This window comes from Sciurus carolinensis, chromosome 1 (genome assembly GCF_902686445.1).
Source record: "Sciurus carolinensis chromosome 1, mSciCar1.2, whole genome shotgun sequence".
NCBI lineage: Eukaryota > Metazoa > Chordata > Mammalia > Rodentia > Sciuridae > Sciurus > Sciurus carolinensis.
In genome coordinates this window covers 202,422,856-202,561,676 of record NC_062213.1, presented here as the reverse complement: position 1 = coordinate 202,561,676, position 138,821 = coordinate 202,422,856, and the positions used below count along the sequence as shown (strand labels likewise).

Genomic DNA, 138,821 nt, shown 5'->3' with positions numbered 1-138,821 from the left:
ATAACCTAGGAATGGGGGCTGGGGCCATGGCCGAGCGCTTGCCTCGCCTGTGTGAGGCCCTGGGTTCGATTCTCAGCACCACGTATCAATAAATGAATAAAATAAAGGACTGTCAACATTAAAAAAGATTTTAAAGAAAATCCAGAAATATAAGTAATCAAAAGAGAAAATGTCCATCCTACCATTTAAATATTTCTGCCTGCCCTTCCCCTGCCTTGCATGTTGAAGAAAACCCAGAAATGTAAATGCAATAGTGGCGTCTGCCGCTCCGGCTGTGTGCGGGCTGAACCAGGCCTCGTGCGTGCTGGGCAGGTGCTGTACCCTGAGCGCAGCCCGGGCCCTCTGCTCTGGGTGACTGTTTTGTTTTTCTTCTCTGTGTATGTCGAAATGTGTACTTTTATGAAACAGTCCTTTGTACAAAACATTTGGTAACTTTCTCCTCCAACAGCATCGTAAGGCACCTCCCTGCCATTAAGCCTGCCGACCTGCTGGCGCATGACCTTCCCTGATGGTGAGCGTCTTGAAGGCCCATGAAAGGAGCCTCTCCCCGTGTCTTTCATTGGGATGCCAAGAAACATCCCCGCTGGGCTGGGGGTGGCCTAGCACACAGGGGGCCCTGGGTCCAGCCCCACACTGCAGAGAATAAAGGATTCTAGAGCATTTGCAGTTGCCCGTTGCATTTCAAAAAAATAGTGTTATTTGTTCAAAACTCCTAGCCTGTCCTGCCTTGCAAGCCCAGCTGTAGTGACCAGACTCCTCAGGTGGTGGGGTTAGAGGGTTAGGAGATCAAGTCCCCTTGCAACATCTGTAAGGAGGTGTTTTGTGTTTTTTTGGTTGGTCGGTTGGATTTTTTGGTACCCGGGATTGAACCCAGGGATGCTTAACCACTGAGCCACGTCCCCAACCCTTTTTATTTTTTATTTTGAGACAAAGTCTCACTAAAATTGTTCAGGGCCTTGCTAACTGAGCTGGTGAGGCTGGCTTTGAACTTGTGATCCTCCTGCCTCAGCCTCCCCAGTCACTGTGATTGCCGACAGGTTGAGGTGGTTTTTAACGCAGCTCTAGGAAGGAACCTGGGCGGGCTGAGGACGTGCACAGAGCAGCACCACCCCACTTTGGGCAGAGAAGCCCCGTCCGCACATGCTGGCCTCCACCCAAGGTGGCGTCCGGAAAAATGTCAGTTGATTAAAAAAGAAAACGGTTCAAAAACTGCTGGCACATCAGCCTCCTTGCCAGACAGTCAGCAGTGTGACCTGGGGTTTCTCTGTGACAGGAGAGGAGGGGCCTAGGTCTCCTAACCCTTCTGAGATGGGCCCTCCACAGGGGTGTCTGGGGAACCCAGAGCAACTCCGTCATGGCAAAGTGCTTTCTTTTTTCGTATTTGTTCTAATTACTCATACATGACAGCAGAACGCATTTCAAGTCATTGTACACAAATGGAGCACCACTTTTCATTTCTCTGGCTGTACACGATGCAGTCACACCATTCGTGCAATCATATGTGTACCTAGGGTAACGAGGTCAATCTCATTCCACCATCTTCCCCACTCCCATGCCCCGTCTCTTCCCCTCACCCGCCTCTGCCCCATCCAAAATTCCTACATTCTTCCCTACCCACCCCCCACTATGGATCAGCATCCATTTATTAGAGAAAACATTTGGCCTTTGTTTTCTGGGGGAATTGGCTTATTTGGTTTAACATCCATTACCTGAAAATGCCATAATTTTATTCTCCTTTAAGGCTGAGTAATATTCCATTGTGTATATGTACCACAGTTTCTTTATCCCTCCATCTGTTGAAGGGCACCTAGGTTGGTTCCATAGCTTAGCTATTGTGAATTGAGCTGCTATAAACAGATGTGGCTGTGTCACCTAGTATGCTGATTTTAAGCCTTTGGGTATAAACCAAGGAGTGGGACAGCTGGGTCAAATGGTGGTTCCATTCCAAGAGGTCTCACCTTTTCATTTCACGCCAGGCCCTGCAGTTATATATCCAGTTCTTGCCCTGGGAAGAAACACATATCCAACTCTTGGCAATAACTGTACCTGGGAAATATTGTTGGGGGAGTGAGAGTGGGCAGGAAGGTCCTGTGTGCTGTGCACGGTACCCATGTTTACAAGCACTTTGCTTTTGTAACTTACACGTGCATGGAGTGGGCAGAACCGGATGACCTCTGTCTCTCCAAACAGTCGCTTGCCTGCTCACCTTGGGTGCATTCCTTACTCTCGCCAAGGGTGTTGGTTGACTTTCATTACTGTAACGAAATGCCTAAGACAATCAGTTTTTAAAAAGGGAAGGTTTCTTTGACTCAGTTCCAGCCCAGGATCAGTTGGCCCTGCCTGTTGCTTTGAGCCTGTGGTCAGGCAGCACGACACAGCAGAGTGTGTGTGGACCACACCGCTCACCTCCTGGCAGCCAGGAAGGCATGTCCCCGTGAGCCAGACCCCCTCCCCCAGGCCAAACATCTTGGAGTTCCCACCATCTCCTGGAAGTGCCACAAGGCGGACACTTGCTCAAACCACACCGTCTGCCTGGTCCACAAAGGCTCAGGTCCATCTCATAAAGCAAAATGTGTTCAGTCCCTCTCCAAAGTCCTGCCAGTGTTACTCAGAAACCCACGACTAAAGTCCTTGTCCAAGACTCAAGGCAAATTCTCAGCTGTGAGCCACTATTTAAAAATCAGAAAGTAAACCACGCGCTGTCACGATGCGACAGCACAGAGTGAGCCCGGCCTTCAGGCCACAGCAAGGCAGCACATCTGCACGGGACCCTGTGGCAGAAGCCACTCAGCTCCTGGTGGCCAGGGAGCCAGAGAGCAAGGGACTGTGGGTCCCCACGTCCCCTCAAGAGCACATCCCCAGTGTGGACTTCCTCCCACAAGACTGTCTCTGAAAGGTCCACCGCACTCCTGACGGCACCCCGGCTGGCAGGCAGGACTTTGACGGGCGGCCTTTGGGAGACACTGGAACTATGGCACTGAGACTGTTTCCTCCTGGACAAAACCTGGGAGCCTACCTCCTGGGCTGGTATAGGATGAAATGAGTCAATTCTGTGGAGGATGCTGGGAGGTGCCAGGCGCTGTGCAGAGTCTCGAGGACCGAGGGGGCAGAGGGCACAGGCAGGCTGGAGAGCACAGGCAGGCCTGCCTCAACCCTAACCCAGCCAATTCCCACGTAAAGGTGGGCCCTTCACACAATCCTCCCGCACCTCAGTTCTGTCATCTGTAAAATGGGAACAGTAGTGATTCACAGTTCCTTAGCGGGAATCGGCTGCCACCCAGGAAAGCCAGCGGCTTGGGGGACAAGCCGACTCAGAAGACAGTGGGTCAGGCACCCTTGGCGACCATCTTGGGAGCCTCGGGTAAGCAAAAGGGGTTTATGGGAAGGGAAAGGAGGAGCAGGGAACAAAAGGACAGGCACCACCCCAGTGGCCCAGAACTGGACACTGTCCCGGCCACTCCCAACTTTGTGCCTTCAGCCTCCAAGCAGAGGAGAGGAACCAGGAAAGTCTAGGTCAAATCCACCCCACACTGCAGTGCCGGGCAGAGCGTTTCTCAAATGATCGATGTGCCCACACGCAGAGCTGAGCAGCAATCTGACCCAAATCCAGACAGCAAAGGAGACAGGCGCAGCGGGAAGCAGAGAGGACTGCTCATCCCGTTCCGGCCACCCTGGGACAACTGCAGGCTCAGCGAAGTCAGGGTTCCCAGCCACGGGGGACGCAGGTCCCTGGGGCGACCTAGGCAACTGTCGCCATCATACCCGCCTCCGAGTGTTACCTAAAGCGAGGCTAACACAGGCTAATAATACCTCGCCCAGCTGTGCGACCTCCAAAATTTGTGATTTTTAAATTCAACCAAAAGCAAGTGAAGCTAAAGGGTTTATTTTTCCTCAGTGACAATCTCAGGGGTCCCTCAAGGGGCATCTTCCTTGGTGCCTGGGACCAGCAGGGGCCAGAAGTGCCACGTGGGTGGGGTGCCCGGAGCTGGGTGGCAGCCCTGTCCTGGGTTCTAGGTGCTGCTGTGCTGCCATGAGCCTCTGGTCAGCCAAAGCCTGCAGCCCATGTCCTCCGAGGGGCCCTGGTGCGTGGGTGGCTCCTGCTGGCCACCTGCGGGATGGCAGGAGGTTGGGCCGTAAGAACAGAGCTGACAGGGCTGCTTCTGGATGCTTCTGAATCACAGCGGCCCCACCCGGGCCAACCCTGCCAGAAGAGCGGCTCCCTTCTGCCACCCGCTGCCCCACCCAGGAGCCTCCCGCCCCGCGCTCCTCCACGGAGGGGCTTTCTGACCCCTGGTCCCCTCGTCCTCACTTCCTTCCTTGGCAAAACCGTCAGGACGGAGCGGGCCAGAGGATGGATCCTGCCCCGGCCCATCTGTCCCGGTCAGGACCCCAATTCAGCCCTGACCACTGCCTGGGCACTTGCTGTCCCCAACCTGGCTGAGCTTTCTGCACTCTCTAGGGGCCCCCCACCGCGACCCCAGCTGAGTCTCCTTCATGTCGGGTTCAGGTACTGCTTCCTCCAGGCAGACACCGTCCCTACATGGCTCCAGGCACTTCCTTCTTTCCTCTCCAGCTCGGGCATCTCAACGGCAGGGCCCTTCACACAGCCACCGCGGAGCCAGGGCGCCTGGGAGGCGCCTCCATGGGCCATCGCGAATGAATGAATGAAGACGCGTTTGTTTAATAAAGTCGGGGTCACGTTGGGGTCACGTTTATTTAATAAAGTCGGGGTCACGTTGGGCGGCTGTTGTTTTCCCAGACGGCTTTTTCAAACGCCTCACATCCTGCACATCCCCCGTCGCTGAGCATCCTCCATCATTTCCGATGACGGCACACTTGGTGGCGGTACCATAGATTTTTAGGCCACCACCTGTGGTTGTGTAATCCAAGTGGGCAAGGCGTCCTCGGCTTGGCCCAGTAGGAAGGGGATGGGCTGTGGGACTGACCACGGATCCAAGCCCGGAACACGTCCCCTGCGCATTCTAGGTCCTCGGCCCCTCGTTTGGGGGCAGGGCCATCTCCCTGCACCAAGATCCCAGATAAAGGGAAGGTGGGGTGGAAGGGGTCAGCCGCCTCTGGGTTCTTGGGATTTTGAGCCCAGGGACAGGGAGTCAGATGGGGGGAGCAAGAGGTGCCTGGTTTACAGGCCTCTGGTCAAAGGAGCACAGCTGGCTCTCGCCTCCCACCCCACCCTCTGTCCCTGCTCTGCTCCCCCTGCTCCGCCTTCTGGCTCGGTCCCCTCGGGCCCCAGAGAGCTTTGGCCCCACAGCTCTGAGCCCTGTGTCCAGGCCTGGAGGAGCGGAAAGCGGGTCACTGAGCGGGAAAGCAAAGGCACCACATGCTCTGCCCACTCACCACCCACCCCAGGCCTCCCACGGAGGCCTGAGCCTCTGCTGCCTGCCTGTCCCTCCACCCCCAGGCCTGGCTTCATGGCCACCCGTGTGGCTGAAGCGGCTCAATGCTCCGCTGTCACTGTCTTGCACTTTAATAATTTGGGGGCAAGGGCCTGTGTTTTCATCTTGCATAGGACCCGCACACTGTGGGGCCCATCCTGTCCAGTTCCCGTCCTCCCCTGCTGCCCAGGGGCACGGGCTCCTGCAATCTCTCCCCATAGACCGGACCAGGGATCTGGCTTCAGACTCCTGCTTGTCCACTCTCTGGCCACGCACCTGAGGCCCCCTTTGAATCCTCCTCCACCAGTGACATGGAGACACCTCTAGGGGCTTCTCGGAAGACCCCGGTGAGGGTGCCTGAGCTCATGCCGAGGGCTCGCCCGGAACAGCACCTTACAATGGCTGCTGCTCAGGACCCGGAGGTGTCCTGGACCTTGCCATTCCGTTTTCTTGGCGATTAGCTGTGGAACGATTAACTCGTGGAAATAGGGTCTGCCGTCCAAAGGTCAACTGGAGCATCTGAGGTGCCAAGGCGAGAGCACCCGTGGACCTGGACCCCTGTCCTCTGCCATGACACCCTGTCACCAGGGCTGCTCTGTGCACGCTGCCCCCAGGCTGCCCCACCCACACCCGAGCCCACCTGCCCTCTGCTCAAGACCCCACCCAGCAGCAGCTGCCCATTTGGCTTCGATGCTGATTCCTGCCCTCCGCCTGCCTTCCCATCTCAAGCTTCAGTGTTCACAGTACCACACTTTTGGCTCTTCGAAGGGGTTGGGATTTTTCAAAATATCATCTCGATGGGGCTGGGGTGCAGCTCTGTGCTAGAGCATGTGCTTAGTATGTGCTGGTTCCATACCCAGCGCAAAAAAAAAAAAAAACAAGTTAAAAGACCACTTGTCTTCCTTTCCCTCCTACCTTTCCCTTCCTCAGCAGTCAGTCAGGATGGCACTGAGGCAGGGGAGGCCCTGAGCAGCTGGCCTGGTGGCCAGGTGTGGGTGCTGGACTCCAGCCCATTGCGGGAGGAACTCACCTGGAGGTAACCGAGCAAGAGTAGAAGGTGGAGAGGGGCGAGTCCTGGAGAGGGGCTGTGGACGTACGTGTGGGCTTTGTGTCGTCTGCTCCCAGGACCCACCGGAGCGTCCTCGAGGGCAGGGACGTCGGCCATGGCTGCAGCCTCAGGGACCTGGATGCAGCCTACGTAGGGAATGTCACCACATATCAAATGTGACCATGTCTGTTGGCACTTGATGACGTGGGTTGCTTTTGGTTGGGTTGGGCTGCGCTCTTGTACTGCAGCATGAGGGGGAACCGGGTGCCCCCCAGCTCTTCCCCAGCCCTGTTTACTTTCCATTTCAAACAGGGTCTCACTCAGTTGTTCAGGCTGGACTTGTGCCTGTGATCCTCCTGCCTCAGCCTCCTGAGCAGCCGGGAGTGCAGGCGTGTGCCACCCCCGCGCCTGGCTCATAACATGTTGGAGGAATGCGTGAACCTGTCACCCTGGCCCTTGATGGTCTCACCGAGAGTGACTTCACAACATGAAAGGAGCAGACTTGGATGTCTGACGAATAAATGACAAGCCCCTAGTGGACGGCAAGCCAAAAGGACATAAGTGTCACGAGAGCGCTGCACCAGGGAGATGAGACACCATCTGGACCAGAATTGGAAACAAGCCAGGAAGAAGGGGGTATAGACCCCCCTCTCAGACAGCTCCTGGCTCAGCCCAGGTCTCCCGACGACCACGTCAGCCAGGTTCGCGAGCCCCACCGACCATCCACCCGCCGAGACTCCGCTGCTCTGACGGCTTCACGGCCAGCGGGGCCTGTCCGTCCTCGATTCCCAGCCCTTCGGCCGGAGGGAGTTCCGAGACCAGCCGTCGTCTGCTCTCCGACTAAGATAACGTCGCATTAGGGGTTTGTCGGAACCAACAAGGCAGAGAGGACTTTGGACTATTTGATTGAGGTGTGTTTATTTGTCATTCGATTTGATTGATGTGTGATATTAGAAAGATTAAGGCCTGTGTTATCCCGAGTGTATCAAATAAAGCCAACTTGGAACCAAATTCTAGTCACTTGCCTCTCTGCCACTCGCGACACAACACCTGCACCCAGCAAGCCAGAGAGAAGTGAGCCCTGCGGCGGTTTCTGCTTCGGTCACTGGGGGAGGAGAGACAGCAGCCAGGGGCAGGTAACCATGGGGGGAGTTGGGTCAGGACAGACTCCTGGCCCGGGTGGAACGCCTGTGAGGCCACTGAGGCTGTTGAAAACCAGGCAGGGAGGACAGCGGCAAGAACAGGCGCCAGCAGAGCCGCGGCAGAGCTTGCTCTGAAGGAGGAAAGAAAGGGAGAGGAGGTTTGGGGGACCAGACTGTTCCAGCAAAACTAGCCCGGCTGTCCAACACCAGCCACAGCCACATGCCACCTGCATCCCAAGCCCAACAGCACAGGGTTTGCACTGGTGCCCCATCCCTGCTGGACTCTGGCAGAAAGAAGAGCAATTCCATGTTCTCTCTTATTTCTGGGGCGGAAACAGCGACACACCTTAGCCCAGCAGGCAGCGAGGTGCGGTGGACAGCGACAGCAGTGCCCAAAATCGCCACCAGGTGGAGCCTTGTGCTTCCCTGGAGACCAGGCAGGAGGCCCAGGGGTCTAGGCTGGCAGATGGCCACAAAGGGCCCAAGGGGGAGAGTGGCAAGTGTCCCATGCAGGTAGGGACTCCGCCTCAGCCTCTTTGCCCCAGGGGCAGCCTCCCCCCCCCACATCCAGCCCTCCTGTAGGGGTGGGACTGCACAAATGTGCACTTGTTGGGGTTGCAGTTTTTGGACCCCCAACACTGGCCCCCAAACCAGAAAACAAATCTTCACACCGGATGGCTGAGGGCACAGGCTTCCTAAATCCTGAGGCTCCAATCCCTGTCCAGCCACGTCATGCTGTGTAAACGGGCCAGTTGGCCTCCCTGCCTCCATCTTCTCACCTGTGAAATGGGAACATAACACAGATCTCATGGGGTCGATATATTTAAATGAGGTGACACTGGTCAGGATTATTCTTAGGTGATAGTACCTTAGAAGCAATAATGGCATTGATGATAACGAACCTGTGTTGAGTTGTCACTCAGGGCTGGCACTGTCCCTCATACCTGCCACCTAGGAACTCGTTTTGGCTCCCTTTTCTATGGGGACTGCAGGCTGCATATCTCCAAAAAATAGGCCAGGCCTCCCTTATGACATCCACCTTCCCTGTTGGCCCTGGATGCCACTCTGTGCGGGGGAGACTGCTGCCCAAAGTAGGCAGAGAGGAGGGGACACTGACTCTGCCGTCTACAAGCTGCAAACTGCTTTTATTTCCAGCTTCTGGGCCCCACAGCCCTCCGTGGGGAAGCAGAGGCTGCAGGTGGGCCAGAGCCCATTGCCCACTCAGAGACCAGCAGAGGAAACTCCGAGGCCGGTGGCGCCTCCCTCCTGCCCCCACCTGGCCCGGCTGTGGTCTGAGCAGGCCCCAAGGCTTCTGGGAAAAGCGCCCCTGTCTTGGAGGGAGGATGGGGCAGGGGTGGGTGGCAGTGAAGGCCACAGCGTGACCCTGCGGTCTCAGCCTTGGAGACAGGCGGGGCAGGAGTGTTCCTGAGAAGGGGAGACTGGAGGGTGGCCAGGATGGTGGGCCCAGGGAACTCCCTACGGTGTATTAGGCTTGAGAGTTCTGCCGAATGTTGGGGGGATGCCCAGAGGCAGCTGGAAGGACGGAGATGGTCAGGGTACAGAGTGGGTGGCCATGGGGAGACGAAGCACAGGCACCGTCCGGCAGCTCTGGACTGCAGGTGATCCCCAGAGGCCTCTAGTTACCCAGGAACCCGGCAGAGAAAGGCTGGGTACTGGCCTCCAAAGCCCAGGTGCCTGGGGCAGGCAGGTGAGCAGCCTCGTGACCCTGAGTCCAGGCTGGGGCAGCTTCCAGTGGCGTGTCCCCTCTCACGGCCTCACTGCAGGCAGGTCGCCTGAGACCCAGCTCTCCCCTTGGGTCTCAGTCTGATGATGCCCGAGGCCGGAAGCACGGAGCTGGGCTGCCTGGGGTCCGGGCCAGGAAGAAAGGAGGGCCCTGTGCCCACTCGGAGTCCAAAGCCTTCAGCGTCTCAGCTGTCGGGTCCCGAACATGAGTTTGTGTCTGGGGTCAGAGCTTTGCCTCCGTACCCCAACCAGAGGATTTCCCCTCCCTGGCCCTCCTGCCAGGTGCGCACTGGGCGCAGAGCCTCAGGGATGGGCCTTCGCAGCTGGCCTCTGAGGCTGAGATGAAGGAGCCCGCCACGCTCTCCTGCCCTGCCCCCACCAAGCAGGCTCACAGGCCTAGAACAAAAACACACCACAAATAGAAATCAAAAGTCTGAGAAAGAACCAGGGAGCCATGACCCAGCCGTGGGAAAGGCTGTGTGGCCCTGGCCGAGTCCCTTGACTTCTCCGAGTTTGTTTCCTCATCAGTAAAATCAGGCGGTCGTCTCAACCATGAAGGGCTGTGAGAAGCTGAGATAAAATGTAAAACACCAGGCACAGATGTGATGTTTGGTCCCTAAATAAAGCCCCTCCTGACAGGGTCCTTGCGGACTCCCCCTCGCCCCACTGCACCCCCCAGTCAGGCCGGGGCTGCCCAGCTGCTTTCCCGCAAAGCAGGGGCTGCCCTGCCTGCTGGGGAGGCCTCTGCAGCCCTGCTCTGGGCTCCACTTCCTGTTTTTCTCCCCAACGAATTTTGCCCAGAGCTCTTTCATCCGGGGAGCTGGGGGTGGGAGGTGAAGGCAGTGGCCTGCCTGGGGAGGGAGGCCGGGAGGCTGGGTGGAGCTGGGAGCTGCCCTGAGGGCAGAGCAGGGCCCGGTCCTGGCTTCCCACCCCCACTGCGGACATAGCGCTGGCTTGAGAAAGTCCAGGACGCCCTGATCCAGGCTGGCCCCCGTCTCTCTGGTGATGCTAGGGGCAGTGGGGCCACTGCCAAAAGCAAGTGCGGCCTCCCTGCCTCCCTGAGGCTGCAGGACTGAGCATGGGCTCCAGGGTCACTGGGCCGAAGAGGCAACCTGAAGAACAGGAAGGAGCTGTTCCTATATTGGCCAGGAGTGGGCTTCAGTCCTCTCCTTGGCTACAGTCCCCAACTCTCCCTCTGGACAAAACAGGAGCTGTCCATTCGTAGCCCCATCGTTACTTGGCTCCTTCATTCACTTGGCATTTTTACACACTAGCCATGCCTTCTGGGTGGCAGACTTGGCGCTGGTGAGCGGGGAGCCAGCCCTGACCCATGCAGCTGACCCACAGCAATCATGGATGAGTGGACCGAGCACTTCAGTCGGAACCTGCAGCCTGGGACAAAGCCAGGACCCAGGTGACCCAGGTGACCTCTGTGCGGGGCCCTGAGTCTACTGAGTCGTTCTCCAGGGTAAAGGAAGGGTGGGAGGCAGCCCAGCAAAGGGAACGGCATGTGCAAAAGCCCAGGGCAGACAGCAGGCCTGGAATGTTCTGGAGCTGCCAGTCCCTGCTCCACAGCAAGGAGGGCAGGGTGGGGAAGTGATGGGGGCAGGCCTGGGAGGCCGCCTGCCAGGCTCCACTCCAAATTGTATGTCCACCTCACCCCCAAGCCTCAGCCTCACCCACACCCCCGTCAGCCTGTCTCAGCCCAAGAGCAAAACCAGCCCGTTAGCTCAAGCAGGAACGGGGACCTTATAGCAGACGTCCTTTCTCCCCAAGACTGCTCCCCTTCTGAAGCCAACTACAAATCCAGGTGGCTCTCCCTGCACTTGACAAGAACAGCTATAAGTCAGGGTTCCACAATCCCCTCCTCAGGGTCCATTAATTTGCTGGAACAGCTCACAGGACTCAGGGAAACACACTTCTGATTTATTAAAAGAACATCACAAAGGCCGGGTATGGTGGCACACAGCGGCTCAGGAGGCTGAGGTGGGAGGATTTCAAGTTTGAGGCCAGCCTCAGCAACTTAGCAAGACCCTGTCTCAAAACAAAAAAATAAAAAGGACTGGGATGTAGCTCAGTAGTAAAGAGTCCCTGGGTTCAATCCCCAGAAGCAAAAACTAAAATAAAATAATAAAGAACACAAAGAATTCTGAAGAACATCCGATGAGATGAGGAGAGCCAGGTACGGGAACAGGGCTTGGAGCCCCCAGGTCCTCTCCATACCACCTCTCAGGAACCTCTCTGCGTCCAGCCATCCTAAAGCTCTCTGAACACTGTCCTTTTGGGTTCCTGTGTAGGCAGACTGAGGACATCACTGACCCTCTCTCTTCCCAGGAGGTCGGGGGTGGGGCCGAAAGTTCCGACCCTCTCATCACATGGTGGGTTCCCCTGGCTTGAGGATGCCCAGGAGCCGCTCGTTGTCAATCAAGTCGGTAGCATATGAGAAGACATGTATCACTTTGGGGATTCTGGGATCGTAGGAGTCATATGCCAGGAAAAGGGACAAGGACCAATTACATATTTCTCAACTTCATAGGTACGAGCTGCCCTCAGCAGACCCAGAGATGCAGCCCAGACCTGGGGGCTGGGACAGACAGCCCCGGGTTACTTTCCCAGCACCACATATCTGTCCCCTCTCGCCCGCTTGCATGACATCTGCCAAGCTGTTGTGTCCTGGATCCCTTCACTCAAAAGAGAACGATTTCCTGTTCCCAAGCCCACTTTCCTGGGAAAGACCTGACTGGCCTCACTGGCAACAGGGCCTCCCTTCTGGACCAATCTGCCGTGGCAACTGGTCAAGTTTGTCTGCCGTGCACCTGTCCCCATGGCTGTGTGAGGAAGGGTTACCAGAAAGGGGACCAGACCAACAGCCTAATGGCCTCAAAGCCACAGCGTCCATTCTAATCCATTCTGCTCTGGTTCTGCCCGACACATGCTTGTCTGCTCCTTGGATTGTTCTCGGAATTTCCCCCTTTCCAGTTGCCCTCGCTGAGCCCGGTCCTGCCACACACAAAGCCAACCACAACACGGGGCCCCTGTCAAACGAGAGGCGAGCCGGGCGGCGGGAGACAGTTGCGTCCAGGCCGCATTCCCTGGCTATCTGTGCCTGCCGTCTGTCTGTCCCCCTGCCTTTCTGCTGGATCTCTTCTAAGGCAGCTTCCAGGACCCGCTCAGCTGGTGGACCAAGCGACCTGGGAACCTCTGCTGCTGTACTTGATCCTCGGTGCAAAAGCGTCAAGGCACGCTGGCCGGGGTCCTGAGTGTCAGGGACAAGCTGTCACAAAGGTGTGCCTTGCTGGCTACCTTCCTGGACCCCTTGGTTGGCAGGAATGACCACCCAGGTTCTGCCCACTGGGAAGATGCTCCTGTGGAGGGGCCTTGGGGCGCGCCCTTGAGGGTTTCTTGGAAAGGTTCTTCTAGGAGGAGAGGTGACTGCCTTAGTCACCTGCCCCTCGGTGCTGGGACGTTGGCCTTAGAGCTCCAAGAGGATGAGATGTCCTAAGCCCCAAGTCGCCAGGCTCTGTTTCCTGGGATTTCTGCCCTCATAAAATCTAGCTGGTTATCTGAAAAATTATTTGGGGTCCTGCCAATTGCCAAAAACCAATGCCTTGAAATCCTGTCTAATTGTCCAAGTGAGGACGGGGCTTCAGCCCGGGGTTGGGGGTTCCCAGCAGCTGGCACGGTGGTTGGTGTCTTCTTTCAGCCCGAGGCTGAGAAGAGGAACTGAAGGCTTTCCCTCTTCATTTCTCTTGGAACTCTCACCGGCCGGCCCTCATGCCAGTTGACAACAGGACGCACCATCATGCTTGTCCGGCAGGGACCAGTGGTTAAGCTGATTCAGCCCTGTGGTCTTCCCAGGTCTTCCCAGTTCAAATGCCAGGTGCACCGCACCCCCGCTGCTACCAACAGGGAGTGGCAGAGAGCATGGCTACCACCACCCGGTAAGTGCACCACTATCTGACTTTTGGTAGTCACTGCATTTGGGAAAAGAGAATTTCCCTTAACAACGTTCAAGATTTGCCTTTCTTTTTCCTAATCTTGAACAGAATGGAGAGGAAACTCCCTCCCAGCACCCTTGGAAGTTGCTAGGAGGAACTCACACACTGACCGCCTGTCCATCTGGCTCCCAAGTTTCTCGAGGTTTCAGCCCTGACGTCCCGGGGGACCACTGGAAATAGCTGAAGGGATCTGTCACCATGTAAGGAGGACGACCAGGCCCCCAGGAAGAGAGACGTCAGGGGCCTCGCTCAGCTTCACCCTAGCTGGTTTCATACTTTCTTTGAAAACCTGTTTCTGTAACACCCACTTCTGAAACCAATAAGTCTAATGACTGGGATTTCTTGTTTTCAAATAATAGAAACCAAGGCAAGAGAATCGGGGCTTGGTGGAATATTGTTCCCCACCCCATCTCACCCCCACAAAAACGAATGCTCGTTCAGAAACTCAGAAAGTGACCTTAATTGGAGATAGGATCTTTGCAGATGTGATGAGTTGAGAGATGAGGTCACACTGGAATAGAGTGTCTTCATGGAAAGAAAGAGGGGCATTGGACAAAGACAGGGAGAAGATGGAGGCAGAGACCCGAGAGGGCATCGACAAGCCACGGCGTGCCAAGGACCGCCGCAACCACCAGCAGCCTCCAGAAGTGGACAGAGGCCTGGGGTGGATTCTCCAGCCCACACCTGGATTCCGGACTTTGGCCTCCAGATCTGTGAGAGTATAAACTTCTCGTTTGAGATCATAGAGTTCCTGGACATTTACTAAGCAGCCCTCGGAAACAACTGAGTCGAAGAAAGAAGGGCATCACAGAATCCAAGGGCGAGAATGCGGAGGGACCTCTAAAGACCCAGGGGCAGGAGCTGGACAGTGCCTGGAGTCTTCTCTCTCCTCCGCGACCCCTCTTTCTCCACTCGCCTGCGTCGGGATTGCCTGTCTCTTTCTGCAGATCATCTTTAGTCCTTTGGACAAGAGACCCCCCTGCAACCCAGCACCCAGACTGCAGCACCCAGGTGCTCGGTACCGGAAGAGCAGTACCTCCTTTGATTCTAATTCCCACACCCGTGAAGTCACAGATAGGCTGTCCTGGGGTCAGTTGACCACCCCTGGCCATATCCACTTGGGCAGGGTCAAGGGCATGCCAGGCAAGCATAACTGACCGGGGGCTGCTGGGGTGGCTAGGTGGAAGCAGGGCAGAGTTCGGGAGAAAGGAGGGCGGTGGCAGGGCTCTGGCCACGTGCGTGTGCCTGCGTAGCTCTCCTCGGCAGACGCCTGCTCAGATGGGTCCACGCCATGCGTTGAACAGGACCCTTGCTGCTCTGCCACTGTGGCTTATTTCAAAACTGACATTTTTTTCCCCTTTCTCTTCTCCCTCTCCCCACCCCCAACCATGGGGGAAGCAGGATTAATCTTCCCATCCCAGGCCGAGTTATCTGTCCTTCAGCTCGTGCGCCACAGGAATGAAAGAATCCAGGCTCAGGGCTGGCACCGGCAGATCTGAGAAACAGCTATCTCTCAAGGATGCAAGTGAATTAGGGCCCCTGACAGGGCACAGATGGAATGTAGCCTTTGAATCTCCTCTTTAAAATCCCTCTACTGCCCCTGCAGTTAAAATCACAGTCTCTGAGACGGGAGTCCCCCATTTCTCCTTTGCTAGCGAAGCTATAAAACTTCTCTTTCCCCTTTTCTCCAAACCACGTCCTTGTTATTGGATCAGCATCGGGGATGGGACCCAAGCTTTGGGTACCACTTCCGCCCACTGACAGACATCCCTGAAGCCATCCGCACCCCCAAAAGAGGGCTTCTGCTGGGGTCCAGCCCCTTTGCAGGGTTGCCCATCACCCATGAGGAGGCAGACCTCCGGCCACCACCCAGGGTGACGGCAGCCCAGGCAGACGTGACAACGGCTGGCCGCGTGGAGCAGCAGCAAGAGGATCCCCTGATGGGGAGACAAATAAAGATTTGCATTTTTGCTTCTTTTGCTTCGTCTTCTCCCTCCTCGTCCTCCTTCCTCTCTCGCTGGCATGTTCCTTGTCCCCCTACCCTGCTTTCTGGAAGGGCGTCACTGGGTTTGGCCCACAGATGGGAGGGTCAGCCCCCCCCCCTTTGATGGCAACAAATCTATAAATTCTCTGGGATTCTGTAGAGATGTGTCTGTTCCCCCTCATTCATTTGCTTATTCAAACTTTTAGTCAAACCTGTGGACTCGTGGATATTACTTTCATACTTGGCATTAAAAAACTGTTCCAGCTTCGGCCACTAGAGTTTCTTCCGGGTCCTCACGGTGTCCTTGACGTGCACACACCTTCCGCATGTTCTTGCTCTGTTTTGAGTGTGTCTCCTCTCGGGCACCAGGAGATGCTCCGGCTCCTGCGGTCCTTTCCTGCCCCGTCTTAGAATCCCCATTCCTCCAGGTGGTCCTGGTTCCTTTACTGAGGAGAAGGCACTAGAGAACAAGGTCCAGAGGTTGGCCTGTCGTCTGGGCTGCTGGAGGCTGCTGTTTCTAGACCTTTCTACCTGACCAAGCTAAGAGACACAAGCGTGCCGGGCCTGACAACCAGACGCATTCTGGGAACTTCTCTGGGTGATTTTGTCAACGCGTGGACATCAGTGTGCGAATGAGAGCACAGGTCCATCCTCCACGTGGACTTTTTTGTTTTCTAGGGCTAAGGATGGAACCCAGGTCCTCGCACATGCTGGGCAAGTGCTCCACCATTGAGCTACACCCAAGCCCTTTAAATTTTTTGAGATGGGAGTCTTATTGTGTTGCCGGGCTGATCTCAATTACTGGGCCCAAGTTATCCTCCTGCCTCAGTCTCCTGGGACTTCAGGCCTGACTCACATGACCTCCATTTTTCTTTTTTCTTTTTTTGTTGTCATACTAGAGACTGAATCCAGGTGCACTTGAGCACTAAGCTAAATCCCCAGTTCTTTTTATTTTTTATTTTGAGACAGTCTTGCTAAGTTGCTGAGGCTGTTCTCCAACTTGCAACCCTCCTGCCTCAGCCTCCAGAGTGGCTGGGATCACAGGGGTGGCCACTGTGCCCAGTCATGCTATACTTTTATAAAACTGGCAGAGCAGAAGGTTTGTTTGCACCAGCATCATCACAAACACCCAGGGGATGTGTCACACTAAGACATGGCTATGGCTGCAAGGTCACTAGGCAAGAGGACTTCTTCAGCTCCATCTTAATCTTAGGAGACCACTGATATATGTGGTCCATCGTGATCCAAAATGCCGGCACGTGGTGCATGGCTGCCTGTATTTATTCTGTGGACTTTTAAATATGTAAATCACAGGCCCTCCTCCCCAGCCTGGCTCGGAAACCTCCTTCTGCCTCTCCTCATTCTTTGGGGCAAACTCCAGATACCCAGCGGTCCACTTCCCGCCCGGCCGCCCCAGGCTCCCCGCCTCCTGGCTCCAGCTCACTGCTGGTGTCAAGGCCTCGTCTCTGGTCCCTCCCTCTGCTTGCAGGATGCAGCCTTAGACACCCACATGGCCCTCAGCTTGCTCTGATCAAAGCTCTGCTGCAGTGTCCTGACCTCAGGGTCCCCCTCCCCGGCTCTTCTCAATGGCCTGCCGGTTTCTTTGAAGCCCTTACACTGCACCTTGTTTTTTCCTTTGCAGTTTCTCTTCCCCTGAGATCACCCCATAGAGTGGGGTGGCCCCTGAGCTCCAGCTCAGCACCTGCAGTTACACAGGCTGAGTGAGTCCGTGTTACCCGGCCTGATCCCCCCAGGGGAGGGGGGCATAAACTCAAGTCCAGCCTCCTGAACCCAAAACTCTGCCCCCTCTGCCCCCGCCTGGCCCCTCCACGGTTCCTTCATGCTCTGGACTAAGGAGATAAGTACAGGATTTTTTAAAAGGCCAACTGCTGTTGCCTGGACTTGGTGCCAGGAGCAGGGCTGTTGATTCATCTAACACGCACCCAACCCCAGGGACGGGGGTGGGGGGTAGGAAGGACATCACTGTCCTCCTATGACTCCTGGGGAAGCTGAGGCTGGGGCAACCGCCCAGCGTTGCACGGTAGGCAGGTGGCAGGTAGGGATTTGAACCCAGGCAGCCTGGGGTTTGAGAGCGTGTCTCCCAAAAGAGGATAGCTGGATTTCTGTCTGGAGCCCCATGGGATGGGCCCTGTCTGTCAGCCCTGGACCTCCTCTGAGCTCTCTAGGTCATTCCGAACCCTTCCGCTCAGCCCCCGCCTGGAACCAGGTGCAGGGGCTCCCCCCGCAACCCCTGCAACCTCTCAAACTCTCCTGTCACTCTCCAGCGCAGGGGGCACAGCCTGGGGGTGGACACTGCAAGGACCTTGGGTGCCCCTGAGCCTGCGTTCTTACACGTCACTTTCCAGGGATGGAGTCTGGCCTTGGCTTTGTTCTCTAAGCGTCTGCTCTGCCCTTTCTTAGCCATCCCCATTATGTGGTCCAGGCCAGCAGCTTTCTAGTGGCGTTGAAATGTTCTTGACCTCTTGAATTCACGCACGCACACGCGTGCGTCCCGTGAGTGAACTGGAACACAGGACTGACGCCCCACGCAACTCAGTCTGATGTTTCCTATTCTGTCTATTATTTTATTTTTTATTTTTTTTGGTGCTGGCCATGGATCCCAGGTCCTTATATGTGCGAAGCACACGCACTACCACTGAGCTAAAACCTCAGTCCACCTCCATTTTATTTTTAAACTTGACCCACTGGATGGATCTGTAGCACAGATCTGTCACATTCTTCTGTTGCTGCTCCTGAAAAATGCTGTTCTAGAGCAGAAACACCCAATTCCATACAGCCCAAAGATTATGCTAAGACAACTAGAGTAAGGACCCCAAAACTCCTATGTTCTGGGGATCTGGTCTGTGATCCTTTTACAGTATTTTGTAGTATTAACCCCATTGAGCAAGAGTGTTAAAAGTTGAGCATTATTATTATCTTTGTCATACTACAGACATGGAAATGGAAGCACAGAGAGATTGGGTCCCTTGCCTGGAGTCACACAGCACCACAGTGGCCATGCCAGGTAGTTTGGTTCCAGGGAGGATGCTTACTCTTGAGGCTTCACCACACTTTTCTTGCCAAAGCAAAAAGGTAAAGACTTGAGCTGGGTAGTTTCTAGGCTGGGAGGAAGAAAAAGACCGCACAGTGGGCTTCCTCCAGGCAGGGGCCGGGAGTCGGTGTCGGGAGCCCCTCGTGACGGTGCTGAGGGAGGGGACTTCTCACACTTGCTTCCCTCTGTGCCCCGGCGTGCAGCCTGGCTGCCCTGAGATAACCCTGCTGTGGGCATGGTGGGTGTCGGTGCAAAGCTACCCGAGGTCGGGCCAGGGAAGGCTCAGGGGAGGAAGGCAAGAGGCCCGAGGCCGGAGGCCTGGCTGAGGCTCTTCCGCACTGACCTGCCCCACCCTTTATTGACTGAGGCCTCCTTCCCTCCATACAATGGGCCAAGTACTTCCCATGAGGACTCTGCAGAGAAAGGCTACCACGTGAGTAGCACGTGTTGACTTTCCTATGGTTAACGTGCCATTTTCCCCTTAGGAGTGCCATAAATTCTCCACCGTATCTAGTTCATTTTATTTACAGTTCAAAGGGAACTTGAGGTGGCTTCCTCCAACACACACATGACAACAGTTAAAAATAGGGTGAGAGAGATCAGAAACCAGAGAGAGGAAGGCAGGGCGATTCTATCAGGAACTTGAGGAACGGCGATGACTGTAATTGATCGTTAAATTTAGTTTGTGCTTCCTGGCACCCCGGCAAAGGGGAGGGGCACCCTAAGTCTCATGGTTAGGGTCTCAGAAAGGAAGTGTGTCAGGTTTTCAGGAAGATGAAACTTCTTAGGAAGCTGCAGCACAGCAGGGTAGTGAAAGGAGTGAGGATCCGGAAGGAGTGGCACATTTGCTGACTGTGACACCCCCAAATGATTCAACCTTCCAGAAACTCAGTTTTCTTATCCATAATTTGGGGATAATGAAATTTAGTGAGAAGATTTACTACTGGGCATGTGGCACATGACTGTAATCCCAGCAACTCTGGAGGCTGAGGCAGGAAGATCACAAGTTTGAGGCCCGTCTCAGCAACTCAGTGAGACCCCGTCTCAAAATAAAAATAAAAAGGGATGGGGGTATAGCTCTATGGTAGAGCAACCCTAGGTACAATCCCCAGTATTGAAAAAAAGATTTACTTTGCTGGGCCAATGTAGGGGTCAAAGAGGGTACTATGTGAAGCACATCTCTAGTGTGTTCCCTGGGAACATCTCAAGTAGTGAAGAGCATGATTAAAATTGTTGTCAGAACATGCTTATCCCAGAAGAGGGATGTAGCTCAGTTGGTAGAGGGCTTGCCTTGCATGCATGAGGCCCTGGGTTCAATTGCCAGCATTGTGCAAAAAAAAAAATAAATAAATAAATTAAAAAAAAAAATAACCTCCCTGGGTCGAACAAGGAACTCTGCAAACCGAGGAGCAGTGTAAATTACAACCTAGCCACCCAGAGATGGGGACAGAAGCAAGAACTCTCAGGACAGGCTGCTAGAGACACACTGACTTAACTACAGGTGTGTCTCTGAAATATCCCCTTTTCTTCTGTCCTTTGCCAGCATCTCCTCAGTGTGGGCTGGAGACCTCTGCTGAACCAATGAAGACCAGATTGTCAGAGGCTGGGATAGGAGTAGGGCTGTGAACCTCAGACATTCCAGTGAGCAGGCAGGGGACGAGGGTCCAAGCCTGGAATCCCAGCACCACTGAAGCAGGCCTGGACCCTGAAACCATCACCACTGACTGGAGCTAGTCCTGGTCCGAGGCAGCTTGTGGATGAAAGGAGTCCCTCTCCACCCCTCAGACTCCCCAAGGGTCCCAGGAAAAATAACAGCTGCTTCACTTTCAGGCCAGATTGAGGAGAGTTGGGTATTTGAAGCCATCCTGTTGTTAAGCGATTGCCTGGCTCATGCCCCACCTCATTCTAGAAGGATAGGAAGTCATTATGGTAATCTTGGGGACAGGTTGGCCGGCAGGTCCATGCTCTTAAGAGACTTTGGGCCCCCGCAGGCTCCCTCTGCCTACTTTGGCCCCTCTCTCGGGGAGAGCTCTTGGGGTGGTGAGAGCCGCAGCTACCCCTCCCCTCCCCCGCCCTCCAGCTTTCTGAGCACCCTATTAACATTCTTTGGGGTGTGAATTTGGAGGTTTTATGGGTTCATAGGACTCTCGTTTGTTGTTTCCTTTGGTATAAAAAGAAAACTTGTTTCGAAGCAGGGCGAGGTGCAGGTTCCAGGGCACCTGGGATACTGCCCCTCTGGCCGCAGGCCGGGGCGGGGCGGGGGACGGACCAAGTGCCGGAGGACCTGTTGTTTTTCCTGTTAACAGCAAAAGGAAACTAAGTGGGAAGTGGAGTGTGCGGGCTGTCAGAGGCGGGCGGTCCCCGCCGCGCCCCGCCTCCCCGCCTCCCCGCCTCTAGGCGCACTAGCGCCCGGCGCCCTCGCTCCGAGCGGCCGCTGGGCCGAGCCGCCCAGCCCCTGCCAGCTGCGCCCGACCGGTAAGCGCTCGTCCCTGGCTGGGTCTGGGGAGGTAGGGAGAGGACAGGGACCGGGGGCTTCGGAGGCGGACCGCTGCGCTCTGGGCTCCGGGGTCCGCTCGCGGGCAGGTTCCCGGAGTTCACAGCCCCTATGCCCTGACCCTGCGCCACCCCAGTCAAGAGAGTCGGGCGGTGGGCACCCTGAGGCTAGGCCGCGGCCACGCTGGCCGGGGCCGCCCGGGGGCTCGGAGCGTCCCCCGTACGCCTGCCGAGAGGTGCGCGCCCGGCTCCCCGCGCCTGAACCCTGCGCCCTGAGGAGCCCGACAAGAGCTCCGGGGCCCGGCGGCAGGGTGCCGGCCCCGCAGAGGCGCGGGGAGACGGGAAGCGCTGGGCCGGGGAAGCCGGGCTCCGAGCGCTGCGAGCGGGACCAGGCGGCCTCCCGGACCGGAGGCGGGATCTGGGCTGCGACCCCGAGCGGTGTCGCCCAGGTGCGCCCGGCGAGGCGCGGAGGACCGGGCACAACTCCTGCGTCTTGGTCCTGCGCTTCCTGCCAGCCTTGATGCGGCGGAATCGCGGCTGGAAAGGGGCCGGGGCCGAAGTCCACGGGTTCGCCCTCCGGGAGCGAAGCCCTGCGGCCCCGTCCCTCTCCCGCCCGCCGCGCAGCTGGCCGCGCTGGCGGCAGTGGCGAGTGCGAGATCAGCCACCAGATCTGCGGCTGAGCCCGGGTTACAGCGGCAAAACCGCCTCCAGCTTTGCATTTCCGGACTTTTTTTTTTTTGACACTCTTACCCGTAATTCAGTCTGAATGAGGCTTTTTTAAATTTAATTTAGTTTCCTGTTTTTATTTAGGCTTCCTCCTCTGCATCTCATCCTTGAGATGGAGCAGAGGGGAACTGGGGTGACCTTCCGTGGGCTGGGGGGATGGGGGTGGGGACGGGCGACGACACAGTCGACGGCGCTTTGCCCTGGTTGGGAGATGGGCGTCAGAGAACCAGGAAAGGACCGACGGGAGGCTCGGGAAAGCGCGCTCCGGAGGGAAAGAGGTGGGGATGTGGTTCCCCGGGCTGGGTTTGGAGGGAGTTCTGGGGCGGTCCACGTACTGGGTCGTCGCTCACTGTCCTTGGGATCTGCTCCGTTCGCTAAGAGCGCCTGGCCGATTAAGTAACTTGATACCGTGCCCCCAAGGAGGAGGAGCCTTGAACTCCCCCAGACTCTACCAGGCCGGGCTTCTTCGCCTGGGATCCTGAGAAGCGCCATCTGGCAACACCCTCTAGGACTTGGAGCATGGACCCGCGTGTCTGTGAAGCGGGTGTGCTTATATCTTGCTCCCTCGGGATTCTCCAAGGGAAAGGTTCGCTGCACCGAGGGGACTCATTCCTCTGCTCTCTTCCAGAACAACTGGACACCGCCCTGCTGCCTGCCTGTGCCTGGGTATTCTTGTTAATTGAATGGTACCATAGGAACGTTTGCTCCTGGAAGTCTTGATGGTTTTATGTATGTGTTAAACAACCTTAGGAGCTGAGTGATGTTGTCTCCTTTTTACAGTTGAGGAAAGAAAGGCTCAGAAAGGTTCAATAATTCATCACTCAGGGCAGTTTACAAATAATTGATCCAGAATCCTGCCTCAGCGAGCAGCCCCTGAAGGCAGAGAAAAGATTTGTCCTGATGGTTCTCTTGGAGTGGTGCTGGGGAGGCCTGGGGGTCTTTCCAGAGACTCAGCCCTGGAGTTACCCCTGATGCTCCCTTGTAAACCCACGGGGTGGGGACCAAGCTTCTTTGGATTTGTGTCTGTGAGCAAATACCTGGAGATAAGAATGGAGCTGTCTTCAGCTCCCTCTAGAGTGGAAAGCACCAACCTCGTGGCATCCCACCACCCTGGAGTTTTGTTCTTGATGTCAGGGTTCGGTTGGTCTTGGGGGAGGGCTGCCTGCCACATTCTGGGTTGTTTCCTGTGGGTGCTTTCGCAAACTCCTCCAGGTATTGAAAGACACCCTGGGGTGCAGAGGGGGAGTGTTCTTACAAGCCATTGCCTGCTCTAGAGACCACCCAGCTTCATTGCTTCTGAGCCCCCTTCTCCCCGCCTGCCCACTGCTGGAGTTCTGAAAGGAGACCACTGGTCACCCTGCAGACGTAGATGTTTCTGGAACTCAGGTCCCAGCTCCAGAGGCACACTGAACTCCCGTCTACAGGACAAACTGCCCCTCAGCCCATGCCAAAGAAGGACTCGAAAACAAGTCCTAAGGGCACTGAGCCGTGGGCTTCATCCCTTCTCTAGCTTTATGGACTCTAGAAAGTGAGATCTCTCTGAGGCCGGGGCTGTGCTAAGAATAGGCAGAAAGGTCTCAGCCCCTGGGGGGCTTGCAGGACACAGACGACCAGACCCAGTTGGCTTTTGGGGCTGCCTGGAGGGAGTTGGGGGTGGGAGTGAGGTTGAGGGGTTGGTTCCTATTTCACCTTGGTTTTTCTTTGTTGCACAGTTAAAGGGAGAAGTGAATGTGCAGCTCATGAGGCAATTCCCCTCTGGCTGGCTGATTTTGTCAGAACCATTTTTGCTTAGAGAACAGTCCCCTCCCTCCCTGAGGCCAGCTGCTCTGTGGGTCTGATGGTGAACTGTTTCCTTAATGTGGGACCTTAGAAAAGCTCTGTCAGCCGGGAGGGCCCCTCCTCCACTCCCCGGTGAACAGGCATGATTCCCAGCAGGGCTGATGGATGGACTGGTCCACAGAGAAGTGTAAATCCACTCAACAGCCAGCCTGGTCATCTTGGAGCCACTGCGAGGTCTCATAAGCAGCCAGGGTGAGAGTCTCTACCTCTCCTCTTGCAGTTCACACTAAAACCCAGTGGTCATTAATGTGGCTGTTGGAAATCCCCAGCCATCATATCAGAAATGCTGCTGGTTTCAAGGTGGAAACAAAAAAACAAACCTGGGACCCTCCCTCTTCTTCCTTTGCAGCCCAACTCTGTGCCTTTCTGTGGGACACACCAAAATATGGTCCAGTCTACCCTCCCTGAGGGCCGCATGGTCCCTGGGGCCGGTCAGGTTCCCCTTCCTGCTGCCCTCTCTGCATGGGTGTGAGAACCCTCCTCCCTCCCCTAAGTGACAACCTCACCACCTGCCTGGGAGGAGGGCCAGGTTGTTCTGGAAATGGGTGCTTTCCAAGGCCACCTGCTTTCTGAGCACAAGGAGAGTCGTGGAAGCCATGAGTGTGGCGGTGCCAAAGTGGTGTTTCAGCTAGTGAAATCTTGTCACACGGCGGGGGTGGGACAGCTTCCACTTGGGGAAATTGCACGTGGGGTGGGTAGAGAGCAGAGGAGGGAGAGAAGACAGAGAGCCCGCCCGGGAGATCGGGTCCTGGAGAGACGCTGCCTTCATTTCTCATAACAAATGATCACGCGTTTTGTGGCTTAAAACAACAGAAATGTCTTCTGTCATGGTTCTGGAGATCAGAGGCGTGAAAACAGCGTCAGAGAAACCTACTCCTGCCACCCGCTCTGGCCCATGGAGCACCTTCCTGCCTCGGCCTGTGTGTGCCGTCCCTCCCACCTTGGTCTCTGTCCTCACTTGGCCTCATCCTTGTTTCCTCATCTGTGTTTCCTCTTCTGTCCCGTAGAAGGACACTTGTCCTTGGGTTTGGGGCCGCTTGGATAATCCAGGAGGAATCATCTCAAAATCTTCAGCTTAATTGCATCTGCAAAGACCCTTTTTCCACACAATTATTTTTCCAAATAATGCAGATGTTCCATGAGTTAAGACAGGGATGCCCTGGGTTGGGGGCACCCATAGGCCACTGAGGTGGAGGGATGCACTTCTTAATGTGTCCTCTGTGGAAGGTACTGAGTGCCTCTGCCTGTCTCTGCCCCGTCCTGCCCCGGGTGACCTTGGACTAGAATTTCAGTCCCTGCTGCACCACTGTCCAGAGCCTTCCCCCTCCTTCCCTTTCCCCAACTCTGTGGATGGGCAGCAACCAACAAGTCAGCTCTGCCAATTGCAGCCCTCCTCTCACCCCCTGGGGGCCCAGCAGCAGGAAAGAACACCTCAGGGACTCCCAGGGGAGGCTGCGGCAGGCCTCTTGATTCCCCTCCCCTCCTGCCTGCCTTGGTTCCCCAACCCCTTCTCTGCACAGGACTGCTTCCCAGCCCAGGGCCACCCATCCCATCTGAGGCCACGGGGCCCCTCACACTTTGGGCTGTCCTCTGCTGAGCAGCCATCAGGAGAGGTAGGGCAGGGCCCAGTTTTGTGGCTGTGCCTTGGGAAGTAATTGACTCACTGAACCCGGAAGTAGTTGACTCGCTGAACTGGAGGCTTTCATGGGAAGGGCCTGGTGGTGCCTAGAGGTGTGGGGACCCCCGTCATTGCAGCTTGTAGGAGAAGGCTGCCTCCATTCTTCTGCCTCCACCCACAGGGTCAACCTCCCTTCCTGGCAGGGAAGCAGAAATCAGAGCTCTGTTATTGAAACTTCCTGACGTCATTTATGTAGGGGTGGGGTGGGGGTCACAGGGGAATTGCCACATGGCGTTTGGAGCCAGGACTGGGATTTGCGTTTTGTTGTTGTTGTACTAGGGAATTAACCCAGGGTCACTCATCACTGAGCCACATCCCCCGTCCTTTCTTACAATTTTGAGACAGGGCCTCACTAAATTGCTGGGTCTGGCCTTGAACTTTCGATCCTCTTGCCTCAGCCTCCTGAGCACTGGGATTAGTGGCGTGGGCCACGGCACCCAGCTGGCGATTCTGCTTTGCAGTCGACTCTTCTTCATTCGACACTGGTCATCAGTTCTCCACGCTGGTTCAGAACCAGCCACCCTGTCTGGGTGTGTGGTAAGCGTCCCAGGGCGGGGGTAACATCTCCCCTCTGAGGAGCATGCGCTTGGCCTCCCGATGCACACACGCCACCACTCCCAAACACTGCAGCTGGTGTTTGCAGGCGTATGGCCTCTCCCGTATCCAGGAATGATTGCATCAAAGACATCAAATGTGTTTATGGCTCTTGGAGTAAGTGGTTTTCCAGAAAGCCTGGACCAATTTACCCCAGTGATACGTAACAGTTTCACAACACCCTTGTCAGCCTCGAACAGCATTGAAGGAAATGTTTTGCTAATAGTCCTAAAAGGTAATAATTTCAAACGTATCTCTTTTATTACTAATGAGATCAATAGCTTTCTTTCTGGTTATGAGCTATGTGTATAGTATGGGGTTTGCTGCCATGTAATGTGGTAGTTAAACCCTTGAACCTGGGGTTGATGGATTCAGATTTGAACTGTGGCTCTTCAACCTCCTAGCTGTGTGACCTTGAGGAGATTACTTAACTCCTCTGATCCTCCATTTCTTTGTTCATAAAATGACGCTAATGGGACTTGTTCTGAGGTTTGTCTTATGAATTCAATGAGATAAATTAGATAATGAACATTACCTAGTATGCAGTCAATACTCAGTATTAGCTGTTCTCGTTGTTATCATTATTTTCACCCTCAAGATACATCATGCTTTAACAAGGAGGAATGGCTTACACTTAAGCCAAGGGGATTTGGATTTAAGCACAGGGATCGATCTTTCTGCCTTGGCAGCAAGTGATCCTGGAAGAGGAGCTGGCAGACTTCTGTCCAGACCAAATGTGTCCTTGGCTGTCTCCTGGATTAGGCTGTAAGGGTCTCTGGAGCAAGCAGATGATCCTATGTTGGGGTGCTGCTCACCTCAAAGAGTAGGTGGGGGCTGTGACAGGCCTTAGGGAATCCCAAGGCCCTAACAGGGCCACTTCCTCAGGTCCCTGGTTCTCCTGCCATGGTGCAGAAATGGAGGACGAAGACTAAGTTGTTGTTGGGTTTTTTCCAAGTCCACAGTTCATCCTGGGGACAGTTCTGCTGTTTATACCCACATGCTCCCTCATGCGCGGCCCTGGGAATGTCGCAGGCACTTCAGGGGGCAGGACCCAGAGCTTCGGCACCCGTTTGGGTGGTGGCCCTTGATGCCAGCTCCTGAAGCCCTTGAGAATAAAGTGGTCACTGCGTTCACCTACAGTGGGCCTCGCCAGCCTTGGTCAGGAGCCAAGGTCTGGTGGGCATTCGCTCCTCACCACCAACCTGCTGTTGAGAAGTGAGCTGAGAAACCAGGATCTTTGTCACCAATAAGCCATCTTACGAGAAATTTCTTCTATGGGAAAAAAGTACACAACGTTCCCCCTTACCTGTCTCTCAAAAAATTCCATTAGAAATGTTTCTCGTGTTCAGAGCTAATGAAAGGATGAACTTGAAGACCATGGCCCCTGTCTCCAGGGTTCCTGAGGCAGGAGCAAAGCACTCTCCAGGAGCATGTGTGGTGGGACAGCTATTTGAATAACACGACTCATCTGCTGTCATTTGGAAACCAGTGTTGAAGTGTGGCCTATTTTTAAATGAAGCACCATCTATCTCGTGGTTGCCCAAGGTGTGCCTGGCTTCTCATGCCCAGCAGGGCTGTTTGGAGAAGATGAATGGAAGGTGGCTTAATGTTAGCATCACAAACAAGAGCTTTAGAATTACACAGATGGTTCATATCTTGGCTTTGACACTTAAAACATATGTGACTTTGATGAACTGCATACGCCAACAGGCTGGCATCTGAAGATGGGGGTGATGGTATCTTTCACTGAATTGTCATGCAGATCAAACACAATGAAAAATCTGGGGCTGGGGCTGTAGCTCAGAGGCAGAGCGCTTGCCTAGCACATGTGAGGCACTGGGTTCGATCCTTAGCACCACATAAAAATAAACAAATACAAAAGGCCCATCTACAACTACCAAAAAAAAAAAAAAAACAAACCTGTAGCAGGTTATTGCCACTCAAAAAGTTACAATTTTGCCATTGTATGAATCTTTGAGGCCTACACTGTGGAACAGGAGAGATAACTGAGATATCCATGTTGTAAGACATTGAAGTTTGCGCGCCTGGTGAGTTAGTCAGCTTTCCATTACTGTAATGAGACACCTGAGACTATCAGCTTGAAAACAGGAAAGGTTTATTTTAGTTCACAGGCTTAGAGGTTTCAGTTCGTGACTGGTTGGCCCCCTTGGTTTTTGGCCTAAGGCAGGGAACTTGTGGTGGATAAGCTGCTCCTCTTGTGGTGGCCGGGATATGGGTAAAAAAGAGTAGGATTCCCACGACCCTTTCCTGAGCACACCCCCAGTCACCTAAGACCTCCCACAATGCCCCACCTTTTAAAGGTTCCTCCGCAGGCTATATAGCACCACAGGCTGGGGACAAGCCTTCAGCACATGGGCCTCTGGGGACATTCCAGATCCAAACCATAGGTGCAGGGTTATTCATCCATTATCTCATTGATCCTTCCAGGAATGACTCATACAGAATGCACACGGTATGTGTCAGTGAAGAGTAATTTGCTTTGCTCTTTATCAGCCTATTCTCAGGGTGTCGTTTTTTCACCTTTTTCTAGCCCTTCGGTGTTTGAAGGAGCTTTGGGCATCAGAGCATATGGTTAGAGGTGACATCTCATTCGAGGTTTTCTCCTCTGGGGTGGTGGCAAAAGCAACCCTCAGACCAACTCTTAGGGCCTGGGTTGGATGGTAAGAGCAGTTCACGCCAGGCATGGTGACCCACACCTGTAATCCCCAGCTCAGGAGGTTGAGGCAGGAGGATCACAAGTTTGAGACCAGCCTTAGCAATTTAGCAAGGCCCTCAGCAATTTAGTGAGACCCATGTTTAAAATAAAAAATGCTGGGAATGTAGCTCAGTAGTGGAGCATCCCTGGATTCAATCCCTGTACCAAAAAAAAAAGAAGCAGCTCACTAGTGAGGTGGACCATCAGCTGACCTTGACCAGAGAAGTGGACTCTGTTACCTGTGAGCCACAATGGCAAGTCACTGCTCCTGGGAGAGCCAGCTGCTCCAGAGGCAGCCACTCCGGGACCCCCATCTGTGGGTTGATGGGGAAGCAACTGGGAGATGGCAGGCAGTGGGCAGTAACCTTGACCCTGATGGACCATCCTTCTCCAACTTTCCCACCCCCTCCCCCGGTCAGGAATTGGATGCAAACCCTAGTCTGAAACATCCCACCCCAGCCATGACCTTGCTTTGAAGCTTCAAGGTCTATTTTTAACGCTAACATCAGTTTTGCATTCTATTCCATGATGCGTGCATGTTTATTTTACTATAAAGAATATTTCCCCCTAACTCTTGTGTCACATAGATGCTCTGGGAAGATGTTCATGTTTTTTCTGTGGCTTCCGCTCCTCCCAGCACGGCGATTCCAACCATAGTTTGAAAATAATATGAAGAATGATCAGACAGAATTGCGACAAGAAATGTCCAGTTCAGTAGGAGCCGTTAGGTCCTAGGTGACTCATTGACTGGGTAACTCAAAACTTTGGTCTAGGCAGAGAATCAAGAAACGGCTTTGTCTGTGCACGTGGATGCCAGCCGGGGCTTTTGCCCGAATCGTGGCAGGTTCCTCTAGGTTTTTACAACTCTCAACAATCTTTTACAGTGGCCTTGCCCGGTCCCATTCAACAGACAGTCTGAGCGCCTTATCTTCCTCGGGTTGGTAGAACATTCGTGGAAAGCGCTCTTGCTTTTCCTACCTGTGGTCCACTCGCTGGTGTCGGCATTGCAGGATGTGAGTACCAAGGTGAGCCCCTGGCCGCAGCCTGGCGGGTGACGCAGTCCAGTCCTTCCACATTGGCCCAGGAGAGGAAGGTGGCCCAGCGTACAGGGGTAGGAGCAGGGCTCCGGAGTCCGCCGGGTTGGAGTTTCGCCTCCGTGTTCGGTTCACTCTCTGTGCCGCCGACCCCTCCTTCCCAGAATGTCTGGTGGGACAGGAGGAGGGGCCCGGGAGCAGGAGGGCTGGATGGGTCACCCTCTGGCTTCTCTGCATGATGTTCTGACATTAGCCTGAGGACCAGAGGGGACCCACATCCCACCCGGAGGCCTCTGTGAGATGCACTTGCCCAGATGAGTGCAGCGTCATCAGGCAGCATGATCTCATTGAACCACCACCGTGTGTGTGACCTGACATGAGCGACATGTGGCACGTGATTGTATGCGTGTCTGTATATGTACAATATAGGCATACATACATCCCATGCATGTCACGTATGTCATCCACACGGTGTATAAAGTAAGAGCTTACTCTTTGATTTAACAGGGATTTTTTCCTAGGAAATAAGTATTCTTCTGCAATATAATGTTAATAAAGTAGGTCTTACTTCTCTTGTTTAAAAAAACAATCCACTTGCCCTAGGGTTGGTTGGAAGTTTTTTTTTTTTTATTTTTTTTTATTTTTAAGTTATAGGCAGACACAATACCTTTATTTTATTTATTTATTTTTATGTGGTGCTGAGGATCAAACCCAGTGCCTCATATATGCGAGGTAAGCGCTGTGCTAACCAGCCCCAGCCCCAACCCTGGAAGTCTGTCTCGAAGCTCTTTTCCATCTTGGCCACCTCTTATGTGAGATGTTATACAAGTTTACTCTGTGCTGTTTAAATCTTTTTCTTTTTCTTTCTTTTTTTAAATTTTTATTTTATTTTATTTTTTTGCATTACTAGGGATTCAACCCAATGGACACTCTATTACTGATCTACATCCTTAGTCCTTTGTATTTTTAGATTTTATTTTTTAAAATTTATATCTATATTAGTTATTGATGGACCTGTATTTTATTCATTTATTTATATGTGGTGCTGAGAATCAAACCCAGTGCCTCACACATGCTAGGCAAGTGCCCTACCACTGAGCCACAACCCCAGTCCTGTATTTTTTATTTGAGACAGGGTCTCCCTAAATTGCCAAGACTGACCTTGAACTTGCAATCCTCCTGCCTCAGCCTCCAGAGTAGCTGAGATCACAGGCAAGCACCTCTGCACCTGTCTTAAATCCATTTCTTTGTCCTAAACTTATGACCCTCTTTTTAAAGGCTTTCAGCAAAGACCAATTTCCTGTGTCATCTGGTGACCCTCCTCTGTAGAATGAGCTCATTTACAGAAGAGGACCATCCTTAGAGACAGTCACAGCCTCTGGTTTGGGCCGCTTTTCTTTGTGAAGGGCCTTGGCTTGGGCTTCTGGAAAGAGACAGGCCGGTGAGGACAGGCCATGGCTATTGTTTAGAGTGGACGGAACCTTCCCGGAGGATGAGCAGTTGGGACTGTGTCCAGGGCCCACATCTGGGGCGCCCGGTGCCTTGAGACTAGGCAGGGGCTCCCTGTGAGATTAAGCAAACTCCCTCTGGCCAAGTGGACCGGACAGGTGTTGAGCACCCCACAGCCACATCACCTGTTTATCTCTGTGGCATGTCTTGGACCGGTCAGCTTGTCCTCTGTCCCAGGCACCAGGAACTTTCCTCCACTCCAGCGACAGGAAGACTCCCCAGGCCTGCAGGTGGCCAGCCTCCGGACGCCACTGCTCCTCTTGACTCTTCTTCTTCCTTTTTCAATAACAAAGTTTATTAGGATATAATCCACATGCTGTGCAATTCACTTAACGTGCATAGTTTGTTGGCTTCCGTTAGAGTCAAGATGGTGCGACCGTCACCAGCATAGAGCATGCTCATCCCTCCAGAAAGAACACCTGCACCAGCGACTGTCTCCCCTCCTCCCCCCAATCCCACAGCCCCTCCTGTCTCTGTGGTGTGACTTCTGGACTGTAAGTGGTCTTTTGTGACTCTTTGGTCTTTCTTCCTGCGTGTGCCGCCTCTTTCTTGGGGATCTGACTCCTGAGATTTCCGTAAGGGTCATTAGACCTGAGCATTTATTCAATCACAGATATGGATGGAACCCCAAAGTGTTGCCTGGGTGTCAGCCACACAGGAAGGACCAGCCACGGCCGCATGATGTCTATCATGCTGTAACAAGTCACCCCAGGATGAAGCTGCTTAAACAAGGTGGATTACCTCAGGGTTTCTGTGGGTCAGGATTTCAGGAGCAGCTTGGCTGGGTCAGATTCTGACCCAGGATCTCTCATGAGTTGCAGTGAGCTGGGAATGCAGGTGTCTGGGGCTGGGGACACCTGCCAAGGTGTCGTTGGCAAGCCTCAGTGGTTTCTGGCCAGATGTCCAAGTCCTCCTCAGGTGGGCTTCCTGGCGGAGCTGTTTGAGTGTCCTTACAACGTGGCTGCGGGCTTTCGCAGAGCAAGAGATGAGCTGAGAGCGACAGATCCCAAGAGCAGAGCCCGTGGTCTTTCCTAACCTAATTTTGAAGGTGACATACCATCATGCTGCCATTTTCTTTTGGTCACAGACCAACCACGGTACACAAAGGAGTGACTCTCAGGAGGTTCAAAACTGGATACAGTTTCACACAGAGAACTGCCCTAGTGACATCCAGTCAGCTTGTTCTTGGGACTGCTTGGTGCCTCTGAATCGGCTGTGAGCTCTCTGGCTTCTGTTCCTGGGTCGAGCCTCTAGCCAGCCCCTCTCTGTGTTTGCTGCCAGGAAGTTTCCTGTGTTTCCTACGTGGACAGATAGGACCTTGCACCTGGTTCCACAGATCTGCCCACTTCTGCTAGTGTAGTTTTGGTGGATGACTTCTCCAGGTGTTTGTGGATTTTATTTGCATTTCTATTGAATTGATGAGACAGTTTTTGAATTTTCTTTCATTTATGTTATCAAGAACAACTGTCACTTAGAACAGGCCCGGGATCCATCCCAGTGGGGATGTCTGACACTTCCCACACACTTCCTGGGTCACTGTGATATTGTGAAATAGCTATTGGGTCTTTCTCTTCGTTTCCTAGGATACAACTCCTAAAATTCTTGGAATCTTCCAAGTAATAAATGTCTTTTTGGATGCTAATGAGTTGGCTGATGGCTGACAGCCCCAGGTAGCTTCAGGATGGGCCTGGTCATCAGAAAGACCAAGGTGAGATTGGAGACTTGGGACTTTCAGTCTCAGCCCTCAAACTTCAGGGAGGAAAAAGGGACCAATGATGTAATCAATCATACCTATGTAATGAAAACTTCATAAAACCCCAAAAGAACCAGGTTCAGAGAGTTTTGGATGGCTGAACACAGAGAGGAGGTACCCAGAGAGGCGTGGAAGATTCATGCACCTTCCCCCATGGCTTGCCCTGGGTATCTCCTCATCTGCTGTTCATCCGCATCCTTTGTCATGTCCTTTATCAAGAGCCAGTAAATGTAAGTAGCCTCTCCCTGGTCTAGCAAATGAGTGGAATCAAAGGAGGGGTTACGGGGAACCTAGATTTAAAGCACAATGAGACAAGCTGGGGTCGGTCTTGAGCGACTGAGCCTTAACCTGTGGGATCGGACACCACCTCTGGTAGATAGTGTCATAGCTGAAGTGGAGGGTGCTCAGTTGGTGTCTGCTGCAGGATTGGCTGGTGTTTGGGCATGTGTGGGGAACCACCAGACCTCAGAGGTCAGAGTTGTGTTTGTTAGCATCCAGTGGGACCAACTGAGTCTGTCTATGCCTCTAAACTCAGTCACCCTTGTGATGGGTCACACCATCCAATAGAGGTCACCAAAGCCATCTTCTTTCCTGGATAGTCCATAAGACTGTCTGGAGGGGCAGAATAGGGTCTCACATATCCTGTCTTAAGACCTGAGCCTCAGTCCTCTCAGCAGCCTGCATAAGACAAGCAGTCTTAAGTGGTGGTCAAAGGGGGTCTCTGATTCTGACTCTGCCACTTGCTGGGTAGCTTGGCTGTCTTTAGCCCCGGTTTCCTGACGAAGACAATCATAGCTACCTTGTAGGGTTGTTTTGATGACTGAATGAGGTGACTGATGTTCAGGTTATCTGTTGCTTCCCAACAAGCCCCCAGCTCAGAAGTGTAAGGCAGCTCGTCTTATTATGCTCACAGTCCCGCAGTCCAGGAACTCAGCAGAGCTCAGCAGGACCGCCTGGTTGTGCTTGGTGAGGTCTGGGTTCCACTGGGCAGACCCTCGAAGGGTTGGCAATTACTGGGACAGATGGGGGCTGGAATCATCTGGAGGCTTCCTCACTCATGTCGGGGACTGGGGTGGGGTCAAAGAAGGGCTGAGCTCAGGTGGACTGTCAACCCTAGTGCCTACACCTGTCTTCCCGGCTCACCTGGGCTTCATTGTAGCATGGCGGCTCTGGATGGGTCAGGCTGTCTCAACGCAGAGCTCCCCGAGGAGCATTTCTGGAACCAAGGAGGAAGCTGAATGGCTTTTCAGGACCTAAACTCTCAGGACACAGCACCACTCCTGCCATACTTTCTTGGTCAAGGCAATCACAAGCCCACCCAGATCTAAGGAGAGGGGACATAGATGTCACCTGCCAACGGGAGGAGTGTTCCAGAATCTCCTGCCATGTTTAAAAACCTTCACCATGAATATAAAGCATCCGGCACAATAACTGCCACATGGTGTCAGCAAACGTCAGCTGCTGCTGTTGCTAGTGCTACGGGTCAAGTGCCTGTGTTAGCCAGTTCTCCAACACTGCGACAGACGCCTGACACCAGCTGACTTATAGAGAGGGCTGATTTCAACTCAGGCTTTGGAGGTTTCTGTGCAGGATCCACTAGTCCCGTGGCTTTGGGGTCTATAAGAGGCAGTACATCATGGCAGAACAAATGCTCAGCTCACCGCCAGGGAGCAGATGAGTGGGGAGGGGGCTGGGGCACCACAGTCCCCTTCCAGGCACACCCCCAGTGGCCTAGAACCTCCCACTAAGCACCATCTTTAAAGTTTCCACCACCTCCCAATGGGGCCTTTAATGCATGGGCCTGTGAGGAACATTCCTGATCAGACTATAGCAGCATCTCTCAGGCACTGAGAACACATGGGAACTTATGTGTGGCTCAGGCAAATCACTTGTCCCCTGAGTGACCTTTAAGTGCAGCTCTGTGACTATATTTAATTTAATGTTGCCAGATTCATTCTATTTATTTTCTCCTAACTTGGATGCAATTTTCAATATTTTCCTGGTCATTCGTTTAATTTTGTGGTCCCTAGCAGTTTTTCAAACACAGCTAGAGGTTTTGCAAAGAGATTCTAGAAAACCACTTCAGGTACCCTGGTGCATCTTTCATAAGCTTGGAATGTGACTCATGTTACACCCTACTTATTTCCTGATTCCAAGTTTTTCCTAGTAAGTATTCACAATTTGACCTTTTCTACAAATGGAGAATATCTTTTCATCTACAAAAGACCTAAAGATCTCAGGATCACATATTTGAATCAGGAACCTGAGACTGGCAGATTGGACAGCCCTGGCCAGGTGCTGCTAGAAGCTCCCCACTCATGCACCATCTGGCTGATCTTGGTTTCGACCTTCCGGGGCCAGCCCTCTGACCTGTGCCCCTTTCTACAGACAGGAGACAGAGCCCTGCAGAGCTTAGGAAACTCCCCCCAATCCAGGTCTAACTCCAGAGCTGCACTCTTTGCACTCTTGCCACTTTGTATGCTTTTTTGGTTGACCCACCCAAGAGCAAACATTGTGAACACAACCTTTTTTTTTTTTTTTTTTTTTGGTCTGCTGTTTCTCCATTCCTGCTCCAGGTTACAAACTCTGATAGCATCAATTAAGACAAACTTTTGGTCTAGCTTGGGGAGTTGACCAAAAAAAAAAAAAGTTTTATTTTAATTAGCTTTATTTTTTAACTACAGTTGAGCCACTTTTTTAATTAACAGGAGAGTGAGAACTCAAAGATTAATGAAAAGATGTATGGGGGAAGGGGGAGCGGAGCCTCCTGTAATTAGGCTCCCTCATCCTTATGCTTTGAGAATCAAAATATCAAGGGAGCCAGGGATATGGTTGTGTGCACCTCTAGTCCTAGTTACTCAGAGACCCAGGCAGAAGCACTTGAGCCCAGATGTTTGAGGCCAGCGAGGCAACATGGTCCCCAAGAAAACAAAACAAAACATCAAGGGAATAAAGGGGTAGGGGGTTTGTGTGATTAAATATGGAAGCTCTCTCTTCATGTCCAGGAGGATTTTGACAAGCTCTTCTATTTTCCAAATAGAGTTAAAAACAAATTTCAAACTGGTTATTGTTAGTTGCATCTAATTTTTTCTGACTTCAGTTTTCCTAGTCTTGTCCCCAACTCAGCAGTGTCCTGACAGGACCCAGGGATGCTGAATGCCAGTTTGAGAAGGAAGAGGAAAGCAGAACTCACAGAGCTGTGGCTGGGTATCTGGGGGGCAGCTGAGAGTGGAATCAGGAGACTAGTCTTGCCTCTATCTCCACCACTAACTAATGTGACCTTGGGCAAGCCAGGTCCCCAGGCGACGCTTTCTCACGGTGTAAGAGCAAATGCTGACTGTGCCCCCGCCCCTTCTTATCTCATTTAATTCTCCTCTAATTTATTATAACCTGTATCCAGAATTTTTGCACAATTCCCGCACATCTTCTTAATTAATGTAGGCACCTGTCTTTTGTAGTTTTGCCATTTCAAAGGTCCTTGGATTTTTCTCTGGGCTCTGGAGAAACTAGTGCCTGACATCGCCAGTTCTCACCAGGTCACTGGGTCCGATTCTGATGGGGACCTGGTCTTTGAGTTTGACTTTCACTCAGGCCTGTGTTGAAGGGAAAAAAAGGAAGGCTCCCAGGAGGGACACCACTGAAGAACCGGGTCCCTGGGGAGGAGGCTCCCACACGTGGAAAACCGGGGGTTGAGCGGTCGTCGGTGTCATCTGCTGCGGAAATTTCTTTGCGGTTGGAGACTGTTTAGGATACGTCCCCTCTGCAACCAGGTACCTGTCACAGAACTCTTCCTAGTCTGCCTGCAGGTCTCAGGTCCGGCGGTAATTTGTGATTTCCCATAATTTCTCCTCCTAGGAAACCCCGGAGCTATCGGGTACAGGGCGACCCGCAGGGGACTCACACCTTGGCTAAGTTAGTGGGCTGAGCTGCCTTCAGACACTTCCGGCGCTGCAAGACCGACTCCCCAGGGCCCCGTCGGAGGAAAGGAGCGGGAGGTGGAGGGAGCGCGGGGCGGATCGGGGGCGGTCCCCACCCAGTGGCCCCGGCTCCGCCTTCTCCGGAGACTGCCGGGCACAGCCTGCCTGGTGCGCGGTGGGAGTGCCCGCGACCGCGTGTGGAGCTGGGGCGTGCGGATGTCTGTGGTCTGAGCCAAAGCATGTGACGGCGTGGGTCTGTTTAAGTAGTCATGCCTAGAGGGAGGGTATTTTTGAGTGTCTGTGACATCCAGAGATGGCATGGGGGATTATCTTTTCCCCCTCCTCTGTCCTCTCTACTCCTGAGACGCCCCAAACACCGGGACTCCTGGGGGTGCTGCTGGGTGCTGGGGGAACGCAGTGGCCGCGGAGGGCCGGGGCTGCGCCCCCGGGATGGGAACTTCCCAGATCCTGCCCCCTGGTTCCCTCATCTCGGACGTCTTCGATATTCCGGGGGCTTCTGATGGAGTTTTCTCCTTGCCCTCTTTACTCGCTCCTGGGGCTTGTTGAGCTGGGATGGACCGGCCGCGCCCTGGGCGCCTCACCAACAGCGGTGAGCCCGCCAAGGGGCGCTCCTCCAACACTCGTCCCCTGGGCAGGGCTTCTAATCCTCGCAGGTCTTCCTCCCTGCGCTCCACTGCACAAAGGCTTAAGTCTAGGGCTGTGGATCCCAAGCAACATGGAAGGGCCACTTGGGTAGTTGCACAGAGAGAAGTTTATGGGTTGGTTACCAAACCAAAGCAGTTAGCAGCTGTTCTGCCGCTAAGAGGCTGCCCATGCGGGTTGGGTCAGGATGTGAGCGCGGACGTGAGGGTAGGAGTTCTTCGCCTTCGCCCATGGGTTTCCTCACTCACCATCCGGGGGAGAACCGTGCCCACCCGCCGCGTGGGTGCCTGGATAAAACCTGAACGCTCGCGCAGAAGCCTGGGCAAGGATCACCACGCTGTTACTGCGCCAGCAACCTGCCAGCACGCACCAGCTCATTGTTAGGAATAGATTTCTTAGCGAAAGTCCGGGTAAACCTACTTATTTTGTAAGAACGACGATGTAGGGGAATCTGCGATGGCTGGATTTGAGCCAAGGACCAGGGCTGGCCAACCAACCATTCGAGCGACCCCGGCTCCCGATCTGTGATTCGCGTGTGTACTCCGCCCTTTCTGGTGATGCTCTGGGAGCCGGGGAGCAGAAAGCGGCTTGGCAGATGACCAGCCCGCACTCACTTTGCAAATGTCACCTTCTTTCCGCGGGTTTTAAGGCGTTGAGACCGAGACCAGGGCCATCGTGCGCGGAGTCCCGGGTCCTGCGGCTGCTCCGGGTCTTGGGGCTCGAGGGAAGAACCTGAAGGCCCGGCCCTGAGCAACCCGGGTCTTGGAAGACTTACTTGCTGCGTGCGCTCGGCGCTTCGCTCAGCTGGGGGTGTGAGCATTTGCTGATGGTGCCCGCGGCTCGGCCGGCTCTGGCCCCGCCCCGGCCCCGAGACGCCCCGCCCCGGCCAGTGCCCCGCCCCAGCGGGCCCGCCCGCGCCGGTCCCTTGTCCAGCCCCGCCCCGGGCCGCGCCCCTCCGCCGATGCCCCGCTCGCCCGCACCTCGCGCCGCGGGCCTGCCCTCAGGCCCTGCGGTCTCCGCGCCGCCACCGGAGGCTGGCGCCCTCCGGTCACTCCCGGACCCGCCCGCCGTGTCCCCTGGGCAACCGTCTCCGGGGAGACCGAGCCCAGCCCCTGGCACCGACACCCGGTACGAAGCCCACCTGTGAGGGCGTCTGCGGGGTCCCAGCTCCCCCTCGCACCGAACGCCCCGCCCCATCCAGCGCTGGCCTTTGTCGGCTGGGGCCCAGTGAACTGGAGGCCATGGGGGTCCGCGGTGTGGGGGCTGGCGGGGGGAGACGGGCTCGTCCCGGGGCGGACAGGACCCCATGAGGAGGCCGGCCGAGGCAGGGGGGCGCCCGCGTTGGATTCTCTGGTGGGGCCGTGCGATGCGCTCCTCTCCTAGTCTGGTCGCATCCTTTTGTGCCTACCGGAGGAGGGAATCCCCAGGGTCTCGGCTGCCGCCCTTGAAGGGATGAGCAGGGTCCTGAGCGGACCCCAGACCCGGACGCGCCTGTTTGGGACAAGCTGTTTACTTGTCAGGGACCGAGCAGTTCTGCGCGCGTTCTCCCCTCCCCCTGCCTCCGATTCCGGACCGAGCATCCTCCGCTGTGTACCTCCCTGCCTACCAAGCTTTGCCCTTGAACCCAGAGGGAAGGGAGGGCAGACCCAGGCCTGGTCGGGGCCGCTCCCTCCCTGGACGCGGAGAAGGCGCGGAGAATTTTGTGAATTCTGCCCTGGCTCCTGATTCCTGACCTGAATTCCTGAGGATGGATTCTTTCCTTGCCTTCTCTTACTCTTCCTTCTCTCGGTTCCATCACGCGTTTTGCTTTGTCCTTCCTGTTTTGAAAGCGCTTTCCCGTGATCCCTCTCATTTCCCTGTGCCCGTTCTTATGTGTCTTGGTATCTCCAACATTGCCCTGTCTTTTTATTGATCAGCCACAGGAGTTGTTTGTTCCTTAGCCCTTGGCACTGGCCTCCCATTCCTGCCCTGGCAGTGTCTTGGGAAGTCCCGGCTATCCTCCCTGAGTGCTGAGGGAAGGGATCATCCACACCCACCTTCCTGGGCTCTTGCAGCAGGGTCCCCAGAGCATCCTTCCAGGAACTGGGCTGCCAGCCCAGAAGACTCTAGCTTGGCCCCTGAGAAATGTGTTGGTATAGCACATGCCTTTTCCAGTGGGTTCCTAAGGCTCTGCTTTCATATCATAGAGAAGCCAGTGGTTTAGGTTTTCTGCTCCTCAGGAACTCTCCCCAGCACACCTGCTGGGAACCAGGCTGAACGGGGAGGTAGCTGTGCCCAGGGTCAGGGCTGGGAGAGGGACAGATCCTACTTTTGGAATTCACCCAGATGGGCTGGAGCTCTGGTGTCGTGTCAGGTCTTTTCTTTCTTTCTTTCTTCTGCCTCTTTGGGGTCAGAGTATTTCCAGAAGTTCCCAAGGTGGAGAAAGAAACACCACAAATGCAGTGAGCAGTGGCCCCTCCCTCGTATCCTTCCATTTCTTCTCCAGCCCAACAGGAATGAATTTGCCTTTAGATTGGGCTTTGAAAACAGATCCACATGGGCAATCAAGATCTCAAGTTCCTGAACCTACTTTCTGCAGCCATCAAATGGAATTAGAACCCAAGCATGGCTCCGATCAATTATTTTGCTTTCAAAAACCAAACAAAACTAACAAACAACTCTTTAAAATCCATCTGAGTCATTCATGTGTACACTCCTGCTCCAGGCACTGGAAATGCTCCTGTGGCTTGCCTCAGTATCGCCAAAGGGAGCTGGGAGCGGCATTGGCACAGGTGGTCAGAAAGGTCAATCAAGCAAAAGGAAACTAGTTTGCAAGAAGGGAACCCAGGTGAAGAAGTCGCTGTTAGGCTGGAGTCCTGTAAGAGAATGCACAGGGGGTTTCTGAGAGTCTATCTTACATGTGTTTTTCTTTTTCTTTTGTTTTCTTTTTTTCAGACAAATAAGGAGCTCAGAGTCAGGCCAGGGTGGGATGACGCTCATTGATGCCAAAGCACCTTTGACCTGCCAGGCAGAGGGGCCTTTGCTGGTGGTCTTTCTTGGTTTGTTCCGGAGAGGTAGGTTGGGGAAAGAAAGCAGTGTTTGGGGGAAGGGAGAAATATTGTTTTGCAGTTAGGAATTGGAACAAAATTCACCCTCCCTGACGTCCAGCCAAAGAAGGACTTCTCCATAGGATTAGCAGGCCCAAAGGAAGAGAATGACCCAGATTTATGCTAGGGGCAAACAAAGGAGCAAGTAAACTAGACCTCAGCCAGCCTCGCAAGAGAGGGATGCTGCTGCCTGGGATGGCTTTGTACTGAGGACCCCAGAGCTGCAGCCTTTGGTACTTGACTCATGCCAGTCGTGGGAGTTTGGACCTTTTTAGGGAGAGAAAAATTAAAACATTTTTTCAAAGGAAGTGGATTGAACTTTTATAGTTCAGTAATGCTTCCTGAGGATCCTTAGGTGGGCTTCATCTGTATCTCCAAGAAGTTGGCTGTCACTGGTTCCCTGATAGGATGCTCTTTTAGGACATTGACTTGGGTGGTGTATGCAGTCCTCTCACTGTGCAAATGGAGATGCCAAGGGCACAGGCGGACACTGGCTGGGCACTGGCCAACCCAACCAAGGACCTGGGGCAGCCTGGTGTAGTTACTGAACTCGATGTTGGGGAGGCCTAGCACTGCTCTGGCAAGCTCTGTGGGTATGCAATGTGTCCTGAGTACATCTAGAACATTCCTTCTGAGCAGTGCTGTTATTTCAGAGTGGACAGGGCAGGGCTAGAGCCTGGTGCCATCTCTAAAGGTTTGTCCCACCCTCAACTTCATTGTCTCTAGGTCTTCATTGGTAGTTTCCCAGTTTCCTTGTTGGTTGTATATTTCTTTTAAAAAGTAAAATATTAAACAGAATTGTAGCCTATAAAGCGAATAATAACAGAGCCACTGTGGCGGATGGAGAAACCAGCCCAGACCTAACTTCACTCCCTCCCTCCTCTCAGCAATGCCACTGTCCATTCTCTGTGGTGCTTCTTCAAAACCCTTGGCTCTCCTGAACGTAGGTGTAAACTGTGGGTGGTGTGGAGCCGCATGGGGGGATGAGTTTCTTCTACACGTGCACTATCTTGATCTTTATTTCAGAAAATTAAAATAATAATTTTAATCCTCATTCTTTTTATTTATAAAACAATTATTTACTGTTGAAAATTTGCAAAATACAGAAAAAATTGCAAGCATCGCTCTTCTATATTCCCACCCCCAAAGAGAGAACCCTTGTTTCCTCAATGGACTATCTCCCCCACTCCTGCAGGAACTCTTCTATGAAACGTGCTTTTGGAGCTGAGCGCAGTGGCACACACTTGTAATCCCAGCTACTTGGGAGGCTGAGGCAGAAGGATTGCAAGTCCAAGGCCAGCCTCAACAATTTAGTGAGGCCCTAAGCAACTTAGTAAGGCCCTGTCTCAAAATGATAAAAAAAGGGGGGGGGGGGTGATGGCTGGGGATGTGGCTCAGTGGTTAAACACTCCGGGTTTAATCCAAGATGACTATAGACTTCCACATACACATAACTGTACACATATATGTCTATTCTGTTTCTAAATCCCTCTAAAATGAAAGTAAAGAAATAAAAATATTTAAATCCTTTAGAAAACAGAAAAGTAAATGATAGAGGAGAATGTGTTGAGAGATAGCTAAGAGAGCAGGTGGGTGAGAGGAAATCTGAGCAAAGACTTTTGAGGGCCCGGATGGTGGGGAACCAACTGATGTGCCCTCAGGACCTGGCAAGCCCTGGGAATAGGGGCTGCAGAGGGTTCCCAAGGGTGGGTGGCAGAGAGGACTGGAAGCAGGAAGACCGGGTGAAATGTGGGTTAGAGAACAGACCCTGCCCCACACTCTCAGGGCTGAGCTGGGTGACTCTCTTCTCCACCCAGGCAGAAAACAGTGTTTTCTGCAGGCATCAAAGTGGCTTGGACCCAACTGGGGGCAGGACCCAGACGTCAGCAGGGTAGCAGGTGAGGGCAGGGGAGACGTTATGTGGGGAAGAGAAGGGTTACCTGGGAGTTTGCAGACTGAATGGGGAGAACATGGCGGCCTGGCTGACACCCAGCCTCAGGCAGGGCCATGAAGAGCTTCCCTCTGAGGAAACTAACTGACCTCACAAGAAAAATGACCCTCAGACACTGGCTTTGAAGGGGAGCCTGTTGACAAGCTGGTTCACTACTTTGTCACTTCACAGTGAGGCCTGCTAAGTGACTGGCCCGACCTATGCACAATAGCTTTAAACTGGGTGGCTAAGGATCACGGATAAACTCTCGGATAGTTTATGATAACAGAAGTAAAAATTTCAAGAGAAGAGTTGAAACAGAAAAAAGTTTCTAGAAAGGAGAACAAAAAGCCTTGAGGCATGGAAAACAGAAGAGAAGAAAATTAGAGAATCAGTGTCAGAGGACCAACATTCATCTCATAAGAGCTCAAGAAGAAAGAAGGGAGAGAAATGGAGGAAGGGAAATTATACAGGAACAACTTCTAGAGCCAAAGACCTTGCTGCATTAGAGAATCTGAGCGGGACCCAGCAGTAAAGGCCCACCCTAAGGGACATCATCATGAAGTCTCAAAACTTCAGAGATAATCCCAGCAGAGTGCTGTGCTCCTGTGGTCCCAGTGACTTGGGACGCTGAGGCAGGAGGATCACTTGAGCCGGGGAGTTGAGTTCAAGGCCAGCCTGGGCAACATAGTGAGACCCTTTCTCAAAAAACAAAATGCAACAAAAACCTCCAGAGATAGAAGTAAAGTCACCAGAAGAAAAAAAGCCACATACCGATCAAAGAACAGAATGACCCTGGACTTTTTCAAAAGCAAAAGCAACACTAAAAGCTACAAGAAAATGGATAGATGTTTCCAATTTCCAGGGAAAATGAATTCCAATCCAGAATTCTTTCACCATTATTTAAGTGAAATAGTACATTAGACACACGTTTTCAGATATGAATTTTCTTTCTTTTTTTTCAGGGTGGGGTGTACTGACAGGGAGTTCTAGGGATTGAATCTAGGGGTGCTCTACCTCTGAGTCACCTCCCCCAGGTTTTTTTTTTTGGGGGGGTGGTGCTGGGGATCAAACCCAGAGCCTTGTGCTTACAAGGAAGCACTCTACCGACTGAGCTACCTCCCCAGCCCCAACCTGCCCCAGTTTTTTAAAAAATATTTTTAGTTGTCAGTGGGCCTTTATTTTATTTATTTATACGTGGTGCTGAGGATAGAATCCAATGCCTCACACATGCTAGGCAAGTGCTCTGCCACTGAGCCACAACCCAGCCCTCCTCAGCTTTTTTAATTTTACTTTTGAGACAGGGTCTCACTAAGTCACCCAGGCTGGCCTCAAACTTGCGATCCTCCTGCGTTGCTGGGATTACAAGTGTGCACCACGGTACCCAGTCAGATGTGAATTTTCAAAAACTTCACCCCTTTGTAAGGAGCAACTGGGGAGTGTTCTTCACTAGCATCAGAGGGTAAATGAAGAAAGAAGTGGGTGACGCAGTGTCTCTCATTCTCATTAGGCTTTGCTGTCAAGTGGCTTTCCATTCATAGCTCAGTTGTTAGTGTTTTTTTTTTTTTATTTTTGCGGTGCTGGGTATCGAACCCAGGGACTATGTGCTTGTGAGGCGAGCACTCTACCAACTGAGCTATCTCCCAGCCCCTGTTAGTGTGTTGAGAAATCTTGGTCGTAGGCAGAAAACAATAACACTGTACTAGGTTGTATTTTGCTACTATAACTAAATACCTGAAGCAGGATATTTATGAAGACAAGAGGTTTATTCAGTTCACAGTTTTAGAAATTGAAAATCCAAGATGAGATAGCCCCATTGGTTTAACCTCTGGTGAGGACTAATGGCAGATGGCATCATGGCAGAAGTGAAAGAGGGAGGGGTCATATCACAAAACTGCAAGTCACAGCAACAGGGAGGGGCTGGGCACACATTTTTGTAACACACACGCCTGAGAATTCACTCCAGGAGACCAGCATTCTCTCAGGACAGCACCTCAATGACTTAAGGGCCCCCCAATAGGACCCACCTCTTTTTTGTGGTGGAGGCATGTATTGGAGGTTGAACTCAGGAGTGCCCTACCACTGAACTACATCTCCAGCCCTTTTTATTTTATTTTGAGAAAGAGTCTCTCTAAGTTGCTGAGGCTGGCCTCGAATTTGTGATCCTCCTGCCTCAGCCTCCTGAATAGCTGGGATTATAGGCATGCACCATTGTTCCCAGTTTAGGGCCCAGCTTTTTTTTTTTTTTTTTTTTTTTTTTTTTTGCAGTGCTGGGGATCGAACCCAGGGCCTTGTGCATGCAAGGCAAGCACTCCACCAACTGGCAAGCACTCCACCGACTGAGCTATCTCCCCAACCCAGGGCCCAGCTCTTAACATTACCACATTGAGGATCAGGATTCCAGCATATAAATGAGAAATAGACCATATTCATAGCAACCACCTACCCTCCGTGGAAACTGCAAAGTTCTTGCCTCTAACTCACTCCCATAGCCAGGACTTGTGGCCTGGCCCCGTTGATGAGATGTATCTGTGTCATATTTTGACAGTGAATAGGGTTGAAGAGTGTGCTCTGTCCACAGCTCTGGGGTGGCAGCATTGACATACTTCAAGGTTGAGATCCTGGCACAGAAGTGCCAGGGGTACAAATTGGCACCTGGCACTCATTAGCAATAGCAGCAGGTTTGCCATCAGACATGATTCTGCACAGTAGCATCCACAGAGTATACCACAGTTGTATTTCTTTTGTTTTTAAACTTTCTGTTTTTCCTGGAGTTAGTCATTGTCTCATCTTTTTTTTTTTTTTTCTTCTAGTTGTCAATGAATCTTTTATTTTATTTCTTTATTTGTGGTGCTGGATATTGAACCCAGGGCCTCACACATGCCAGGCAAGCAAGCACTCTACCACTGAGCCACAACCCCAGCCCCTCATCTTTTTATTTGCTTTGTTTTCAATATACTAATAGTGAAATCTTCCTCATATTTTTCAACAGAATTATAATCTCTTACAAGGCAGCAGATATTTCATAACCTGTGTGCTCCTTCCCTGCCTAATGAGTGAAAGTCAACTTTTGGTTTTGTTTGTCCAGTACTGGGGGGTGGACCCAGGGACACTGTACCACTGAGCTGCACCCCGGCACTTTTTACTTTTTAATTTTGAGACAGGATCCCCCTAAATTGCTGAGGCTGGCCTTGAACTTGTGATCCTCCTGCTTCAACCTTTCCAGTAGCTGAGAGTACAGGTGTGCACCATGGTGCCCACCTGACACCAGTTAATTCTTGATTGCAAATAAAGAAGCTGACTCTGGGCTGGGTGTAGCTCCGTGGTAGAGCACTTGCCTAGCATGCAGGAGGCCCTAGCACCACACAACCAAAACAAAAGGGCCTGTGTTTAAGAACCCTGGTACATCTGGCCTAAGCCATCCCTCTGGGGGGCCCCTGGACTGTTTCTTTCTCCTGACTTACACCTTCAGGTCAAGGGGTTGGCAAGGACAGCAGCAGAGCCACCTGCTGGGACACCTGCTCCTCAGCTTGTTGACGTGGAGGGTCAGGCTTCTGGGACTTGCGGGGCACGGTCCCCCTGCTCAGTCTCTTCCTGCCTGCTCTTGCCTGGGGTTCTGCTGTCCCCCCTGCTTCCACCCTGAACCCCCTTCCACTTCTCTCGTTGCAGCCAAAGCTGTCTTCCTTGTAAAGCAAGCAAGCAGGCCGAATCTGCCTCCTGCCCAAACCCGCCCTGTGGGCTCCCAGCAAAACCTGGACTCCGGGCTGGGGTGCCAGGGCCCTGCAGGACCAGCCCCTTCCTGCCACCTCCCAGCTGCCAGTCCCCTGCCTCGGGGTCTGTGCACGCCTGTCCCACTGCCCGGAACCCTGTGGTTACTCCCATGTCATGGATCTTTGCTGGCTCACCTCTCATCAGGGCCGCAACCATTCAGTGCAACTTCCCCAGGTGACTGTCCCCTGCCCACTGTCCCTCCCTGTCATGTTCCAGCTGTTGCACTCTCTGAAATTACCTTGTTTATTCATTTGCTTCCTTTTAATTTTTTGTCTTTTTCTGTTAGACTAAAACTTCCCTAGGAGCAGGGGTGGTGCCCGTCCAGTGCCTGCTGGGCACCTAGAAGGTGCTCAAAAAAACACCTGCTGAATAACTGAGCCGAGCAGCAGGGCCCCCTCCACCTGCTCCTGAGGTCTCCAGGAGGTTGTGGTGGTTGAAGGGTCTCAGGCTTTTTGTGGTAGACAGGACCTGATGGCAGTTTCTAGAACCTCCTTCCTGGCGAGTGTCCAGGAGCTCTGTGGGGAAGTGGGCCCTCTAGTGAGGCACCTTCTGACCCTGAAGTGCCCACTCCCTTGCCCGCCTAGGTTGGGCAATGGGAGAAGTGCCGATTTCAAAATCTCCACAGGGGAGTGTCTGGGAAATGGCGCACTTGATGAAGAAGGGCATTTGGCGGCCAAACGTCAACCCAGGTCAAGGAGCCAACCCAGACTCTGCTCGCTCGGCACGGAGCAGCAGGCCAGTTCCCGGGGTCACCGGTCACCCACCTCAGGGGCACCTCTGCAGGTGTCCTCTCTCTCCTTTGTTGAGGTGGCTGTGGTCCTGCATCTTCCCTGCCTGGTTTGTGGCAGACACTCAGATGGTGTGCATAACTACCTTCTCGAAGTTTCTGTGACTGAAGCTCCTTTTCTCAGGCTGGGTGGGTTGTGAATTTAGGCTCTGGTATCCGGAGGTGAGCCTGCTGTCTTGCTGGGTTCGGACTTGTGGGGCTGGCTCCCACTTGGAACAGCTCGTGGTCACTCCACAGGGCCACACAGAGGGAGCAGGGCACACGTGGCCGGGGCTCCCATGGGGAGATGCTTATCACACAGATAGGCAGGACACAGCTTCGCTTCCTTTCCTTGCTGTGTGTCCCCTGTGCCTGAGGTGACTCGTGTGCTCCCCTGGGAAGCCATTCCCCAGGACCTGTGACTGCAGGCCCCGAAGCCTGATGTACGTCCGCAGAGTCTGGGTGGCGCTGCCTGGTGACAGCCAGTGCAAAGCAGTGGAGTCTACAGCCTGGGAAGGTGCCGGCTGGAGCCCTGGGAGAGGCTTAGGAGGAAGGAAGGGAATTCCCAGGCATCCTGGACTTGGGCAAGCCACCAGCCAGTGGGGCCCTCAGCCCAGGGGGCCAGTCAGTGGTAGCAGCTTCAGCCTAGGAGGAATCTTGGCTCTGGGGGGTGTCCCTCCTTGTGCTCCCCCTGGCGGCAAGGTCGTGTGCCACAGTGTGTTCCTGAAAGTGTTTGTGGAAAGTCCTTTGCTGGCTGGGTACAGCCAGATCAGACCCCCAGACGTTCCTTGGCCTTGGGCTAGAGGAAGAGCAGCCAACGGGGAACACCCCAGAACACTCTGGAAGGGACGACGTGGCCTCCTGCGATGGAGACCCACAAGTCGATGGCTGTCCTCCTACTACCTTTATGGACCACGTGGCCGGGAGGTGGGAGGTCCCGAGCCCCATGCTGTGCGGCTCCCCTGAACCTTCCAGATGTCGGGCATGGCTGAACCATCTGCCTATAGACGGAGATGCCTCGGGTGGGAGGGATGCCCAGGCTCATCTTGGGATGATGCCACCCTAGTTCCTGGGTGCTCCTGGCCTTCACCCACCCTTTGTCTAGGCCGTCTCACCTGTCCCAGGGCTCCACATCTGTCTCCTGCTGGCCCCTGGTTCCATCTCTGTGACCCCACAGATGGCTCCCTGGGCTCTGAACTGGCCTCTGGCAGCTCGGATTCTGCTGTCTGAGGGGGGCCACCTGCTGCCCATCTCCAGAGCCCTGTTTCTCCCTTCTGATCCCCTGTGCAGGAAATGCCCACACCCCAAACCTGCGGCCAGCCTCCCCTCTGGACCCTTTCCTCCCTGGAGCGTGCTGGATGCGGCTCGCTCTTCAGCGGGGTCTCCTGTCACTGGTGACCCCTCCGCAGCGCTGCCAGGGCTTCCTCGGGATGAAAGTCACATCTCATCATTGTTCCGCCTAAAGCCCCCTAGGGCTGCCCATCCCACTTGGAGCACAAACCCAGGTGCTGTTCGGGCTGGGTGGGGCCTGCTTCCCGATGACTCCCCCTGGCTCCACCAGGTGTCCCCTCCACTCTCTGGCCCTCACCCCAGGTCCTCTCCTGGGGCGTTTCCCAGCCTCCCCACATGTGGTGCCCCCGCCCCCAGCTTCTCTCCCTCACAGCACCACGTGGCACTGTCCCCCCTGCGCCGTGCCCTGTGGCCGCCCCCCTGCTGACCCCTGTGTACGTGTGGCTCCATGTGACCCTCTGGGCGTGAGCTCCCTCAGGGCCCGTCACGCCCTATCCCCAACTTCTGCTGTGATTCCTGGCACTTAATCAGGCTCGGTAAATACTCGTGGAATTGAGGAAGGCACCTCAGACCGAGTGATACACGTGCAAAGTACAAAATCCAGTAATGCATGAATGCCAGAGATCATGAGTTCTTGAATTCGTGTTCAGGAAATCGTGCCTGGACAGGCGGACAGAACCCGGCTCACTGTGAACAACACCAGCAAGCTCAGCAATGTGGCCAGCAAGGAAGCTTCCTGGGGGCCTGGGAGGGGGCCGTGGCATACTTTCAGACTACACAGGAGCTTGGGACCTGGGACATTCTTCTACAGTCTGTTCCTGAAGGCCTCTCTCCAGACATCTTGCCACTGCCTTTCCCTAGTCTCATTACAACACTGTTTCTAAACCATTTGGAAAAGTTTGGAATTTTGAGCTAACCAGATGCTCCGGATGGGGTCCTTCATCAGTGGCAGCGGTCAGGGGGACTGCCTGTGTGCCTCTCGATGGCAGTACAGAGGACATGGGTTGGCTCACAGAGGCAGGTCGGCTTCCAAGGAAAGAACTTTCTGAACACTAGAAGCTTCCAAAAATGAAACATGCTGCTGCCCTCATGGGAAGATACTATAAGTGGCAGGAACCCAACTTAAACTGCTCTGGAGAGAACAGCGAGTGGGCAAGGAGAGAAGGAAGGGGCGAGCTGCAGGCATGGCTGGATCCAGGGAATCAATGACATCCTCAGGCTCAGAGTGTGTTCTTCACTTTCCACTTGGAGTTCTGTTCTCCTCTGTGTTGGTCTCTTCTCAGGTTCTTCCCCTAAGGGCAGCAAATGGTTCCTAGAAGTTCCAGGTTCTGTCTTTTCTGCTACCCCAGAAAGAAGTGTTGACACCAAAACTCAGTCAAATGACTTGATGTCCACATTCCCATCCTGGGATTATTGGACCTAGGGAGGTGACATCCAGGGATGGGTTGGGCCTGAGTTCCTGTGTCCCATCCAACCCCCGTGGTGAGGGAATTTCTGATTGCTGATTGGCTGGGCCTGTGTCTCCTGCCATCTTAGTGGGCAGGGGTGAAGTCAGCCTATCTGGACCACTTGGACCAAGGGTGTGGGCACTTGTGAGAAGTCTCCACCTCCCAGATAAAACCCCAAAATGTTCCCAGCATCCAGAAGCCCCTCAGGTCCTCTTCCACGTTGGGGTAACTCTGCTGCCAACATAGATAAGCAGTTCCACCTGTGCGTGTTCTCTGTGTGGTTGAAATCATGAGCACCTGCTTTGGGTTCTGAGCTTTTTTGGCTTAGTCTTCTGTCTGTGAGATTCATTTGCATTGTGACATTGTGCGTGTGTTTGCAGATGATTCACCCTCTCTGCTGCAGAACGTTCCACTGGGAAAGGCTGTCCACGGTTTATTTCTCCACCCTACTGCCGATGTGACTTTGAGAAGTTTCCAGTTTGGGGCTCACATTATAAGCACTCTCGTGTCTTTGGGCCCATCTGTAGCGTGTGTCTGTTGAGGAGCGGATGTGCGGGTCCCAGGGCACAGTGTGTTCGGCTTTAGTAGATCCTGCCAGACAGTTTTCCATGGGGTTGTATCCGTTTGCAGTCTCCGGGTGGTTTCGCGTCCTTGGAGTCGCTGGCCTCTGTGTGCCATCACGCTGGAGAGTCTGGGTCTGGGTTTTGTCCAGAGGAGAGGGTTGGGGTTCGTTGGCTGATGCACTCTGGGTCCAGGGCCCTGAGAGAGGGCAGGAGGTCCAGCTTTCTCCTGACCTGTCTCCTGGTCACTCGCTGGCATTTGATAATGTCCTGTGCACACCCTTGGGGTCTTCCCGTTTCGCTTTCTGGGGAATCATTTCATTGCCACCCAGCTGGGGAAGTATGCTCGGCGGCTTCATTTCCAGAGTACGGAGGGGCAGGAGGCAAGGGGTGCATTTTCTCAGAACCCGGGCCTTTGGTTAGTGCTCCCAGGAGTTTTTGCATCCGTGCTCATCTTGGCCTCACCAGATTAGGTGACCATATGTACCCCTGACTTCCTCGGCTTGGCCAAAGTTCATGGAGCATCATGGATTCTCCAGGACTCCTGATTGTCCCTTAGGTTTGGAATAAAGAAGGAAGGCTTTGGCCTGGCCATTCTCAGAAAGAGGAACCCCAAGTAGGATGTGGTTTCACCACCAGAGGAAGCGGCTGCCAGAAATGGTGACCTGGGAGGACAGGGCAGGGTACGTGTCTCACTACTCAGAACCACTTCTGCATCCAGTGAGGGAGGCCTGGGCCCAACTGGCACTGCCACCAGAGAGCATCACTCTTAAATTAAACACGTCCTTAACTGGGTACAGTTAAACATGCTTGTAATCCCCGCTACTCAGGAGGTTGAGGCAGGAGGATCACAAGTTCGAGGCCAACATAATGAAACCCTCTCTCAAAACAAAAAAACTAAATGTCCTTTCAACTACTTTCAAAAGTCATTTAAATACAGGAGACTGTGACCTTATGGTTGGGAGGAAAGCGTTATGGGCTTGTTTTTCCTTTTTTGTGGTGCTGGGGAAGGAACCCAGGGTCTTGTGCATGCTAAGTATCTGTACCACTGAGCTACCTCCCCGGGGCCAGAACTCTTTTTTAAAAAATAAAAAACAAAAATAAAGAGATTGATATATTTGATTGCATCAATATTAAAAACTTGTATGCACCCCAAAGAGACCATAAACAAAAAGAAAAGATGACTCAGAGTAGGAAGAAAACATTTCCAGCTCATTCAATTCACAAAGGAATGGAATGTAGACTATATAAAGAGATTTGATAAACTAACAAGAAAAAGATAAATAACCCCACAGAACACAGACCAAGGTTACAAGCAGGCTATCTGCAGAAGATAAACATTTTGTGAATTAAAAGGGGAAAGCAATTTAAGCAACATAAGTCCATTTCATACCCATCCGATTGGCAAAAATGAGTAAGTTTAACAGTAGCAAATGCTGGGAAAATTTGGAGATCAGACAGCTCAGATGGGCCGCACCATCTAAAGGACAACCTGGGGGCATCTGATCGGGTGAATGATGGAACTAAGACTGTCACAGTTTCACTGCATGAGACTCTTGGGCACAAGTACAGAGTGCACGTGAGGAATGAACTTGAAAAGGTTTTGTTTGACTGGGATGCTGCTCACCTCATGTGCACAAGGCCCTGGATTCCATCCCCAGAATTGCACCAATCCCCCCCACCCAAAACAAAACAAAACAAAACAAAACAAAACAAAACAAAAAAAACATTTTATTTAATTTACATTAATTGAAATTTAGAAATTGATACATGATTCACTTCAGAAAAGTTTTAAGTGGTTGGAACAACCTCTGTGACTCTACTTTTATTTTTTCAACAATTTTTTAAAAATAGTTTTTTAGTCATCAATGGACATTTATTTATTTATACATGGTGCTGAGGATTGAACCCAGGGCCTCACACTTGCAGGCAAGTGCTCTACCACTCAGCCACAATGCCAGCCCCTGTGAATCTACTTTTTACCTGTAATTAGTGTGAAATGTATGAGTAGACAAAGTATTTCTTGCATTGTCTGGGCTGTGCTGGGGCTGAAACCCAGGGCCTTGCATGTGCTGGGCAAGAGCTCTGCTGCTGAGCTACCGCCCAGTCCAAGACGTTATTTCTGATGAAAATCTAAAACTGAAATGGGGAAAGAAAAGAAAGGAAGAAAAAACAAAGAAAGAAAAAAAAAAAAAAGAAAGGAAATGGCAATGAACTAAGTGTAAATTATACACCAGATTTCAAAGACTCAATACTAAAAATACATGGAATATCTTTAGTAATTTTTTTCTGTGTTGATTACATGTCAAAATGACAATCTTTTGGATGTACTGAATTAAATAAAATGCATTCTGAAACCTAATATTACCTGTCTTTTCCCTCTTTAATGTGGCTACTGTTAACCTGAGACATGTGGTTCACAGGCCTCCCTTGGACCAGGCTCACCCTGCTCTCCTGTGAACTCCAGGACCCAAGGCAGGAATATACATTGTAGCATTGTTTGAAATAACCAAGGGAAATAGCAACAAACCTTCAGGTTCATTAGCAGGAGCAGGGTAAATACATGTGCTTTCTTTACACAGTGAAATACAAGCACAAGTTAAGTGAATGAACTAGCGCTACATGTATCCACGCATGTGGGCGGATCTAAGGAGCATAAGTTGAGGGCTCAGAGCAGGTTGCAGACTTGCCACTCCATGAAGTCCTAAGGCATGCAAAAATATCCAGAATTCTTTTTGGATACATATTAGTATAATAAAAGTACAAAAATACTGATGGAGGCTATAAACAAAGACTCCAGGTCATGGTGACCTGGAGGGGAAGCTGCAGGTGAGGGAAGGGAGGGGGTGACCTGGATCTGGAGTGTATGGAAGACACAATTTGTTAGTGATGTTTTATTATTTAAGGGCAGGGCAGGGCACAGGGGAACAGGTTAGGGTCTTAGTATGATCGAGATCTTTCACCAAACCATTAGATGACCCGAGCTGTTTCTGTCATTTGGTCTTTGGTTAGAAAGTTTCAAAGAACTTCTGGGAGTGGTGGCTCATGCCTGTAATCCCAGCTACACTGGAGGCTGAGGCAGGAGGATCACAAGTTCAAGGCCAGCCTCAGCAATTTGGTAAGACCCTGTCTCAAAATAAAAAATTAAAGAGGCAGGGGTTGTGGCTCAGTGGTAGAGTGCTTGCCTAGCATGCTTGAGGTAGTGGGTTTGATTCTTAGCGCTGCATATAAATAAAATAAAGGTCCATTGATAACTAATGTATGTGTGTGTGTGTGTGTGTGTGTGTATACACATATATAAAAGAAAGGAAAAATAAATAAAATAAAGGTATTGTGTCCATCTACAACTAAAGATTTTTTTTAAAAAATTTAAATAAAACGTTAAAAGGACTAGGGGTGTAGCTCAGGGGTAGAGTGCCCCTGGGTTCAATCCCCAGTGCAAAAAAAAAAGTTGGATCAAATGCAGCCTGTGACCTTTCTCAAGTCCTGAGGTGTCCCCCCAGCCGCCCTGCCTTCGCCTATCTGTGCCAGCTGGTGGCCACGATAGGGTCTCCCAGATGTGTAACTTCCTGAGGGAAAATTATCCGGTCTGGGGCTATTGGTCTGCCGTGAGGGAGGCAGATGCGTCCGCTGGGGCGAGAGGCAGCTGAGCCCCGTGACCTGGGGCAGTAGGAGCCGCAGCTCCCTGGGCAGGTGGGCCCTGTGGGAGCTCTGTGTGCCACAGGCTGGCGCTCAGCCCCGAGCCTGCTGCTGCCCGAGGCCCCCACACACCGTTCTCAGAGGACTGGCCCAGCACAGCCGGGGTGGCTCACTCTGCCTTTGCTTCCTCTTCAGGTCACCTGGCCACTGAGAAGTAACACAGCAGAATGCCCCCTGGGGTTGACTGCCCCATGGAATTCTGGACCAAGGAGGAAAATCAGAGCGTGGTGGTCGACTTCCTGCTGCCCACAGGGGTCTACCTGAACTTCCCTGTGTCCCGCAATGCCAACCTCAGCACCATCAAGCAGGTACTGCCTGGTCCTCAGTCAGCCCTGGGAGCTCAGAAAGACAGGCGTCGTTCCTCAGATTGGGAGTCTCAGATGCAAATTTTGATGGATATAAAGAATTGTTCCAAACACGGGGTTAAACTCCCCTGACCACCTGAATTAACCTCCCCGGAGCAGTATGTTTCCCTTCCTAGTACTGGAGGGCTAGCTACAAGCCCCGGTCACTGTGAAGCCTCCAGGGCCGGGATGGAACTTTGAAAGTTTGACCCACGTTATGCTGTCACCATAGGGACCACAGTCTGCCCACGGCCACTGAAGAGCCTTGCAGGGTTTTCTCTTTAAACCTGCTGCCACGTTGATGGTAGCGCACAGCATCCTTGGAGAGAATCCTAGGTTCCACTGAATAAATTTCAGGATGAATTACTGAGGCAAAGCACTGAACATCAGGATGGTATTTGGTAGGTGTTGTCCTGTGACTTTCAAAGGGTTTCTGCCACTTACAAACTTGGACTTAATGGGTCAGGCCTTGGGCTGCCAGAGGGCAAGAACTTATTTCAGAATTTTAAAAGCTATCATTGAGAGCAGGAAAAAAACGATAGAAGCAATGGACCATACTTAACGGATTTTGTTTTTGTTTTTTTACTTCCTGGAATATTACTCTCTCTTTCTTCCTTCTTTTATTTTTTCTACCTCAAAAGTAGCTAGGTGTGGTGCCACGTGTCTGTAATCCCAGCGACTCAGGAGGCTGAGGCAGGAAGATTCAAAGCCAGCCTTAGCAACTTAGCAAGGTCTAATCAACTCAGGGAGACCCTGTCTCTAAATAAAATGCAAAAAAGGGCTGAGGATGTGACTCAGTGGTGGAGTGCCTCTGGGTTCAATCCCTGTACCAAAAAAAAAAAAAAAAAAAAAAAAGGTAATATGGACCCATTCGAATTTTGGAAAATAAGAAGAGACCTACCTGTGATCCAGTCATAGAAGAGAGTCACAGTCAGTACTTCAGCCATTTCCTCTTTTCTATCTACAGTGTTGTTTTATTCGAAAATTCAGATTATGAACTTTCACGTCCTTTTTCTGAGTGAGCATAGTCACATCTTTTCATGTTATAAACTTCCTGTAAATATCATTATGAAGTTCATTTTCTCTGCTTACAGAACTACCTACAATGTGATTAAACACTACAGTAACACACATCACCCCTGTCCTCCGGGTCCCACCTCTCACTTCAAAGTGGTTTTGATTTCTTCACATTTTTATCACTTTGAGGGGCCAGGTTTAAAGCACTGAGGCTTGGTGGGCTATTGTTATCTGTCACAGTGGTTCAACTCTGCCACTGCTTGAGGCCACCATCGCCTGGGAGGGGTGAAAGCAGCCCTAGGTAATGTGTCTCTGGTGGCCGTGACTGTGCGCCAGTAACCAGGTGCCCACCAGATTTGCCTGAAAGCTGGATGTGCCAAGTCCTGATCTATGTTAATGAATATGGTCACAGTGGTTGCTTTATGGGATGCGCTGGAATTACGTTTGCTGTTCTACCACACGAAGTGTCCAGTAATGACATAGCTGGACCCTCATACCAGTCTCCCGGGCTGTGTGGTGGCCTGGGCCCTCCGCTGCATGACAGACCACCATTGGCTGCTCTGGGCTGGGGTGATGACGGTCCCACTGCCTCCAGCAGCAGCCTGCCTCACCCAAGAGCGCTCGCGACAGCCTTCACCCAGCACTGCCCTTTATTTGGCCCCTGGCTGTGTTAAACTTTTCTGAATTAGTTTCCAACATATGAAAAGCAGGTTGATGAGCCCCAAAATGTCAAGTCCAGCTGTCTCTGTGGGTAGCCTAGGTGGGCCATGTGCACTGTGGAGGAGGTGGAGCAGGGCCCTTCAGAGTACAGGGACAGGAAGCCTGCTTACCACCAAGGGTTGGTCCCAAGGGTCCAAGGGGTCTGAGGAGGCCATGCTCTTGGGGGCTCCCTTTGCCCTCTCTGTGGGTCACCCAGGGTGGGATCCCCAGAGCAGAGGCCTCCACCTGCCTCCAGCAGCTGTCATGGCCGGCGGGCTGACGGTGACTGTCCCTCCAGGTGCTGTGGCACCGCGCCCAGTACGAGCCGCTCTTCCACATGCTCAGCGACCCCGAGGCCTACGTGTTCACCTGTGTCAACCAAACCGCGGAGCAGCAGGAGCTGGAGGACGAGCAGCGGCGGCTTTGCGACGTCCAGCCCTTCCTGCCGGTGCTGCGCCTGGTGGCCCGCGAGGGCGACCGCGTGAAAAAGCTCATCAACTCGCAGATCAGCCTCCTCATCGGCAAAGGTAGGGCGCGCTGCGCGGCGGCAGTGGCGGGCGCCCGCGGCCCGGCGCTGACCCGCCCTCCCCGCAGGCCTGCACGAGTTCGACTCCCTGCGCGACCCCGAGGTCAGCGACTTCCGCGCCAAGATGCGCCAGTTCTGCGAGGAGGCGGCGGCGCGCCGCCAGCAGCTGGGCTGGGAGGCCTGGCTGCAGTACAGCTTCCCGCTGCAGCTGGAGCCTTGCGCCAGGGGCGCGCGCGGCCCCAGCCGGGCCCTGCTGGTCAATGTCAAGTTCGAGGGCAGCGAGGTGAGCCATGGCTCCTGGGCCCCAGGGCTGGGCTGGCTGCTGCCCATGAGGCCCTTTGGCTGTTGAACTCCCCAGTCACCAGGACCCCTCCTCTAGGGGCATCAGATGGCACTTGCCAGGTGTGCGGGCTTGGGATGGGTGCAGCCGAGCGTCCCACCAGGCAAGCTCGCCGAGGGGTCGGGGCCTTGACTCCGGGGACAAGTACTTCCTGGGTGTGTGCTGGTGTCTTCGTCAGTGAACCCCGGGGCCCTGCTGCTGTGGGGCTCACCCTTGGGGACAGCCAATAAAGGCAGACAGGCACCCTGCCCCTGCCCCTGCCCCCAGAAGCCCAGGGGCCTGAGAGCAGCAGCCAACCCTCCCTCCTCCCCACAGGAGAGCTTCACCTTTCAGGTGTCCACCAAGGACATGCCGCTAGCACTGATGGCCTGCGCCCTCCGGAAGAAGGCCACGGTGTTCCGGCAGCTCCTGGAGGAGCAGCCCGAGGACTATGCGCTGCAGGTGAACGGGAGGCACGAGTACCTCTATGGCAGCTACCCGCTCTGCCAGTTCCAGGTGAGGCCTGCGCCGGCCCTCTGTACCCTGGCCCCCTGCCGCCCTAGACCGCCAGGGTGGAATGGGAGAGCTGGCCCCGGGGCCTCTTGGGCCCAGGGAGTGGCGAGCCGCCCACTGGCTTCTCTCCCTGCACCCATCCCAGTACATCTGCAGCTGCCTGCACAGTGGGCTGACCCCCCACCTGACCATGGTGCACTCCTCCTCCATCCTCGCCATGCGGGACGCGCAGAGCAACCCCACCACCCCGGTCCAGAAACCACGTGCCAAGCCGCCTCCCGTTCCTGTGAAGAAGGTGAGGCTGCATCTTCCCCTTCCTTTCCTCCATCTCCTCCTCCCACCTGTTGGCCAACCCTAGAGCCTGTTGGGCAGCACCCAGGCCAGCCGGGATCCAGGGGACTTTGAAGGGTCCTGCCCTTACGGAGAGTCGGGGCCCTGAGCTGACACCCAGGGCAGGGTCCTGTTTGAGCTGCTGGGCTCATGGGCTGCCTTCTTCTCTGCAGCTCTCAGGGGGCTGGGACTCCTGAGCACCTGCGTGGCAGACTTTCTGATAAAGGGTGGTGTTGGGGACAAGTGTCTGAGCCTTGCCACAAACCTGTGACCCTCTCCCCTTCACCCTAAGTGCCACAGCCTTTCCCCAGCCAGGGGGCGAGCTGGGACTTCAGCCTGTTCCTCTCCTTTCTAGCCATCCTCTGTGTCCCTGTGGTCCCTGGAGCAGCCTTTCTGCCTCGAACTGATCCAGGGCAGCAAAGTCAATGCCGATGAGCGGATGAAGGTAGGGCTCGGGGGCCAGGTGAGGGAGCGGGTGTTTTTTGCACAAACAAGGTGGCTGTGGCCTAGAGGGGCAGCAGAGGAAGAAGAGTGGGAGGGTGTCACACGAAAGCCACCTGACCACATTACCCAACATCCCTGCCTGGAGTGGCTGTGAACCGCTTCAAAACAGGAAGAGGGGAGGGGAGCAGGCCAGCAGGCCAGGGAGGCCAATTCGTGGAAACCTGGGCCAAGCTGCTACTGGGTATTTGACTTCGGTGGAGGCTGTGGAGCCAGGCCTGGTCAGAGGTGTCAGGCACCAGAGGAGCTGGCTCCAGCTGGGCCAGGGTGCTTCCTGGGGCCACCCCCACCCCAGCCCAGAGCTGGGGGCACTGCACACACCCCACCCCTCAAGCTGGGCCCCCTTGGGTTTGGGGGACAATGCACCTCCCAGCTGCCCTGTCCTCAGGACACCTGCAGAGGTAGATTATTGTCCCACTGTGGGACGGTGTGCCTGCCTAGGTTCACAGAGGGTGGGGTGTCTTGCCTGGGTCACTTTTTTTTTTTTTTTTTTTTTGTGGTGGTGCTGGGGATTGAACCCAGGGACTTGTGCTTGTGAGGCGAGCACTCTACCACTGAGCTATCTCCCCAGCCCCTGGGTCACTTTTTATTGGCATGATTTTACAAGCCCGGCAAGGCTGGGAGTCTGTGGAGGCTGGGGGATTGGGTGGGAGGGGCTCGGGTGGGCGGGGCTCTTGGGAGGGGCCAGCAGGGCGGAGCTGGAGCAGGTGCACCAGGGCTGCTCAGGCAGTCGTATGAGCCAGGCGGGGCTCAGAAGACGCTGAGCATGATGGGAGTGAGAGGGTGTTAGAACCAGAAGGGACCCTGGAACTCCTGAGCCCTGATGGGGACACTGAGACCTTGAGTGAGCCCACAGAGCCAGGGGGGCTGAGACTGACTTTCCCGAGGTACCCACTACCCCAAGGCCACCTGTCCCACTGATCGGCCAGCCTTCACTCTGCTGGACCACCTTCCATGCAGGAAGTAGATTCAGACCCCTGTGCAAATGGGGACCTTCAAGGGGAGGATTGGAACTTCAGACGGGGCGGGGCTCAGGGCTCTCCTCACCCTGCGCCTGGCGCCCCCTCCCCCAGCTGGTGGTGCAGGCCGGGCTCTTCCACGGCAACGAGATGCTGTGCAAGACAGTGTCCAGCTCAGAGGTGAGCGTGTGCTCGGAGCCCGTGTGGAGGCAGCGCCTGGAGTTCGACATCAGCGTCTGTGACCTGCCGCGCATGGCCCGACTCTGCTTCGCACTCTACGCGGTGGTGGAGAAGGCCAAGAAGGCGCGCTCCACCAAGAAGAAGTCCAAGAAGGCGGTGGGTGGGCCGGCTGGGAGGGGACCAGGCCTCGGACAGCCCTGCAACCCCTGGCCAGGGCCTCTGCCACCCCGCTTCCACAGCAGGCGCCCTGAGGACCCGGACCTGGGAGGGCCTGGGGACCCCAGCCTCCCTGCCCATACCAGTCTGGCTCCTTACCCTGCCGGAGTGACAGCTGATAAGCAACCTGACTTGAAATATCTGGCCCAGGCCTGTGGTCCTTAGGGGGCAGCTCCCTGGGTGGAAGGACAGTGTTCTCAGGACAGAAAGGCTTGAGTCAGTGACCGCCTGGGGAAGGGGTGTGGTGGACCCAAGTCACTAGGCCCAGGATGTGACTTGCCTCTGGACCTGGGCCAGCTCTGGGACTGGGGTGACTGACGGGTTTCTCTGGAAGCCGGGTGTGGAGATGCAGGCAGCAGGGAAGAGGTCTTGCTGGTTCATTGCGAGACCCTGACAAGAGGGAGGTAGCGGGTCCTTGCCCTCCTCCTGGTCTAGTGAGAGACCTTCGATGGGGTCTGGCCTTCTCTCCTGCTTGGCCTGGAGGCTGGCTCCACTCTGCAGGTGCCACTCTGCAGAGGCTGGTGCGTGGCTGTCTCTGACCTGTGGTGTCCTTCCCCAGGACTGCCCCATTGCCTGGGCCAACCTCATGCTGTTTGACTACAAGGACCAGCTCAAGACTGGAGAGCGCTGTCTCTACATGTGGCCCTCTGTCCCAGGTGGACCCAGGCCCAGCAGGGAGAGGCTTTCCAGGGGCAGGGGGTCCCAGAACTGGTTCCCCTACAACTATATCTGTCCCTGCCCTCAGATGAGAAAGGAGAGTTGCTGAACCCCACGGGTACCGTGCGCAGCAATCCCAACACCGAGAGTGCTGCCACCCTGGTCATCTGCCTGCCCGAGGTGGCCCCCCATCCTGTGTACTACCCTGCCCTGGAGAAGGTCAGTGAGGCCCTTCCTGAAGGCTGAGGGCTGATCAGGAACTTGCCTGGAGCGTCAGAGGGTTCATCGGCCACCCCAGGCTGCCCACCACTAGGGGCTGGGGCATCATGCTGACTTGGCTTCCAGGAGTTATTGGCCCACCAAGGGATGTTGGGTGATGTCTGATGACATTTGATGTCACAGCCAGTGGGAGAGGTGCTCCTGGCACGTGGCAGGCCAAGGCCAGGGACGCTGCCGAATGCCCTGCAGTGTGCAGGACGGTCCCCCCAGCAGGAATGGTCAGCAGCAGTGCTTAGCTGCAGGCCTGGGGAGCTGACAGCAGGGCCACTTGTTGCAGATCCTGGAGCTGGGGCGTCATGGGGAGCGTGGGCGTGCCACGGAGGAGGAGGTGAGCTGGGGTCCTGGCGGGGCGTGGAGCCAGCGCTGGGCTGGAGCCCTCACCCTGCCTGCGTCCCTTAGCAGCTGCAGCTGCGGGAAATCCTGGAGCGGCGGGGGTCGGGGGAGCTGTATGAGCACGAGAAGGACCTGGTGTGGAAGATGCGCCACGAGGTGCAGGAGCACTTCCCAGAGGCCCTGGCCCGACTGCTGCTGGTCACCAAGTGGAACAAGCACGAGGATGTGGCCCAGGTGGGTGGGGAATGGCACCAGGGGCTGAGCCGGGTAGGGGGCTGTGGACCACCCGCCCCCTGACGGCACGGCACCCTCAGATGCTCTACCTGCTGTGCTCCTGGCCCGAGCTGCCTGTCCTGAGTGCCCTGGAGCTGCTGGACTTCAGCTTCCCCGACTGCCACGTGGGCTCCTTCGCCATCAAGTCCCTGCGGAAACTGACGTGAGTCCCAGATGGGTGCCGAGGCCCCAGGCTCCCTGCTCCCACTGAGACGGCCAACCCTGCAACCTGGAGCGGAGCTGGCTGGAGATGAGGCTGGCCTCGCCCTCCTTTCCAGCCACCTGCCAGCTGCAGACCTCCGTCTTGAGGGTCAGAGCCCCAGACCCACCAGCCCTCCTTCCCTGCAGGGACGACGAGCTTTTCCAGTACCTGCTGCAGCTGGTGCAGGTGCTCAAGTACGAGTCCTACCTGGACTGCGAGCTGACCAAATTCTTGCTGGACCGGGCCCTGGCCAACCGCAAGATCGGCCACTTCCTTTTCTGGCACCTTCGGTAGCTAAATGCACCCCAGCTGGCTCCTTGGGAACCTAGGAAGGCCACTAGGGACGAGGGTCCTCTGGCCTGCTGACCTCTTCCCTCCTGGGTGGGGGAGGGGCCGTGTGGCCTCCTGGCCGCCTCAGCCCTGTCTTCTCCCTCCAGCTCTGAGATGCACGTGCCGTCGGTGGCCTTGCGCTTTGGCCTCATCATGGAGGCCTACTGCAGGGGCAGCACCCACCACATGAAGGTGCTGATGAAGCAGGTGAAGCCCAGAGCGCCTGAGCCCTTTCCAGGCAGGGTCAGCCCTGGCCCCTTCACAGTGACCCTCCTGGTTCTGGCTCAGGCTCATGCCCACTGCTGCTTTTCCACTCTGCCCGCCAGGGGGAAGCACTGAGCAAGCTGAAGGCGCTGAATGACTTTGTGAAGTTGAGCTCCCAGAAGACCACCAAGCCCCAAACCAAGGAGCTGATGCACTTGTGCATGCGCCAGGAGACCTACTTGGAGGCCCTCTCGCACCTGCAGTCCCCACTGGACCCCAGCACGCTGCTGGCAGAAGTCTGGTGAGCCGGAGTCCAACCCCTGTGGAGACCCCCTGTGCCCCCTCCCCAGGTGGAACCCCCCCCCCCCCCCCCCCCCCCGCCTGCCGAGGTCAACACTGCCCTCTGCTGGCAGTGTGGAGCAGTGCACCTTCATGGACTCCAAGATGAAGCCCCTGTGGATCATGTACAGCAGCGAGGAGGCAGGCAGTGCTGGCAGCGTGGGCATCATCTTCAAGAACGGGGATGGTGAGCCGGGCTGGGCAGGGGACATTCTGAGGCCTTGGCCTGCCCACCCGGGCCTGTACTGCCCTTCGGGAGGGGCCCCGGGGGTACCCTGAAAAGACAGAGCACGTGGCAGGGGTGGGAAACCCACCAGACACTCCTGCCCTTCCTCCTGGCCCCTGCAGACCTCCGCCAGGACATGCTGACCCTGCAGATGATCCAGCTCATGGACGTCCTGTGGAAGCAGGAGGGCCTGGACCTAAGGTGGGGGCCTCTATAAGTCACCTGTTTGGGCCTGTAACAGGGCCAGAGCCTGTGCCTCTGGAGGAGTCCCTGGTCAGAGCCGTCACCACCTGTCAGCTGGGAGGGGGCTGTTCTCAGAGGAGCAGCTGGAGGCGCATGGGAAGGCCATTCCTGGGGCTCAGCTCCTGTTCCCTGGCTTCCTGCCGCAGCCTGGGGAGCCGTGGCCCCTTCTTCCAAGCCCCCGGCTCGTTCTTTTCAGGGCAAACAAGAGCCCAGCCAAGGCGCGCTCTGCATCTAGGGTACCTCCCCCACCTCAGCAACTTGAATGGCCGCATCCCCTACGACTTTGTTGGGTGGCTCACGCTCCTGGGGGTCCAGCAGCCCCAGAGAATGTCCTTGGCCAGTGTCTGCCTTTCCCTCCTCTCGCATGCTAGGATGACCCCCTACGGCTGCCTTCCCACTGGTGACCGCACGGGCCTCATCGAGGTGGTGCTGCACTCGGACACCATTGCCAACATCCAGCTGAACAAGAGCAACATGGCAGCCACGGCCGCCTTCAACAAGGACGCCCTGCTCAACTGGCTCAAGTCCAAGAACCCCGGGTAGGTCTCTTCCCCCAGTGGATGCTTCCTCCTTTCTGGCGGAGGCTCGCTAGAGTGGAAGGAGAGGGAAGGCCTGTGGCAGGCTCCCTGGCTGCTGGGCTCAGCCGAGGACCAGCCCACATCTGGGTTGGGGTGGGACGGGAAGGTCACTGTTCCTGAGTGTCAGGTTTTGATTGCTGTGTAAGGCTAAGTAAAGTTTTGGGCCTTAAAACAACCACGCTGTGTTGTCAGTCACAAATCTGCAGCCTGAGTGGGCTCCACTGAGTGGTTCTGCTCTGGTTTGAAATGGCTGGTGAGACAGCTAGCATCTGGGACTTCGCCTGAGCCCAGAGGGTCTACCAAGGCCCCAGAACATACCCAGGGACCTGCTGTCAGTCATGCCTCTTCATGTGGCCTCTCTTCGTTTAACACATCGGCCTTGGCTTCTCTGTATGGTACAAGGAGGGGGCAAGTTCAAGCCGGGCAGGGTGACCTAGGCTCTGGAGTAATGTCCTCCATGTCCTGTTGATGAAAGCAAGTTACAAGGCCAGATTCAAGGGGAGGGCAAACAGAAGGAGCTGCTCCATGGTACGACTATGGTTTGCAATCTTCCCCACCCAGGGAGGCCCTGGATCGAGCCATTGAGGAGTTCACCCTCTCCTGTGCAGGCTACTGTGTGGCCACCTACGTGCTGGGCATTGGTGACCGGCACAGCGACAACATCATGATCCGTGAAAATGGGCAGGTAAGGGGCACCGTGGGCAGCTGCCCTGTGGGCCTGTCCTCCAGCCCTGGCCTGCTGGCCCCTGGCTGTCTCTCCCCAGAGCCTCTCTTTGTGACGCCTATTTGGTCTCTGCCCTTCCCCCCCCTCAGCTGTTCCACATTGACTTTGGCCACTTTCTGGGGAATTTCAAGACCAAGTTTGGAATCAACCGGGAGCGAGTCCCATTCATCCTCACCTATGACTTCGTCCATGTGATTCAGCAGGGCAAGACCAGTAACAGCGAGAAATTCGAAAGGTGAGGGTGCCAGGGCCCCAGCCAGGGGGCAGGGACAGGGACTCAGCCCTCAGCCTACCTTCTGGCCTCCACCCCAGGGGTGCTGCCTTCTCTGCAGGCACACCCCCAACCCCAGAATGCCCTCCTGAGCAGCGGGAGGAGGGGGTCCGTGGGTGGCATAAGGGACAGGCCCGGGCAGGGGCATTGGTTAGAGGACCAACTGGGCACACCCGTGACCAGGCCGAGGGCAGACACTCGGGGCAAGTGCTGCTTGAATCCAGACCGGCTGCTGGCGTTGGGCTGGGAGTGACTGGGAAGCCCAGGGCCTCACTGGCTGCCTCCTGCAGGTTCCGGGGCTACTGCGAACGGGCCTACACCATCCTGCGGCGCCACGGGCTCCTCTTCCTCCACCTCTTTGCTCTGATGCGGGCAGCAGGCCTGCCTGAGCTCAGCTGCTCCAAAGACATCCAGTATTTGAAGGTACGCCAGCAGGGCCACCCCAGGCAGGCCAGGGGTCATCACACACTTTGCAAGGCCTGCCCACGGGGCCCTCATGCCATCCCAGGCCCAGCAGTGCTGTCTGGTGGGAAGTGGCCAGAGCGGTGAGCTACCTGGGCCTAGCCCTGCCCAGTTGCAGGCGCACCGTGACCTTTGGTCACCCCACGTGCCCTCAGTGTCTTCCATGCATGAGATAAGGTTCCTTCTAGGTTTGCAGGATGCTCTTCCTTCCGTGTCTTCAGGTGGGGGGGGGGGGGGGGAGCCTGGCTGCGGACGCTGCAGGGCACTTCCTAAAGCTGCTCCTGCCCTTCTCACAGTCAAGGTGAGGCTGCCTGGCCATCTGGTGGCCTCAGGGCCAAGACACCTTTGGCATCTCAATCTGAGGGTAGGCCAGGGGATCTGTGTGGGTTTGGGGTCAGAGCTTTCCCGAGGGAGATGTGGGTGGCTCTCTCCGAATCCCCAGCCTGCAGTTCTTTTAGGAGGGAATTTCAAATACCCCAAGGGGACGGGAGTACCGGGAAGCAGAAGGGTTGCCCGCGTGGCGGGAGAGGACCCCCGAATATGGACGCTGCTGTGATGATTCTGTCCCAGGACTCACTGGCGCTAGGGAAGACGGAGGAGGAGGCGCTAAAGCACTTCCGGGTGAAGTTCAACGAAGCCCTGAGGGAGAGCTGGAAGACCAAGGTGAACTGGCTGGCACACAACGTGTCCAAGGACAACCGGCAATAGCGGCCACCTCCCAGCCGCCACTCGCTGGCAAACCGTCCTGGGGCCAGAGCCCCTCGGTTGTCCTAGAAGGGGCCTAAAAGCCTGAACTGCACCTCATGTTAAGAACCACACAACTGCCTTTTGTTTACACTGGTTATTTATTTATGACTCGAAGCATTTAAGGAACCAAGCAGCCATAAATGGAAATGCATCCTTGTGCAGAGGAGGGGCGCTGTCCCTGTGTCCCCATCAGAGCACTGAGTCGGGCACCTTGAGGCCGTACCTTGCTCGTCTGAGGACTGGCATCCCGTCTTCCAGCTGGTGGATCTCGCCCAGCAGGACTGACCTCGTGGGGAGCCTTCTTCCCCGGCTCCCCGCCCAGCAGTTACCTGGTGCCTCCCGTCCAGACAGGACGCCTCAATCCCCAGCTCACCTCCTGCCACCTGTGTGGCCCACCCTGCCTGTCCTCCATTGACCAAGTCCCGGGCAGCTCCCGAAGAAGCCGGGGTACCTCTAGACTCAGGGAAGCTTGCTCGTCACTGCTGAAGTGACTCTCGGGTACCAGGTGCCCCCACCTCTTTTATCTGCGGGTAAGAAAATAATAGCCAAACTATTTACCGAACCTCTACAGCTGGGGTGGAGCCTGCCTCCCCCAAGGATAGTACAAAACTATGTGCTCGGCAGAGCTGGTCCTGGTCAAGGTGAAAGGTCAGAGTGCTGTCTGCACTGAAGTGTGAACAGGCTGCCTGCTCCGGCAGGTTTCAAGGAAGGGACGGGGCTTGATGTTCCCCGGGCTGGCCTTTGAGAACCTGCTGGGAGTAATCCCGGCAGCAGGAGGTGGATCTTTCTCTCTGAGGGCACTTGGTTTGAAATGGTCCAGGCTTAGCCTCAGGCTTCCCAAAGGGCTGGACAAGGGCAGCTGTCCCTACTGCAGGTTCCTGGGCCTCTCCCAGCTTTCTGAAGCCCTCTGGTGAGGCGGCCAGAACTTGGGCTTTTAGAAACCCACAGCAGGCTGGGGCAGAGCTCAGTGCTAGAGCATGTGCTTAGCATGCATGAGGCCCTGGGTTTGATCCCCAGCACTGCACACAAAAACGAGTTTTTAAAAAGAAATCCCTGGTAATCCTGATGCACGAGTAGCCCACTCAGGACCTGCTGGGTCACTGCTGATCTCTCAGGAGCCTCCCAGGACTTGGCAGGGCCAGCAGCGGCTGCCCCCCAGCAGCCCAGGTGCACAGCCTAAATGGGATTCCAGGGGCCAGCTCCCTCCATCTTGGATGGCTGTGGTGCCAGAGCACCGGCATCGTCTGCAGCAGCCAGAGGTCACACTCTTGTTCCCAACTAAATGCTGAGATTAATCAGGCCACCCACCTCCTTTGCAATAGGAAAAGCCGTGCGTGCGTGTGTGTCATGTTATTTATTGAATCGTGTCTGGGTGCTCCGTGGAGTGGGCTGCAGACTTTGCACACCCTCAGCAGTTTCTGGGTGTGTGGTCTGTGTGCCTGGGGAGAATATTTTCTATTTTTTTAAGTCGTTTCATGTTTCTGTATGGGAAAGGCAAGTTCAATATCACTGACGTGGGCCGAGTCTGTGCAGCCTTTTGTCACGAGAGATAAAGGCCAAGTGGAAAGAAATAAAAGCCTTTTTATGTTTTTACGTTCTCAGCTCAAAAAGAAACAAAGGAACACAGAGTTAAAACACGGCAGAAAGCAGACCCCACTCGGGCTGGAGTTAGAACCAGAACTTTATTGTAGTGTACACACTTCCCGACCTAGCATCAATATACACATCCGGGAGGGGACACGGCGGCTACAGATGGTATGGGGACACCCCTCTCTGTGTTAGCATCTACCATTGTCTAAACAGCAGCTATGGGGACTGGACGTGGGAGGGCAGCCACACAACACAGCCTGGCCGTCAGTGTCCTTAAAAACGAGCAGTGAGGACACAGACGGTGCGCAGGACGACCCCGGGTTACGGTCTAGCATCTGACACGTACACGAGAGCGGCGCGGCGCGGACCCCATTGCTTTCTCCCCTTTGCCTCCCCACGGAGCAGGGCAACGGGACTCCTGGCTGCTGGAGTGAGGGTCTGACCCCGACGCAGGGGCATCCCACAGGGGCTGGGGTGGGCGATGCAGACGGTTTTGGAACATTCTAGCACTCTGCCTTGGGGCCTCAGGGTCTCTCTTCCTCCATTCCGAGTGCGGATCCCTCAGGGAACCGCAGCTCTCTCCCAACTGAGTGGTCGAGTGATCTGCACCATGGCGGGCAGTCTCCATGCTCCACAGAGACCTTCAGCAGCAGGGAATGTACATTTGTGAAGCATCGGCTACAGACGGCACACGGCCCCGAGGGCAGCGAAGGGAGCTGCTGGTCCTGGGAGGAGTGCCTAAGAGGCGGGGACCCCACCACCCCAACACCATGCCAGAAGAGCAGAATCCCCAAGAAAAGACCTGGCTAGGTCCAGACCCCAAACACAGACCCTGATCTGGTCCCAAGCGGCACACGGAGGCCTACAGCCCCACAGTCTGGCCAGGGTGGGCGGGCCTCCCCCTCCTGGTCTCCTGAGGGGGAGGGAGCCGGAGCCAGGTCCCTCCACTTTACGTCCCAGTCCTGGACTACACTAGCACAAAGGACATGGAGAATCCCAATTTATTTACAAAATATTAAAAAGTCAGTTGATCATCTACATATTAACCCCATTCTGCCATTTTATACATGCACTAGTTTGGAAAAAATAAAAACTTTTAAAAAAAAAGAAAAGAAAAGAAAAAATGATTATCAGGTGGGAATGAGCAATTTTTACCCTTTGTCAGCAAGTCCAATCGTTGCGACTTTTCTGAAGGTGCAAGAGGCGGGCGTCCCGCCAGCAGGGGCCTGTGGTGCTGTGGCCCTGTGCCGGTGGGAGGCGGCAGGGAGGCAGGGCCAGCTCCTGGTTGGGGGGAGAGCGACCAGCGGGGGCGGGCAGAGGGCGGGAGGCTACAGTCCTACACACCGGGCGGGCGCGGGGCGATCAGCAATGGGGGTCTGCAGACCTGCTGGCTGAAGTGACTTTATACATCGAGGACCCACGGGCCGGGAGACGGGTGGCAGACGTTGGGAGGCGGACGCAGGCGCCCAGGGCTCGTCAGTAGCTCAGCGTGGAGTCGTCCCACTCGAGCTGCTGCTGCCGGTTGGGGTTCTGGCCGTCCCCAGGGCCACCCTCCTCCTCCTCGCTGCTCTCTGACTCGGCGCTGGTGATGTCTTCCTCCTCCTCTCCATCCTCGCTCTCTTCCTCCTCTTCCTCCTCCTCCTCCTCCTCACTGCTGTGCTGGTCTTCGTAGGTCTGCAAAGAGAGGGTGGCATGAGTGCAGCTCGAGGCCCAGTCACCCAGTGTCGCCTTCCAGGAGTGGCAGCAGGAGGGACACGCCCCCAGCGAGAGACTGCCCAGGCAGCGGCCTCTCCCGACTGCAGTCCAGGACGCAGGGCTCCAGGACAGGGTGGTGCTCAGTCCCCTCAGCAGAGAACTGTCTCTGGACAGAGCGGGAGGGAGTGCCAGCCCGGAGCCAGCTCATCCAGAAGGCGTCCCTGAGCCTCAGTTTACCCGTGTGCACAGGAGGACCCCAGCTGGCAGAGGCGTGCGGGTGCGAGGGCCGGCACACGGAGGTGCCCGCCAGCACCTACCTCCATGGGGTTCACGGTGATGGTCAAGGCAGAGTCGTCCCAGTCCATCTCGTTCTCCTTCCCCGAGTCCTGGTCCCGCATGGTTCGTTGATGTGCAGCCCGGATCCGAAACACCCCCAAGATGATCATGAACACCAGGAAGCTGACGCACACCACGATCACCACGGTGGCGGTGCTGGGGACAACTGTTGAGTCAAAGGACAAACAGGGCTCAGCGAGGTCACCCAGCCAGAGGGTCTTCCCGCCTGCCCTCCTCCACGGTCCTGGTCGGGACGCTCCACCCGACCCCCAGAGACTAGGAAACACCAGAAAAGCTCTGCCCGGTGTCAAACCTGCTGGGTCACGGTGGCTGCGGGCAGGCTCTCACCTCCTCACGGTGACGGGAGCAGGCAGGGCTGCCGCGCTCCCAGCCAGGGGAGACAGGGGCCTCCCCTGGGCCCTGCAAGATGCTCAGTGTTTCCTCCCAGGGATTCCCGAGTCCTACCTGCGAAGGGGTGAGGACTGGCCAGGTTGTGCCCCGACAGGTCGACGAAGGAGCGGTGCTCGGGGTGAACGAACTGTGGCTGGGCAGCCATGTGGCTGGCGTGCTCCATGGGGTTGGCGGTGTGGATCACGTTCACCTGCGATGACAGCGAGAGAGGATCACTGGAACAGGCACCGCGAGCGTGTCCGGGAGGAGAGAGGGGGCAGCAGCCAGTGTGAGAGGTGGACCCAGCTGGAAGCAGTCACACGTCCGTGACCAGGAAAAAAAAAAGGGTAAGCACTTAGAACAAGCCGATGTCATCACATGTCCCCCGCTGTGCTGATGATCCACGTACAGTGCACTTTACAAAACCTCCATCCACCAAAGCTGCAGACAAACCTCTGGTCCTAGTCACCCAGGAAGGCCTTGGTACAACTTTCCTCCTTGACCTCAAAACCCGACCACAGGAGAGGCAGCAGAAATCATGACCATTGATTTCCTTTCTAATCAGTTACCCTTTGGCTCAAATAAAACGCTCATCGGCATTGTGGAGCGAGCCCTCTGCTGCGACTGGGGTCATGGTGAGGACCAACTGCCAAGAATGACTCCAGGTCCACCTCCCCAGACCACAGCGGCCTTGAGAGATGAAGAAGCCACAGCAGAGGCCGTGAAGGCTCCGGAGCAGGGTGCTGCCCTCCTCAGCTGTGAACTGACGGCGGCCACTGCCAGCCGCAGCGGGGTCGACCCTGCCTGGGGTAGGTCCCTGCCTCAGCCCACAGACCCGACTTCACTCTCAGCAAAGCCAGCGACCTGGCACAGCTACAAAGACTGCAGTTCCCTGCTGCTCCTCGTGCCTCATGTGAGAAACCTTAAGCAACGACCTTGTCCCGCGCCACAGCATCCTCTGCCACTGGCTCTCCATCCCCTCCCAGGGCTCCTCAGGCTCCACTTGGGCTGCAGCAGCTGGTGAAGGGAGCAGTGGCTCAACCTGGCCACGCCACCTCCAGCACAAGCCACCGTACAGGCGGCACAGGTCTGACCACGGCAGACCCAGGCTGGACCAGGCTACCGCTCTGGGGACCAGCCTCATTTGCCTCCATGAGCGTGCTACAGACTGGCATCTGCCAACATCAGGGCCAGAGACAGGGTCCTCCGTCACCATATGGCTGGCTCTTCTGGGTCGGACCTATACGCACCTCCACCTTAAATTCGTTGCTGAGGTAGCGGCCATTGAGCTCAGAGCAGATGAGCTTGAACTTCCGGTCGAGCAGGGACCTGGTGTGCCAATTGCGGTAGCGCAAGAGGTGCAAAACCTCCTCGTAGCTGGCCATGGTGTCCACGCCTGCAGGGTCAAAGTCAAGAAAGCGCCTGGTAGCTTAAGTTAGGAACCTGGGTGGGGCCAGAGCCATGGCCCTAGTGCCAGGAGTCGGGTTCCTGGGTTGCTGAGCTAGCGGGCCACACGTCTGTGGCTTTCCAGTCGGGGAAACAAAGCAGAGCATGCGGGACATTTTAAGGGCACATGCTAGCCCCCATCCTACGTGAGCGCCGCGTCCCCCTCCTGTGCAGAGGGGGGCAGTGTGGGGCAGTGGCGGGAGCTCGCCTGGCCTCACCTGTGAAGACCACGCCCAGGGCAGAGCGGCTCACTGTGAGGCCCGTGTGCTGCAGCCGTGCCGTGTCCACCTCCAGGCTCTCCTGCTCGGGGTTCAGCTCCTCTCCCTCCACCGTGACCTCGCAGGTGTCCAGGTTGTGCACGATCTCCTCGGACACCAGGGACTCTTGAACTGCAGAAATGGCCCAACCAGAAGTCACAGAGGCTGTGGGGCCAGCAAGACGGTCGCCCCTGATGAAGCCCACCCCCGCTCACGCTCACGCTCACCCCCTTTCAGGTCCAGCAACAGAGGCAAGAACCAGAGGTTGCCGAGAGGTGGCTGGGGAGGAGCGTGTGCTTAGCACGCTCACGGCCCTGGGCCAGATCCCAGGACAAATCAATCAATCAATCAATCAATCAATCCAACAAGGGCACTTCAATGAACCCTGGGCAAGACGGTGGGGCCACTGTCCTCCCACGGACTGAGCCTGGAGACACACCTCAGAGCCGCAGATCCGGCAGAGAAAGACAAAAAGACCCAGTGACACCAGGCAAGACGGAAGTCCTCCCAGGCACGGAACCTCCCACCACCTCAGAAGGAAAGGGACGGTGCGCGGGCGGCAGCAAGGGTGCTCCCGGCCAGGCTGCACGCGGGGTGGCCGTTACCTGTGGGGTCCTCGGGTCCGTCCCCCTCCGGCTCCACTTCTCGCGTGATTGTGCTGATGATTCGAAGCTCGGGAAACAGGAAAACCCCTTCTGAGCCCTCAAACTCCGACGCTGCTCGGGCGAAGCGGTGGACGCCACTCAGGCTGATCCTGGGCTCTTCCGGCTGCAAAACCATCACGTAGCCTTCGACCGGGGGGATCGCGATGCAGGGCGCCTCATTAAAACACCTACCCGCAAGAAACAGGAGGCAATCAGGGCCCGAGAACCACCTGGGAACCCGCAGGTGCGAAGGCCGGTGGGGTGCACTGCACAGCTTCCCACTGCCTGGGGGAGGGAGGACCGCGGCCCCGTCACGAACCACTGCCATTGGCAGGCCTCCTGCCCCCACCGTGTGGGAGTGTGGCGCTGGCCTGTCCTCAGGGAAGGGCGGCCAGGGCGTCTTAAGACCTAAACACGCACACTTCTCAACGGTCGCTGAGGGAGAGCGAGCTCATCTCTGGGAGTCGGGACATACTTGACGGTGCTGGTGATTTTGAGCCTGCGGATGCCGGGCGTGGGGAACTGCCGCGAGTTCAGGTAGGAGACGTGCTGCAGGGCCTTGTCCAGCTCCCCGACGTCCTCTCCCTCCAAGGTCAAGGCTGACTGGCTGGGGCTTGCTTGGATCTGAAGTCACAGCAAACGGAGAGAGAAGTGAGGTTCTGATATGGCTGCTGAGGCCCTGGCTGCCCCGGCAGAGGAAGAGCCTGCACTGATTTGAACTGGTGACTTGAGAAAGAAAAGCTCGCTAATTCCAGCAGACATGACCCTCTTACAGGAAGGTGACATCTCAGGTGCAAACGCCGCTGTCCCTGAGGTCTGCCTGTCCCGCTGGGCTCCCCTCTTGTGCCCAAGGGGCCCGTGAGCACAGCGCAGGTGGCCGCCCAGCGTTACCTGCACGCCTCTGCCCACGTCTTCAGGGACCTGTAGGTCAAGTCCCTCTTTGCAGGTATACAGACAGTCGATCACCTTCTTGTCTGCGAGCTTCCCGGAACGCACCGTTAGTCCAGCCAGGTTACCTCGGAAAAACTGGGTCATGTGCAGGTCGCCACCTTTGGAACAGGGGGGAGAAGAAAGAAGTCAGGCTTACGGCCGACGCTCCTGGTCCATTTCTAGTGCAGTGTTACCGGTGGTGGCAGCTCGATGGAGGGACATGCGGGTTAGTTCAGACCACATCCTGTTAGCCTTGCCGTCTACATGGAAGCGCAATGAAGACATTAAACCGTTGTGATCATGCATGTGGCCTGGAGGAGGGGAGCTAGGGGTCCCTCACCCAAGCCAGGAAGCTGAGCGGGCCCATCAGAGTCCCACAGACACACACTCGCTGGCGATGGTGGCTACCCTGCACCCACCGCCGGGGAGCTCAGTGACACTCCCTATCAGCCCTTTGGGCCACTGCCTGCTAGCCAGCTGAGCGCCCTGTGGGCTGCTTCCCTATCTGGGAACACACTGGAGCCGCGCAGGAACACAGGGACGTCTGAAGCCACGCCCTGTGCCAGGTCTGCTGAGGCTCTTCAGGAAGCCACTGTTTGTCGAGTCCCCTCATTTCTGTCTCCTACTCCTGAAGATAACCAGGAAGCAGAGACATGACCAGGAAAACAAAACCCCAGAAGATGGCCCTTGACGGACTACGACAAAGAGCCGAAATCTAACCCTGCCTTCAACTGAAGGAGAAGAGACAGACCTTCAACAACGGGTCTCGTCTGGCAAGGGCACTGCGCACAGCAAGTTATCACTAGGGATGGAGATTTCTGAGAAACAGCTATTTAAACTTTGGTACCCATCAGACAGAAAATCCAGAAAAGAGTCTTTTCCTGTCTTGTGGCTCAGCCACGTGAGCACCATGCGGTGGCCTCCCAAACCCAGCCTGGAGAATCGGCAGGGAGCCCTGTGCAGCAGGACCAGGGTAACCTTGATGAGACTAAGAGCCCATGAGCGATGGCGTGAACGACCATGTGCGGTCACTTCCGTGGGGTCGTGAGGCGGGGTGGGGGTAGGAAGGGAGTACAATGCAGAGAAGCCGCTGGGAGGGCATCCAGGACCAAAATGCAACTTGCGTGTTTCATGCGACACGTGGAATGAATCAATGTCTCATCTTTAAATGAAACACAACAGTGAACTGTAGGGGGGAAAAATCCAGCAACCTGCAGAGGCCATAGTCACAGGCTCAGTCTCATTGTCACTTTCAACTCCTGAATACTCTGTAGAAAAGCAAGACAGACAACAGAAAAGGACCGACAGGTTAGGCTCTTCAAAGTGGACAGCGAAGTCAGTTTTGAAGCAACCAAATACACAACCCCAAGAGAAAACCCCTCCTCAGCCCTCTGTGGGACACATTCCACCTGGGCGCAAGCTGGCGCTTGATCACCCGTCCCCAGACGTGATGTCCACACCCCGCACTCCTTCCTCTACTCCGTCTTTCATCTCCTCCCCGCTGCAACACCAATTAGGGTTAAAATATGAAGAATAAGAGCACAGGGAATTCACGGCTCCCATCCACCTGAGCCACGCGGAGGGCACTCTAGCAGCAGCGACCCGACACGACCCGCCAACCCTGGGACCACTCTGCCCTCCTTCCAAGCAGGGATGGCGTTTGCGCAGACACAGTGGGACGGCGCACACAAGGGCCCAGCGTAAACACACCTCTGTGCTTTTTGGAACCTCCAAACGAGTTTGTATCTGCCTGGACCTTTAAGCAACAGAAGACACTGGAAGCACTTTCTCCAAGCAGAGGTTAAGGACCTCACCCCGAGTGACCTCACAAGCCAGGGTGAGCCCAGGCCCTGCACCAGCCACAGCTGCCGCAGCTGCAGATCAAGGTTCAGAGCACGGGTGCTCGTCCCCCAACGGAGTGCAGGTCAACACGTGAGGACCACGCTGTGGGGAGCGCCTCCCTCGAGGCTGCTCTGGACACTGGTCCCTGTGGTCTACTGAGGTACCTCTGTGCAGCAGGTGGGGAGAGCCATCCAGGCGCCAGGCCAGACTGTGCCTAGCATAGCCTCCACATCCATGCGACGCCCTTGCAGGTGACACTGCTGTCCTGGAGATGTAGCTGCTCCCCAGGGCCCAGCTTTCTCCCCACAAGCTAGCAAGGAAAGCATTTCCCATCCACCAAAAGGAGAAGGGCGTCCTCCGTATGGTCAGCCACACTGTGCAGGGTTTGAATGTGTTTGGTTCAGCAATTTAAGCGAACTTTCCAGCTAAGGGTGCTGAGATGGCTGAGGTAAAGGGAGTTGAAAGGCTACAGAGTGATCACTATCTGACAGCAGAGATACTGTGACATGAAGAGGAGCCGCAGGCAGCAGTGTGGGACACGGTGGTTTATGTGAACCACAGAGACAAAGCTTTGGGATGAAGTGTCTCATTTAGGTCCACACCTGTACTTTTACTCTAGTTTAAAAAACGTTATTCAGAAGTTATTGTTTAATCTAGGAAGCACTGAATTGAAAATTTGAGAATATCAATTTTAAAAACCCTCATTATTTCTCATTCCTTAGTCTTGCATTCCATTTCCTCGTGGTTGCCACCAAAATTAAATCTGGGATCCACTGAAGAGGTGCATGCCAAAACACTGCCTTGTTTCTCTTCATTTTAAAGAATCTGCAAGAAAATTATGAAATTTGAATTCTCCCAAGATAAGTAAGTCTGGCCGGGCATGTTGACGCACACCTGTAATCCCAGTGACTTGGGAGGCCGAGGCAGGAGGATCACAGGTTCAAGACCAGTTTCAGTAATTTATCAAGACCCTTTCTCAAAATAAAAAATAAAAAGGGCTGGGGGATGTAGCTCAGTGGTAGAGTACCCCTGGGTTCAATTCAAAAGAAAAAAAATAAATCTGTCTTGGGAATCAGGCCCACCCCCACCCCATAAATTTCTAACCCCAGTCAAGCTATTGTTTTTTTAAGGAAGAGAAAATATTCAAAGATCTGTTCAGGGAGCTCATGTAGTGACAGCGGTGCCCTGAAATGACAAGAAGCAGTCAAGTGGGGCACACGAACCTCCAGGGGAGACTAAGGGGTCCGTGAACTTGAGTGGGAAAAACTTCTGCAATCTGGCATTTCCTTTGGTTATGAAAGTAGATGACGTCCACAGCAATGCTGGCAGGAACTGCAACCTGTCACCAGTAAAATTCACGGGGACTTTCCTATCACGCCACAGCAGCTGCAGGTATCAAAGTGGTGTCACGAAGTCCTTTGACTTTGAACTACAGCCACTACAGTCCTGCCACTGGCCCGTTCTCCACCGGTGACCAGAGCACCACGGGTATACCTTCAGCATGAGGGGCTCCATTCCGGGTTAACCGGTTCTCTGGATTTCACAGGGGCCTGTGCACTGAATGCTATAGACTAGGGGCCTCCAGGCTCCGGCAAATCAGCAAAGGCTCAGCCTCACCGCAAACGTTCAAATGCCCCGCCCTGGCCAGTCAGAGCACAGGCTGCTGAGGGCACTGCTTCCCAGGCTCACATCCTGGCTCAGCGGTTACCCACCTGGTTAACCGTGGGCTTGGGACTTCTCTGAGCCTGTTTCTTCAGCTACAAAGCAGACACTATGGACTACTGGAGGTCATGGTAACGGAGCTGGTCCACAGCCGGAGCACACAAGCAGGACGGAGCAGTGCAGCTGCTCTGGTGGGGGTCACACCCATCACATGCCCCACAAAAGCTCTCTACCCGTGGCAGGAGCAGGCCTGTTCCCTGACCAGGTTCCCATCAGCCTGCCAGACGCTAAGCACTTGGCAGAGTCTCTCTCCAGAGATTCCCACACCCTCTCGGTTTCTGCACCTGATTGCTGACCGCTGCCTCTTTGTTCTTAGAAACTTCGATAAGCAGATGCTTCGTAAACCTGTTCCCACAATTAGACACTCCCCGTGCTGCTCCCTCCCAGTAAGCGGGAAGGCCGATGTGCGTGCTGGGCCCACAGTCACCTTTACTGAGCACCTCGGACGGGCTGTGCCAGAGCATGACACGGCAGTGTTCCCAGAAAGGCTACGTGCAGGAGGAAGGGAAAGGCAAAGGTCGAGAAGTGAGGGCATGGGTGTAGGGTGCCCTACCAGCCCACTTGCAGCAGCGCGGCAGAGGCTGGCTCCTCGGCCAGGCCTGGGGAGCACTGCCCTTACCTTGCCAGCAAGCCCCGACCACAAGCTGCGTTTCTATCTTGGATGGATGGAGTGGGTAATCCTCGGTCACGGAGAAGGGCTCGTGAGGGACACCATCCACGTAGAGAGTCACGCTCGGGAACTCCACGTTGAGGACAAAGTGGTGCCACTCCTCATCACAGACCTACCAGAAGCCAAGGAAGCACACGCTGCCAGCCTGCCCTCTGGTCCACAGCCGTGGAGAGAGCGGCCAGCGGGCACGGAGAAGGGGTCCCGCAAGGAACACCTGCTCCTCGACGAGAGGACTTAAAAGTCTAGTGACGAGGTGTCCAGCACGCATCTCACCAACAGGGACCGAGCAGCAGCTCCGGGCACTTCCCTCTCTGTGGGAGCTGCCCAGTCCCCCTGTCTCAGCGCCCTGAGTCGCTGGGATTCCAGCCGGGTGCCGCCATAGCTGGCCTGCCTCGGATTTCTTGGAAATTATTAAGCTATTTTTGAGGAGGTTAACAAAAATTAACGGGGGATGGGAGTAACAATGAGCAAGACTGACCAGGAGCTGGCCACAGCCAGAAGGGTTGCAGGGTTGCTCTGTACGATCATCTGCCTGCTTTTACATGTCTGAAATTTTCCATAATTAAGTTTTCAAAAATACATAACCAAAAGAAACTAAACGTAACCACAGGTCATGGTGACTACAAAAGAAGCATACCTAAAATGGCTATTTATGTAATAAACTGTTTTTTCCAGATTATACCTTTCTTTAGTTTCTTAGAAAATATTATGGTAAAAGCTGCTGAAAAATATTTATGTAAATAAAACTACGTCAGGAAGAGGTGAACACACCAGCCGAGCACTCCCCTGTCCCATGGCCACACTCTCGTCCTTCCTCACTCACCTTCCCTCTTTCTATCTGGTAGCCCTTTTAGACAATATTATATTCCAGCAGCCACAGGCACGCCCGGCCAGGCCAGGCTCTGCCTGTGAACTCCAGGAGCCAGGTAAAAGCAAGCTAGGAACAGGGACTGGCCAAAGAGTCCCTTCTTGTCCAATCAAGGGAAGAAAGGGTCTGCTCTGATTCCAAGAAGCCTTTCCCAGGTGACAGTGTCCCCTCATTTCCTGTGACACGTGGGTTTTTTTGTGGATATTTGCTTTTTATCACAGCAACTGCTGGAAAATTAGCTTTGCAGAGATATAACATCATCAAAAGGAAAGTGATATGATCTAATATCAAAACTATTTACTACTCAGGCTACTGGCTCAGGGGGCTCTGAGCGATGTCAAGGTTGCTTGAAAGTTTAAAACATACTGTGGTGCCCCAAAGTGCTGAAGGGCCATGAATAGCTCCGTCGCCCTGGGGTCCTCAGCATGGTCTTGGAGCCCAGGCCTTAAGTAACGAATGAATAAACAAATACAAGGATCTCAATCCAATTTTTTAGCAAATGCTCCTTATCTAAAAGTATTTTGAATTTAAAATGTGTAATCTTATATCAATATTTTACATATAAATACGTGGAAAAAAACTGAGGCTTCCAGCAGAAAAGTTAAACAGATTTAATTTGCTATCCTCTTAACCACAGATACAGAAATAAAATCATAAATATACAGTGACTATTCACAGCCAGTCATGTGCAAGGTTGCAGAAGCTAATTTCTCTTAAAAACTGCACTCGAGATGCCAAAACATACACTGGAGAAAAGGCAGCCTTTTTAACAAATGGTTCTGGGAAAACTGGTTATCCATGTGTGGAAGAGAGAGACTAGACCACCCTGCTCAAAAGTCGACTCAATCGAATCAAAATGGATAGAAGACCCAGGAACCAGACCTGAGACAAGGCACCTCCTAGAAGAAAGTGGAGGTCAACACCCACGTGAACAGCCCCGGCGACAACTCACTCAGGAAGGTGCCCAAGGCTCAGTAAACAAAGCCAAGAGTGAGTACGTGGGAATGGCACCAAACCAGAAAGCTCCCGTACAGCAAAGGAAGCAAGAACGTCAAGAAAGAACCCACAGAAGGCAGAAAATCTTTGCTAATTACTCTTCTGGCAGAGGATTAATATCTAGAATATATAAAGAATTTTAAAAACGTAACACCAAAATAATAACCCAATTAATAAATGGGCAAATGAATTAAACAGACACTCCTCAAATGAAGAGATACAAATGGGCGACAAATAAATGAAAAAATGTTCACCATCATTAGCAATTAGGGAACTGCAAATCAAAAGCACTCCGAGGGCTGGGCTGCGGCTCAGTGGTGGAGCGCCTACCTAGCGGGTGGGGCACTGGGTTCGAGTGTCGGCACCGCATACAAATAAGTAAGGTTTCATCAACAAGTAATAAAGAGCATTTTTTAAAAGAACATTGAGATTTCAAGAATACAAATAATAATACACGCTGGAGAGATCATGGAGAAAAGGACGCTTTTACCCTGCTGGTGGCACTGGTACAGCCGCCAGGGAGATGACTATGGAGGGTCCTCAAAAGACTAGGCAAGGAGCCACCTGGGACCCAGCTATCTCCACTCCTTGGTATTTATCCTGAAGACTTAGTCATGTTACTACAGTGACACATGCATACCCTTGTTTACAGCAGCACAACGCACAACAGCCAAACTATGGAACCAGCCTAGGTGCCCCCATCAGTGGGAGAATGGATGAAAAGACAAAGCGGTACATATACACAATGGAGTTTTATACAGCCATAAAGAAAAATGAAACTATGTCATTTGCAGGAAATAGATGGAACTTGAGAACATGTTAAACTAAGTAAGTCAGACTCAGAAGGTCAAGGGTCATATTTTCTCTCATATGTGAAAGGTGGAGAGGAAACAGGAAAAGAGGTGGGTGTGGCTCATGAAAATCGCAGGGACATCAGTAGGGTAGGGCAAGGAACCAGGAGGAGGAGGGAGGTGGAGAAATGATTCTGACCAAATTATAAAGATCGTCACACTATGTGCATGTAGGAATACGTAATAAGTGCCACCATTATGTACAACTGAGATCACCAGTAAAAGTGTGGAAAGAGAAAAAAGTGTAATTGATGAGTCTTTACTTGCTCACCTGATTCAACTTCCAGTGAAATTCCGCAGGTTTGTATTTCCTCTCCTCAGAAGGATCCTGACGGAGGAGGAAAACAAGCCGGCACCCGTGGACATACAGGGAATAATGGTGTCGGTTCATATCTGCAAAGACAGTTTCTCTGGGTAAAATGCCAACTTAAGACCCCTGGGAGGAATGAGAGCTGTTTCTTTAAGGATCCTGAAGACACAGCCTTATCTGTATAAATGAGCCTCTGGCTGGGCCGAGGAGGGTTCAGGAATGAATACACTTGGGCACTACTGAGCAGCTGGGCCCGTGGGAAGTGCAGACAATGATCCACTGAGCAGAACTAACCCAGTCCAGAATGCCAACGCGGTCACTCAAGGACAAAGGGCCCCCAGCACAAACACAGAAGGGTGCCTGTGGACCCACCAGCCCGTCCAACACACTGGGAAGGACAGACATCTACCTGCCTCCAGAGGCCACCCCCCGGACCTGGAGAGCAGCAGCGTCTTCAGAAAAGCAACTACCTGCTTTGTCGGAACTGCACAGGATCGTTTCCTTCCTCCTGCCGAAAGGCCCATGCCTCATCCACACCGAGATGGTGAAGGGCTCTCTGGGGCTGAGAGAAACAAGGCCGTCGGGGACCCGGACCGCCTGGGTGCCGTTGAACTCAAACACCTGGTCGCTGTCGTGGCCGTTGTCGGTGGGGAGGCCCATGGTCCAGTTCATGGAGCTGCTGGGGGCGGGGAGCAGCTCGGCAGTACCAGCAGCAGCCCCTGAAACCACAGGACCATCAATTCAGGTCTCATCGGCTGTTAGACAACTTACTAGTTCTAGTTTATTTTTCTTCAAAAAGGAAGGACTTTTTAAAAAACAAAAATAAATAGTAGGTATGGTTTTTTAAGAAAGGGGAGATTAAAATGGCATTTTTAATAATCCCAGCCAGGTCTACACACCATCTGAGTATCGAGTCCTCCTTATGAATGTACACACGAGCAACGAGTCCTAAGAACGAGTCCTGCCGAGCACACGGCACACCCGCACACAGCCCCTTCGGCTTCTCCTACAGCCTGATTTTAAACATCTGCATGGCACTTCTCTGCACAGGTAGGCTCCCTCACTTAACCCATCTCCCTGGGGCCACCGAGGCTGTTTCCAATTCCTTCCATTACCAGCCTCTCCTAGATGAGCATCTGTGTGGCCCCATGATTATGCTCCAAGGATAAATTCCAGAAATGGAATTTCCAAGTCAAAGAATAGGAAACGATTTTACGGCTGTTGGTAGATATTGCCAAGGTCAGGCTGTTTTTTTCTTCCTTTTCTTTTGGCGCTGGGAATGGAGCCCAGGACATCACACAAGCTAAGCATGTACTCTGCCACTGTGACTTTCCCCAGCCCCCAAATTTTCTTCTTAATTTGTGCTCTGAAAAAGGTTTTTCAAGCTCTCTTGGTTGCTTGGTCCTTGATGCCATGTGTCTTGGCCAGACTGACCTAGTCTTTCGAGTAACCAGAGATCTCAATCCAAATCCCAGCCCTGCCACTTCCTAAAATGTGTCATTGAACAAGCTACTCAACCTCCCTTGGTCTCAATTAATTCCTCTGTGAAAACACAGTCAATGCCACCTACTCAGCAGGCCTATTGGGGAGACGTGGGTAAAACCGCAGGGAAGTACCTGGTACGTGGTAAAATGTGTGCCAGAACTTAAACACTGAATTCTTCCTATTTGGCATTTCAGCTGTTCTGCTAAGAAGATGTTCATTCAATACTTTAAGAAACAGTGGCATTAGGACAAAGGCTGTAAGTTCCGGACACTACACTGGTACATGGAGTTTAAAGAGTAAGACCTTCCCAGCTTCTCAGTCCACATCTACGTGAGTCTGTGACTGTGGACATTTGGGCTTAGAGTCATGACACCCTGGTGTCCTCCGCATGGGGAGGCTGGCACATTGTAGTTTTCTCCTTCCACTTACTTGTCACTTAACAATTGTGATACTTGGTTTTGCCTTTCTGTTGTTTTTTGTTTGCTTGTTTTGAAACAGGGCCCAAGTTGCCCAGGCTGGCCTGGAATCTGCCATCCTCCGGCCTCAGCCTCCCGAGTCCCTGGGGTCACCACTACACCTGGTGTTCTTGTTTTGAGACTAGCATCTACTCTGTTGCTCAGGCTGGCCTTGAATTCGGGGACTCAGGGGATCCTTTAGTCTCAGCTTCCTGAGAGGCTGGGACACGAGCCACTGAGGCCACTCGTTCCTGTGTCACTCTCATTTGGGTGACATAGCATGCATTACCTTCTTCAAGGCACACACACCTAGCATCCTGAAGAGATGTCTGGGGGCCTATACACTCCCTGGAGCCCACCCAGGATGAAAATCATCCGGCAAGCCAGCAAAAGCCATTCGGGAAGCTCGTCTGTCCCCTTCCTCACTGCTCACACAGGACCCACGCGGTTCCAGCTGAGGCCTCTCACTCTCCCTGGGGAGGGACAGCTCAGGGACGTGGGTCTCCTTACCACAGAGCTGGTGAAGGGACTTCTCGGAGTAGGTGTCGCGGTCGCAGCCCTTGCCGATGTGGCTGGTCTCCAGCTCCACGGTGGCCTGCACGGAGGCGACGGGCGCGGCACAGGTCTCCAGGTGGATGTTGGGGAACACGGCCAAAGCGCCCGTGCCAGGCTCATACTCCACCCGGTCGCTCCAGCCTGGGCGGCCCGGCAGAGACGGGAGGAAGGGACACGCACACTTAGGTTCCTGTGGACCCAGATTTCCAGAGCAGGTGTGGGCGGGGAAGGAGGGCCACTCACCTTGCCACCCGGGCGTGCAGCTGGGCTTGATGCTGATCTTCACCAGCGCGTCCTCCGCGGCCCTTCTCTTCCCACAGTCGTAGGCGGTGACCGTCAGCTTGTACTGCCGCTCCTTGCTGTGGCTGAGCTTCTCCGTGTTCTTTATATAACCTGGCAGGGAGGAAAGACAACAGTGAGAGAGAACCATCCTCGCCCTGTCGCACCCTCGCCTGAAGCAGGACGCAAGCTCGCCAAGCCACCGAGGCCAGCGGGAAGACGCTTGGGCCTGAGCCGCGGAGCCACGGCCTGCCCCGCCCCGCCTCCAACACACCCGAGATCCACCCGCAGCATTTACAGAAGGCCTGGGACCAAGGTCGCGGGGACAGTAAGACTGGAGGGTGAGGCGCAGCCAGGCTGTGACTGCATGCACGGGGGACAGGCTGTGGGAGCAGAAGCCACCAGGCAGGGGCCCCGCTGGGGCAGCCCCACGCTCACCGTCCTTGTCCACGGTGAACGGCACGTCGGGGGTGACAATCTCGTAGCTGCAGATCTGGCTGAACTGCGGGGAGCAGTCTGCGTCCACGGCCTCCACCCTAAGGAGGCTGTCGAGCTGCTTCCCCTCCGTGGCCGTGGCCTTGTAGGACTTCTCCTTGAACACAGGCGCGTACTCGTTCACGTCGTTCACCTGAATGTGGACAGTTGCTCTGGACAGAGGGGGGAAAGCTGGGTTTTGGGGTTTTGTTCTGTTTTTTACCCAAAGCATACCTATCCCCCGCTTTCTGTGGTACTGAGGACTGAACCGGGGCGCTCCGCCACTGAGCCGCCCCCAGCCCAGCCTCGTTTCTAGCAGAGCATCCGTGGGGGCAAAAGGACTCATTCGTTGACTTCTGAAGCCCTCTACGCGCTGGGCTCTCGCCAGGAGCTGCAGGCTATGCAGCCCTGCCCCCGACCACCTGGACGCGCGCAGACCTGGAAGTGGCCTCTGCCTAAGCCCCAGCGCGGGCAAGCCTGCAGCCTCCCTGGCGCCTCGGCCCGCTTACTTGTGAGACTTCTTCACGCCGGTGCCGTCGGGGCCCTTCCCGCAGTCGTAGGCCTGGATGGAGAACGTGTAGTCCTTCTGCAGCTCACAGTCCAGCTTCTCTTTCGAGCGGATTACCCCCTCGCCCGTGGATTTATCCACTACTACTGCATCAAAGGGGACATTCTGCCCGTGAATTTTAAAGCCACAAATCTCACCTGGGGAGTCAAAGCAGAGCAGGTTAGAGAGGCTGCCACGGAGCCTCCGGCACACGCCAACCTCCCCGGAGAAAATAAACAACAACTCCGCAGCCAGGGGGTTTGGAGGGTCCGTGGACAAAGCGGGGCACTGTGCCGTGACACGGGTGAGTTCTGGGGCTTTAGTAAAAAGAAAAAAAAAAAGCAGTCTGGCTTTCCAAGCAACTTGTTTACTTTGCATCCATTCATGCAGGAACACAAGAGAGGAGAGACAGACAGGCATTCCACAGGAGCACTGAGGGTCTCTGTAGCGAGAGCCCAGGCCTGAGCGCCAGGGCTCATGGCCACCCGAGGCGGCGGCTCTTTGGATTTGGACCAGAGAGAGAATAAAGGCCGTTAAGTGTTGGGAGAGCAGGAAGCGTGAGATATAGGACCAGCGCCGTAATTACAGAGATTCTGTCAAGAAGAAAAATCACAAGAACCAAGTCTTCCTGTGCAATGAGCCTGGCTAAAATCAGGGAATCACAACAAGCCGCTGGAGAGGTAGAAATACCAACTCTCAGGCATCCATTTCAACGGCTGTCACCGGCTTCCGTCCCGGGGGCTCGGCTGGGTTCCCTTATCCTACTAACCCTGAAGAGAGACCCGGCCGGGGACCAGCCACAGCGACGCTGTCTAGGAGGCTCCACACGGAGCTCGAGGGCGTGTCACCACGCGGGCGGTGGGAGAACACGCGGGGACGTTCTGACACGTGTATGGAACTCCACGAAACATGTCACACAAAAGTGAGACTGGACCCCTCCACGGTTCCAACAAATAGAGAATTGTCACGAAGCAAGTCCCAGGTTGAGTTTAAAAAAAAGAATGCACGGTGCTGTCTGTGTGGTTCAAATGGATGTCTGATTTCCAGATATTTCTAGCCAAGGGTCTGGCTACGCACAATTTCCATCAATACATTTTAAAATAGCAACAGAGTAGGAGAATAAAGGGGCAAAGGAGCATGACAGTTGCTTCTGTTTAAGGGCTGATTCCCAATTTTAAAAACAAAGTTAGTGGGTTAATATCATAAGAGGGAGACAAAGAACCCTTGATCACCTTCTTTGGTGACTGTCACCTCAAAACTCTCTAAAGGGAGAAAAGATAAACCCATGTCAGTAATTCAGGAAAGAGTGAAGACGGAACAATAAGGAAATAAAGTCAAAGATGCACACGTCACACAGAAAGCTCGACACACGGTTTTCAACAGGCTCTGTGCCAGATGCTGGCACTGCTCGGCTGACCCGTCCCGTCCTCGGCAACAGGCCTCAGGCTGAGCCCACTTACCAGGAGCTACAGCGGGAAGCGAGCTTGCCTAACACCCGGGTCTTCAGGATTTCCTTCTAATGACACCGTGATGACGATCAGCAAATACACCTACGTGTTTTCATTTTCAAGCTGGTCCTCTGAGCTGGGTTCCGGTAACGTCCCCCTCATCATCGGGCTTAATGAAACCGACATTTGTTCTCATCAACAGCAAGGTCTTCTCATCTAAGCACCCAGCCAAGGCGACCAAGAACCCTCTGCCCTGGACCGGCTGCCCCACTGGCTGGGGCCAAACAGAACCAGCCCTGGGTTTTGCCAGGCCAACATCGACCCCGCTGGCCTCCCGCGACCCGGAGATGGGCGGCCTCCAGCCCCTGCAGCCCGGGCCTCGCAGCAGCCCTGCCTGCTCCTCTCACAGGGAGCACGCCGAGCCCCCTTCCTTTCCAGTCACCTCGGACTGCCCTAAACAAACGCCGCCGTCTTCCTGTTTCTAGTTTTAATAACAGTGCCCGTTGCCTGCCAACTTACTGACCTGCTTCCGCACAGCCTTGCACCTCTAGGACTCCCTCACCCGGCGGGCGGCCACCACTGCTGCCTGGCGGCCACGCCTACAGGGCAAAACCTGCTGGCACACGGCTGACGCCACAGAGCAAGCGGCCTCCATCCTGATCCCGCTGCAGTCCCAGGGCTTTGCTGCCCGGGAACAGCATGACAACGGCACCTCCGTCCACGCTCCCTGCTGTGCAGGAGACCCCCGCAGACTCGCCCTGCCTGAGGGGGCAGCCGCCAGCCGCACGGGGCCGTTCACAGTAAAGCTAAAATTCACACTGAAATAACGTTGAGTCTTCAGTTCCTCGGCCACACCTGCCGCATTGCAGGTGCCAGCCAGCCACGTCGGGAGGGGACAGATGCACAGCACCCCCTTCCTGGCAAGTTCCAGAGGACGCTGGTCCTGGAGCAGGGCTCTGCACGCTGCGGTTTCTGGGCCAAATTCATCCTGTCCCTGTATTTAAATGGCCTGAGTGCTAAGAATGGTTTTTACCCTTTTATACAGTATTTTAGAACATGAGAGAACTTTCTATTGAAGTCGAACTTCAGTCTCCATAAAAAGCGTTACGTTGGGTCACCGCTGTCCTGTTTGGGTCAGGCCTCCGGCTGCTACCACGGCAGTTTCTGCAGGTTTACAGGGTGGCGAAAGACCTGGTGGTCTACAGGGCCTAGAGCAGCCCCAGCCTGGCTCTTCCTGGGACAGTGCTGATCCCTGCTCTAGAGCCGACCTGGGAGCCGACCTGCAGGCACAGGTGACGCCCAGCCGCGTCCCGGGTCGAGCTAATGCACTATGATCATGCTCTCTGGGTGTTAACATCACAAGATACGTTCTAAAATCATTCAAGTTGCCCAGCGAAAACAGCCTGACCTGGTGTTACTTTTCTAGAGGGAACACGGTGAGGCAGCTGCAGCGTTTTCCTGAGGGGCACCAGGTAGGCAGGGCCTAAGGTCCTGTGATGAAACACTGGCCTGTGCGGAGCCACCCACACAGAGAATGCCACAGCGGGGTCAAGACACCTGCCACTTAAGCACCATCTTTTTTTGGAGACGGGGGTCTCACTGTGTTGGCCAGGCTGGGCTCAAGTAATCCTCCTGCCTCCGACTGCCAAGCAGCTGGGACTAGACTGTGCTTGGCCATCAGCAACGTCTGTGAGATCCACTGACCTCGGCACTGCTAGGAGCAGAACCCTGCCAACAGGAAACCCTCTGCATCTTTCTCTTGGGATCAGAGTGGGAGTCTGGGGTGTAGTAGGGCACTGGGGGTTTCAATTGTAGACTCAGAGTGTTCAGGGAATACTTCATTGGTGGAATAATGTCTGCGTAGACCTGAGGAAACTAAGGGAGCAAACCCCATGATTCTCTTGTGAAGAGAATCAGGTACAAAGGCCCTGAGGCAGGAATGAGGGGTCCTGCTGCTGGCTCCGGGACTGAAAACAAGTCTGTGAGAGGGCCCAGACGGTGGCCGGAGTAACCGAGCAAGGGGTGCTAAGGCCAGACCAGGATGTGGGTGTGGCGGGAGGGGCTGAGAGGCAGGAGGCGGCAGTGGGCATTTTGAAAGCAACTTCAGTGCGGCTGGACTGTGAGAGATGCGGCTGCGCTCTGCCGGCTGGGAGGAGGCTGGGGAGGAATGGGCGCTGGGCACTGGATCTGAGCACAAATCCGTATCGCAGTCCGCTGGGGGCAGTCTGGGGGTGGTGACTCCGAAGTTCGACCCTCAAACGTACGAACATACATTCCTTAGAAACACCACGGAGTTCCAGGCGCTCTCCAGAAGACGGGATCTGCTCCATTGGTACCAAGAAGGCAGAATGTGTAACTGTATCTTTTCTGTATTTCCCCGCTGATTTTAAGAACTTAAGTGGCTACTTCAGTGGGCTCCACCCACAGGATCTGGTGCCTCAAATCCGCTGGCTCCTATCATTCGAGTGAGGCTGGGTCCTTCCGCGTGAAATGGCAGGGGCAGCCAGGGCCTGGCCTCGGGCAGACCGGGCCTTCTGCGGTCGACCCCACACGTCACAGCTGGGCTCTTGAGGCCTCTGTCTGCCCAGAGCTCCGACTGTAATGGAGCAGACTGTGGGGGAGGCTGGGGGTGGCGAGCGCTAGATCTGAACAAAGGAAGGGTCAGCAGGAGGCACAGGGCTGTTCAGAGGCTGCTTCTGCGTGGCCCCTAGTTTGTGGCTCATGAGACATGGAGGGAGGCGAAGGCCTGGGGAGATGCTGATCACTCAGGGGCTGCCACTCTCCCTGGCGCCCATCCCGCCCGTCACCCGGAGTGCGTGAAGCAGAGCCCAGGCTGCTGCGCCCAGACCTTCAGCAAGTGGCCTCCCCATCGGCCCCACAGGACTCGCCACTCCTGGGGTATCCTGTCAGCATCCTCCTGTGTCTGAGGCTCACGCTGCGTCTGGCAGCTGTGCCAGCCTGGGAGGGCACCAAACCCTCCCGCGCCTTCCCGTCACCCTCCCCATCAGTCAAAGCAGGAGTGGTCTGATCTCTCTCAATCGCCCCTCCTCCTCTGGTCCTCTAACATCATCTAAATAATCAGAGGGTTTTACTGAAGAATCTGTACAACAATACAGCAGAGTGGGGAAGCGGGGCCCAGACCCCCTCTCCCAGCCAGTCCGGGCTCGCGGCTGGCAGCTCTGGTCTTCACCTGCCTCCTCTCCCCTCCAGATTGCTCAGCGTCAGGAGGCCGGCCGTTCTTCCCACGTCCCTTCCTGTGACGGGATGGCCTCCAATTCCACTCTCTTCGCTGAGCGGCAGGGCTCCAAAGCCTCTCCGGGCCCTTGGGGACCCTGCTCCTCAAGGAAGTTCCCCGTGCTGGCTCTAGTGAAGGTTCTGGCTACAAGCAGCAGGCTACTCAGCCAACTAGGCAAGCAGGGATTTATGGGAATGCCACTGGGAATTCTCGGAATTGACTACAGTGCAGAGAAAGGGACTTGGGGACAGCTGAAAACCAGGGCAGCTCGGAGACCAGGGAACAGGGAGCGAGACAGTTGCACAGCCCCTGCTCAGACGGGAAGGAGTCACGACTGCTCTCGGCCCTCGGAGCCAAGGAGGGAGCACCTGCCCAGCCTGGCTCGGGGAAGCGGGCAAGGGGCAGTGAACCCCGACCTGGACCCACGGGAAACAGACCAGGGGCTGGGAGAGAGGCGGACCCGGCAGCAGGCGTCCCCCAGATGAGCTCTCCTTCCTGACCCGCTCCTCCCTGCTCTGCTCGGCCTCGTGCCCTCTGGCCTCCTTGCTTGCTGCTCAGGGCTGGTTTGGGGATGTGCGTCTCTGGCGGCGGTTTGTCAGGCCACCTTGAATGCACAGTACGATAAGCACGCACGCACCGAGGGCTTCTCTCTCAGCAGCTCCTCGCTGATGACGGCAGCGCTCGCATCTGGGGGTGCCGAGAGCTCCCCGGGAGCCTGGAAAGCCGTGGTGTCCAGCCCGTCCCCACGGGTCAGCCCCAGAGGCTCCGGGGCTGAGCCCGGGAGTGCACGTTCCTGATGAGCGTCGCCCGATGACTGTGGTGCAGGCCGTCGCAGAGCTGGGAAGAAGGTCCATCGTGTTCCCACCCCGAGCTGCCGCAGGTGGTGCTCAGGCTGTGCCCTGAAGTACCGACCCAGGTGGCCGAGAGCAGGTGGGAACCTGCACTCACACAGGAGCCCAGCGATCTGGACGCAGGCTCGGGAAACCGCGTGCATGACCCGCCCGGCCACCATGCTCAGCAACTGGGCACTCAGGTGGACCCACCCTCTGGCCCGCCCGGCCCTGCCCTGGAGTCGCTGGCTTGCCTTCTGAACCCGCGTCACCTTGGCACGTCCCCGGTACCCCCGCAGTGCTGGGCCTGCACTCCCTCCCACCGGCGCTGCCCGTGGCCCTGAACGGAAGCCGGCTTCCGCGCTGGGCGCGTGCTGGGGAGGCTCTCGCCTGGTACACCTGACGCCTGTGGTCACTGAGCCCTTGCCTGTCCTGGGAGGTGGCTGCACCTGAAGCGGGCTCCCTGCTGTCGGGAACTGGTAGCGCACAGCAGATGTCCTGGCCCCAGTACCGCCACAACTGCTGCTCTGGAGTCCCGCCTCCTCACAGGTTCGACCCTACGACACGCCAATCTTTTCAAATGTTTGTTTTTAACATACAAAATGGCAACTTCACGTGGCTCGAACCAACACATCCAGCTCACTGCTGCAAACACCACGGCGGCCCCGGGGCTGCAAAGCAAAGCCAGGCAGCGGAGGGTGATGAGCCCAGTCACCGAGGCTCACGGTGTGGCGGGAGGTTCCGAGCAGAGGCTCTGGTGGGTACGGAGCCCCCCACCCCTGCTTTATTTTGGATTCTATACAAAACCTAACTGTCGGGCCAACCTGGTAAAATATTCATTCAATCTGGAAAGGCAGGAAAGAGCCTGCTGGAGTAGACTCCCTACGGAAGGGAAGGGCTCAGGGGCCCGGGGAGGAGGTGGATGCCAGTCCTCTGGTACAGGCAGAACAGAACTTGTCTTTATTTTGTTTTTCTGTACCGGGGACTAAACCCATGGGTGCTCAACCACCGAGCCAAGTTCTGACTTTTTTTTTTTTTTTTTTTTTTTTTTTTTTTTTGAGATGGTCTCACTAAGTTGCTGAGGCTGGCCTCAAACTTGTGATCCTCCTGCCTCAGCCTCTCAAGTCACTGGGATGACATTATCTCCTGCTGTGGGGCAGCCACCACACCCAGCAGACCCAGTCACGTCAGAACAACACTCAGCCTGCACACACAGTTCACTCTTTAACTCTCCATGACATAGAAATGTAAATGGATTTTCTTACATCGACTCAGGTTTTTAGCAGACTGAGGAAAGGGGAGGAAAAAACAAAGTCATTTAAAGGTCCTAAAATATTTGACAAACATCGAGACTTGCCCTTGGTGTCACCCCAGGATTCAATCCAGGCTCGACTCCTCGTCGCCTGGCGGAGCCGGGCAAGGAGGCGCCATGCGCACACGCGCCTGCTGCGGGGCTCGGGTCCAGGACCCAGGCACTGCCCGCCCACGGCCCCGAAGGGACGCGGCAAGCCACCAGAAGGTGCAGGGCTTTCAAAGCTGACGCCGCTGACATCACGGGGCCCACGTAGTTGCCCCAAGTCGGTGGGGACCTGCGGCCACGTGAGCGTGTGGCCATGACACACTCACGGGCCCCCACACGGCAGGGACTGGGCGTCGTCGCCAGACCTCGGGCCCCCTGCCAGCCACTTTCCTCAGCTTGAAATCGGGAATGGAGAGAGCCGCGCCCGTGAGGCTGTTGGCAAGAACCCGGCAGAGTCGCCAGAACACCCCACCACACCCTCAGCCCTCGCAGCGTGAGGGTTGTGGCACCGCCAACCTCCTCACAGGCCAGTGCCCAGTGCCACCTCCAAAGTCCAGCTGAGCTAAGGGACAGCGCCAGACCCGACCTCATCTTACATCAACATCCTTCTAAGGAATCCCATTAAGCCTGGGGCGGTGGCGCACGCCTGTAATCCCAGCGGCTCGGGAGGCTGAGGCAGGAGGACTATAAATTCAAGCCAGCCTCAGCAACTTAGGGAGGCCCTGAGCAACTCAGGAAGACCCTGTCTCTAAATAAGGTACAAAAAAGAGCTGGGGATGTGGCTCAGTGGTCGAGTGTTCCTGAGTTCGACCCCCAGTATCCCAAATCCTCCTCCTCCTCCTCGTGAGGACTGGGGTTGTGGCAGAGCGCTTGACCAGCAAGTGTGGGGCAAAGGGTTCGATCCTCAGCACCACATGAAAACAAAATAAAGGTATTGTGTCCATACAACAAACAAATTTATTAATAAAAAAGAAATCCTATTAAGTTTTGTGTAGAAAGATGGGAAAACATTTCTAACACAATGACAACTGAAAATGTATTTTTATTTTTTTATATTGGGGCTCAGTCCCACTGAGCCACATCCCCAGACCTTTTTTTGATACTAGGGATTGAACCAGGGGCATTTAACCACCAAGTCGCATCCCCAGCCCTTTTTTATATTTTTTTATTAGAGATGGGGCCTTGCTAAATTGCTTAGGGCCTCGCTAGGTTGCTGAGGCTGGGTCTGAACTTGCAATCCTCCCGCCCCAGCCTCCTGAGTCGCTGGGATTACAGGAGTGTGCCACCATGCTGGCTGTCTCCAGCCCTTTTTATTTTGAAGCAGGGCTAAGTTGCTGAGGCTGCCCGTAAAGTTGAGCTCCTCCTGCCTCAGCCTCCCAAGTCACTGGGATTACAAGCATGCACCATGGCACCTGGCTCTGAAAACATATTTAAAAGATGTCACAATTAGTAATGCCAGCAGCAGCAAATATTGCGTGTAGGATTACGCACCAAGCTGTTTGTTGGGTTTGTACGTGGTGCTGGGATGAGCCCAGGGCTCCTACACGTGCTAGGCAGGTGCTCTACTGCGAACCACACCCCAGCCTGCGCTGCATTTATATGAATATCCAGAACAGGCCCATCTGTATGGCTGCCGGTGCTGGAGGGCAGGGGACTGAGCAGTGATGGCTAGTGGCGTGAAGGGGCTTTAGGGGTATTGAAGGAGATGCAGGTTGACAGTTACACAGTCTGGTAAACACAGTATACCAAAAACCAAGGGACGGGCCAGGCGTGGTGGCCACGCCTGTAATTCCAGCAGCTTGGGAGGCTGAGGCAGGAGGATCTCAAGTTCAAAGCCAGCCTCAGCAATTGAGCAAGACCCTGTCTAAAAAATAAAAAGGGCTGGGGATGTGGCTCCATGGTAAAGCACCCCTGGGTTCAATCCCTGGTACCAAGAAGCAAAAACAAAACAAAAAACAATGGATATGTGGCAACAGCAAACAGTGACTTCCAGAGGATGCAAATCCCGTGTCCAGAAAAGACAGGCAAAGGAGCCCAGAGGAGAAACTCCTCCAGGAAACCTGCAGAGGGAAGGCGACCACGGCTTTGTCTGCCACGCGGAGACAATCCACCACAGCTAGCGCTTGGGTCTAAGCTGCTTCTCTGTGTGTGTTTTTTTTTTTTTTAATCTGAATATGTAATTTCTATACATCAATAAAAAAAATTCCGAGGATCCTTAAAAACATAAACTCAAAAGTATTGTTTCCTCCATGACACATTAAACTTGATAAATGGAACAACAAAATCCAAGGAGAAAGGAAACCGTGAGTCACTGCTCACGGCTGTGACCTCCCCTTCAACGCGGACACATGATGTCCCCGTCACCTCCTACTTTCCTATGACCTCCCGCAGGGACAAATGCAGCTACAGCATCAGGCCAAGAGTCTGGGCTGCACCACACCACTGTGTGACCCACCGTCAGATACTCAACTGCTCTGTGCCTCAGCTTCCTCTCTTTAAAATGGGAATGGCAGGAAGAAGGGTACTCAACTCATATTATGCTGGGGAGGATTACTCTGTTTCTTTATGGGTTTTTGTTTGTTTGTTTGTTTGGTACCAGGGACTGAGCCCGGGGCGCTTAACCACTGAGCCACATCCCCAGCCCTCTTTATTTTGAGACAGGGTCTGGCTAAGTTGCTGAGGCTGGTTTTGAACTCTCTTGATCCTCCTGCCTCAGCCTCCCAAGCCCCTGGGATTGCAGGCATGTGCCACCACACCCGTGGCTGTAGAAGATTACAATTCCTGCTTGCAAAGCGCTTGGGATGGATCCTGTTATAAAGGCTGTCTGGGCGAAGGTGCTATCACACAGGAGGACCGCGCTCCACCTACAAGAGGGTCTGCAGCCCACGCCTCACAGGGGACGCCTGAGGGGGTCAACGCACAACTCCTGACCACGGTCACTCCTTGCCACACGTGAGACAGATGTAAACTCGATGGAAAGCCCCCAAGGCGATGGACGGGGCACTCACGTCACGTTCCAGAAGAAGGACAGACCCAGTGACCACACAGGCGTGCCCGGGCTGTGCTCATGCAGGTCCACGGAATACTCAGCGTGGCCAGTGAAGACCCACAGGCAATGTGAAAGATGACTTCCAACCAGGGCAACCCGCCACGAAACACCACAGGCTCCTGGACACACTCAAGTGTCTGTGGCCTCCTCTCCTGTCCAGAATCTCACCGGACTTCTCTCCAAAAGCCAATAAACAAGTGCAACTAATCGGAGGCTGTCCCTCACGGACACAGGAGCACAGCTGGCCCGAGCGGCTCTTCGGCAACCGGAAGCAGCACTGATGAGAAGGGACTGCAGCCCATCCCTCAGACAGGGCTAGCACAACACGGGCCCCTCCCCTCCGTGTGTCAAGTGAAACCAGCGTGTGGCCCGTTTCATGAGCTCATCCAGCTGCTCCCGGTTTTCCCCAAACACAGCGCTCCTTAATACAGAGTTTCGATCTAGAAAAAGCCACCAAAAAACTTCTTAAAATTAACTTCTCAGTGTCGTTCCGACTCTGAGGCCAAGAGAGGGTGAGGCAGCCTGTCCCTTTGCCAGTTCAGGCCAGCCTCTGATCTGGAAAGTGCCACCAAGCGTCAATGGCACAGAATGTCGCCTCAGGACGAAAGCCCCCTAGCGGTGTGTCCCCGCAGGGGTACAGGTGTAGGCCACAGCTGAGAATGCACTAGAAGTAAACCTGGGCCGCTCAGATTCTGCAGTCTTCACAGGTGGCTAAAATCTAGGCTCAGGAAACGGGCTGGGTGCCTGGGTCCTCCGCAGGCCAGGATCAACGGCCTGGGAGCAGCGGGGAGACACCTGCGCACGCGGCAGCTGGAGGCGGCTGCAGACGCCATCTACCCGGATGCTCCATGCAGTGAGCATTCTGCTTCCAACTGACTACCCAGGAAAAGATGCTGCCCAGGAGCCGGGCAGGTCCCACCCTCGAGACTGTCAGGCAGGCTCAGAGCTGCTCAGTTTCCCTCCGGGTCCAGATCTGGCAGCAGGGATGAGCCCGCACCTACCTGCAAAGTGCAGAGGAGCATCTTTATCCAGGGCGATCAGCGGGGGGTCGAGCAGCACTGTGTTGTCGTTCTCGGTGACGATGCCGTGGTAGGTGGGCTCCAGCCAAGGCTTGTGCTTGTTGGCTGCAGTGAGAACAGAGCAGAAGAAAACAGGCTCAGGGCCACTGCCGGCAAGCACGGCCTCGGAGGCTCGCTTCTCTCCTCTTAGGTGCTGGCGATGGGCTGAGCGGGCTCTCCGCCGCTGGGCCGCACCCCAGCACACCTAGGTAGAATAAAACGCTCGCTGGGCTGCAAGAAACACTTGTGTTTGGTTGCAGCATTCGATACGGAGACCAAATGGGATAAAGCTGAATTCTAGAGCAAACGCACCAATCACAGGTGGTTTATATCACCATTGCTTAATTACTGCCCGATCATTCCAAATCATCGTTACAAACAAAAACGCGAAAGATGCAAAACAGACAATACTGATTAACATAAAATTCCAAATACATTAAAACGAAACTAAATGCAAAATTTCTTTTAAAATTGACTGAAAACAAGAGTGTTTAAGAATAGCTGCACTTCAGCATGGGCAACGTGGGGTCAGATTCTGGCGCCCTCTTTTAAAGAGCCGGGCGACCTGAGCATGGCTGAGGGCCTCTCAGCTCCCATCTCCTCCTCGGTAACCAGGCTACCCTCACCTGCGTCAGTGGAGGCTGAACCTGCCCCTGGACCTGGCACCGGAGCGGCTGCTCTGGCCGCTGCTCACGCTGCCTCGCTTCAACTCCCGGTCGTGTGGCTGGCTGGGCTCTCTTGCTCACCTTTCCACCTTAGGAGTGCCAACCACTCACCTATAAACCCAGAGACGACTAACCGGGGCCTGCGTCAAGCAAGCTCATGTGAAAGGACCATGTGAGGACTGACCGGAGCCCAGGCTAATGGCCGAATGAACCCTTCAAGTTCTTTCCTGCAGGTCCAAATCAATTTAAAAGCACATTCATCCAGTGTCACCGTGATACTCCAGTCATGCACCACACTGGTGACATTTCAAGAGACCAAATACGGGACAGAGGTCCCCTGAGACTGTGTCACCTGGTGGCTTTGTGGACCTCTTGGTTTGCGTACATACACCCCATAATGCTCACACGATGCCAGGACCAACTGACCTGCCCCTGTTGTTAGGCGACGTGCTTCTCTGCTATGTGGTGACGTGTGCAATGACGGGTGCCCCTGGGCCTTGCCTGCCCTTTCCCCAGATGGCAGCAGAGTCTGGAGCGAGCAGGCACGTGGAGGCCTGCGCAAGGGGAGAGACCAGAAGGAAGCTGCCTTCTCGCCAGCGAAGACACTGGCACCAGACACGCCTGCACACCACACCCAGACCCACAGCAAATCCTCGGGCCTCCGCTTCCAAGGTGAATCCAGGTCCCTGGGAGTGAGTCTGGCCAGCACAGAGCTGTTGGGCTTTTGCAGCAGGAATAGCTCTAAAGTCTGGAAAGCAGATTCAGCACCACTGAACTAGGCTCAAAATGGGAATGACAGGAAATTTTATGTCACATACATTTTGCCACAATTTTAAAAATCCACACACGTGAATAATCCAGGAGGAAGAAACTCCTGTTGCCTCCACGCTCACCTGGACTGTCAGCGGCCTAGTAACCACCTCCCCATCTCACCCACCCTCACTTCTTCACGGGCAGGCCGTGAGGGAAGACCTCGCCATTCCTGAGCCCACTAACAGAAATGACGCACGGTCTCTGTGGTCTTGTGTCCGCCCATCTATCAATTTCACTGTAGTAGAAGTCAAAACTAGAAAAAATATTTATTCATTCTTTTTTTAAAAAAGACTTTATTTCACATATTTTTATGACAATAACTTTTTTTAAAGATACTGAAGATTGATCTCCTGTCTTCACCAGGGAGCATATCCCCAGTCCTTTTTATTTTTGAATCTTGCTATGTTGCTGAGGCTGACCTTGAATTTTTGATCCTCCTGGCTCAGCCTTCCAGGTCGCTGGGGTCACAGCCACGTGCTACCGCACCCAGCAATAACCAGACTCTTAAAAACAATGTTCACCAAGAAAAGCAGCACGTGTCACATTTCTGCAAACCTCTCTGCTGTTTGGCTTAACAGAAGATACTGCACCATCCTGCACCTTTGGGGGCAGAGAAGGTGGGCTGGGCCTCCGTGTTACTGATGGTCCTGACCTCAGTCCCCAAGCCCCGACGTCTCACTTTGGTTGTAGCTCAAGGCCTCTTCTTGTTAACAACCCTTCAGCAACTCTCACCTCCCTCCCTCCCTCCCTCCGTTAATAGTAATATTTGATTCCAATCTGTTTCCATACTTTAAGATTTTGATAAAATCACAAGCAGGATATAAGACTGACGATTATTTTGATATTTGAGTGCATAACACTCCTGACAAACTAAATGAATTTGCTGCCTTTACTTAACCCCTGGGAATGTGAGGATGCTGGCAGAGAACCCTGCTGGAGGCCTGCGGGCAGCAGAACCCGACCTGCTGCCTTAATGAAAGGCCGATGGGCTCGGGGGAGTGACTGTGCAGCTACAACCCCAGCTCTTTTATCTTTCCCCAGCATTCTAATTTTATAATGCAAAATTTCTAAATTGCTCCTTTAAGCCGGCAGAACAATGAACAGATCCGGCCAGTTCCAGAGACTGAACTTTTCAATATTTAATGAATGGTATTTTTAATATTTCATCACATTCAATTTGCATTATAAAACATTCATAGACATAAGTGACTGATGTTTCTGTAATCATTCCCCCCCCAAAAAAATCACCAAGACAGACCACTGGCCATAAGCTTAGGGATATATCACCAGCATAGCCAGTTTATCCCTGACTCATGCCATCGCATTGGAGACCATCAAAAACCAACTGCATTTGGAACAGCACAGCACTTATTTAGAATAGCGACTGGCAAAGCTGCCGGCCAGACCTGTAAGTGCAGGGTATCTCTGGAATACACATTCATTACTTTAGAACATGACTAGTTGTGCTGTGGTCACAGTAGATTTTAATCTTTCGAAATTGTCAAAGATTTTTTAAGTCAAGATGAAAAGAAGTCAACTCAGGGTTAACTTTACATGTAAGTTCAGGGGCAAAGTGCGCACAACACACAAAAGGACCTGCGTTCTATCCTTGGCATTGGAAAAAAAAATATTTTCAAAAGTTATGCATCCTGGAGCTGGGGTTCAATCCTCAGCACTGCATAACAATTTTAAATAAATAAATCAATAATGTCCATCTATAACTAAATTTAAAAAGTTACGTATCTGAGCAGTCTCCAAATCCATGGTATAACCAGTGGCGGGTCCTTTGCCCAAGTGGTGAGCAGGAGAGTCCAGCAGCTGGCCTAGAGCCTGCATGCTTCCCACAGCGTGCCTGGGTGCTCCCCGCTGAATGTTTCCCAAGATAGCTGACATTTCATCTATAAATCTAGATTTTAACCTTAATCCAGCAGAAGAATCTGCAACTAAGGACTACCACCACCAGGTGGCGACAGGTGCCCCAGACTGCATGCGCCAGGTTACCGTCCTCACATCCCACCGCTGAGAAGCCTTGGGCCCTCTGCTGAGATGTATGCTCAGTGAAGTGTCTTAAACTTTATGTTTAAACTCTCCAGCTGATTCCTTTTCTCAAAATACAACTGGACCTGGGTGTGGTGGTACATGCCTATAACCCCAGCAGCTCAGGAGGCTGAGGCAGGAGGATCACAAGTTCAAAGCCAACAACTCAGCAACTTGGCAAGACCTGCCTAAAAAAAAAAACCTTGGGGATGTGGCTCAGTGCTTAAGCACCTCTGGACTCAATCCCTGGTACCCCCGCTCCAAAACTGGAATAGGTAGGATATTCAGTTTCAAAACCGAAACGTAAGAGGACATTCACTGGGGCTCCCCAGTGCCACCCCCAGCCACGAGTTCTTTGTTAGGCTCAGGGCGCCCTGGCCCTTCAACTCCTCAGATTCCGAGAGTGGGTCCTCTCCTGAAGACCTTGGGAGCGGGAGGCTCACTGCAAGGGGCTTTCTCTCCCACCGCGGGAGCTGCAGCTGCTGGCGAGCACACCCTACCAACACCAGCCTGCATTCCAAAATGGTGCAGAGTGCACGGGAAGCGTGGTGGCGAGAGGGGCAAGGAGCTCACCTCAGTGCCCCAGCCTCCATCCCCAGGGAGCCAGAATCTTGCACCAGGACACGAGTTGCAGCTGCTCCTAGCTTATGGCCAAGAACCACAAAGCCTCATCGAAGTCACAGGCTGGGGAGGTGGAATGCCACCCTGGGACTAGAAGGCAAAGCACATGGGTAGGGACAGCCAGGACCCATGGAGAGTTCAAGGTATCCTGGGCCGGACCCCGGGGCTTCCATGGGTGTGACAGCGTGCACCTGGGCGAAGGAGCAGAGAAGGCAGAGGCAGGCACACACGTGGCTCACTCTGGAGCCAGCGAGACCACGCCCAACCCGCAGTCCAGTGCGTGAGCAGCACCAGCACGTGCGCGCTCCTCCTGCTGTGCGACTGCAGGCAGCGGCTGGCCATGGGATGGCCATGGGAACAGTGGTAGGCCAGAGAGGATCGGGTGGAACTTGGCTGAATCCTGCTGAGTCGCTCTGTAAGCGGGAGCTGTTGTGCACTGTTTGCTTTGCTCTCATCTGCAGCGCTGGGGATGGAATCCAAGGCCTTGTGCCTGCTAAGCAAGGGCCGAACAGACTGCTTATCCACCCTGCACCTAGGCAAAGGCTCCTGCCTTCCTCCCCGGCCTTTCTGTGAGGACCATGAGTGAAGGCCCCCAGCTGCCTGTCACCGGCCACTCAACAAGGATTTCTGTTAAGTTCATCACAAGCCAGAGCTAAAGGAAAGGCAGAAAAACCTGGACTGAGACCTAGGGTTTACGAAGCCATTCCAAGGCCACCTCCCAGTTATCACCTCCTGTATGCAATTCAGGCTAGAGTAAATCCCAGGCTCAAACCTCCTTAAAAGGCCTGATTTATCCGTTTTATTCAGCAAAGGAAAAGAAAGAGGCAGTATTATGCAATGATAATGTTAAGTGTACACCAACACAACAAGAAACCAGACTTCAACAGAAGAGGGAACTTTAGTCAACCAAAGTAGTGCTCCGGGATCGTGAAGTCAACACGCCACCCTCCTTTAGGCTGAGGCTATTCCCAGTAACAGGTCTGGTTACTACACCATCCATTTCCTCTGACTTTGGAAAACATTTTTACATCGCTCTTAATTTTTTTAACCTAAAACCAAATACTCCCAAAGGATCTCTGAATTCTGTAAGCTCAGGTTTAAGGGCTTCTTCATCACAATCCCAAACAACTCAACTTGAAGTGCTTGATGAACCTAATATAAGTCAGGCATGGTGGTGCACACCTGTAATCCCAGGAACTCTGGAGGCTGAGGCAAGGGGATCACAAGTTGGAGACCAGACTCAGCAACTTAGCAAGACCCTGTCTCAGTGGTGAAGTGCCTCTGGTTTCAATTCCCAGTACCAAAACAAAGAAACAAAAACCCTAATGTGTATTAGACACCATTTAGACCAGGGTTTCTCAACCTCAGCACCACCGCAATCTGGGCCAGATGGTAATTCTGGTTGGGAGCTATCTGGTGCCTTGGGGGATGTTTTGCATCACCCAGGGCTTCCACCCGCTAGACAGATGCCACTAGTGTTCCCCACCAAGTTGGGACAGCCAGAGTTGTCTCCAGTGGTTTATCTGCCACAAACCTCTGAGAACCGCTGACCTGCACCTAAGAAATCCAGTGCTCTCCACATGGGAACCGACGGCCAGTTTTGTGACCTATGCGCACTGCACCAATGCCAAACAGTAAAACACACTTATTAAAAAAATATTTTCAGTTGTAGATGGACACAATATCTTTATTTTTTAATGTGGTGCCGAGAACCAAACCCAGTGTCTCACACGGCGCTAGGCAAGCGCTCTACCACTGAGCCACAACCCCAGCCCAAACACAAGTTTTAAATCCTTAAGTTAAATGAACGAGCAAATGATCGATGCACTTTCTAGTGTGAGACTTCTGGTTACCCACGTGGGCACTGCACACACACACATGCTGTCCTGCGACACTTGCTTGTTAAGCGTCCAGTTCCTGAAAGGTGACGATGGTTTCAAGGGCAGCAGGTCTGGATCCCACCGTCTGTGGGTTCACAGGTTTGGAAACCTGTCTGAGCGTGAGCTCACAGGTGGGCCAGTTTGCAGCCCCAGGAGCAACCCAAGGAGTGACACGGGGCTCCAGCTGCCAGGAACCAAGAGGAGAGGGGGAGCCATGAAGGAGAGACCGAAGGACAAGCAGGGCGGAGCAAGTCGAGGCTCCTGCCACCCCAGTGAGACCGAGCCACCAGCAAAGAGCGGGACGCGGGGCCAGCCCTGGCCTGACCCTGTGGCGAGGAATCTGCCTGGCAGCCTGAGAGGAGCTCCAGGGGTAGAAGCAGAGGTGGAAGCACACGGCCAGCAGGGAACCGAGGCCTGGCGGAGAGTTGGGCAGGGATGAGGGGGCTGGGGAGAACCCGAGGAAGGGTGGTGATGGCTGGTGGAGGTGGGGCCTCCAGGGGGTCATCCTCTCTCACCACATCAAGGAGCAGCAACAGGCCCTCCCCGCTGGGCACAGGGCATGCACCTGTCATCCCGGCGACCTGGGGAGCTGAGGCAGGACTCTCCACACACAGGTATGTCAATTCTTTTTTCACCACTGCATTTATAAAACAGGTGCTGCAGGTGTTGTTTTGCAGGTCGGGAGAGTCCCCCCTCCACACCCAACTTGCTGAGAGTGTCTGTCTGAACAAACAGTATTTCATCAAATGCCATTTCTGCCCGGGCATGGTGGTGCACGCCTGTAATCCCAGAGGCTCGGGAGGCTGAGGTAGGAGGATCTGGAGTCCGAAGCCAGCCTCAGCAACTTAGCAAGCCCCCATCTCAAAATAAAAAATAAAAAGGGCTGGGGATATGGCTCAGTGGTAGAACACCCCTATTGTAAAAGAAAAGAAAACAGCCATTTCTGCATTAACTGGTATGATCATGTGATTAACTGATGGGACCACGTGTGTTGAGATGGTGGATTACTGACTTCTGAATACTGAAACAGCCTTGTATACACAGAATGAATCCCATGTGGTGGCAGTCTATAATTCTTTTTATACATCCTTCAATTTGATCTGCCAATGTTTTGTTGAGAATGGTTATTTTTTGACAGTTTTACTGACGTTGTTCAAAAAGATTTTTTTCTCAGTACATTTCGATTTACTTCTGTTTTGATCTGACAATTCTACTGACCTGAACACATTCAGCTTTGTACATTCATCGTCAAATACAACACTTACTGAAGGACCACTGGCCCCCAGTCAGGCACTGTGCTTGATTTTGCCTACCATTAAGACTGATTCTTCAAAAGATTTAGCTACATGTTTAGGATAGAGACAGCAATAGTCACAAGGCTATTTTTGAAAAGTCAGGACCTCAAATGTGCTTCTAAAAAATTAGGATAAAAGAAACCAGGCCAGGCATGATGGCACACACCTATAATCCCAGCAGCTCTGGAGGCTGAGGCAGGAGGATCCCAAGTTCAAAGGCAGCCTCAGCAACTTAGCGAGGCCCTAAGCTACTCAGGCCCTAAGACCTGTCTCTAAATAAAGTATTAAAAAGGTCTGGGGATGTGGCTCAGTAGTTAAGTGCCTCTGGGTTTACTCCCAGGTACCAAAAGAAAAAGAAAAAGAAACCAGGAAGGTCAGGCTTGGGGGCACATGCCTATAATCCCAGCAACTTAGACCCTGTCTCAAAATAAGAAAATAAAAAGAACTGGGATATAGCTCAACTGTAAAGTGCCCCTCAATCCCCAGTACAAAAAAAAGAAAAAAAAAAAAAAAAGAAATTTGAACCCAGAAAGAATCAAATCTTTACTGTCAAATCTAAATGCTAACTACGACATCCTGAAAGACAAATAACAATGATGGCAAGTTTACCGTTAGAATGACAGGACCTTCTAAAGCCAAGTTTGTAATCTTTTCAGATCACAGATTTTTAATGTTTTTTCAGTTGTCAATGGACACAATATCTTTCTTTCATTTAATTATCTTTATGTGGTGCTGAGGATCGAACCCGGCCTTTCACATGCTAGGCAAGCACTTCACCACTGAGCCACAACCCTGGCCTGATCACCTTTTTTTTTTTTTTTTTTTTTGTGGTGCTGGGGATCAAACCCAGGGCCTTGTGCTTGCAAGGCAAGCACTCTACCAACTGAGCTCTCTCCAGCCCCCTGATCACAATTCTTTTGAGAACTCTATCAAAAGTCACAAACCCTCTCCCCCACAAAACACCTGCAAACACACAAAACACTCAGCAGCTTTAAGGGACTTGCAACACCTGCAGAGGCCAGGCCAGGCAACAACCACTACTCAGCACCCCAGAAACCTGGCCCCGTCACCCAGCAGTGCCCCGTGACTGGAAGTCTAACTGTAAACGAGGCTTCTGTATGCTGGGTTAACAGTCTACTTGTGTTTAATGGTCTTCAGCAGCAACGTCTTAACAGCCTACCCGGGGAAGAAGTAGGGACACCGCTGCTGCGGCTCAATGGCTAGGGACACAGAAGGGCTGAGTAACTGAGAAGTCCACACGAGGCTGGTGTGGCAGTTTGCTTCGAACGGGGGCAGGAGTGTGCCTGAGGATTCTGGCTGTTTCCCAGCGGCGCTGCAGAGGGGGTGTCTCCAACCCACCACTGGAGGGGAAATACCCAAACATCCTTCCTCTCCTGAGAAGGGTGAGAAGGCAGCCAGCAGCTGGAAGGACAGGTGGGTGGGCAGACAGACAAGGGAGGCAGAGCAGGTTCCTCTTGAGAGGGTCCAGGCTGGTCTCCAACTCCTGGCCTCAGCCTCCAGCGTCACTGGGACTCTGGGGCTACAGGCATGTGCCATCACAGCCTTCCCTGGGCAGTCCAGGTTTCTCCTACAGAGGCGTCTGCAGGTTTGCTCAGCGGTCACTGGTGCTAAGCATCAAGGGCACTCAGCATTTTTCACTTTTATTAGGAAAATATTCATATTGTAAAGAAGCCTCCAACTATTTTTTTAATGTTTACATGGGGGCTGGGGATCGGCTCGGAGGCAGAGTGTGCTCCGCACGTTATCAGCCCAACAGGTTATCGGCTGACAGCAAAGGGCTGCCGAGGGCTGGGGATGTAGCTCAGAGGTAAACTGCCCCTGGGTTCAATTCCCAGTACTGGGGTGGGGGAAGAATATTTCAATGGCATTCAGTGCCAAAGTGAATGACTTCTCTAATGAGATTCTTTTTTGCTCAATATTAAGATCCACTTACAAAACGAGTGGGCCAGGCACCAGCGCAAGGCCTGATGGGCCCGTATGCACTCACTCCATGCTGACTGTCTCCACTCCTGGGCAGCTCCCGAGGCTCCTGACCAAGGCCTCTAACTTCCCCAACATAAACGGACCTGACGGTCACTCTCGTACCTACAGAAAATAAGGTTTCTAGTGACAAAGGCTTTTGCTCTCCAGAAGCCCTTAAGGTGGCAGGCAAGTGCACAGGAAAAGCCATCCTCAGACGTCTGGGAAATAAGAGGGCTCCCTCCAAATATGGCTGAAACGCTGGAGGGTCCAATGGAGGGGCTCCTGGGTGACTAACATCGTGCAGTGAGGCATGGGAGCCACGCCCGTAACTACAGAAGCCAGAACACCAGAGTCAGAGCTTAAGGCTGGTGCTTGGTGTACGCAGGTTGGAGTCCAGGGAACTTGGGGGTCTCTAACCAAGGTGGTGGCACTGAGGTGGGGTTCGGGGCTGTGGAGATTCCCTCCAGCTCTGCAGCCACAGAGCCCAAGCAGCAGCTGTCCTGCAGGAGGGCTGAGGTGATCTCAGAACAGGTTGTGAACGGCTGTGAAGAGAGGCTGGGAGGGAGGCCGGGAGGCTGGGACAGTGCCGAGGAACGTGCCTCTTCAGGTGTCCATCTCTGGACTAAGCGGAGGAGGAAAACAAGTATCCTGACAGCAGGGGAGACCAAACCTCAGAGAGCCAAGGACCCGTCCCCACTCGGCTGCAGCAGTGGTCCCTAGCGGGCGGCAAGCCAACCTCTAGCTGTCTCCTGCAGGCTGCATCTCCTGGGCCTCTCCCCAGAGGACCACTGGGTGAGCATGACCAGGGCTGGCAGGTCTGGTCTGGAACGTTCTCTAGGAGACCGTGACGCAGTCCCCAGCAGAAAGCCACCGAGTCACACCAGTCTGGTGAGCCGGGCTGTCCCGGAGCTTTCTTGTAAGAGAAGTGAGGTTTCTTATCCTTACTGGGAAGTTTCTCACGTTTACTCCTTGAAAGTCCTGACACATCCCCAGGTCTGCAGCTTGGCTCCTGTGGGACACCTGCTCAGTACTAGTACCCGGCTGCCTCCAGTGCCAAGAGCTCACCTTCAGCAAAATCATCGCGTGTGTGTTAATCCTCCAAAGTGTGACATACAGAACTGCCCATGGGAAAAGCAACGCTGAACTGTCGCCCACCACCGCCTTCCTGTGCACGCTGCCCCCAGGTGTCTAGAGGCCCGCAGCAAACTGCCCCAGGTTCTCGTGACTGCTTCCTTAGCTCCTACTTTCCCTTTTCTCATTGACCTGCTAACACTGCCGGCTGGGCTGAGATGATAATTTGCACTGAGTGCTAATGATTAAAGTAACCCCCTGCATTTTGCAAAGAACTTCAATTATCTCATATAAAAATAGACACTATGGTAAGAATACAGGTACATGCAAATGGGTGGAGCAAGATAATTCTGGAACACAGCCCTGTAACGCCCCTCCGTTCAGATCCGTGTGCGTGTGCGCACACTCCTGCATGCCCAACCCTGGGGGTTGAGCCAGGGGCTCTCCACCACAGAGCTACAAGTGCAGCCCCCATTTTATTTTGAGACAGGGCTTCACTAGTGTTACTGTTGGGGTGCCCAGTTGGGGTCCAGGTCCTTGGTGTCCTGAATAAAGAATTAATTCTTACATGCAAAGTACAGATTAACCGACAGTGGAGGTGAGGGTAGCACCCCGTGAGGTGGAGAGCGGACCAAGCACGAGGCTCGAGCCCCAGTGTCTCATATGCTGAGCTGTGGGGCGGTCTCATCCCTACACAGACCTGACGGAAGACCCATCCAATCTGCTCCCATTGGTGACCTAAGGATTCCTAATTAGAATGTCGTCCATTTTCCCCCATTGGTTACTTTAGAAAACCTAATTGGGATACTGTCCACTTAACCCCAGTGGTAATTTTTAAGTACCAACCTGTGGCAGGAGTTGTCACAGTGATAAGTCTCAGGGGAGTTATGCTAACAGGACTTACTCTAAACAGGGAGGTAATGTCTCCCTGTCTTGACCTCCAATAGCATCTTTCTTATACTGTGCCTCCACCATCTTGGTGTCCTTGAACTACTACCTAATAGTAAGTTGCTGAGGCTGGCCTCAAACTGTGATCCTCCTGCCTCAGCCTCCAGAGTCACCACACCCAGCCCTCAGTTCATAACTTACATGTGTCTGGTCACTTCTGCCAAAAAGCCAACCATGCAAACTATTTGGAACACATACGTTTTTATGCAGTTTTCTAAAGAATTAAATGTAGAGCACAAGGAGAACAAATCCACTGACAAACCACCACGAGAACGTTTCAGCGTGTTGACAAGTCCACACTCTATGGATGAACTCCCGCAATGCCAATCGGAGATCCAGTTGTGCAACAAACCACCTGCCATGATTTCCTTAAATTTCCTACTTTGCAATGTTATCAGAAAACACAGGCCAGGCTTGCCATTTTCTTTCTTCTTTATCCTCATCGCATCTGTCTTGAATTAAATTAGGACAGGGTGCTGCCCTGAATGGTGACCTAACAGTCCAGGGTGACTCCCAGCTCCTGCGTGTGCTTTCAGTCTCCTGACCTTCACATACAATGAAAAACTTTATCATGCATAGTTCAAACAAGGCCACACAGTATTCAAGACACGCTGACATTCACTATCAACACAAAAAGTTCCTAACAGCTGCCGCCCAAAATACATCATAAGCTAAGATTGTCTAAGAAATCCACAGATGCTGCTCAGAAAAACCGAGATTCGACCTTGCTTCTTTTTTATTTTTTATTCCTTTATTTATTTTTGGTACTGGGGACTGAACCCAGCGGGGCTTTGCCACTGAGCCACATGCCCAGCCCTTTTTTGTTTCCTATTTTGAGACGGGGATCACTAAGTTGTGCAGGGCCTTGCTAAATGGCAGAGGCTGGGCTGGCAGGTGTGCCTCACCGCACCCGGCTTGCTCCTGTGTTGTTTATGTTCCTAAAACACTAACACAGCAAGGTTCAGGTTCCTACGTTATTTACAAAATAATCAACACTGCATGAGAAACACGGAAAATGAAACTGCTTCCACACATTTTGTCATGGACACTCTCAAAAAGCACATTTAATTTTACGAGAAAGAGCAGCATCAGTACAGTGGTAAGAGAACTGGAGTCCAAGCCGGGTGGGGGAGGACACAGAGGAAAAAGAAAGGGACACACAGCTGGGTGCTGCGACACTCGCCTGTAACCCAGCTGCTCCGGAGGCTGAGGCAGGAGGAGCCCACATTCAAGGCCAGTCCGGGCAACTGAGCGAGGTCCTGCCTCAAAATAAAGGACTGGAGAGGTAGCTCAGTGGCAAAAGGCCCTGGGTGCCCAGTCTCGGGGGCGGGGCAGAGGGGCGCACTTCGCCCGAGTGTCCTGGTTGTCCTGGATCCCTGGACACTGGGAGGCTCGCAGGCAGCACTTCCGACCTGCACGGCGGCTGATCTTGAAGGAACCGTGGAGCCCACGGAGACCTGATCTGCAAGATGGAGGAAGATGGACACCGCCACCTCGGGCCGCGAGTCTGACACCGAGGAGGGCACGGTCCTCGTGGTCTCTATGCCCTAGAGGAAGACGGGAAATCACCAGGGTAGGTGGTAGCACCCACCAGAACAGGTTCCCCGAGAAGGGCACCAGGGAAGTGCCAGGGAAGCGGGAAGGGCGCCAGCTGGAGCCTGCTGAGCACCAAGCACCTGCTGAACGCCGACTCAGCACGGCTCTTCAGCTCTGGAAGTTTCCTGCCTGTGGCGAGACGTCTGAGGAAGCTTCTCCCGGCCGAGACCCAGGAGAGGGCGAGAGGGGAACCGAACAAGAGGGCTTGTGAAGGTTAAAGGCCATCCTAAAGGTCGCAGAAGAGCGGACGGTGGAAACCTGGGCTAGCCGGGCACCTGGCTCCCCTCCACCATCATGGTGGACCCAGAATGACACAAGCTGGAGAGAGCCGGTGCCAGTGGACTGAGAAATCAGAACCAATCAGAACACGGTGGCAGGTCCACCGGCGACTGGCACAGGGAAAGGCAAGGACCTGCCTCCAGCAGAAACCAAGGTGAGGGAAGAGGAGGACAGACCAGGGCCAAGGTGGGGTGGTCACACTGTGGAGGCCCCCAAGAGAAAGAAGCAGGTGGCTCCTGGGGACTGGAAACAAAGTCACAGCAAGAACTGCTGCCGGAAGAGGAAGCGGAAGCGGGAGGCCTGGTTCGGAAATGCAAAGAGCCGGAGTGGCAGGAGGCGACAAGGAGCTGCTCCCTCTGCCAGCAGGCGGCCATATAGTGCTCCTGCTGCTGGCCGGACTCCCCAGGAAACTGCACAGAGGCCAGCATGTGGCACACACCTGTCATTCCAGAGACACAGGACAGACTGGAGGATTGCAAGTTCAACTTTGCCTAAGCAACTAAGCGAGACCCTGACTCAAAATACAAAGGGCTGGGATGTGGCTCGGTGTTAGCACTGCTGGGTTCAATCCCAGTACCAAACACAATGACTTAATCAAAAATGAACTACAGCTGGGGAGATAGCTCAGCTGGTAGAGTGCTTGCCTTGCAAGCACAAGGCCCTGAGTTTGATCCCCAGTACCGCAAAAAAAAAAAAAAAAAAAAAAATGAACTACATGGACTTGCCACGTGACCCATACGCCACTCCCAGATGCGTACACCTGAAAGAACCAAAAACAGGTACTCAAACCCTTACACGTGAACACGCATGGAAGCAGTGTTCAAAATCCCAACAGTGGGAAAACCCAGAATAAGCATGAGCAGATGGAGGCCTGCTATGTCCACACAATGCAACCATTTTTAAAAGATGAAACAGGACAGCTACAACAGGTGAGCCCCAGAAGCACGAGGCCTGCTGGCAGAAGGCAGACGTAAAGGGTCACGTGTGGTATGGTTCTGAGACAGGGACTTGGGAAAGGAGGAAAGACGAATCTCAAAGGCAACACCCAAGAGCCCCTGAAAGACACGGTGGATGATGGGACTCCACCGGCACCACCCCCAGTCTGCCCTCCGTGCTCACCCAGCGGTCTTCCCTTTGGAGGCCGCAGCATCTTCCCCGCTTTTCCCCAAAGGCATCTCTCTTGAGATGGCCCGTGTTCCCTTGGATCTGTGTCTGTTTTCCTAAATAAACCTGTCTATGCCCTGGATGGGACTGCACTGAAATTTTTTTCCATCAGGTTACACCAAGAACCCTGCTGGTCCTGAGCTGGAACCCCTTCTCTCTGGGAACTCTTGGGACCCTTCTTCAGAGACATGACAACTGCATTTACAGAAATATCCAGAAAGTAGATCCTCGGAGGCAGAGTGGGTTCGTGCCCACCAGACACTAGAGAGGGGGAGTGGGGAGGGTATTTAATGGTGCGAGGCTTTCTTCTGCAGACATGAAAACATTTTAGAACTAGATAGAAACAGTGGGTATACAGCACTGCAAACGGAGTAAATACCACTGAACTGGGTGTTTTAAAACGTTATGCTGGGGGCGAGGGTGCAGTTCAGTTGAACAGCGTTTGCTTAGCATGAGTGAGGCCCTGGGCTCCATCCCCAGTATCTCTCACACACACACACACACACACACACACACACAGACACACACAGACACAGTCTCATCCCCAGTATCACACACACACACACACACACACACACACACACACACAGACACAGTCTCATCCCCAGTATCACACACACACACACACACACACACACTCACACACACACACACACACACAGTCTGTCTCTCTCTCTCTCTCTCTCTGCAGAGAACCTGTGGTTTCCAGCCCCATATATGAGGAGAGTGGGAGTCCACCTCTCTGTCCTAATAATGAGTAAGAAGCTGGACAAACTGAAAAATTAACAACTCTTCTTTGACTGGCAGAGAAATGAGGCTGCAGGGCACACTGCTGCCCCAAACAGGAGACACAAAGGCGAATACAGAGATGCACAACTCACAGAGCAGAAGCTGGCAGGAGCCGCGGGCAGGCAGGCACGCGGCAGGAGGAGAGCTGAAAGCCTAGAGCCTTGGTCATAGGGAACCCCACGCTGCTGAGAGCTGAACCTCGGAGCTCCCAGGCCCTCAGTCAGTATCAGAGACAGCTCAGCATGTGCTTCCAGCAGGGGAGGGAGGTACGGTGGGAGAGGGCTGTTCCCGGTGGGAGAGGGCTGTTCCCGTGCTGGGGAAAAGTCTCACGCAGTGCAGGCAAGGGGCACCACCGCTGAGCCGCACCTGCCTGACTCTGCTCTTTACACCTGAACCTCTTTTTTTTTTTTTTTTTAACAGAAATAACTCAATATCTACTTTTCTTGTTTGTTCTGGTGGTGGTAGTAAGGGCTGGACCTACAGTGCTCTGAGCTACATCCCCAGCCCTGTTTCTCAGCGTAGGGCAGGTTCTTACTAACTTTCTAAGGTTGGCCTCTAGTCTGCAATCTTCCGGCCTCAGCTGGAATTACAGGCATGCACCACTGTGCCCAGCACAAGGTCTACTTTGTCAGAAGAACCACAATGAAAGTAAATTAGAAATCAGTAATAGAAGACAACTGGGAAAATCAGAAAACACTAGGAGATTAAACAACACATTTCTAATAACACATAATGGAAGAAAATCTCAAAGTGAAATTTTCAAATTCTGAACTAAATTTAAATGAAAAAACAACTTCTCAACATTTGCGGGAGCTAGGGGTGTAGTTCAGAGGAAGAGTACTTGCCTAGAATGCACGAGCCCTGGGTTCAATCCCATCACGGGGTGGGGGTGGGGGTGGGGGAGCAGTCCTGAGAGGGACTTCACAGCCCCAAATGCACACACCTCCACATGCCACACAATGACAACTCAGTGGTCCGTAAGATCACAATGCAGCTGAAACTTTCCTGCCAGCTGTTATAATGTCACAGCACAACATGTCATGTGTTCGCAGTGATGTAAACCTACCTACGACACTGCCCATTAAATACAAACACAGCAGACACGGTCACGCACAGTGCACAATCCTCAAGAGTGACAATCAACAACCATGCCCCCAGTCTACATATTTACTGTACTTTTTACTGTTAGAGAGTACTTCATAAAAAAATAATAAAAAAAGCTAGCTGTCACTGGCAGCAGGCAGGTCCCGGGAGGCCCTGTTGCCACAGGAGACAGCAGCTCCAGGCTCGCTGCTGCCCAGGACCTTCCAGCGGCAAGAGACAGAGGTGGGAGAGACGCAGACCCGACCCTCTGAAGGTCGGGCCAAACTGTGGGCGCAGCTGTGTCTGTAACAAAAAAGCTTGGAAGTAAAAAAACTTCCACTAGGATGTGCACAGAGGCTACACCGCCCAGCTCTGTGCACTCCATGACGTCCACTCAACGGCCTGATCACCCGACACATCTCTCAGGAATCGTGCATCGTTAGTGACACATGACTACACAGAAAGAAGGTCTAGAATCAGTGACGTAAGTGCCAACCTCAGGACACTAGAAGAAGGTCAGCAAGTTAAAGATCAGCAAGCAGAAGAAAGGAACAAAAATCAGGGCAGGAACAAGTAAAGCTGAAAACAGGAAATCAACAGAAAATCAATCTTCTTTGAAAAGATCAGGAAAGCTGTTAAGCCTCTTCGCAATCTAAGAAGAAATGATGCAAACCACCAGCATCAGAAACGAGAGGACATCGCCACAGATCTCACGGGCACTGAAAGGAGAGTAGGGAGAATGGTGAGTGGTGCCAGGAATCTGGTAACCTAGATGAAGTGGATCCACTCCTTCAAGTCTGCCAAAACTCACACAAGAAACGCACAAGCTGCATAGATCCCTACCATTAAACAAACCAAGGACGAGGCTGGCAGCATGTGCAAGGCCCTGGGTTAGATCCCCAGCACCCACCCCCGCCAAAAAGGACCACAGACCTGTGATTGGTCATCACAGATCAAAGTAGAACACAAAACTTCGACCGGGTGTGGTGGTGCATGTCTGTAATCCCAGCCACTCAGAAGGCTGAGGCAGGAGGGTCACAAGTTCACGGTTAACCTGTGCAGCTTAGAGAATCCCAGGTTCAAAATGAAACATAAAAAGGCTAGGAATGTAGCTTAGTGGTAGAGTGTCCCTGGGTCCCACACCCAGTACCCCTGACACCCCCCCACATGAAATTACAAAACTAGAAGTAAACAAAGGAGAAAATACAGGTAACCTGTGTATGGCAATTACCTTTCGGATATAACATGAAAGGCATGATCCTTGAAAAAAATTATTGATAAGCCGCAATTTATTGAAAATAAATTTTCTCCCAGGCACAGTGGCACACACCTGTAATTCCAGCAGCTCAGGGGGCTGAAGCAGGAGGATCACAGGTTCAAAGCCAGCCTCAGCAACTTAGTGAAGCCCTAAGCAACTTAGTGGGTCCCTGTCTCTAAATAAAATGTAAAAAAGGGCTGGGGATGTGGGTCAGTGGTTAAGAACGGCTGGGTTCAATCCCTGGTACCAAAAAATAAATAAATATTGTGAGCCAAGCCTAGTGGCACACACCTGTAATCCAGTTACTAGGGAAGCCAAGGCAGGAGGATCACGAGTTTGAGGCCAGTCTCAGCAACTCAGAGAAACCCTGGCTCAAATGAAAAGTAAGACACAGCTCAGAGGTAGAGCACCTGTCTCACATGTATGAGGCCCTGGGTTCAGTCCCTAGTGTTGCAAAAATAAATAAATAATATAAAGATTCTGAGTTGCAAAAGGCCCTGGCAAGAGGAAAGACAAGCCACAGACTAGGATAAAACATCTGCAAAAGACACATCTGATAAAAGAAAGTTATCAAAAATACACAGAAAGTTCTTAAAATTCGACAATAAGCTGGGTGCAGTGGCACACACCTTTGGTACCAGCTTCGCAGGAGGCTGGAGGAGCCCAGGAGTTCAAAGCCAGGCTGTTCCATACAGCAAGACACAGCCTGTCTCAAAAACAAACAAAAGGGCTCAACAGTAAGAAAACAACCTGATTTTAAAATGGGCAAAAGACAGGGTAACAGTCGTCTCACCAGGAAGCCCTAGAGAAGGCAGGTAAGCATGAAAAGATGTTCCCGCCACAGGCTGAGCTATCAGGGAAAGGCAAATCTAACCAAGGAGACTACCTATCAGAAAGGTCAAAAGGCTCCCAACTAAGAAGTCCAAGGCCAGGGAGAGGTGGAGCAACAGGAACTCACTCAAGGCTGAAGGAATAGAGAAAGGCACAGCCCCTTGGAAGACAGTTTAGAAGTTTCTAGCAAAGGAAATTGTGCCCCTTGGTTTTCACCCAGGGAGTAAATAAGGAACTGAAAATTCATGTCCACACAAAACTTGCACACAGAAGACTCCGCAGCTTCATCCACAACTGCCAAACCGTGGTAGAGGCCACGATGTCCTTCAGCAGACAAGTGGACACTCGACTGCGGTCCACCCAGACAAGGGACTGTGCTGAGTGCCAAAAGGAAACCTGCCACTGTGCCATGAGGAGCCGTGTGGGGAGCCCAGCTGTGGGGAGGAGGGGCAGCGAGAAGGGGCTCCAGGCCGCGGGGCTCCACCTCCAGGACACGCCAGGCGGGCAACACGAGGAGAAGGCAGGGCCGGAGGCCGGACCTGCGGAGGGTGGACAGCCCAGGGCAGCGACGCCACTCCGTGTGGCCCTTCAGAGGCGGATGCATGCTACCATGTCCGCCACGGCTCCAGCGGTGAGCTGTGATGTGAACCGTGAGCAGGTCATGGCCACACCTGCGCAGGAGGACCAGGACGAAGGCACTGCCCTGGTGCAGGACGTTGACGGGAGGGCCTGCAGGGGAGGGTACCCAGGGAGTTTCTATACAGCCCACTCGGCTGCACTGTGAACCCCAGGCTGTGCCAAGAAGTTCAGACTCCCGCCTGCTCTACGCGTGACAGAAGAAATCTGGTGTTTTAAGTCAGCAAAAAAAGTGAACTTTTTAAGAATAAATTTTACTAAAATTTATTATTAAAAAACATTCATTTTGTTACATAAATCTCATCTTTACTTCAAAAAGAAGCGAAGTGAATTTATATGGGATAAAAGAGCACACACGGGTTTATTACAGTGCTATAAACACCTTGCGAAACTTCATTCTCCTAACAACTCCAGGAGATAGGCATTATCACAATGCCCATTTTATACAGATGAAGAAACTGAGGCCCAGAGAGATTAAGCCTCTAAGACCACACAGCTATCGAGCGGCAGAGCTGGGATTGGAACTGGACAGCCCAGCTCCAGACCCCGGGCTGGTGCTGGGAACAGTTTCGCCACGTTCCCACAGAGCCCGAGCACTGTAGGGATGGAGGCAGAGTAAAGAGGGGCTTTCTGACCACAAAGGTTGCCTTCCAAGATGAAAGGCGCTCCTGGTGCAAGGGCTCCGCTAGCAGCGGGTATGGGCGAGCACACTGCAGGGGTCTCCTACATCCAGATCTGCACCGGCCATTTCTTTCTTTTTTTTTTTTTTTTGTGGTGCTGGGGATTGAACCCTGGGTCTTTACCAACTGAGCTATCTCCCCAGCCCCTGCACCGGCCATTTCTGAAGCTCTGCTCAGCTGCAGCAATGACTTGAACTCGGTGTGCAAACATCCCAGACGTTTTCATTACAAAGTGCTACAAAACTGAAAAGAAGGTGACTCTGTTCAATGGCGGACTCTTTACCCAAAACTTCTAAAACTCCATTCCGATTTTATAATTTACCTTCCTGACTCCACCGCGAGCCAGCCACGTGGATGCCACCCGAGCCTCCTCCACTGGTGGAGAGAGGGCTGGCGCCCCCCAGGCAGGGCTCGGTGAGGGTGGTGCAGGGGTCTAGCCGGGCTGCTCTCCACGGAGCCATATCCCCCACCCTTTTTTTTGATTTTATTTTGAGACAGGGTCAAGACATGCTGAGGCCAGCCTTGAACTGCCATCTCCCCACCTCGGTCTCCCGAGTTGCTGGGATCCTGGGCTAAATGATTTCAAAATTCCCTTCTATTTCTAGAATTCTAGCTATATGATCCAGAAGCTGATATTTTAGATAAATTAGCAGATATTTTCAAGCTTAAGGATTTTTTAAAAGTACTTAACATTCTAATGCAACGATATATAAGTAACCAGAACTTTTCTAAACAGGAAGGCAAACAGCCAGGCTTTAAAAATAAAAGCCTCTCACATAAAAGGGCAGAAAGGACAAGATGGTCTCTCAAGAGGAAGCCAGATTCATGAGTATAGCTGGAGCAAACAGACTGGGTGAGGATCTGGGATAATGCCAAAACAAACTGCCCAAACCCTAGCACCTAGCCTTTCCCACCAAGGGACTCCCAGGTAAAGCCATTCTGAGAAAACTCTAAAATGGTTTTCAGGAAAACAGAGTGAACAGTAGTTATAAAAATGAAGTTTTTACAATGAAAGCAACTGGGATGGGGGGACGGGGTACTAGGAATTGAACCCAAGGGCGCTTTACCCAAAAGCCACATCCCCAGACCTTTCTTTAAATTGTTTACTTTGAAATAGGGTCTCTCTGGATTGCTAAGGCTGGCAATGAACTTGCAATCCTCCTGCTTCAACCTCCCGAGTCACTGGAACTACAGGTATGCATCACTGTGCCCGGCTGAAAGCAACCATTTAAAGGTCTCAAATAGGCCACCTCGTGAGGGCAAATGGTAATGGTTATGTTAGCAATTAAACTTTCTTTTAAAACCCTTGATTTTTTAGAGTGCATAAAAATATTAGAATGAATAAGCATATATACTACCAAAGAATAAGCTTCCCAAAACCTGACTTTGATATTTACTTACAGTTTTCACCAATCTTTGCTCTCTTCCTTATTAAAAAAAAAAGTGGGCAAGGTGGCACACACCTGTAATCCCAGTAACTCAGGAGGCTGAAGCAAGAGGACCCCAATTTTGAGGTCAGCCTCAGCAACTCAGCAAGACCCTATCTCAAAATAGAAAATAAAAAGGGCTGGGGTTGTAGCTCAGTGGTAGAGCAGCCCTGGGTTCAATTTCCAGAGAAAAAATGTGCTCCATAGTAAAATTAAAAAGAAAACCAGCCAGGCATAGTGGCCCACGCCTGTCATTCCAGTAACTTGGGAGGCTAAGGCAGGAGGCCCGCAACTTCAAAGCCAGCCTCAGTCACTTAGTGAGACCTGGTACTAAAAAGAAAAAGAAAAAGTAATAACAAACAGGCACAACTGAGCCTGACTCCACATGGACAGACACTGTCCACCTGCAAGGACCCTCAGTGGGCAGGAGTAGTATATGCTATAAATTACAGGCAACACCAGACTCGGAAGTAACTCTGCCCCTCCTTCCCCATCTAAGAGAGCAAGGAACTCTGTGAATGACGAAGGGACATGGTTACAAGAAGAAACAGAATTACTTTTTTTTTTGGGGGGGGGGGGATTGGGGTTTATTGGGGATTGAACCCAAGGGTGCTTAACCACTGAGCCACATCCCCAGCATTGTGTTTTATTTTGAGACAGGACTTAAGCTGCTTAGGGCTTGGCTGAACTGTTGAGGCTGGCCTAGAACTTGCAATGCTTCTGTCTCAGCCTCCGGAATCACTCACTGGAATCCCCACTGGGAATTACTGGGATTATAGGTGTGTACCAATGCACCCAGCTCTTATTTCTTTTTTACATATAAGTAAATCATTTGTAAGTTTTACTTTGCAACTTTACTACTTAGAAGCCATTTATGAGTGACTTACTCCCCAGTTGTACCGTGACATCAACCACTGCCCAGAGTAGCAGTTACAGAGTGTGCTCTGAGGACTCCTGGGCTCCCAAGACCATCTCAGGGGTCCATAAAGATCTGTTTTTTTCAACTGTATATGGATGAGGCTAAATTTTCTTCACCTACTTCAATCAACAATAGCAACAAACCAAATGTGGAATCTAGCTGACTTCTAGGAACCGGGATGTCAAGGATCAGCAAAAACAGGTTGATGCTATGCTTCTTGCCGAATTGCTTCTGTTTTCTTTTGTTCTAGGATGCTGAGGGTCAAGCCCAGATCCTGTGCATGCTAGGAAAGTGCCCTACCACGGAGCTACAACCCCACTCCTCAAACATTGTTTCTTGTTTTGAAATACCTGGTCCTTTTCATTTAAAAACAAACAAACAAACAAACAAAAAAAACTGTTAATTTACCATGTCATGGAGTTGTTACTGTCTTAGATAAATCAATCATCAAGTTATTTAATGGGTTCTCACTTTTAATTTCTAACACAGTAACTATGGATGGATAAAAATCCACATAGCCATAAGTTCTTCCGTCTTCAAGAATTTCTGGGTACAGGGTGATGATGCCAATTTGGAAACCCCAAAAGATTACCTGACACACTTTACTTGGTACAAACATTGTTTTGTAACCAGGTCTCGCTATTCGTGACTGCCAAGGCTGGCCCCAGAACTCCTCAAATGATCCTCCTGCCTCAGCCTGCTGAGTACTGGAACACTGTACTCAGATCTGGTACATTAAGGTAATGTCACACAGTACTCTACAGAGGGCTGGAGGTGTAGGTCAGTGGTAGAGCGCTTGCCTAGCATGAACAAGGCCCTGGATTCCAACCCCAGCACCACTAAATAAATAAATAAGATGTTCTACATAATATCCTATTTTCTTTAACAATTAAAAAAAAAAACACTTTACATAAATAAACTTTTAAAAGGTAAAAAAATTTGAAAGCCTGGGTATGTAGCTCAGTGGTAGAATGGTCAGTCCTGAGTACTGCCCAAAACAAACACACACACACACCACTTTCAGCAGGCACAGTGGCACATGCCTATAATCTCAGCGGCTCAGGAGGCCGAGGCAGGAAGATCATGAGTTCAAAGGCAGCCTCAGCAACAGCAAGGTGCTAAGCAACTCAGTGAGACCCTGTCTCTACATACAATACAAAATAGGGCTGGAGGTGTGGCTCAGTGGTCGAGTGCCCCTGAGTGCAATCCCTAGTATCAAAAAAAAAAAAAAGAGTAAATCCAATCCATACAGCTTCAGGGACTTGGGATCCAAGAAATGCCTTTATATACATGTAAATTTACATACATACAAGTGTATATGTAAATGTATATTTATATATGTTGTATATATTACATATATAATACCAATTTTACATACATATATGTTCATCTGTTTATTTACAGTACGAGGGACTGAACCCAGGGGTACTCTACCACTGAGCTACATCTCCAGCCCTATTTATTTTTGGTATTAGGGATTTAACTCGGGCATTTTATCACTAAGCTATATCCCCAGTCCTTTTTGTTTTGAGACAGGGTCTCAGGAAGTTGCTTAGGGACTCACTAAATTGATGCTGGCCTTGAACTTGCAATCCTCCTATCTCAGCCTCCCAAGTTGCTGGGATCACAGGCATGCACCACAGTGCCCAGCATTTTTGTTGTTGTTGTTATTGTTTAATTTTGAGACAGGGTTTTGCAAAGTTGCCCAGGCTGACCTTGAACATGCTACTGTCCTGCCACAGTCTTCCAATTAGCTGGGATTAGAGTAGCTGGGAATATAGGCATGCACCACCATGCCCTGCCAAGGAACAGTTTTAAATAGCACTCAAGTTAAATTCTTTGATGAAAACTATTAAGCACATCTGACCATTAGTCATTCCTTTCTCACATTAGTAAGTACTCCCTGGAAGGGGCAGTTCCCATGTGGTGGACCTGCGACCTGCCTGCCCTGCCTATTCTCCAACTCCTGCACTTGTCCCTGCCCCCAGTGGACCACCTGGGCACCAGGTGGTTCCGTGGCCCCCCTCCTCCCTTGCACAGACCACGATGGACAGGTCACCATCCTCCTTCTCTCCCTGCAGTCAAACTCAAGCCAGTGGGCTTCTCCCTCCACCTTCTCAGCCTTCCTTGTCCTTCAGTCTCTTCTTCACCCTGGGACCCAGGAGTGACTGGCATGACTGCCACTCTTGCAAAATCTTTCAAAGGGACCCCACCTTCCACAAGGCGTTTCATGGCTGGTCTGCGTAATCACTGATACTGTGAGGGCGTGCGCCTGAGTATGTGGGGGGTTCACTGCACGTCTGTCCAACACCCACTCAAGACAGGTTCAGTTGTTGCTGATGGTTGCTTCTGGAGCTTAACCCATTTATAACAATGTTTCCATGGGGAAAACACAATTTGTGTTCCAACTTGAACTCCTAACAGCTCAATATGAGTTGTCTCTTCAGGTCATCTGAGAATCAGAAATTACTCCAGTCCCAGGAAACAATGTATCAGAACAAAACTGGGTGGAGGCAGCTGAGCTAAGGGAACAAGTGACGTGGCCCTTGCCTGTAATCCCAGAGGCTGAGGCGGGAGGAACACAAGTGCAAGGCCAGCCTCAGCAATTTAGCAAGGCCCTAAGCAACTTAGCAAAACCTTATCTCAAACAAACAAAAAAAAGGGCTGGGGATGTGGCTCAGTGGTGAAGTGTCCCCGGGTTCAATTCCCACCCTCTTCCCCCCCCCCAAAAAAAAACCCACCCTGAGTATCCAGGAGAAGGATTTCCACCAGAGCAAACTGAGATGTGGTCTGCTTGGGGATTCTCAGAGGCAGGGATCCCGCCACTGCCCTCTGCACCGGCTTGCCTCAGTTTACCTCCCTGGGTTTTTCTAAAGGGTGAGAAAGTGCAGTCAGCCTGCAGCCCCAGCTACTCAGGAGGCTGCAGCAGGAGGAGCAAATGAGCCCAGAAGTTCAAGGCCAACCTGGGCAACACAGTAGGTACTCATCACAGCAAGAAGGCAAGAGAAAAGGAGGGGCAGGGACAGGAGGGGAGGGAGGGAGGAGGAAAGGCAGGCAGGGGCAAGCCAAGACTTCTGCCCCCATCCTATTCTGCCCTCCTACCCCTGAGTTCAGTTTCTAGATAAGACAGAAACTTCAGGAATCCCTCCTGTACTTCTCCCTCAGGCCGAAGTGACCACACTGTTCTCCCTTTGCCCTTGGCTCTTCTCTGTCCACCAGGGCCGAAACCCTGTAAGCAGAAGGCACCATGACCCAAGCTAAGACCCCAACCCTCTCAGCACCCTCTCTGAGAAGGGTCAGGATGTGATTAACAGCCACACTGGACAGGTACCACTCAGCCACCCAGCCTGAACCCCTCATTCACCTGACCTTCTGCCATTTTCCTGGGTCAGCACCTGGCCCTGGATTATCCACCTCAACCTCTGCAGTCAGGCAGCCTGCACTGCGCATCCTGAAGGTCATTCAGGACCTCTGAGTCACCAACCTCACAGGCCCTCAATCCTCACAAGTTCACTGCTATCTCTAAAACCTAGACTGCTGACTGCATCTACCAGAATGCTCACTCCACACACACACCTCCTGGTGCCTCTGTTCTCCAGTCCCTTCCCTGACTCCCCGACAACCACCTAAGCCACAGTTCACGTGAAACCAGAGAAACCCACACAGGCTGCTGCTCAGACCTACTTGCCACAGCATACTTTTTAAAAGGAGTGGTAAAAAGTTCAACCTTTTTAAGAATAGAATGATTTAAGAAAAAAAAAAAAAAAAGGGTTAATAAACTCAACCAGCTGAAGAAGCTAATATATATTAATCACTGGCATGAATGACCTCTTTAAAACAACATTTCATTCAAACAAATATAAATGTTGTAGTTATTATTAAAGTTATTAGAACAGGGGCTGGGGTTGTAGCTCAGTGGTAGATCATTTGCCTACCACCTGTGAGGCGCTGGGTTCAATCTTCAGCACCACATAAAAATAAATAAAAACAAAGTATTGTGTCCACCTACAACTGGAAAAAAAAATTAAAAATAAAGTTACCAGAACAGGAGAGAATGTTGTATTGCTAAATCATCTAGGGCTGGGGATGCAGCTTAGTGGTACAGTGCTTGCCCAGCGGGGACCAGACCCTGGGTTCAATCTCCAGTATTCAACCCCTGCCCATAAAAAAGAAAAGAAAGAAATCCTGTCCTACTTTAGAAAGGTTTAAACATGTCAGATTTTATACTCCCCACTAAAAAAAAAAAAAAAAAAAAAAAAAAAATTTTTTTTTTTGTCTTTTCTTTTTTTGCTGGAGACAGAACTCGGGCCTCCTCCTGCATGTGGCACGGACCAAACCATGAGCTACACCTCCAGCCCCAACATTTACTTTCTACTCGAGGCTCTGAACATGCACACTAGTTGCTTCTCAGCTAAGCAAGAGCAGGCTCTCATGTGCCTAAGTATGGTCTTTTTAAAACCCTTGCCAAATGAATGATTAGAACCATAAGAAGACATCAATGGGTATTTACAAACAACCCAGAAGCAAGATCAGCCCTGGCAACGCTGCAGGGATTTAAATCCAGGGGGAGGACCATCTAGGTACCCTGCCGTTAACACAGTACCAGCAACAGACAGGCTCCACCACTGGGAATGGCTACAGCCCACCCGTCAGAGCCCCCACGGCTCCTTCTGCGATTCCGCCCAGAGGAAGCCAGGAGTAAATTAAATTCAAGCCAGTGTATCTTGCTACTTACTACTTTGACGAACATCTGAAATGCACAGCAGAAAAAAAAAAGATTAAGGATTACCTAAGAATTTTAATTATTTCTGTTATCCCCTTTACTAATTCCATACGTAATAGGAAACTGGCATGAATTAGTCAAGGTATTTTAAAGGTAAACAATCTATTCGACACAAGGGCGTTAATCCCCCAAATCATAAGTGACCTCATTCCTCAACCTCTACCTCCCATTTGTTGTCACCATCTCTTGTGGTATAATCTGGCTCTTGCCAAGTGCTGGGGGCAGAAAGAAGAGCAGGGCCATCTCTACCCTGAGGCTACTGGAGAAGAAAAGGCTGGAGTCTTGGGTGGGGGGACCAGCTGGAAGGGGCAGCTGCGGGTGGCTGGGCACTGGCCGGGGAGGAACCCTCTGGCAAACACCTCAGGGTTGGGCCCACATGCTGACCACTGACAGGCAGCCACGGGGGCTGGGGGCTGTCGCTCAGTGATAGCCCACCCTTGGCACGCAGGCGGCCTGGGTTCAAACCCCACACCAAAAAAAAGAGAAAGAAAGCAATGTGCTGTATTAGGAAAAATTTTAAGTATTGTAAGAGCTCAGAATAAATGTGTTACATTTTAAGTAGATATTAAACAAAGATGACATTCATTTTTACTGAGTTTTAAAATGTATTTTGAGTCTAAAGACATATTTCTAAGTGTTTTTATACTATGATTGAAGATTAGGTAAATAAGGAATAGTTAATTAAAAAATGAAATCAAAGGACCAGACAAAATAATTTACTTTTCAACTAACTGCACTTTTCAGTCAATTAACATAACAAAAAATGTAATGAATGAAGAAGTGTCATCTTTTAAACTAGTTGTAGTTTAGGAATTCTAGTGTTTATTCAAGTCCCTTTCATAAAGTTCAACCCTGTTCCCATCACCTAGGTATCTACTCTGCAGTGTCCCTAGTCCTGAGCCTGCAGCACTGCAGGGATGCATGCCCAGATCAGCAGTGGACACCAGGGCCTGGAGGTTTGGGCCACTCGCCCTGGGCCTCTCAGAGAGAGGTAGCAAAATCAGAGCTGCAGGCCTGGATACCGCGGGGAGGAAGGAATGATAAGATTCAGTCCCAAGGAAAGCTGACCAGAGTCCCTAACAGAGTTCTTAAGAAAAATGTCATTTGGTGAACCAGCAAGTGCCCAGCACCAGGCCAGGCCAAACAGCTGAAGAACACACTGTGTTTCAAGGGAAGGCCCTGTAGGCACAGATCTTTCAAGGTTCCTCCAACTCAGTCCAAAGCTCTGGGCAGTAAGGACACTGGAGACAACGGTGAAGGAAGGAACTGGTTGGACGAAATGCCACTTTGCCCCAGAGCAGGAACGATAATCAGCATCTCAAAATTCTAGTAAGACATTCTAGTTAATGGGGCTGGGGAGATAGCTCAGTCGGTAGAGTGCTTGCTTTGTATGCACAAGGCCCTGGGTTCGATCCCCAGCACCAAAAATAAATAAATAAATAAAAATTCTAGTTAAGAAAACTCAAAGGCTGAGATGAAGCTCAGTGGTGGAGTGCTAGCCCAGCACATGCAAGGGAGGGAGGGAGGGAAGGTCTGCAGGGTGTCTGAGCAGAAAATGCTCCTGTAAAACCAGGCACAGTGACGCACACCTGAAATCCCAGGCACGCAGGAGGCTGAGGCAGTAGGATCCCAAGTTCTAAGTCAGGCTAGGCAACTCAGTGAGACTGTCTCAAAAAAAATTAAAAAGGGCTGGGAATATAGCCCAGTGGTAAGCACCCCTGGGCTCAATCCCCACCACACACACACAGTAGATGCAGGGAAAGATCTATTTTTGTCCTAAAAAAGGAGTTAAAGAAACTACAGATCAAGGTAGACTTAAAAAATAACAGATTTGGTAGGAGCTCTTGTCAAAAGAGAATCAGACTGGTCCAAAACAGGTGAATGAAACATAATGTTCATATCTGACCAAAAAGGTAAAAAAGGAAAGCATGGATTCTTCCTCGGTGTGCTACCACACAACTCTTAGTGGGGCTCTGGAAAGGAAGGAAATTAACTTCAGGCGTGAGGCGTGCTTTGGAGTTTATAAGGCATTCTAAATTCAGTTATCTTGAGGTAACTGGATCTTTGCCGAGAACCTTTAAAAATATAAAAGACTTAGCAACAGAACGTGTGAATTTTTAATCTAATAATATCTTCCTAAAGCTAAAGAAGAAAATTAGCAAAAATATGTCTAACACATAGTGGAGAAAGGACCTATTGAATCTAGGACCACAGAACACAGCACTCCAATTCCGAGATTCCAATTCCCAGCTCTCCAGAGTTGGGCGCAGAGAGGGTTTTCTTTTTCTTTTTTTTTTTTTGGGGGGGTGCTGGGGATCGAACCCAGGGCCTTGTGCTTGCAAGCAAGCACTCTACCGACTGAGCTATCTCCCCAGCCCCCAGAGAGGGTTGTCAGTCTGGCCTTCCTATCTGGCCTACACACAGCCTCAGCTGGTGTCAAAAGACACTTCTGGAGGACCTTTTTTTTTTAAATAATACCAAAAATATGACTTTTCACAAGTAATTTTCACTAGTCTTGAGTCCATATTTTTTGATACTCTATTAAAACACTTATATAGCAAATTAACATTTAAAATTTTCATTTATAAAGATGCAGTATGTTTTTATGCAACTCTGGTCTTGCTAAATCAACACTACAGAAAAACCAAACTACAGAGATCTGACACTTCAACCAGAATACAGGAAAGATGCTCAAGGTGGTGTTCAGATAATCAGATCTTCCGTGTTGCTTCAACTCTTATGAACGAACACTATCTAAAAAATTACAATTTTCCTGTCCTAGAAAGCAATAATATAAATACTCCAATCATTTTAAGTGTTCTAAAATTTTAACGGAAATCAGGTTCCTTGTTTGAAACACTTAAGACTTGGTTTAATAAGCTTAACCAAGTCCTGAAACTAGTGCTTTGAAATTATAGCATTTTCTTTCTTTTTTCTTTTTTTGAAATTATAGCACTTTCTAACCTCAATGTAAAAATAATGTTGTTTTTCATTAAAATTTCATTTTGGGCGTATTCTTCATATCTGAAACTGAAATACTATTGCTCTTTTAAGTTTACAAATCAAACAATGCAGGAGATGGGGCTGCAGCTCAGCGGGAGAGCAAGTGAGGCCCTGGGGGCCCACCCCACCAAGAGAAAGGGGGAAGAAAAAGGAAGAAAATCAAACAATACCAGCACAAATACTACAGGACCTGAGCTCTGAAACCTTTCTTTTGAAAAAGAATCCCTATGAAACTACTTGATTTTTTGCTTTTTCTCTTAGAAGTATGAGGTGAATTTCAGCTAACTGAACATTCCAGTTAATTAAGTTGAAGCTCTTAAACTGGGATACACTCAGAATCAGTAATATTTTATTATTCCTTCAGCAGTTATAGATCCCCCTTGAAATGTTACTGACCTACAGCACTAAAAATGTTAGAAAAAAGAAAACAAAAACATTAGACTAAGGGTAATATTGAAATCTATATTATTCAAAGGCCTTTTTATCCCAAAGTTGCTTCTAAGAAACCATCTTCCAAAAAAGCTAAGAAATACAATAACTAAAAAAATAGATTCATAGTGGTAACAATAGCTTTCATAAGGCTCAGTCAGTTTTTTGTGGTCCAATATCCCCAACACTGCAATCCACAGAATGGATCCTTGAAAAAATATCTACTGATGAATCCCTTATCCATATTGCAGAATTTAAGTCTGCTTCATACTCCAATGCACGTTTGTAATGCTTTTTTCAGTATAACATTCACAGTATGTGACATTTTTTTCAGTACCTAACATCTACCTGTCTAGTGAAAATTAGTATGTCAAAATACCATGATGTCTACACAGAAAGAGTTATCCATCCATTCATTCCATCACACGACAAATACTTCATGCCTACTGTGTGCTGGTGACAGGACACAGGCCAACAAAACTCTCTTCCATGTCTGGATACACATCCCACCGGGAGGAAACAGAAATAGGAGAAATTAACATGAAGCGGAGAAAAGAGAATTCAGGGATTCTCGGAGGGAGATGAAATTCCAACAGGAAGGAGACCAAGAAGTCGGTGCAAATTGGAAAAGTAAGGTGAATACTATTTATTTGACTTTGAAATAGTTGCATTTATTTTTAAATATTCATACAGCTATTTCCTCTACTAATTTCAATTTCCTGATCTCCAAGACGATACAGAAGGCAGGCTGTCTGCTAACATGGCCATCGGGGCACTCCAAGCATAGTTCTAATATTTTGGCTTACTTAATGTTTTTGGAGAACAACTGTTAAAATCAAAGTGAAATTTGGGGAGGATTATCTACAAAGCATCTAATTACCAGTCAAATGCAATTTATATGAAGAAATCTATCATTCTCTCCAGAAGTTTGTATGTGATCTTTATCCCATTAATTATTCAAGATAGCTGGAGTATGAACAGCTCATGTCATGCTGTCTTGCAGCAATAAAAAGAAACTTAGACATCAGGTTGAGGGTGTAGCAAAGCAGTAGGGTGCTTACCTAGCATTCCCTGGGCCTGGTTCTAGCCCAGCACTTGGAGGGAGGGGGGCGGACACACAAGTCAGACATCAGCTGAAATGATGATCTTTTCAAATGAGTCCATAGAAAGTGCCTCCACAAATCGCATATTTACATACAAAATTCATTTGTAACATTTCAAGATGAAATTGTTTTATTAGCATCTCATGTAATATTCATGAGACATTTTCTAACATGCGAGATGAAAAGACAACAAATGCAACAGAATCACTGATGTTTAAAATTTTTATTCTGAAGACTAAGAATCCAGAAGTCCTATAACTGCACCAAGAAAAGCTCAGAGAAAACTAGCAGATTACAAATGACTCCGACCCTCAGCACATCTTCCCCATAAGATCTTCAGTCCACCATAACAAAGCTACTCAAGAGCTGAAGTCTCACCAACTGTTTAACCAACGTAGTTAAATAATAAATAGCAAGTGCAGGTACGTGAACAAACTTAAAAAACATGGGTCTCTGGCAAGGAATGTCATCACTACTAAACACAACACACTTGAACTGCTCCCAAAATACCGAATCCAAGCACATATTTCTAAAATGTGTACGTTTTTCCCAAGAGAAGCAAAACTTTCATTTTTTATTTCTTGGATTTATTCATCTTTCAGACCTCTATGTCACATCTGGAAAGAACATTTCAAACTTAGCTTGATGTAACTTTAAAAAAATCAAACAAGGGCAATTAGGTATTTGGAGACTAAGACCTAAATTTGACACAGTCAACAGAATGTTAGAAATGAAATAAAAGAAGTATTCAAAGTTTATCATGCTCATGTGAAGAAGGGAACGCTGGAACAAAAGATGCATTCGCCTCTTGTGCCCTTTAATTAGTGAACACCATACTTCTTTCCGTATGGCAAGCCGAGGAGAAAACGAGAATTTTTTAAAGCTTGCTAAATTGGAATACGACCATTTCATCTAAACTTATAATTCTCCCACTCAAAATTTTCTTTTCATGGAAAAAAAATAAATAAATAAGAATCAATTCAGGTCTCTGTGGACGACACCTAGATTACTTTGCTCCAAGGCCAAGGAAAATGTTTACGATTTCCAAGATCCATTCGAAAGCCCAGTATCTGCAATGCGTAAGCTTTTCGTTGGCAAGATCAGTCAATATCAGAAAAGCATGTAATGCTTAAAAGGTTAAGTGGATGAAGGTTAAAAAATAATAATCAACTGGCCAGGAAATATTATTTGCCAACTAACCATAAAATAATTCCGGTCTTAGAATCCTAACCGACCGGGCTCCTGGTTTCTGCGAGGCCACCTCAGCCGTGCAGGATCGGCAGGAGCGTCAGAAACACTGCAGGAGACGCAGGTTTGTGCCACCTGGTGAGACCGCGGTCGCGAACCTCGTCAGGATGCCACCTCTGAGTGAAAGGGTGGGAGGCGAGCACGAAGTTTGTCAGCCTCTGCTCCTCTGGAAACAGACGTTACCGCACTCGGTGGGGAGGCGGAAAGGGGCGAAGTCGTGGTGTCCGCGGCGCAGCGCAGTCGGCATCTCGCACGGGGCGCGGAGGAGGGAAGGGCTCTTATGTAAGCACACACCGAAAATCGCGCGTGCACCCCGGGCCGGTGCACGTCGGGGCACCCGGCACACGAACGCAGCACCCCCAGGGTGCGCCCGCCTGCGAGCGCGGCGGGGGACGGTGACCTGACCCTGTGGCCCGTCTCCCCGACCAGCGCAGCCACCCCGAGGCCGCAGTGGGGGCGGCCGAGGCCCGGCGCCCCGCCCGGGACCGAGCCTGGCTTCCCGGGGCATCCGCAGCGCGCGCCCAGGGCCTCCTGCGCTCGGCCGGGCGGTGAGCCCCGCACACCCACGCCTCGCCGCGACCCTGCGCCGCGAGCTCGGGCCCGGCCCCTGGTCCCGCTGCGAACCCCGGCGCCCGCCCCGCCTCGCGCTCCCGGACCCGAGCCCCGAGCCCCGAGCCCCGACGCGGCTGCCCGAGCTCGGCCCCGACTCCCCACCCGACCGAACCCCGCGGCCCGCCCGGGCCCGACGCTTACCTCGCGCGGCCCAGACCCCGCCGCCGCACAGCAGCCCGGCCAGCAGCAGCCCGGCGGCCGGGGCCAGCGCGGGCGCAGGGCGGCGCAGCATCGCTCGGGCTCCCGGCGCCGCGGCCGGCCGGAGGCGGGAGCGGCAGGGAAGCGCGCGGGACGCCGAGCGGGGCCCTCGCGGCCCGGGGCCGACTGCCTCGCGGCGCGGCGAGCACCGGGGTCCGAGGAGGAGCCGCCGCCGCGGCCGCCGTGACGCTGGGCCGCGCGCTCGGCCGCGGGCGCCCTCCCCTCCTCCGAGCAGCGCTTCGCTGGAGGCAGAGGCAGCAACTAAGATGGCGGCGCTGCTCTCTCTCGGGTCCGGCGAGGGTACCCGGCCGGGGGCGGGGTGGCGACGGGAGGGGCGGGGAGGGGAGCGGCGCGCGGCGCGCGCGCGGCGGGCCCCGGGAGCGCGCGGGCCCGGAGGGCGGGCGAGGGCGCGCGCGGCGGACCCGCGCTCCCGTCGGCGGAGCCCGCCGCGCGCGCCCGCGGGGATGCGCCCGAGGGTCGGCTCCGGAGCGGCCCGGAGGGACCCGGGGGCGGCACCCCTGTCGGCCGCTGGCAGGGGCCCGGGTGCCTCAACCCCTCATCCCCGCGCGCGCTCCCGGGCTCCGACGCCGGACGAGCGGTCCCGGGTCCCGCGCCTCCCTTCCCGAACCTGAAGGACTGTTCCTCCCAGCCTCCACCCCAACGCATCTCCTGCGGAGTACAGATCTCCGCCGGAGGGTGCAGTCCCGGGCCTTCGAGCGCAGCACTTAAGTCTCGTCTCCTCCCAGAACCTCTTGTCCTCTTCTGCCAGGTGGAGGTGAGAGGGAGCTTGCGGGGTGCTGAAAGGAGTTCCAGAGCGAGGTCAGCCGAGCTTGCTTGGTAAAGTCTAGGGCGACGCAGCTCGCGCTGCACCTGTTCCAGCCCCCTGGGCGGGGGGCGGCTTTTTTGGAGGAGTTTCGGGGAGATGGAGGGAATGGGGCTGCCCTCAAAGAGACCTGAACTTACCGAAGAGATCTGTTGTGGCTTTTAAAGGGCGACTCGTGTGCATGAGCTTTCTGACAAAGAACGACCTCTGTGAAGGATCCCTACAGGGTCTCTGGGGTCCCTCTTTTACTTTGTAACCTGCCCTCTCCTTTCGATGAGCTGGACTGCTGGTTCTGCCCCACTCTAGAGGACAGGGTTGGAACAGCCATGGATGGGCTCTGGGGAGCCAGGCACCTATGAGATTTATTGGCTCCTTTTGACAGAGGAGGAAACTAAGTCTGAAAGGTGAAATTACTTCCCCAGTCGAGATAACTATGTATATATGTATTGTAAAAAGAACCGATCCTGGAGGACAGAATGGACATGATTGAGACCCCAACAGCCAAAGTTCCATAGCAATGAAGCCTTAAGTATTCAAGGTTTCTGGAAGAGCTACCAATGGATGTTGAGGGCCATCTTTTGGGAAGGGTCCTGCTGATGATGGGTTTGTGGAGGCCAGCTTGGTGGGTGGAGTTCTGGAGGTTGGGTGGAACACAGAGAAGTTTGGAAGAGTTGAGGTGACGAACTCAAAAAGTAAATGGAGACCAGATTGTGAAGTGCCTCTTGATGATGAGAAATTTGGGTTTGATTCTACAGGCAACGGAAGGACCTTGAACCGCTGTGAACACAGGTGTGATGTGACCTGATGGGAAACTGAACACACCTGTTCCCCACAAGCATTTTCCAAAGTCCGAAGATTCCATCTTGCTAATAATGTCAGTCCTTCCCCTGTTGTCCCCTCCCCTGGGTTGAGGAAGATTAGAGCCCCCTGGCTGGACCCCTCCCAAGACTCATGCCCATCACCCTTCCAGCCAAGGGTGTCCTCCTCTTCCGGGAAACAGGCTGGCCTCCAGCAGCTTGCTGTTGATTCTGTCCCTGACTGACTCTGAAACTCATTTTGGGTTTCTTATTGCCAGTTCATAAAGTCCAGGCAGCTTGGTGGGCTTCCCCCTCCTCACCCCAGACCCCACCCTGCTGACCTCGGGGCATGCTGTCTGCCACTGTTTTGCCTAAATTCATTCTTGCTCAAGGGCTCAGGGTTGCCTCCCCGGAAGTCTTCCTGGCAGACCCTCCTCCCATCCCCACTGCCCTAGCCATGTAGTCTGTTCTTCATACTCTGCTGCCCAGCACCAGCCAAGACTAATCCATCTAGGTCCTTTCCTTCTCCCCGCTGTATTATTTGTTTTCTTCCTTTTTTTTTTTTCAGTACTGGGGCTAAACCAGGGCAGCTTTACCCCCAAACTACATCCCCAGTCCTTTTTGAGACTGGTTCTCACTAAACTGCCTCGGCTAGCTTTGAACTTGCAATCCTACTTCCTTAACTGGGATTACAGGTGGGTGCCACCGCACCTGCCCACCCCCTACTATAGTCTAATGGGAAGGATTCAGATGTACAGTCAGACAGAACTAGACTGGAATTCTGGCTCCCTCTCCCACAAGGGACCTTGGACAAGTTATGGAACTTCCTGAGTATCTCCTCACCTGTGATAGAATAACAATACCCACTTCCTAGAGTTACCAAGACTTAAATGAACTGAGGCTATTAAAGGGCCTCATAGAACCTGATATGTAGTTTTGTTTTGTTTTGTTTCATTTTGTACTGGGGAGGCGCTGAACCACTGAGCCATATCCCCAACCCTTTTTTGTATTTTATTTAGAGGGTCTCACTGAGTTGCTTATGGCCTCCCTAAGTTGCTAAGGCTGACTTTGAACTTGTGATCCTTCTGCCTCAGCCTCCCGAGCTGCTGGATTACAGGTGTATTTATTTAAATAGATGGCAGTTTCTCTTTTTCTGTCAGGGGTGGGAGCCTCCTCAGTTCCTAGCATCCTGCTGAGAACATAGTAAGTACTCAATAAATACCCAGTGATGGGCTAAATGAACTGCTGTGTTAGATTTTTATTATCATCATGGAGCTTACACTTCAGAGGGTAAAAAAACAGACCCTGCAGGTTTCCCAGGGACCTTTGAATTTACAGAACTTAAACTCAGAAAGGTCTGATCTCAGAGCTGTGTTTGCAGTCAATAGGCTGATGCCAAGGGGGAAATTTTAATGTATTCACTTCTACGAAAAACACAAACAAAAGCTCTTCAGTGTCTGAAATTCTGATCCCTTTATCTTCCGGCCCTCACTGTCCCTTAGAGAAACAAAGTAGATGTAAAAGGTCCAGCAGCGGCTGGGATGGACAGAAGGCTGGTGAGCTCGGCGCAACCTGCACACATTGGACACACCAGAGTCCAGCTGCAGTGCTCAGCTGGAGAGTCTTGAAAGCCAGGGAAACCAGGAAACTCCACTTCTGGCCCACCTGACCACAGCCTCAACTGTACCGGCACTTGTGGAAGGTCTTCCCTGTGATGGATCATTAGTCCTCAAAAGGGCCCTGAGATAGAGGTTGACCTGGACCTGGGGTTGGTAGAGAGAGGAGCCTTGTCTGAGCTGAGCCAGTTGCTGACAGAGGCAGCGTCCAGGGTCCTGGAGCTGTGGGAAGGAGGCGTCCTGCAGGCCCATCCTTAGCAGGGACGTGGCTTGAGGATAAGGAGGTGGCTTTGTTAGGTGGTCAGGGAAGACTCGAACTTCTGCACATGAGGCAGTAGGTGAAGCGGACACCAGATTTTCCAAGCTGCCGCACCCTGCAGGCACCCTGCTGTTGGTTATAACAGCAGCTCCACACTAAGCTCTTTGCCTGCCAGGGACCCATCCTTCATGCCTCAAGCTACCTGATACGGGAGGTACTTTTATCGTCCCTGTCTTACAGCAGGGAAAATGTCAAATTTGCTCAAAGCACATTGTTAGAAAGTAGGACTCCTGGAATTCAGTTTTGTGTCTGTCTGAGCCCAAAACAGTCCTTTAACCCATATGTGAAATTATCCTACAGATATTCAAAACAGCCCTGCACAGGATCCCACAGCCCCACCAGTGGGTCAGAGGTGCCTCCAGCTCTGATTTCCCTCAGGCTGCACAAGGCTCTGGAGGCCGATCTCACAGAGCCAGAGCGGAGGCCTCCCCACATTAACTCCCAAGTCCCAGTCACACAAAGCTGAAATGAGGTCTCATGCAGAAAAGCCCTCTGCCAGTGTAGAGAGCCAGTCTCAGGTGGGCGCGTTGTTACTTTTTTGCACAGTGTGCGCTCGGCAGGTATCTGTGGCACAGTCTCAGCCAGGTAAGCAGTTATTAGAGGCACACTCCTAATGGTGTGCTTGGGGACAAATCCACCTCAGGGTTGCAGCAGGAGAAAGTTATGAGAATCTTTTTTTTTTTTCCCCCTTTTTAAAATGCAGTACTAAGGATGGAACCCAGGGCCTCACACCTACTGGGCAAGCGCTCTACCACTGAGTCATATCCCAGCCCAAACTGTGAGAATCTTGACCCAAGCAGCTGATTAGAGGTCTGGGATGTACTAAAATCTCAGCCCCTGGAACCCTGAGAGGGCACAAGGTACCTTCTCTTGCCTTCTGGTGGCCTAGACAGGTCACTTCGCTGCTGTTAAAAGGAATAATTAGGGCTGGGGTTGTAGCTCACTGGTAGAGCACTTGCCTTGCACATGAGAGGCACTGGGTTCAATCCTCAGCACCAAATAAAAATAAATAAATAAATAAATAAATGTATTGTGTCCATGTACAACAAAAAAATTTTAAAGCAGGGGTGAATAATTAGCTGGGCACAGTGGCACACACTTGTAATCCCAGGGACTTGGGAAGCTGAGGCAGGAGGATCACAAGTTCAAGGCCAGCCGGGGCAACTTCGCAAGACCCTGTCTCAAACAAATAAAAATATAGCTCCATGGTATAGCACCCCTGGGTTCAATTCCTAGTACCAAAAGAGGGCAGGGAGAGGATAATTCCTTTTTGTGTGAGTAGTGCTGGGGACGGATCCCAGGGCCTGGTACAAGCGAGGCCACTACCACTGAGCTATACTCCCAGCTAGAAGGGATAATTAATGAGAGACAAAATGACATGGTAATTCTGTTTTCTACAGTTCTATCAAATATTTATATAGTTCTGCTGCCATATCTAGAAAGCAAGACTTTCAGAGAAGTCTAGACCCATCCTTCCCTATTTCTCCCTCCTCCTTTTTAAGTTGCCATTTTGTCTAATTTTGGCTTATCTTTCCATTTAAAAAATTGTTTTGCTATGTCTTTCCTCTGTCTTAGATCAACAGCAGCAGAACCTGGTATTCTGCATCTTGCTTTTTGCACTTAAAAGAATATTCTAGGGTATGGGGATGTGGTTAAGAGATAGAGCACTTACCTAGCATGCCTGAGGCCCTGGGTTCCATCCCCAGAACAGAAAAAAGGCAGAGGGGAGGGAGGGAGGGAACAGGAAAAAAAATAAGACATCTCAGAGATGGCTCCATGGCAGCACACAGACGTACTCATTCCTTTTTGTAGTTGCATAGTACTCCCTGTGGAGACATGACCGGATATTACTTAATCAGGCCTTTATTGAGGAATATTTACCCCCCGTTGAAGGGTAGATTCCAATCCTTTGCTTTTACAAAGAGTACTTCATTGAGCCTTTTTCTATTTTTTTGCCAACTGTGCCACTTTCCACCTCTGTGACCTTGAGCAAGGTCACACTTAACCACTCCAGTCTCAGTGTCTCCATCTGTAAAATGGAGACAAGTCAGGCCCTCTTCACTGGGTAGTTTCAACAGATGAGCCAACACACAGAAAGCAGAATTGCAATGCCTATTGTTAGAAGCAAGAGTTAAACAACATTTGTTGTTACATTATTTATTACTGTTCATGACTTGGGGCTTTAAGCTGTTCTGACAGTGGCAGAAACCCTGGCTCTGGAAGGGGCATTGCCGTGGTCTCTGGGACAGCAGGTTGGAACTGTGGGCTTGTGGGGGAGGGAGGCTCCTGGGAACTGAACCCAGGGCCTCTTACTACTGAGTTACATCCTCAGTCCTCTGTTATTTTTATTTTGAGACAAGGTCTTGCTGAGTTGCTGAGGCAGCCTCAAACTCGTGATCCTCCTGCCTCAGCCTCCAGAGTCACATTTCAGACTCTTTCTAGCTCTCTGATTCTCCATTTGCAAAGAATCTAAGAGAATTCCCAAGCATGAAGCATCAGCTACCACTGGTTGATGAAACTTTCCAAGGAAGAAAAACCTTGCTTTTCCACTTGAGCCAGGCAGCTCGCTTCTGACCCCAAAGGTGAACCAGAGAGTAAGGTTTCCTCCCTAAGCACTGTCCCTCCCTCCCACCGCAGCTGAAGGTACGGCATATTCCCCTCCGCTCTCTGGTTGGTATAGAGCCACACATGGCCATTTCACTCTGTAGGAGGAATTATGCACACGTGGGGGCAAGCGTGGTCTCTACCCTCTGAGGACCAAAAAAACCCCAACACCAGGTGTCCTGTCCCCTACAGCACCTAGGAGGAAAAGGGCTGTGCTGGGTTTCCAGGGAGGAGCAAAGCAGAGGGAGAGGTAGGACAGAAACAGGCGAAGCCCCTGTGGACACAGGGCAAGCAGTCTGAGCTCAGAGCCAGGACACCTGGGTTCTCACGAAGCTCCAGCTCACTTCCTGGAAGTGGGGAGATGGCTGGATAAAGTGATTAAAAAACAACAGGAGCTGCCAGCAACTGTGGCGAAGCCTGCAGTCCCCGCTCCTTGAGAGGCTGACGTGGAGGGATGCCTTGGGCGCAGGAGTTCAAGGTAGCCAGGGCCGCACAGCAAAAACCCATCTTGAAAAACAAAGCCAAACAAAAACAGAAAGAATGCCTTGCAGTAACTAACAGAAGAGATGAAACAATTCAATTGCTTTAGTTTTCTCATCTGTAAAATGGGCATATTAATAGTAATACCTCCTGTAGCCGGGAGCGGTGGCACACACCTGTAATCCCAGATGCTCGGAGGCTGAGTCAGGAGGATCGAGAGTTCAAAGCCAGCCTCAGCAAAAGCGAGGTGCTAAACAACTCAGTGAGACCCTGTCTCTAAATAAAATACAAAACAGGGCTGGGGATGTGACTCAGTGGTCGAATGCCCCTGAGTTCAATCCCCGGTAGACAAAAAAACGTAGTAATCCTTCCTGTAAATACTGTGAGGATTAAAGGAGAGGATGCACATGAAGGGTTTGGTTCAGGGCGGGACACATGGCAGAGGTTCAGTGGTTCAGGTGTCTCGCCCCCATGATGACGATGGTGGTATACGTGGATGTACTTTAGAAGTCCAGAGCTGGTTATTATAATAGCTACATTCCTGCAGCACTGCAGAGTCTGCGAGTGTTTAGTGCACTCACAAATTAGTCAGCTTTTCATCACTGTGACCAAAATACCTGACGAGGACAACTGAGCGGAGGAAAGACTTACTTTGACTCACAATTCAGAAGTTGGAGTCCGTGGTCAGCTGACTCCATTGCTCTGGGCCCAGGGGAGCAGAGCATCAGGGCGGAAGGTGTGGTAGAGGGAAGCTGCGCAGCTCATGTCCACAGGGAAACAGAGAGAGCACAAGGAGAAGGTCAGGGACGAGACACAGTCCCCAGGCAGGCACAGTGGTGCACATCTACGGTACCAGTGACCAGGAGGCTCAAGTTCAAGACCACTCTCAGCAATTTAGAGCTGCCCTAAGCAAGTTAGCAAGACCCTGTCTCAAAGTAAAAACTGAAAAGAGCTGGGGATGTGGCTCAGTGGTAAGGCACCGCTGGATTCAGCCCCCCAGTAACCCTCAAAATATGCAGCCCCACCAGGGCATGTCCCCAGGGGCCTGCTTCCCCCCACAGCGCCCCACCTGTCTGCGGTTTCCACCTCCTTCCAGTAATCCGAAGGACACAGCTGTGGAGGGCATTAACCCCAGATGAGGTCAGAACCCCCATGATCAAAGCTCTTCTCTGGACACTGGGGAAGTGGGGGCCAAGTTTTCAACGCAAGAGCTTTTAGGGGCCATTCCAGATCCCCCTGTAACAACCGCCTGTGCTTCAGAGGGCAGCTGCATGCATCCGGGCCCCACAGTAGTCTCCTGGACAGAGGTTTTATTCGTGCCCATTTAACTGACGGGAAGGAGTTCAGAGGTTTGAATGACATGTTGAAACCAGCCTGCTTGGAAGTAGCAGAGCGCAGCCTCAGATAAGGCTTCTCGGGACTCCTCCTCCCAATCCTTATGCTTTTCCTGTGGCCTTGAAGCTCCCTGAGCTAAAACAAATCCAATAAAAATCAAGAGCCATCAATCCCCAACACACACACACACACACACACAAATCAAGAGCCAGACTCTGGCCCCTCTCAAGTCTCCAGTTTACGTTGTTGCCTGGGGACACCCCTTTTTCCTCCTTCCTCATCTGTGTAGCAGGGATTAATAACCCCCCAGAGATTAAAAAAAATAATAATAACAAGCTCAGCTCCCACATTGTTTGCTGCAAGCCAACCCTGCACAGAGCGGGCTACGTGCGTTGTCTGGTTCCATGCTGGCAGCAATCCCAGCGATGAATATAATTATCATCCTTCTTTTTACAGAAGAGGACACTGGGGCTCAGAGAGGTTAAATGATTTGCCCAAAGTCACACAGCCAAGTGGTAAAGCCAGGATTCAAACCTAGATGGGTCGAGCTGTAGAACTGAAGCTCTTGCCTGTACATCACTGCCGTAATGGTCAAAGAGGCCTGAGAAGTTGGGGCACCAAGGTGGAAGATCTGCTTGGCTGGGGTCTGGCCTGTCTGATCCCTTCCTCCAGCTCCAAGGGCTCTTGCTATCCTAGATGGTCACGGTTGCACCAAGATGCTGGGAGGGAACATGGGAGAAGGGGTGCCCTGAGCAAGGGCTGCCGGGAAGTGCCCTCTGCATAAGGTCAGGGCCTGTGCTGACCACCCCACACAGATCAGGCCCTGGAACACCACAGACCTCCTCACTGGCCCGCAGCACCTTCCTGGGCCTCCACTCTTGACCCGACTCTGCCACCTCCTAGCTCTGTGTCTCTCTTCCCCATTTCCTCATCTACAAAACAGGGCTAATAATGAAGTCTGCCTCACAGGGATGGGCGAGGGTCCGCCGTGGTGATGGACAGGTCTTGGTACTGTGGCCCCCGGAGTACTCAGTAAGTGGCGACTGTCCTTCTTGCTGGGTTTGCCGGTGCTCATCCCACAATCCCTGAGCACAACAGATCAGGGGTGACTGAACTCCCCCCTCTGCCTGGCCAATTCCTGATGGTCCTTTAAGAGTCCCTGAATGGAGCCCTGCCTCAGTTTCCACTAGGGAGGCCTAGCTGGCTGCCTTCCTCCAGCTCCTCCAGACCCCACTGATATCCTCAGGCACTGGAGCAGAGCTACAGGACATCCAGAAAGCCTGTGGACCGGGCTGCTTGGCCCTGTTCCTGTTCCCTGTGCAGCCAGGTCGGGGGAGTCAGAGGAAGGGCGCTGATCCCTGGGGAGCTCCACTCCGCTCTAGTTCCCCTGTGCTCACTCAGCCTCCACTAGTGACATCCAAAGGGCCTCTGGTTTCCAGTTCCCCTTGGGCCTCAGAGGGCAGCAGGAAGGGAGAGTGGGTCTGCGTCCCCTCCCCTCTCCTCAAGGCCTGGCTCTGCTGCTGAGCCGGCCTCATTGGGGTTGCAGTGTGGGGCTTTGATCATGGAAGGCATTGATTTAGGGGATGCAAATGAGAAGGCTGCCCGGCTGAGGAAGACAGGGCCAGCAGACAGGGCCGGAGAATTCTCAATGAGCTTCGCTGCAGCTGGCTTAGCAGAAGCCAGGGAGGAGGCCCAGAAAGGCCCAGAAAAGGCAGTAAGGCACTAGAACCAGACAGGCCCTACCCTCCACCCAGGCCATGGGGGACAGGGACAACCTAGGCCACAAGGGGAGACAAGGGGAGCCCTGAGGATGAGGAATCTGTGAGTCCACTCCCACCCTGGTCCCTGGCAGCACAGGCCAGGCCAGGACCTGTCATGGAGGGGAGAATCCAGATCACCTTAGCTGTGGGCTAAAGGCTCAGTCTGTCCCTGCTCAGCTGTGGAAAGGCCAGGGAGCTGGAGGAAGAGGCAGATGGGGGGACCAAGTGCAAGGAGCCCCAGACACATGGTGGGCAGGGAGGCCCCAGTGCAGCACAAGGGATGCTGCATGTTGGAACTAAGGCAGGTCCCAGCTCCAGGCCTGAGGCAGGAAGCAGGCAAGTGTGGGCAGGGCAGTCTCCAGACGTCTGTCCCCAGGGCCATGGAGACACAAAGCAGCCAAGCCTGTGTGCTGAGAAGGGCAGAGGGAGAAAGCCCAGCAGCCCTGATCAGATGCAGAGGGATCTGACCACTGTTGCAGGAATGAAGAGGTGCTTGCCCTCTCCAAAGGTGACCCAAACCTGCCCCGGGCTCCCACAGCCCCCAGCTGCATGTGGGTCCCACCATGCCGCAGAGAGCAAAGCACTGTGCTCCCTCACCTGAATCGCTGCCTCCCATGACCGCTGTCTGCCAAGGCCCGGGTCAGTTGCCACAGCGCTGGGGCTCCTGGAAGGGTCTGGATACTTCACCATGCCCTCATCTTGCTCCTGGCCTCACAGGCTAGACCTGGGTGCCTGGCTCTGAACGGGACCCAACCAGGGTTTTCAGGGGTGATCTTCATCCCTGAGGTATCCCACAGCTGGCCCCTGGGCAGGAGGAAGGGGGAACAATGTTAATGTGTTCATCCTTGCTAATTTGAGAAGGAGCATAAACAGTGGGACCCCTGCACAGCTCTGCCGCGGGTGTAGTTGAAGTCCAATTACGTGCTATCAGTGCATTTGCTCTTTGTTTCCATGGCATATTAACTGCAGGTCTGGTGTTGTGGCAATTAACACAATTATGGGCTCTCTTTCTCTTCTGGCAGGCCACAAGTCTCATGCTTCCAGCCAAGCAGTTGGGCTGGTGACATGGCGGGAAAGGTCTGCTGGGGAGAATGCCCGTTATGGGTCAAAATGTGTCTCCCCAAAATGCGGATGTTGAAGTCCTAACCCCCAGGACCCTAGGATGTGGTC

At 53.1% G+C, this 138,821-nt stretch overlaps 2 protein-coding genes across 9 annotated transcripts; one reads left to right on the top strand and one right to left on the bottom strand.

Moving 5' to 3' along the window:
• The first annotated feature begins 20,672 nt into the window (after positions 1-20,672).
• On the top strand, positions 20,673-65,958 carry Pik3cd (phosphatidylinositol-4,5-bisphosphate 3-kinase catalytic subunit delta). Of its 5 annotated transcripts, none has more exons than XM_047523262.1 (24): positions 20,673-20,835; positions 40,217-40,335; positions 53,968-54,140; positions 56,191-56,419; positions 56,487-56,701; positions 57,074-57,253; positions 57,396-57,545; positions 57,936-58,025; positions 59,155-59,376; positions 59,996-60,092; positions 60,182-60,312; positions 60,650-60,700; positions 60,775-60,939; positions 61,020-61,141; positions 61,327-61,470; positions 61,618-61,717; positions 61,837-62,015; positions 62,128-62,240; positions 62,402-62,480; positions 62,894-63,061; positions 63,662-63,785; positions 63,914-64,059; positions 64,386-64,518; positions 65,128-65,958. In XM_047523262.1, the coding sequence occupies exons 3-24, from the start codon at positions 54,000-54,002 to the stop codon at positions 65,263-65,265; spliced, it is 3,117 nt and encodes a 1,038-aa protein (XP_047379218.1). In that variant the 5' UTR covers positions 20,673-20,835; positions 40,217-40,335; positions 53,968-53,999; the 3' UTR covers positions 65,266-65,958. The 5 variants fall into 5 exon arrangements, with proteins under 5 accessions (XP_047379218.1, XP_047379200.1, XP_047379212.1 ...); XM_047523244.1 differs by having other exon boundaries at positions 60,772-60,939; XM_047523247.1 differs by lacking the exon at positions 20,673-20,835 and adding an exon at positions 38,249-38,410 and having other exon boundaries at positions 60,772-60,939.
• Positions 65,959-67,881: 1,923 nt separating this feature from the next.
• On the bottom strand, positions 67,882-128,439 carry Clstn1 (calsyntenin 1). 4 transcript variants are annotated; one of them, XM_047523297.1, is made up of 19 exons: positions 127,861-128,439; positions 94,510-94,632; positions 84,879-84,908; positions 83,609-83,804; positions 83,064-83,272; positions 82,590-82,739; positions 82,302-82,487; positions 80,322-80,570; positions 79,813-79,934; positions 76,776-76,938; positions 73,804-73,860; positions 72,554-72,711; positions 72,138-72,286; positions 71,624-71,850; positions 70,980-71,150; positions 70,566-70,711; positions 69,391-69,526; positions 68,907-69,091; positions 67,882-68,568 (listed from the first exon to the last, which is right to left on the bottom strand). In XM_047523297.1, exons 1-19 carry the CDS (start codon positions 127,949-127,951, stop codon positions 68,371-68,373), a joined length of 2,946 nt encoding a protein of 981 aa, XP_047379253.1. In that variant the 5' UTR covers positions 127,952-128,439; the 3' UTR covers positions 67,882-68,370. The 4 variants fall into 4 exon arrangements, with proteins under 4 accessions (XP_047379253.1, XP_047379243.1, XP_047379237.1 ...); XM_047523287.1 differs by lacking the exon at positions 73,804-73,860 and having other exon boundaries at positions 127,861-128,208; XM_047523281.1 differs by lacking the exon at positions 84,879-84,908 and having other exon boundaries at positions 127,861-128,208.
• Positions 128,440-138,821: the final 10,382 nt, after the last annotated feature.

Coding starts and splice junctions, on each gene's coding strand:
- Pik3cd (XM_047523256.1), top strand. CDS start 54,000: ATGCCCCCTGGGGTTGACTGCCCCATGGAATTCTGGACCAAGGAGGAA. Junction 57,546..57,935: donor CTCCCGTTCCTGTGAAGAAG/GTGAGGCTGCAT, acceptor TCTCCTTTCTAG/CCATCCTCTGTGTCCCTGTG. Junction 63,786..63,913: donor TGATCCGTGAAAATGGGCAG/GTAAGGGGCACC, acceptor CCCCCCCCTCAG/CTGTTCCACATTGACTTTGG.
- Clstn1 (XM_047523297.1), bottom strand. CDS start 127,951: ATGCTGCGCCGCCCTGCGCCCGCGCTGGCCCCGGCCGCCGGGCTGCTG. Junction 76,939..79,812: donor TTCACTGGAAGTTGAATCAG/GTGAGCAAGTAA, acceptor GGCTTCTGGTAG/GTCTGTGATGAGGAGTGGCA. Junction 70,712..70,979: donor CCTGGGCGTGGTCTTCACAG/GTGAGGCCAGGC, acceptor TTGACCCTGCAG/GCGTGGACACCATGGCCAGC.